Source organism: Achroia grisella, unplaced genomic scaffold (assembly GCF_030625045.1).
Source record: "Achroia grisella isolate CSIRO2021 unplaced genomic scaffold, CSIRO_AGI_Agris_v1 utg483, whole genome shotgun sequence".
NCBI lineage: Eukaryota > Metazoa > Arthropoda > Insecta > Lepidoptera > Pyralidae > Achroia > Achroia grisella.
The window spans coordinates 1,479,385-1,623,563 of record NW_026712886.1 but is presented as its reverse complement, the minus strand read 5'-3'; the positions used below and the strand labels follow the sequence as shown (position 1 = coordinate 1,623,563).

The window sequence follows — 144,179 nt, the reverse complement described above, 5'->3', positions numbered from 1 at the left end:
AGATCGTATTCTCACAAAAACTATAATTATATTATCTTGGATATTCCCCAGTTGCATTTAATGAAATTTAATTTTTGCCATCAAAAGTTTAGTTTAGGACTAGATGGCGCTGTTTTGTCCGGAGAAATTATTTTTGTTGTTATAACTTATATTTTTGTGGCAACAACATCAGATAATGAAAAAATTAAGAGGACCTGTTTTGTGCAGATTTTTATTCTCTACAACTTTTATTTGAAACATTTTTTCATATTTCTTATCGTTACCGAGTTATTTTGAAAAAAAAAGCGTTTATCACCCCTTATTTTCACCCCTTTCCCGTCAACTTAAATCAAAATTTCTTTTCGAATATTATTATGAATACTATTCACGTATTTGCGGTGAAAAAATCAACGAATGACAAAACGCCTAATAAATCTGGACAGGCATAACATAAAAACAATGATAGGGACAATGACGGGCCACTGTCCCTTAAACAGACATTTGTACACAATAGGTGCTATGGACAGTCCCCTATGCCGGGGCTGCTTTGTAGCCGAGGAAACGGCCGCTCACGTAATCCTAAGCAGTGACCACACAACGCAATCAAATCCTCGGAACGATGAGGTCGCTCCGAGAAGCCTGCGAAGACACCAGGAGACTTCTGCGCTTCTGGGAGGAGCTTGGCTGGTTACGTCAGTAGCCTGGCTCTACACGCACAACGGCCCGAATGAGAGGCCAATTGTGGAAAATGGAGTCCAACCTACATTGACATTGACATCACGTATTTGCGGACTTATATATCTATATATTGTGCCAAAACTGGTCATATCATGACTAATTTAAAATTTTACTGGACTAATATGTTAATACTTACTAACATAAAATTCATAGCGCTGACAATGTTATCTAATTGAACAAAGATTGAGAGCATAGCATTTCCTATATTAATTGTCGCATGCCTAACCCTTGTTCATGTGTATTTACTTCGAACAATTTTTATTTAAAAGAGCAACACCCAAGTTTCTTGCTCATTCTTCTTGTGATGAGTCTGCGTTCGGAATGAGCGGTAGAATAAAAAAAAATTTACTATTCAAAAGTGCTTGTATTAATTTTATCTGAATAAAGATATATTTCTATTCTATTCTATTCTATTTTGAATTAACCAGTAATGATTTCCATGATATGATTATCATGCATGAAAATCAAGCTGACATGGTACATTGCTAGCGATAGGATCTAACGTATCATTTATCAACCATCCCTTTCTCTGTTTACCTTCAATATAAAATAGAAGTAGAAATTGCTGGTACAATGTACATATTGATTGGTATATAATGAAACAAAATGAATTATTATTGTGTCCTCGCAGAGAAAAGCAGAAGCAATTCCATAACGCAACGACTAACTCAATATCAATATTTTGTTCTTATTTGAAAATATGGTGTCTTTGTTTTCTTGGCGCATGACAAAATTGTCTTACAATATAAGGCCAGGAGTGAGCATCTCGGCTTATTACTCCGCGAACTTAATATAAATATTATCATATTACATGATGCATTATGCATGGGAGACATACATAAACGGTCTCGACTGTCTAGCGGTTAATACAGCGCGTCTTTTTTCAATGGTAGCGGGTTGGATTCTACGGTACAAAGATTTGTATTCATGAGTATGTTTTTTATGTATTGGTTTTCTTTGACTTATTTTGACTTATTTTATTTTAGAAAAATAAAGTTAAATTTCAAGCGGACGAAGTCGCGTGTACAGCTAGTCTTTAAATATGAAAACTAACTGTACAAATTTAAGTTGATTTTTCTAATATAAAAGTATTCATTATATCAGCTAAACCAAACACATTTCTGTATATACATGCGTACCAGGAATATCCAGATCAAATCAAACAGTCGTAATCATAATCGATAAATGAATTGGTACGAGGATTCGAACTCGTGACTCGGAAGTAAGTCGGTGTGCTAAACCGCTAAACCGTCGAGGTATACGTGTACGCTAGATAAAGCGATTTTAGACTTTATGTATAAAATACACGGTTTATATTTCAGGACTGTTTGTAATTCCATAATTGTTGGTATGGTTATATTTTGTGGTTAGCTACTATGTCAACATAATTGTACCGTCACACACTCGAGCAAAGTTCAGGTGCACTCATTAGTGCGTATTTATATTGACGGCCTCTGTGTTGCAGTTAACACACCGCCCTAATTCCGATAGCAGCGGGTTCGAATCCTCGTACCAATTTATTTATCAATCGGTTGGTTAAAAAAAATGTGATTACTATTCAAAACTGCTTCAATGTATGTTTATTTGAATAAATGGTTTTCTATTCTCCGCACGATAATAATATTTGTATTCTTACGTTTCAAATTGCAAATGTAAAATTACAATGATTATTTAAAAGAGCAACACGCAAGTTTCTCGCTCGTTCTTCTTGTGATGAGACAGCTTTCCGAATGAGCGGTAGATTAAAAGAATGATAACTATGACTATTCAAAAGTGCTTAAAATAAGTTTATTTGAATAAATGTTTTTCTATTCTATTCTATTCTATATCTAGTATAAAATAGAATAGAATCTACAGAACTCTACTAAACCTACGTGTAAAATTCTTTCATTAAATACTTAAACAGTTATATTGTTTTTTAATTAACGGTCTCGGTGGGCTAGTGGTTAACACATCGCCTTTCAGATGGTTACGGGTTCGATTCCTCCCTACAAACGTTTGTAGTCATGATTATGATTGTTTGTATCGATCTGGGTATTGTAACTACCCACATATTGATATAATATATATATGGTTTTTGTTTAGTTGTCTAGTACCCATAACGTGAGCTCTCCATAGCTTGGGACTAGATGGCGTTGTGGATTATTTTGAGATATTATTATTATGTTACTAATATTATAAACGCGAAAGTTTGTGACTATGGATGAATGTTTGTTACTCTTTCACGCCAAAACTCATCATCATCATCATCATTGCAGCCCGGAAGACGTCCACTGCTGGACATAGGCATCCCCCAAAGATCACCACGACGAAAAAAAAAATTATGAACGGATTTTCATGAAACTTTACTGTAACATAGTTTATACATCAGAATAACTCACTACATAGGCTGTTTAAATTACTAAGTTTTCTCATCTATGATACTAGATGGCGCTAGTGGAAAAATTTAAACGCGCTAAGGTTTGATTTTTGTCCCAACCCATGTACTGGAATTGTATTAGTTTTTTTTTGCCTCCGATCGATCCCCCGTCCAATACAAACGGGGATCGTAATTACGACGGCCTGAGCCGAGGTTCGAAACCCCAGTGGTGCCCTCACACTAAAGTCGTATCCGTCAGGCAGGAGTTGGCCTTCAGCCGCTCCATAAGTCCTTCCGCGGGTTTGGAGTGCCATCATCATAGACGACAACATATCAAGTAAATAACTAGTTTATTAGCATACAACGTTATAATTTAATTTTCTCATTGCTTTCTTGATTTAATTGATTGATTTTAGAAATATGAAAGCGTAGCGGTTTTTGTATTGATTGCCGCATGCATTCTTATGTAAAATGTGAATACTATAACTATCAGATAGCAATTGTAAGTAGCTTTGACGTAGTCTAGTGTTTTGAGTAGTCATGCTCACTAACATGTCCAGACTTGTGGCGGCGTGGTGGGCCGGGTCATTGGGCTCCCTAAAATATGGTCGAGCGCAGTGATGGCTGGCTCATCCGTCATACTCGTGAACGGCTGCTTGTAGGGACTGGTCTGCTCTAATCACTATGACTGATTTCATCAATTGTTTAACCAGTTGGTTATATATTCAATATTATTTTTTTAATAGAATTAGTGCTAATTGTGGTTTGTATTCACACACTTAAACTTAAAAATTTTAATAAATTATTTAAAAGAGCAACACGCACGGCGGTAACGAAAAAATGTACGCTTCAATGTGAATAAATGATTTTCTATTCTATTCTATTCTATTCCATCTGCACTCGCCCTATAACGTCCGGTGAAGTACGGCCAACAGTGTATTATACGCAGTGTAAATAGTTGTGTGTTTTATTGTAGTGCCCTCTATAGTAAATTGTGTTAAACATAGGCTACAAATGTCACGCAGTGAAACCACGGGCAGAACTAGTTGTTATACAAATTTATTATTTAGAAATAGTTACTCATTTATTCAGCGTAGTAGAACCAATTATAGGATTAATTACTAAATTTGTCTGCTTGAAATATGAATATTTCATTAGCAGCTGGATTGGTACTATTATTCCAGTGAATTTATATAAACGTTTATTGGGTTTACATAAATTTTGTCGTAACAGAAATCATTAAGTTGCTTCAATGTCAATTAATTAATTTCGCTCCAGGTCCATTTGTATGTAATTCGGAAATTAATCGTTGATTGTTAATGAAAGTGTGATATTACTATCTATAGATTATAATTGTGACACTGAAGTGGCAATGGGCAGGGCACATAGCTCGTAGGACAGATGCCCGTTGGGACAATAAAGTCCTCGACTGACGACCTCGAACCGGAAGATGCAGCGTGGGAACGCCTCCAGCAAGGTGGACCGATGACTTAAGAAAGGATTTTGATAAATTCCACCCCTAAAGGGATAAATAAACGCGAGCGAGGCCGCGGGCAAAAGCTAGTGTAATAATAAGTTTGTGATAAAAATTAGAAAAACTAGTAAGAATTTCTACAAATTCTATTCATCAGTCAACCCAATCCGACTGGTTGAATAACAAATTCAATCACATGCTATATTTAAAAATCACCTAAAATCTTCTTAATTTATACATATAAATAAAATTGGAGTGACCGTTTTATAACATTGAACAAACAGTCAGTTTTTTACTAAATGCATATGAATGTAAATATGGTACATACACCAAAATAACATTTTTTACAATTTTTGTCTGTCTGTTTGTTCTGGCTAATCTCTGAAATGGCGGGACCGATTTTGACGAAACTTTTTTGACGAAGGTAGCCGATGTAATAAGGAGTAACTTCGGCAACTTTTATTTAATAAAAATAAAGTTAAATTGCACGCGGACGTACGAGTACAGTTATCGTAAATTTTTCATCTATCTAAATGAATATTGCAATGACCATAGTGTACATTCAGTCGCATTTAAATCTTCCTTTATACAGAATGATGGGCACAAAGTACAGAAATTTTGATCAGTATGCGATAGTGTTGTATTTCCCAGCAAGTACTTTATATATAAACATATAGAGCTTGTAACTTTGAAGCACTCAGTGGGTTTACGTTATAAATTCCCCGCTCGTGCACCTATCAAACTCTTGAAGTTTAGAAGGGATTACACCTACTTACTAGGCACAGAGCATCTGCTTGGAGGTGTAGCGAAGAAAACTGCTTGTATTCTTTTCAACTATCTACTACACTGAGTTAGTGACAGTGTTTTGTATGCGTTTGTTGTACACCTATCAAACACCTACTTACTAGGCACACAGCATCTGCTTGGAGGTGTAGCGAAGAAAACTGCTTGTATTCTTTTCAACTATCTACTACACTGAGTTAGTTTGTATGCGTTTGTTGTACACCTATCAAACACCTACTTACTAGGCACACAGCATCTGCTTGGAGGTGTAGCGAAGAAAACTGCTTGTATTCTTTTCAACTATCTACTACACTGAGTTAGTGACAGTGTTTTGTATGCGTTTGTTGTACACCTATCAAACACCTACTTACTAGGCACACAGCATCTGCTTGGAGGTGTAGCGAAGAAAACTGCTTGTATTCTTTTCAACTATCTACTACATTTGGATATAGTGATAGTGTTTTGTATGCATTTGTTGTGCACCTATCAAACTCTTGAAGTTTAGAAAGGATTACAACTACTTACTAGGCACACAGCATCTGCTTTGAGGTGTAGCGAAGAAAACTGCCTGTATTCTTTTCAAGTATCTACAACACTAAGATATAGTCACAGTGTTTTGTATGTGTTTGTTGTGAGTGATATTAAACATTCAAAGTAATAATAAAAACTCTTTATTGTGCATAAAAATAAAAATAACAAAAAAGAAAGATATAAAAATATGCGAGCAAAAGGCGGTCTTATCGCTCAAAGCGATCTCTTCATCATCATCATCGCAGCCCGGAAGACGTCCACTGCTTGACATAGGCCTCCCCCAATCGATCTCTTACTCTCATGAAACTCTAAGAACTCTTAAAAGTATTTAAAATTGTTTACTACCTCTAGAGCGTAATGGTGCGAACATTGCATGGTTAAATGATATTATAGCCTATACTAGCTTTTAGCTACTAGGAACTTAACGTAATTTTTCGTTTTTTTTTACTACACTGTAGGACAGAGTTTTGTATGCAAATCAAACATACTTACTAGGCACCAGCATCTGATGGTATACGGTTTCTTTTCAACTATCTACTACATTTGGATATAGTGATAGGATGCGCCTAAAACATCAAGGGGGATTACATACTTACGTTGCACAGAGCATCTGCTTGGAAGAAACCTTAATATAACCTTCTTGAAAAACCCCAAGCTATAGTCTCTCGAGAAAATCTCGACAGGCACACAGCATTCTTGGAGGTGTAGCGAAGAAAACTGCTTGTATTCTTTTCAAGTATCTACTACACTGAGTTAGTAGTGACAGTGTTTTGTATGCGTTTGTTGTAACACCTGAGACACACTTACTAGGTTCTGCTAGCGTGTGGGGATGAATTCTTTTCAAGTATCTACTCGACTGAGTTAGTAGTGACAGCGTTTTGTATGCGATTGTTGTACACCTATCAAACTCTTTAGAGGCATCACTGTCACACAGCATTCTAGGAACAGTCCTGTTGTATATACTATCTACTACATAGTGACAGTGTTTTGTATGTGTTTGTTTTTACTTACTAGCACACAGCATCTGCTTGGAGGTGTAGCGAAGAAAACTGCTCTTTTCAAGTATCTACTACACTGGTTCGATACAGTGTTTTGAGAGATTTGTAACATCAAACTCTTTAGACAATTCACTACAGGCACACAGCATCTGCTGAGGAGGTGTAGCGAGTAAAAATTCTTTTCAAGTACCGACACTGAGTTAGTAGTGACAGTGTTTTGTATGCGTTTGTTGCCCTATCAAACTCTTTAGAGAGCAGTACACTACACTAGGCACACAGAATCAAATCAAAGAATTTTTTCTTTTCAAAATAAAACACTGAACTCATTATATTGTTGCACCTATCAAACCTACTTAAAAAAAAACCCTTGTATTCTTTTCAAAATATCTACTACACTGAGTCAGTGTTTTGTAGATTTTGTTGTAACAAACAGACAGAGAAAAATCTGTAAAAAATAACTGCTTTATTTTTTTCAAGTATCTACTACACTGAGATATAGTCACAGTGTTTTGTATTTATATTAAACATTCATGTAATAATAATAATAATAATTCAATAACTCTTTATATTACAAAAAAGAATCCAGATATAAAAATATGCGAGCAAAAGGCGGTATCTTATATCATCATCATCATAAAGACGTCCACATACATACAAGGAAACTCTAAGAACTCTTAAAAGTATTTAAAATTGTTTACTACCTCTAGAGCGTAATGGTGCGAACATTGCATGGTTAAATTTATTTATTAACTAGCTGTGTCAGCGGTTTTACCTGCATGATATTATAGCCTATACTAGCTTTTAGCTACTAGGAACATAACGTAATTTTTCGTACGTTTGTTTTTTTTATACCACGTAGGTGGCAAACAAGCATACGGCCCCTCTGATGGTAAACGGTTACCGCACCCTATGGACGCCTAAAACATCAAGGGTGTCACATACGCGTTGCCGACTCTTAAGAAACTTTAATATACCCTTCTTGAAAAACCCCATGCTGTAGTCTCTCGAGAAAATCTCGACAGGTAGTTCATTCCACAATCTAAAGTTTACGCGGGAGGAAGCTCCTCTGAAACCGCACTGTCCGAGACCACTTAGGTTCCAGCGTGTGGGGATGAATTCCTTGTCGATAGCGAGCGGTGCAATGGTAAAAGGTAGCCGTAGGCATCATGTCAAACAATTCATCGGAACAGTCCGTTGTATATACGATAGAACACACATAGCGATGCGAAGTCTCGCCTCAAGCTAAGTGGTTCGATACCGTTTGAGAGATTGGGATCATCGACAATTCTCATAGCACGTCTCTGAACCGAGTCAAAAGGACCGAGCTGGTATCCAGGTGCTCCTGCCCAAAGATGAGAGCAGTACTCCATGTGCGGAAAAAGAATCAAATCAAAAGAATTTTTCTAAAATAAAAAGTAACTCATTATATTGGCTACCTGCCAAAAAAAGTCCCGTCAAAATCGGTCCAGCCATTTCAGAGATTAGCCGGAACAAACAGACAGAGAAAAATTGTAAAAAAAATATTTTGGTGTATGTACCGTATTTATATTCATATGCATGTAGTAAAAATTATTTCAATATCGGTTATTTCAATATTACAAACAGAGAATCCAGTTTTATTTATATGTATAGATAAAGGCACATACATACAAGGCACTGTAATAAAAAGAAGATACACAATTACATTGGTCAGTCAACAATACAATACAGATACAAAAATAAAAAAAAAAGGTATGAGTAAAGTACTCTGTGTACATAGCCCATACTCAAAAAGGCCATATTCAAGTTTTGCATTCCATAATTTTCCAGTAAACAGTTGGTAAGTAGTTAAATTCAATCATCAATTATGGACCGTGTTGGGCATATCAAACGGAAGAGAAGAGAGGAGAGGAGAGGACGAGTTCAAATTCAAATTCGAAATTCAAAATATCTTTATTCATGTAGGTCTATTACAGACTTATGGTATGTCAAATCTACCGTCAGTTCGGAATGATTCCGAGATGAGAAGAACTGACAAGAAACTCAGCTCGTATTCTTTTCAAATAAATGTTGTACATGTTTACAATAATACTGATTTACTTTTAAATTCAAATTTGGAGTGAGCAGAATATGGTATTATTTATTGTACTTTTAAATACAATATTAAAACTATTGTTAGCAACGGAGGATGTATCTAAAAGAGATGTCTTCCAGTCAATTTAAAACAGTCTGACTTAGAAGTGTGTGAGTTTCTTCACCAGAAAATCAATCAAAAATTAAAATTCACAAACAAAGTTGCTTTTGTTGTCGACCTGAAATTTTATTCCAGAAAGTACTTTTTGGGGGTAAGTCGGGGGAGTAAATCACTTACACTGATAGGATCGTAGCTTAGATCTTGTTAGATCGTGAGTTTGCATGCCCGATACTAAAATCTTTGCGTATAATTTCATTTACATTCCGAACGCAGACTCATCACAAGAATGAACAAAATACTTGCGTGTTGCTCTTTTAAATTAATGTTGTTCAGCGTTACCTTTTTAACATTTTGTGTGAATACAAACTAACTCTTCCTTTATGAACATAACTAGCTGAGCCGCGGTTTCATCCGCATGAAATGCTACCTATATTATTCTAACATATAAGCTATATTAATGTAAAGTTTCATTAAAATCCGTTCAGTAGTTTTTGCGTGAAAGAGTAACAAACATTCATCCATACTCACAAACTTTCGCGTTTATAATAAAACTAGATGTGCCTGCGATTTTACCCGCGTTAAATTTCAGTGTATCAATTTCAATATGAAATACGAGTATAGCCTATGTGTTATTCTAATGCATAAGCTATATTACTATGAAGTTTCATCAAAATCCCTTCAGTAGTTTTAGCTTGAAAGAGTAACAAACATCCATACTCACACACTTTCGCGTTTATAATATCATTAAGATGGAGTATGGATGAATATTTGTTATTCTTTCACTCAAAAACTACTAAATGGATTTTGATGAAACTTCACAGTAATATAGCTTATGCATTAGAATAACATATAGGCTATAAATTTTAGGCAGCCGAAACCGCGGGCGCAGCTAGTATATCATAAAACATTCAAATTCAAATTCAAATTCAAAAGTCATTTATTCTTGTAGGACATTTTAGCCGCTTATAAACGTCAAATTTTTACATTATAATTTTATTTTTTCCCTACCGTCCAGTTCGGTATATAGATCCAATTGAGAAGAACTGGCAAGAAACTCAAATGAATTACTTTTTTTTTTAAAGCCAGTTTATTTACAATGTATTTTTATATAGGTGTCTATGTCTAACATTAAATGAAATTTCAGTGCATGAACAACTATTGCCATGCCCACTCGTCCTAATGTGTATCTGATATTAAAGCTTCACTCTCACTTGAACGCACTTGTATTGGGTCCCGGAAAACATTATAGAAACCGGATGTAGGCTCTCTCAATCGTGATATCGTACCGTTCAACTCCCCAACAAATTAAGTAGCGATAAGAAGCTCCAAAGGCTGTTTCAGAATTAAGGCCAAATTGTTTTTGGGTCCCATTTTGTTAGAACCCCGGTTTGAATTTAGCGTACACTTTGTGGCATTATGGATACTTAATAGATTCAGTAAACTTTCCCCTGTCGACTTGTTTTTGTAATACTATCCTTTAATAAAGGTGTTAACTTGGTTTTAGACTTACAATTTTGTTATCAGCGTACCGCAACATAATTCTATTATAATTTGATTTGAAGGGGATTCCAATTATTTAGAGGTTAAATATTTGGTCTTAGCAATCTATTGAGGAGCTTCTGACGTAGCTGTTTTTCAGAACGGTGGATTTTGTTTATATTATTGCGCCGTATAGGCTGCTTGATATGTTAGTCTCATTTTATTGTGATATATTTGTTTTATTGGATACTAACTACTCGTCCCGGCTTCGCCCGGGTGTACATGTGTTATATATATAAACCTTCCTTTAGAATCAAACTATCTATTATAAAAACTGCTTCAAAATCCGTTCGTAGTGTAAGAAGCACTAAATAAGATGAACGACTGAGGCTTTGAAGTCGGCTACCGCAAGGGAAACCCCAAGTAGCGCCCGTGACTTGTGACACGGGTGTAGGTTTAAAAGGCCCTTTTAGAATGCATTAACACTCACCTTCACTACTTGCAGCTTCCCCCCAAGCCCAACTAATACCGGAATAAACCCATTGCTAATACAATTCACTTTAATATCCAAAACACAACTGGCACGCTCTGCGCTCGTTGACTGAATGCCGCGGTTCACGCAACGAAAGAGAATCATTCAAATACCGACCTCCGTATTTATAGACCAAAGTCAGTGTAGTAGGTTGGTCTATAAATACTAGATGGCGCTATTTACAATATTCGTAATAATCCTTACATCGGGTACTTCATTAGTACTAAAAACAAACTACCTTCTTTTAATATATTTTTAAAATATCGGATTTTTTCTACAATAATGACGTGAATTCTAACCTACTGTTAGAATTCACGTCATTATTGTTTTAAAGATTTAAGCATATACATAAAACTGGAGTGTCTGTTAGTAAAATTGAAATAGCCGTTTTTACCACATGCATATGAATATAAATACGGTACATATACCAAAATAACATTTTTTGTAACAATTTTTGTCTGTCAGTCTGTGTGTTCCGGCTAATCTCTCAAATGTCAGGGCCGATTTTGACGGGACTTTTATTGGCAGGTAGCTGATGTAATAAGAAGTAACTTAGGCTACTTTTATGTTAGAAAAATAAAGTTAAATTCCACGTGGACGACGATTTACATTTTGAACACTTCCATTTTTCATTCGAAACCATTTGCCATTAAGTGAAAAATATTAGTTTATTTGTGTCAAAGTATTAATTAGAAAGATTATTTATTTGAAATTTTAGTGAAAATTTTCGAACAAGTTTCAAATGAAAAGCTGAACTTCGTTCTGAATTTCAATTATCCCTTTCTAATGAGTTAATTGATATTCAGAAGTTAGGGCATCGTCTTCACGGTCTTGTTAAGTTACGTGGGCATGAAAACATCCAAGAATAAATATTTTACTTTATAACAATAATTATTGTCAATATAAATTCATTACGAACATTTTATGACCTGCTATTTTCTATGTCCACTAGAGCTAGCAGGTATAAGCAATCCAAACACGTCCATCATTTACACCTCAAAGTTATTATTACTATGTAATATTATATTATCTGTGTTATTACATAGTATAAAACAAAGTCGCTGTTGCTGTCTGTTCGTCCCTATGTATGCTTAAATCTTTAAAACTAAGTAACGGATTTTGAAGCGAAGTTTTTTAATAGATAGAATTATTTTGGAGGAAGGTTTATATGTATAATACATGTACATCCGGGCGAAGCTGGGGTGGGTAGCTAGTAATACTATAATATATAACATTTAGTTCCAACAAGACAATTCACACAACACTAAAACTATTGTTTTTATCGCGCGGAGAGTCGAACCCGCGATCATCAGAAGTAAGGTGCGCTAAACTACTAAACCACTGTCGCCAACTTGGAAACTAAATCTCCTAACTAACATAATTACATCCTACGTAAATATAAGACGAGACGAAATTGATTGCCACCATTATCTCTTTAAACACCATGGGCTCCTGGTACACGAGGGATGCTCCCTGGCGTTTATTTAATGGGGCGACTAATCCGCAACATACTGAACCCTCACTAATGATCGCCACTGATTCCACACACAACATTTAGTTGTTTAAACTACTATAAACACGAATTAGTGGCAGCAAACATAATCTATTTATTGCCATGTGTGCACTTAAAGTACTGGAATCCGTATAAATATTGTGACTGGAACCCGCTCCGTTCACAATTATTATTTTATTAAAAATCTTTTTTTTTAAAGATTTTTTTAGAAAACCAAGGACTTCAAATTAAAGGAACCATCTAGAAGACATGGGCAGTTTCTGGCTCATTTGCATAAAATAAAATTGTGACTGCTGCACAGCAGAAACGCAGATCTACAACATATTATAATGGAATGTTCAACATTTGGTTTGCAGAGACTTATTTTGATAGAAAGAAATTTTGAGAAAATTATAGTATTTCAAATTAAAGGAACCATCTAGAAGACATGGGCAGTTTCCAGCTCATTTGCATAAAATAAAATTGTGACTACTGCACAGCAGAAAACGCAGATCGAGAATATATTATAATGGAATGTCCAGCATTTGGTTTGTAGAGACTTATTTTGATAGAAAGAAATTTTGAGAAAATTATAGTATTTCAAATTAAAGGAACCATCTAGAAGACATGTACAGTTTCCGGCTCATTTGCATAAAATAAAATTGTGACTGCTGCACAGCAGAAAACGCAGATCGAGAATATATTATAATGGAATGTCCAGTAGAGACTTATTTTGATAGAAAGAAATTTTGAGAAAATTATAGTATTTCAAATTAAAGGAACCATCTAGAAGATAGATTACAATGATTAATAGGCTTCGTATGGGATATGAGCAGTTACCGGCTCATTTGCATAAAATAAAATTGAGATCTTCAAATTTTGACTACTGCACAGCAGAAAAGAAAAATGTGCCGTCTTTATATTCATATGTATGTAGTAAAAACGGTTATTTCAATATTACAAACAGACTCCAATTTCATTTATATGTATAGATTTGTAAAAAATTTGAGTAAAAGATTTGGGCTGTGTGTTGATAGATCACTGCGTCAGTCATTTGACTTATATATATTTAGATTAGTTAGTTCTACTGTAATTATTATATTCTACAAACTGCCTGAGTCTAAACGCAATTTGCCAGAAAAAAATACAAATGTGTTATAAAATATTTTCTTTGTAAAGAAGCTTATTATAAAGAAGATTATATTATTATATACTATATTATATTGAAGAATTTATAAATGATAATAAAGTTTTTGTAGAAGATATCTAACTAAAAATTCAAGCACTGACCATGTTATCTGATTGAACAAAGATTGTGTGCGTAGCGGTTTCTATACTGATTCTCGCATGCCTAATCCTTGTAAATGTAAATCTACTTAAAACAACATTTATTTAAAAGAGCAACACACAAGTTACTTGCTCATACTTCTTGTTATGAGCCTGCGTTCCAAACCGTTCGTACGTTACCACTCAGGTAGAATAAAAAAATATGACAATTCAAAAGTGCTTGTATTAAGTTTATTTCAATAAAGATTATTTCTATTTCTATTTTCCATTAAACTGTATCTTGTGTGTGAATTATAGATGAAATACCATCACTAAAGGATCTCCAATATATTTACTCACTACTTCCAGTATGTTTAGATACAAAAATATACGTACGTGATACGCTCATTGTGCCAATATTTTGCTTTTGGAATTAGTTAAACTGTCAATGTTGATACACTTTTGTTTACTACCTCTACCTTAAACATTGCGTCTTGTTAGTGTATATAAACAGAGACATGATCCATTTTGTTCTCCTTGAGCAAAATAGTTATTTTTGTATAATTACATAAAAACACTATTTATGTAATTGCAAACACACTTGTGGGGACTGGTCTGTTTGGGGTTTTTTTTATTTATGATAATGGAATGGTGCACCCGCCTGCGCCAACGGTTTTCGCTGGCGGAACACCAGTGGAGGATGATAAGATGAGCATGAGATCAGGTCATTTAGCCCATCATGACAAATTCACCACGAATTTGTCATGATGGTTTCCAGGGGGAACCGCGTTGAGGTCAAGCTGACATGGTACATTGTTAGCAATGGAGTCTTCAGGCTGTATTACTAACAATCCCCTTTTCCCCCCTATTGTCAGTTGTTTTTTTTTAGCCAATGGAATGGTGCACCCGCCTGTGCTAACGGTTTACGCTGGCGGAACACCAGTGGAGGATGATAAGATGAGCTTGAGGTCAGGTCAGTTAGCCCATCGTGACAGATTAATCAGGAATTTATCACGATGGTTTCCAGTGGGAACCGCGTGGAGGTCAACCTGACATGGTACATTTCTAGTAATGGGGTCATGAGTCCACATTACTAACAATCCCCATTCCCCTATTGTCAGGTGTCTGTAGCACCTGTAGCACTGCGACCTGCATAGATCTATTGTGCTCGCTCTTTTTCAGAGTTCGCTACCTAGACCAATCAGGGACAAGAATTGAAGGATATTCTTAGGAGCGATGGTTTTTATCCCCTCTGGAAAGAGTGTAAACTTTCCAATGGAGATATTTCGATTATGCTGTTCGAGTTACGAACACTGATTAGACTATTTGCTTTTGATGGTGGTCACTCTATTCTCCCAAATTTGAATTTATAAATGAATCTGTATTATTGTAAACGTGTACAACATTTATTTGAAAATAACACAAGCAGAGTTTCTTGTCAGTTCTTCCATTGTCGAAATCATTACGAACACTGATGAGACTATTTGCTTTTGTAATAGCATATGCTGGTGGTCAATTTATTCTGCCAAATTTGAATTTATAAATGAATCTGTATTATTGTAAACATGTACAACGTTTATTTGAAAATAATACGAGCCGAGTTTCTTGTCAGTTCTTCTCATGTCGAAATCATTACGAACACTGATGAGACTATTTGCCTTTGTAATAGCATATGCTGGTGCTCAATTTATTCTGCCAAATTTGAATTTATAAACGAATCTGTATTATTGTAAACATGTACAACGTTTATTTGAAAATAATACGATATTTCTTGTCATTATGCTGTTCGAAATCATTACGAACACTGATTAGACTATTTATTTTTGATGGTGGTCACTCTATTCTCCCAAATTTGAATTTATAAATGAATCTGTATTATTGTAAACATGTACAACATTTATTTGAAAATAATACGAGCTGAGTTTCTTGTCAGTTGTTCCATTGTCGAAATCATTACGAACACTGATAAGACTATTTGCTTTTGTAATAGCATATGCTGGTGGTCAATTTATTCTGCCAAATTTGAATTTATAAATGAATCTGTATTATTGTAAACATGTACAACATTTATTTGAAAATAATACGAGCTGAGTTTCTTGTCAGTTCTTCTCATGTCGAAATCATTACGAACACTGATGAGACTATTTGCTTTTGTAATAGCATATGCTGGTGGTCAATTTATTCTGCCAAATTTGAATTTATAAACGAATCTGTATTATTGTAAACATGTACAACGTTTATTTGAAAATAATACGAGCTGAGTTTCTTGTCAGTTGTTCTCATGTCGAAATCATTACGAACACTGATGAGACTATTTGCTTTTGTAATAGCATATGTTGGTTTCTGCCAAATTTGAATTTAGAAATGAATCTGTATTATTGTGAACATGTATGACATTTATTTGAAAATAATACGAGCTGAGTTTTTTGTCAGTTCTTCTCATGTCGAAATCAATACGAACACTGATGAGACTATTTGCTTTTGTAATAGCATATGTTGGTGCTCAATTTATTCTGCCAAATTTGAATTTATAAATGAATCTGTATTATTGTAAACATGTACAACATTTATTTGAAAATAATACGAGCTGAGTTTCTTGTCAGTTGTTCTCATCTCGAAATCATTCCGAACTGACGGTCATCATCATCATCATCATAGGAATCTGTAATATATTATTTATATAGAGGAAAGCGTAAACGGTTATCTATATAAATAATATTTTGTTTTATTTATCATTGTATCTACTTTTAATGTTTGAATAATCTTTACATAGTATACAATGAAATCGACGCCGCTGTCTGTTCGTTTATATCTTTTAAATTACGCAACAGATTTTAATGCAGTTTTCAGCGATAGATAGAGTGATTCAAGAGGAAGGTTTTGTTGTAACTGGCTAATTAAGAAATGTTTTATATTCTAAATTTGTATTTAAATTTATAGTTCTTTTATATTACATTCTTGTTTTTGGTACTTCAATTACTTCTGTTCCTAATATGTTAGTTGTCTATTATTAATATATTTTCTCCGTTTTACCAAGTCTTTTTTTTTATTACTACAACAGGTTTAATGCCCAATTTACACTCAGCCCGAGTGGGCAGGGAAGTGAGCAGCGCGAGAGTGTAAACACGAGTGGAAACACGTCCCATGCCATGATAATAAATATAATAAAAAAATAAATATGTGATAAACATTATGGATATGACAAAATAAAATGCAACAATCGTCGCAATCTCACCTACGAAGCCAATCCTTTTGTTTTTGTTAGACCTACGAACTTCCCGTCCAAATCGGTTCAACTGTTTCAGAGATTGGCAAGAATAAACAGACAGACACATTTTTTAAATAAATTCATTGATGTAAGTACCGTATATATTATCACTAGCTTTTGCTCGCGGCTTCGCTCGCGTTAATTTATCAAAACCCTTTCTTAGGGGATGCCTACGTCATAGTTGCTTTATGCATGCAAAGTCTCAGCCCGATCGGTTTAAAATTGACAAAGTTTCATACAAACTTTCAACCCCTATTTTATCCCCTTGGGGGTAGAATTAATCAAAATCCTTTCTTAGCGGATGCCTACGTTATAACTCATTTCAGCCTGATCCGTCCAGTGGTTTGAGCTGTGCGTTGATAGATCACTATGTCAGTCAGTCACTTTTGAGTTATATATATAGTTAGATATACATTTAGTGAAAACCTGTTAATTACAAATACACATTTCAATATAATTTATTTAGATGAAAACAAACTTGAAGTACAAAAAAAAACGTAACTTACAATACACTTCTATTATAAAGAATACAAAAAAACGGTCCTGAAGTATCATCCGCAACTGAATAGGAAGGCAAAATATTGAAGAGAAATGTAATGCGAGATAATAGAATCTTCAGATTCCCGTATTGCCTGAAGCGATCTTCCTGCTCAATGTAAACATCGTTATTTTGATGTTAAAATAAAGTGGATTTGTTATTATGTCCGTCAACAGGTAGGGTAATGTGTGCCCAAATGTGCCGTCGCTTATATAAACATTTTTAAAGTCGGTTCATATCTATAGATATAAAAAAAATTGGAGTATCTGTTTGTAATATTGAAATATCAGATTTTTACTACATGCATATTGCATATGAATATAAATACGGTACATACATCAAAATAACATTTTTTACAATTTTTGTCCGTCTATTTGTTTCGGCTAATCTATGAAATCCATTACTATACTACAGGATTCCTATTAATAGAATAGAATAGAATAGAAAATCATTTATTCAAATAAACTTAATTTAAGCACTTTTGAATAGTCATATATTTTATATCATATACATATCATATGTTTTGAATATAACATCATAATCTATAAATTACAAATAAAATTGTAGTGTCTGTTTGTAATATTGAAATAACAGTTTTTTACTACATGCATATTGCATATGAATATAAATACGGTACATACACCAAAATAACATTTTTTTACAATTTTTGTCCGTCTATTTGTTTCGGCTAATCTATGAAATCCATTACTATGTATACTACAGGATTCCTATTAATATAACAACATAATCTATAAATTACAAATAAAATTGTAGTGTCTGTTTGTAATATTGAAATAACAGTTTTTTACTACATGCATATTGCATATGAATATAAATACGGTACATACACCAAAATAACATTTTTTTACAATTTTTGTCCGTCTATTTGTTTCGGCTAATCTATGAAATCCATTACTATGCTACAGGATTCCTATTAATATAACAACATAATCTATAAATTACAAATAAAATTGGAGTGTCTGTTTGTAATATTGAAGTAACAGTTTTTACTACATGCATATGAATATAAATACGGTACATACACCAAAATAACATTTTTTACAATTTTTGCCCGTCTATTTGTTCCGGCTAATCTATGAAATAGCTGGACCAATTTTGACGGGAATTTTATTTAATAAAGAGTAACTAGTAAACAGCGCTATCTAGACCCAAGTTAAGCTAGCTAAAGCTTGTGTTATGGTATTAGATAACTGATACATATACTTAGACTTTTATTTATAAATACATACATATTATATATAGAAAACATCCAGAGCAACACAAACAATCATACTTATGAATACAAATGTTTATGCCGTGCGAGGAATCGAACCCGCGACCATCAGATGTAAGGTCGCCCTTACCCTTTGATTATTTCTATCGGTCTGGATGTTCTATGTATATTATCTATTTATTTACACAATAAAGTTATATATATATTAGTCTTAGTTATCTAGTACCCATAACACAAGCTCTACTTATCTTAGAACTAGATGGCGCTGTGTGAATTTTCCTAAGATAAAATAAAAAAAAACTACAATCATACCAAGAAACTTGTGATTATGGACGTATAGAACAAAATACAGGACAAAACAAAATACAACGTTACTGTATAAATTTTTTCGATTGGAACTTTAAATAGAGACGTGTCGTTATTTTTAAAATTAATTAACACTGTGTGCTTTTGCCGTGAGCTTAAAAGTTCGAACACATTTTTAAACTTTCAGTACAGTCCACGAACTAGTAAATGCTACGATAAATGTAGAAATAACAATTTTAATAATGTGGTATTTGTGGTACAGACTGCCAGACAGAACGAACTATATATTTATGAGTGTGTTTGTATTGGTGTGAGCATTTTGTATTCATTATTATTATTAATATATTCATTTACTTGGAGTTACATTTTTTGTAACAGCTAGATTCGAACTCGTGACCTTCAAGGGATGCTCTTAACTAAAACTCCTCTTAAAATAACACCGTTTGAACAATGAACGCAATGTCAATAATAATAACAATTCGTTGAAAAGCAACAAAGGTTTCATCGCTTCATTCTGGGGAAGCAGTCCCCACATGCGGCTGGGCTTATATAAACAGTCCTTTGCAGTCAACTCACAGTTGCGCGCGGCTGGTCAGCCCCTGATGCTTACCATCTGGACTAGTTAGAATAGTGGTTATAATATAAATAAATCTAATTATACACTTGTGACTACATCTGTTTGTATATCATTATCTCGGGCGACCTCGGTGGTCTAGCGGTTTAGCACACCGATAGTTGTGGTTTCGATTCCTCACACTGTTTTTCTATTTAAAAGTGCATAAGTTTTTGTAGTCTTGAGTATGTTTCTATCGGTCTGAGTGTTTTCCATGTATATTATGTACGTATATACAAAAAAATAGGTATTTAAGTATATATATCAGTCAGTTGCAATGACTGATATATTTTTTTTATAACAATCATGTTTGCAATAGAATAGAATAGAAAATCATTTATTCAAATCAACTTAATTTAAGCACTTTCGAATAGTCATAATTTTTTTTTTAATCTACCGCTCATTCGTAAAGCTGTCTCATCACAAGAAGAATAAGCAAGTAACTTGTGTGTTGCTGTTTTAAACAATCCTTGTAAGTTCACATTTTACAAGTCGAAACGTGTGATACACATCCAGCCCTAATTTATTTAGGCTCAAATATAAAAACACAATAAGATTAAATCAGTCGTAGTGATAAGAGCAGACCAGTATCTACAAGCAGCACTCGTTCACGAGTATGACGGATGAGCCAGCCATCACTGCGCTCGACCATATTTTAGGAAGCCCAATGAGCAAGGTACATTTTATATCATCCTTGTGTCCCGCCAGCGAATACCGTTAGCACAGGCTGATGAAGCATGTTCATCATCAAAAATGGTAAATTAAAGTTTCTTAAGGGTCGCCAACGTAACGTAACCCTGGTGTTTCAAGCGTCCATAGGCTACTGTAACCATTTACCATCAGGTGGGCCGTATGCATACCACTGTAGTAAAAAAATCAATTAGAAAGAAAATCTTCATAAAATGTAACTAACTCAATATAGATTATGTGTTATGTTCACATGTCATGGAGGTCCCTAGTAATCTCCATGACATATGAACATATTAGTTAAGCCACTTTCATTATCAAGTACTCCATGTCAATATACACCCATGAGACATGTGTTTGCCCTTAGAAACCGACTCTAACTAAATTGGTTTAGTTTGCAAGTCCACCGTTATCACAAACTGCCATTTATCATTGTATTCAGCGAGCCGGCACTCACTCACGAGGTAGCTATTACCTATTTCCTCACTTTTTGTATTTCTTACATTTTGAGAATAGTCTAGGGTTGGCAAATCTTTTTGCTTTTAATTTTTTTTTATTTTTATTTCTATTTCTTTGAGAATTGTAGACAATTCTAAGCAAATAGAAAAAAAAAATTAAAAGCAAAATAAAAAACAAAAAGTGTTGGCAACCCTAGAGGGTTGCCAACACTTTTTGCTTTTTTTTTTTTTTTTTTTATTTCTTTTTAAATTTAGGGTCTTTTGTACCATCTAAGTACATGTCATTTAAAAGCTAAATTTTATTAATATTATAAACACGAAAGTTTGTGGGTATATATTTGTTACTCTTTCACGCAAAAACTTTACAATAATATAGTTTATATATACATCAGAATAATACATAGGCTATATTTTATATTGAAATTTAACGCGAGTAAAACCGCGGGCACAGCTAGTAATATTATAAACGCGAAAGTTTGTGAGTATGGATGGATTTTTGTTACTCTTTCACAAAAACTGCTGAACGGATTTTGATGAAACAATACATCTGAATAACAAATAGGCTCTAATTATAAATTATATTATGTAAATTGGGAGAAATAGTAAGTAAGTAGGTTACGCGGGTCAACTAGTTATAATAATAAAGCTGTTTTTTTTTTATTCGTGCACCAATCTCTGGACCAGTCGAAATTAAAAAAAAACTATTTATCATTCGATAGCTTAATTTATGAGGAAAGTTATATAACATCACACTATAACCATGAGGAGAGAGCAAACGAAACAGGGCTTAACGCTTGATAAGAGAAAACGGCACGTATAGGTACCTTTATTTGCCATAAAATTATTCGTGTTAAGACCCGGTTAATAAATTTAAATAAAAAAACCGCATATTACGAAATAAAGAGTTTTAATTCATTAAAACTCTACTGATATTTAAACAACAACTTTACAATTAAAAGACAAAATGTTATTAAATATGACAAGGCTACGAAATTCATTACAATGCTAAAAATATAACTAATAATTAGGGGGGATGATGCGATGTCACTGATCGGGTATCCAAGATGGCTGCCGTTTATTTTAAACTAGCATTTACCTGTGGGTTCGCTCGCATTGAATCTATTAAATAATTTCATTACTGGCTAGATGGCGCTGATTTATTATTGATTTATAACTCCATTACTGGCAGCTAGAGCTGCTTTTTTTAAAATAGAAAATATCCTATGTTCTTTCTAATTCCTTCAAGAACATGTGTACAAAATTTCATGATGATCGGTTAAGTAGTTTTTGTATGAAGGCGTAACAAATATCCTATTTGATTTTATAATATTAGCAAGTGTAGGATACTCGCTCATAATAATTTATAATAAAACATGCAAATACAGTGGTGTAGACTCCGAATATGATTTTGTCCCATTCGGTGTCAAGTCCGTGGGGTCCTAGACTCCTAGCGCTATAAGACTTTTTAAGGAAATAGTAAAAAGGTTGATCGACCTCACAGGAGACCGAAGAGCTGGCAGCTACCTCGGACAAAGAATTAGTCTAGCAATTCAAAGGGGGAACGCTGCCAGTATCTTCGGAACCTTGACAAAAGGGACTCCTTTTAATAATATATTTTAGTTAATATATTATATATTTTAAGATTTTTAATTTTAGGTTCTTTGTTGTATAATTAAGTTGTATATATATAATTTTTACATTTATAATTAGAATCTATTAAACGCAACTGTCATATGACAGTGGCTGTGTCAATGTCAGATTTACCTTTATTAATTCTTGCTAAAGATGTGCTAACTCGTAATAAACATGACTCGAGTAAACTCGAGTTGAAATTCAGGTAACTCGAGTTAACTCGAGTTGATTTTCTTTTAATTTTTCGAACAAATCTAATGTTTTTAGCCGCAGCTAGCCTTGCAAGCTTCACCGAACCATAGGGGGCTAGTAGAAATGGCACTTCAAAGCCGCGTAAGGACTTATAGAACGCATAATCATTTTAATGATAACATAACCGGATGAATATGAAAATGATAACGACCTCAAATCAATATTGAAACATTTGTGACGAGTGAAAATTGTATGATATGAAATGATCGGAAAATTTCATGTCATTGTCGGTTCGACGGCAGAGTCATGCTGTCGCTCTTTCACTTGATTCGTACATTTACCATTTGAATTCTTCCAACTCGAGTTGGCAGAATTCAACTCGAGTTAACCCGAATTCACCGCAACTCGAGTTGACACATCTCTACTTCTTGTTCTGTTTGTCGAGCGACGATAAACCGCATAATTGAATATTTGATGTATTCTATAAAATATAATAATTTAGGAATATAAACTATCATTTTATTCCATATCAAGCCAATCTACCTATATATGTAACAATCCTACAGTAAGGATTAAACTCCAAGCAAAACCACCGGCCACAGTTAGTGTGAAGTAATGGAAGACATCCTTTATTGTTGTATTGTAAGATAACAGAAATAAATCACAGTTTCACTAACACAATTCTCCGCCATTCATTCGTTGTCTAACGAACAGGAATAGGGAGAACGAAAAATACCCTATTATCCGACTGGGCGGAAGGGACGACGTTCCTGGGGGCCAATGACCGATTTAATTAATGTAAAAGTATTGTGTATATATCTGTATCATACTATGACAATAATTTATATATCTCTGTAGGCAAAAGCTCTGTAAATAATAAACATAAAAAAAATAAAAAAAGTGAAATAGTTTTTATACCACAATCGTGATGCGCCAGAATCAGGGATGACAAAACTTTACTAAATAAGTATTAAATCGGTACTAATATTATAAATGCTAACGTAACTCTGTCTGTCTGTCTGTCGCTTCCACGACACAAAACACAACTTCTCAACCGATTTAAATGAAATTTGGTACAGAGATAGTTTAGAGCCTGAGAAAGCCACAATAGCCTTAAACTCTTCATTATCAACCTTGGACTCCGGCCGCCCACGGGGCTTATTTGCAGGTCGAAATTTCCAGAACGAAAACGTTCGAACCAAAAACGCAGTGTTTCATTTTGCGACACCACCGTCATACACATCATTAATCCTACGAGCCGTTTCTGCAGCACTGGTGCCACGGCGGAACTCGTACTCGTAAATAACGCGATATTTTCCATTTTGTAAACTGAGTCACCCAAAGAAAAAATTAAACTGGAAAAAACATATGGATTCGAAAAACAAATGCATGATTAAATAGCTGTATAAATTTGAAATTAGAATTCCTAACCAAAGAGGAGATATTTGAGATCAAAGTGGCCAGTACGACATTACGCCAATTTCATATGTGAGGACCTAATATAATGTAATGCGTAGAAATGAAGAGAAAGTTTTAAACAAAGTATTACATATAAATGCAGATAGTTATAAAGGTCAGAGGAAGGCCGAAAAAGAGATGGATGGACTGTGTGAAAGATATGGCAAGAAAGGAAGTAAATAATGAGATGACTGTAAACAGGGATGAATGGAAGAGAAAAACATATTAAGTAAATGAATGGGATACAGAAGAAACTGATGATGAGCCGGCTCGTTCCGCACTCGCTAACCGAATGCCGTGGGTTACAAAAACTCCCTTTTCTCACAGAGATGCGTGGGGGTTATTCCTAACTACTTTATTTAATAATTTAAATTATCGGATTTTTCTCCAATAACAATGTGAATCCTAACAATTGAATGAATCACTCGGCTTCAAAGATCTATATTTATATTTTTAGGCTCAAAGTCAAATATGATTTAGACCAGTGATTCCCAAATTATATATTGACCTCCAGGGGTCTATAACAAACTGCAAGGGGTCTACGACAGCGGTGATCTTGTTGTTTTTACTTTATGTTTTTAGCACTAAACTTTACTACAGTTAGAAATTTACAAAAAATCAATACCAGGTAAGAATGGGGGGTCTACCCTAAACCGAAAAATATGGCAGGTAAAGGTGTCTACGACACAGAAAACTTTGGGTACCTCTGACTTAGACTGAACGTTCCATATGTATTGATGGAATAGAAATTATTCTGCAAATCTAATTCCAGGATTCCCTTCTGATATTGTGAATATATAGGGAATAATCAAACATGTCAGGAAACGGATATGTAGTTTCTACGGTTCGAAAGCAGTTGTGCTCTGTTTATAAAGCTTGCATCAATAAACATAATATACTCTGCAAGTTATTATAAAAAGGTACAGATCAAATCGAATCTAAATATTTTATTTTTTATTTTCTCATCTCAATCTTTCACTATCTCTGCCATTAACCTTTGGAATGCACTTCCTGTTGACCTCAGAAAATATCAAACCAAATTCACCTTGAAGAGGTACTTGCGTGATCATTATTCCAAATTTCTTTATTATAATGAATGAATATTTATTACATGTAGTTAATTATATATTTTATTTATATGTAATTCATAAACTTACATATTTTATATGGGTATGTTACTATTTTTATAGAAACAGAAATAATCTTTATTCAAATAAACTCATTAAGCAAGCACTTTTGAATAGTTATATTTTGATTCTACCACTCATTGGGAATGCAGATTCATCACAAGGAGAATGAGCAAGAAACTTGTGTGTTGCTCTTTTTAATATGATGTTTTTTTTATATAAATAATTACAGTATAACAAGTAAGAGGCATGCGATAATCAACATAGAAGTCGCTACGCACTCATTATTAATGTATATATTTGCATATGTATATATATATATTATTTTTCTGTATCTATTTGTTATAATTTTTCTTTTTTTTTAAATTAAGTTTTAAAGTGCACCGCCTTATTATCTCTGATCAACGCGACTGTTGACTGGTAGAGAATGCCATCAGGCATTGAGGTCGCCATGTATACATTTTTGTATGGAAATGAATAAATAAATAAATAAATAAATATCTTTATTTGTCTAGATCTAAATGGTATCAATTTATATGAAGAATATATATATTATTTGGTAACACCCTCATTCAAATTCAAATTCAACTATCATATATTCATGTAGGACATTTTAGCCGCTTATGAACGTCAAATTTTTTATACTGTTTTTTTTTTCTTAAATCATAAAGTTACGCTACTTAATAGTAGAATACAATATATAAATAACCATGGACAATTAACACAGCGCCATCTAGTCCAACTGTAAGCAGAGCTTATGTTATGGGTGTATATACTATACAAGTGATATAAACAGTTAGATATTTTTTTGTAAATACATAATATACATAGTAATTACCAAGACCGATACAAACAAACATACTTACGAATACAAATTGTACTGTGAGAGGAATCGAACCCGCGACCACCGGAAGTAAGACGGTATGCTAAACCGCTAGACGACCGAGAGCCTTAAGATACACAAAATCAAACGTCTGCTGTCTGCGATTTAGTTTACCTTTGATCATAAGGGTTATAAAACGGTCTAGAACAGTGTTTCCCAAACTTTCTAGGGCCATATTCCACCTTGGTGAAATCCGGCCTAAGTTTTGAAAACGTTTTTTTTTAATAACACAGGGTACAAACGAGCATGCGGCTCACCTGATGTACGTATAATAAAAAAATAATGAAATTTTGAAATTCATATTCTATATTATTTTAATAAGTCAATTTCCTTTAAAGGGGCTACCTTTGGCGCTTCTCCAATCCACCGTAATAATACGTGATAATATATAATTATATATAGTTATTTATTAAATACTAGCTACCCACCCCGGCTTCGCACAGGTGTACATGTATTATATATATAAACCTTCCTCTTGAATCACTCTATCGATTAAAAAAACCGCTTTATAATCCGTTGCGTAGTTTTAAAGATTTAAGCTTACATAGGGACGGACAGACAGCGACAGCGACTTTGTTTTATACTATTTAATTTATTTAATATCAATTTTATTGCATTACTATAACGTTATATATGTGCGAGTATATTTACTGTAGGCATATATATGGGATGGACGGTTTAACTTGAGAGGGGTAAGGAAATAGGGCCAAGATTGTCAAACGTGTACAAACATCAGTGTTTGCATCCCCCACATATCTGTATGTGTGTTTCATAGCGATAACATGTTGAAGCATCTTCTAAGGGCTATAAATTGTAACTATGCGCCTAAATTTGTCATATGTAAGCGATTTAGTGCGAAGAATTAATAGTTTTGAGTTAAGTCTGTCAGTAAATATGAAAAGAAACAAATGGAAGATTATTTGTTTCTTTTTATATTTACTACGATATTGGCAAACGAGCATATGGCCCATAAAATTCAATATCAATTTAATAATTATTCAAATTAAAATTTACGTTCTATGGTCGCAGGTTCGATTCCTCGCACGGCACAAATTTTTATTCATGAGTATGATTGTTTGTATCGGTCTGGGTGTTTTCTATGTATAATTAGAAAAAAAAATATCTATGTACTTGTATCAGTTATCTAGTACTCGTAACACAAGCTTTAGCTAGATTAACTTGGGTCTAGATGGCGCTGTGTGAATTGTCCTGAGATTATTATTATTATTTATTCATATAGGACTTTTTAGCCGCTTATGAACGTCAAATTTTTACATTATAATTTTAATTTTTTCCTTACCGTTAATGATATAAATGATATATCCTAGCAACCAAGCATTTAATAAATAATGCTTGGTTGCTAGGATACTCTATGTTATGAGAAACCATACAGAAAATATGTAGGCGCAATAGAAAATATCCAAAACTAAGTTTGGAATCTATTTGCATAAGTATTTCTTTTCTATTCCGGCCTGAGGCAATTATATTTGTACGACGTATTGATACTTGCTGTTACTCGCAGCTTCGTCTGCATGGAAATAAAATTTTTTTTTTTTAAATAAAACAATACCAGGGGAATTGCCTTGAAAATACCAACGCACTTGCTGGCCCTTTAAGGAGAATCTTTTCTTTATCGTAAGATTCGTTCGTCATAAGGTTTCAATATCGTATCGGTTTGGAGTTTACAGTTTTGGTTTGCTAGAAGAATTATTTCAATTGATAAGCACATAATAATTTTTGAGAGCAATTTAATTACTAGGTATCTATATCTATACAACAAACATGTTTTTTTTTCAAATCTGTCTGTCTGTTTATGCTAATCTCTGAAACTATCTGTATACCGATTTTGACATCACTTTCATTCGCAGGTAGCTAATGTTATAATGTGTACTATGCCTCTTTTTATTTTGGAAATTTTATTAAATTTAATTCCACACAGACAAAATCGCAAGTAATAGCCAGTATTATAATAAGAATAAAGTTGATCAGATCCAGTAACAATATGAATTGCAAAATACAAAATTGAGCACACGAATTATCCATTAGCGTACGATCTCCATAAGAGCATTACGAGAATTTGTGACTTTCAAAACACACTTATCTTAAAACGGTGATACAGGATCCTTGTGTAACACGATATGTACAGTTTGGAGCATTCTCGTTGCCTGTCAAGATACACCGTGTGACTGGTCACGCGTTATGCTCTCATGAACACCGTAAAGATGGCGAGCTACGCGGTTTTGACACGAATTTACTTTTTATTGGATTCATCTGGTGTTGAAATTAATTCGTAGCCTTTTTGTAATAGAAATAGAAATAATCTTAATTCTGCAAAGGACTGTTTAAAATATGCCCAGCCGTATGTGGGAACTGCTTCCCTAGAATGGAGCGATGAAACCTTTGTTGCTTTTCAACGAATTGTTATTATTATTGACATTGCGTTCATTGTTCAAACGGTGTTATTTTAAGAGGAGTTTTAGTTAAGAGCATCCCTTGAAGGTCACGAGTTCGAATCTAGCTGTTACAAAAAATGTAACTCCATTATTTTATAGAAACAGAAATATTCTTTATTCATACATACATAATATAAGCACTTTTGAATAGTCAAGTTTTTTTATTCTATCGCTTATTCGGAATGCAGATTCATCACAAGAAGAATAAGCAAGAAACTTGTGTGTTGCTCTTTTAAATAATTATTGATTTACTTATATTTAATTAACAACAAGGATTAGGCATGCGACAATCAACATAGAAACCGATACGCACTTAATCTCTGTTCAATCTGATAACATTGTCAGCGCTATCTAATTTTAAGTTAGTTATTTTCTACAAAAACATTATTATCATTTATAAATTCTTCAATTTTATAATAAGCTTTTTAACAATGAAAATATTTTATAACACATTTGAATTTTTTTCTGGCAAATTGAGTACAGACTCTGGGAGTTTATTGTAAACCTTACGCAATTTTCAGAAAACGATTTACTAACTTTCATCAAACGGCACTTAGGTAAAACTAGTTTGTTGTTATTACGTAAGTACGTAAGTATGTCAGTACGTAAGTATTTATTAGTGTAATCACCTACTTTTTTTAAATTGTTAATATTTTTTCTGGCATACATAATATTTTCGTAGATGTATTGAGAAGCAACGGTGAGGATATTTGATTCTTTAAAACATTCATGCAAAGACTCCCTGCAACCCATACCGTAAATGGAGCGGATGGCCCTCTTTTGCAAAATAAATACTGTATTAATAAAAAATATAAGTGAGCTGTAACCTGTATTTAGATGTCAACACATGGAAAAAGTACATGGAACATCATCATGATTATCCCTAATATGTCGTGAAAACAGTCCTGTCACGCATTCCCAACAATAAGTTTTCTATACGTCACGATTCTCAGCTTACCGCGTGGACACAAAGCGAGGAACCTCATAAAAGAGAATGCTAATATCATCTCAAGAGTCACATCACGAATTTAATAGGAGGAAAGTAGGAAGAAATAAATATTTGGCCTCCTTTTATTAGGAGGATGAATACAAGTATATGTGAAAGGTTTTTCATAAAATCTAAAATTAGTTTTGTAGAAATTAGGAACTCAGAATTCGAAATTCAAATTTTGATATAGTTTAATAAATAAATACTGGTTTTATAGAAATTATAAACTTAGAATTCAAAATTCAAAATTTGATATGGCTTAATAAATAAATACTGGTTTTGCAGAAATTAGGAACTCAGAATTCGAAATTCAAAATTTGATATAGTTTAATAAATAAACATTGGTTTTGTAGAAATTAGGAACTCAGAATTCGAAATTCAAATTTTGATATAGTTTAATAAATAAACATTGGTTTTGTAGAAATTAGGAACTCAGAATTTGATGTAGTTTAGTAAATAAATATTGGTTTTATAGAAATTAGGAACTCAAAATACGAAATTCAAAATTTTATATAGTTTAGTACCACGACTTTCTTTTCATCTTCTTTTGGCTCCGGCAATTTGTGTCTTTCCACGACTTTCTGATAAATTATGTCTTAAAACATCTACGACAAAGCTTATGCATGACAGTGTACATTATGTGTGACACCAAAAATTTATAACAAATTACCTTACTTAAAGGACCTTCTCAATAGTGTAATTAAATATGAATTAAAGAGGCTGTTGATTGACTAATGTATATTACTATAATATATGTATATCAATTTTTTAGATGATTAATTTTACGAAATGTATTATTCTATTTTTATATTATATATACGTAAGTTGTAGCTTTTGTTTTATAACGACATCATTCTTTTTTTGATAACAATTATATTTAACGTTTTAATTTAATAATTTTTGTATCATTAAGTATGTTGTATGGCATCTAGGCTAAATATGTTGTCAAATTCTTTCTATATGTACAACTTCTCTTTATTACTAGCTACGCGCCCCGGCTTCGCACGGGTGTTCGTGTATTATATTTATATAAACCTTCCTCATGAAACACTATATCTATTAAAACAAAAACCGCTTCAAAATCCGTTGCGTAGTTTTAAACATTTAAGCATATATTGGGACGGACAGACAGCAACAGCGATTTTGTTTTGTCCTATGTAATGATGATATACTTATATTGTACTTTTGTATTATCAGAACATCATTATTTTTTAATTATATTTAATATGTTTTGTAACATTTAGGTATGTTGTGTGCCATCTAGGCTAAGCATGTTGGACAAATTGCTACTATATGTATAACATCTCTATATGTATTACACTAATCACGCATGTTTTACATATAAAGAATCTTGAAATCTTGAATCTTTATTCAAATAATTTTAATATATGCACTTTTGAATAGTCATATACTTTTAATTTGGATCGCAGACTCATCACAAGAAGGATGAGCAAGAAACTTGCGTGTTGCTATTTCTAATAAATATTATTCAGAATTGCATTTTTAACATTTTCCGTGAATACAAACTGTCAAATAGCAAAGTCAAAATTATATAGATAGACTAGCCTTTGCCCGCGGCTTCGCTGGCGTTAATTTATTCCCTTGGGGGTGGAATTTATCAAAATGCTTTCTTAGAGAATGCTTACGTCATAGTAGCTTTATGCATGCAAAGTCACAGCCCGATCGGTTTAAAATTGACTGATATGATACTGATTGATTAAAATTGATAAAGATTCATACAAAGTTTCATCCCCTATTTTATACCCTTGGGAATAGAGACAATTTTATTTACATATTTTATTATTATTTCTTATGTATGTTAGTCTATAAGGTATTTATGATATGGGCTAAGCTATAGCTAGGCTACATGAGCCTGAATTAAATAAATAAATAAAGGTTGCTGTAATAAAACAATAATAATTCGAAGACGTAAGAAGGTAGATGAATATGTCCGCTCAAAAAAATATTTAACATCTACCTGCTCTTCTGTTATTCCGCGATCATGATGTTTGTAATTCTTCTCAAATATCGGGAACTTAATAAAAAAAAAAGTTGTAAGGTTCCGTGATTTTCTTAATCATACCTATAAATAGATCTACCCAAAGGTTAGCTGGTAGAGAATGCCATATGGCATTAAGCTCGCCTCATGTACACTCTTTTAAAGTGCAATAAAAGATAAAAAAAATTTAAAGTGCAATAAAGAATAAAAAAATAAAAAAAAATAATGACCGCGACAAATTAAAAAAAATATACCTAATTCAAATATTGTTCTTTTATATTACTTTTATTTTATTTTATACTTATATATTGGGCTTTAACAATCATATGCATCTCTTGGTCTAATTAATGTGTCAGTCAGTCGAACGGATAGACCAAGAGACAATTTGTAATTTTAATTGAAATAATCAGAGCAATACGGAACGCTGTATAATTGATTTTATGATACACAGACGGACAGATTATGGAAATTAAAGCGGATATTGTCTAGATCTCTATATGAGCATAAATTACTATGATAATCGTTATGAATGATAAAGGATCGTTTATCTTTTTGTTGCAGTTCCGACCGCGCACGTACAGGGTGTTCTGGGTAAGAAGGCTGCCCTGCCATGCGATATACAGCCCTTAGCAGCTGGAGACCACGGCTCTATGGTACTGTGGTTCAAAGAGGCGGACGGAGAGCCAATATACAGGTCAGTGTTATGCATTTATTAAATGTACAGATTTACCATCATGCAGACCGATAACAAATTTGATATTTCAATTACATAAAAAAGAAATAGCAATAATATATACTAATATTATAAATCTGAAGAGTTTGTTTGTTTGAACGCACTAATCTCAGGAACTACTGATTCGAATTGAGAAATTATATTTGTGTTAGATAGTCCACTTGTCAGGGCTGTAAGCAGTAACAGTACACTACGACCAATAGAAGCGGAGCTGCAATGAAAAATATTGCAAAAGGTGGGGAAATAAAACGCAGACGAAGTGGCGCGGATCAGCTAGTCTTTATATACGAGTATATATGTTATGACGTAACTTATTACCTAGGAATGTTTCTATACTATAATGGGGCGTTTACTAAGTACAGTTTGTCTTATATATTTGTGTGTTGTTATTATATTTGTGCATTTGTGCGTTTTAAACTTTATATAAACAAATATTTATTTTAAATAAGCAGTTTTGATTGGTACTTTTTTTATTCTACCACTCATTCGGAACGCAGACTATCACAAGAAGAATGAGCAATGAACTTGCGTGCTTCTTGTTTGCTCCAGTAATAGTATAGCATCATATGACCGTATGATTTATGCCACCATCGCAGTATAAAAAATGCCACTTTGTTCAAAGTGTACCACTATAAAATTACTATTATTGTCATCAGTTATGACGTCCGAGGTCGACTCGCGTCTCAGCCCAGGCTCTGGTCTTCCACCAGTGGGTTCGGGACCAGGGCGTACTTCAGGGCCGCTGCCAGCCCGGCTGTGCTGTTCGTGGACAACGTGATGTCTTCAGACGCCGGCATCTACAGGTGCAGAGTGGACTTCAAGAACTCACCTACCAGGAATTTGAGATTGAATTTTACTGTGATAAGTAAGTATATTTTGAAACTAATTTTATACTGTTCATTAAATAAAAATAAAGAGAAAGGATTGTAAAGGGTTGAAAAGAACAGAGACGTGGTCGCTAACTATGGGCCCCATCAACAAGCTCATAGTCACTCAGAGGGCAATGGAGAGGGCTATGCTCGGAGTTACTCTGCGTGATCGAATCAGAAATGAGGAGATCCGCAGAAGAACCAGAATGACCGACATAGCCCTAACAATTGCGACTCTAAAGTGGCAATGGGCAGGGCACATAGCTCGTAGGACAGATGGCCGTTGGGGCAGTTAAGTCCTGGAGTGGCGACCACAGACCGGAAAACGCAGCGTGGGAAGGCCTCCAGCAAGGTGGACCGACGATCTGGTCAAGATCGCTGGAAGGCATTGGATGCGAGCAGCGCAGGACCGATCGTCGTGGAGATCCTTGGGGGAGGTCTATGTCCAGCAGTGGACGTCTTCCGGGCTGCGATGATGATGATGAAAGGGTTGAAAAGGTAGATGAAAGGTTGTGTAGATGTATCGTAATGTTTAAGGCTAGAAGCCTGATTCCTGTATTTTAGGCTGTTGATTAAACATAATTAAAGGAAAAGGGTTGTAAAGGGTTGAAAGGGGAGATGAAAGGTTGTGTGGAAATATAGTAATTTTTAAGGCTATATAACTGAATATTATTTTCTAGGTTATTGATTAAATATAAGTAAAGAAAAAGGATTATAAAGGGTTGAAAAGGGTGATCAAAGGTTGTATAGAAGTATCGTAATTTTTGAGGCTACAAGCCTGAATCCTGTTTTTCTAGGTTATAGATTAAATATAAATAAAGAAAAAGGATTATAAAGGGTTGAAAAGGGTGATCAAAGGTTGTATAGAAGTATCGTAATTTTTAAGGCTACAAGCCTGAATCCTGTTTTTCTAGGCTATAGATTAAATATAAATAAAGAAAAAGGATTGTAAAGGGTTGAAAAGGGTGATCAAAGGTTGTATAGAAGTATCGTAATTTTTAAGGCTACAAGCCTGAATCCTATTTTCTAGGCTATAGATTAAATATAAATAAAGAAAAAGGATTGTAAAGGGTTGAAAAGGTAGATGAAAGGTTATGTGGAAGTATCGTAATTTTTAAGGCTAGAAGCCGGATTCCTATTTTTTAGGCATGTATGATGATTTTTACGTATGTATGATGATCCATACATATATAATAATATATTCCTCTCAAAAGAAATACTTTCACTATTCTTGCTTACTCTGACGACCTCGGTGGTGTAGTGATAAACCATCACACCGCTTCTTTTGAGCGGGAATAACAAAGTCGAGTTTCATAACAATAGCAATATAATATTATATATGTATGTATGTACGTACATGGCTGCGATACTAAATATTTATAGCACTTAAAAAGTTAGAAGTGTTACCAAGTCGAATTCACTTTATGTTTATTACGTAGTATCTTCGTGTATCCACACATAGGGGTGAGTAAAAGTAATATAAATTATAATTAATTACATTTTCTTAACTTTCAAGCAAGGAGCGTGGTGTTTTAATTCGTCTGTATGTGTATTGCTAGCTGTTACTCCCGAATTATTATATTAAATAATAATAATAATCTCAGGACAATTCACACAGCGCCATCTAGACCCAAGTTAAGCTAGCTAAAGCCTGTGTTATGGGTACTAGATAACTGATAAAAATACATAGATTTTTATTTCGTAAATACATACATATTATACATAGAAAATACACAGACCGATACAAACAATCATACTCATGAATACAAATGTTCGTGCCGTGCGAGGAATCGAACCCGCGACCATCGGACGTAAAGCGGTGTGCTAGACCGCTAGACCGAGGTCGTCAAAGTCAAATATTAAAGTAAATAAAATTTCAAAAATTGCTATTATCTACGTGGAATATATATTTTTTTTAATTGAAATAATACATACAATTATGGTATATAAAACAGAATCATGTTATATTAATATTATCACAATATAATAATAATATATGTAGCTGTCTGTATACCTTACATAACATATTATTGGAGTACTCGCCTACTTTCACTATACTGATATTAAATAAGTTATTATTTACTATATACAACGTCACAACGATTGGGCGTTATTTTATTTTTGTTTGCGTTGAATATTGTGATATTTCATGCAATAATATACAGATCACTGAATATCTAATATTTCAATTCAAATATTGCGTTTATAACACAAGTAAGATGGGTACAAAACTGAAAGTCAAATATGACCTGATCACATCTAGTGTATTTATATTCTTGGCGACCTCGGTGATCTAACGGTCTACCGCTTTACTTTGTATGGTCTTTTTTTTGTATGATAATGGAATGGTGCACTCTCCTGCGCTAACGGTTTACGCAGGCACCAGTGGAAAATGATAAGATGAGCATGAGGTCAGGTCAGTTGGCCCATCGTGACAAGCTCACCAGGAATTTGTCACGATGGTTTCCAGGGGGAACCGCGTGGAGGTCAACCTGACATTGTACATTGCTAGCAATGGGGTTATCAATCCACATTACTAACAGTACCCTTTCCCCTCTACTTTGTATGATCGCCGTGCTCAATATCATTAATACTCATTTCGTGCATTCTATTAAAGGATCGCAACTATAAGCAACGCCAGGGTAAGAAAATTATATTAAAGAGTATACTACCTTATACCCGCTGCTTTGCTCGCATTAATTTATCCCCTTAGGGGTAGAATTTATTAAAATCCTTTCTTAGGGGATGCCTACGTCATAGTAGCTTTGTGTAAAGTTTCAGCCCGATCGGTTTGAAATTGAAGTTTCATACAAACTTTCATCCCCTATTTTAACCCCTTGGGAGTAGAAATAGTCAAAATCCTTTCTTAGCGGATGCCTACGTTATAACATCTAACTGCATGCCAAATTTCAGCCCGTTCCATCTAGTGGTTTAGACTGTGCGTTGATAGATCACTATGTCAGTCATTTTTGAGTTATATATATTTAGATTAATAAACAATATAGTATATTGACGACTGCTAACCTCGGTGGTCTAGCGGTTTAGCACACCGCTTCACGTCCGATAGTCGCGGGTTCGATTCCTCGCACGGAGACATTTGTATTCATGTGTACGATTGTTTCTATCGGTCTGGGTGTTTATATATATAATATGTATTTATATTTAAAAAAAAAATGCCTATGTATTTAGTATTTGTATCAGTTATCTAGTACCCATAACACAAGCTTTAGCTAGCTTCCATCTAGTGGTCTAGACTGAGCGCTGATAGATCATTGTCCTGTGATTATTATTATTTTTACTAATTATCGACCTAAATTATAATTATAATATTTGTGTTTCTCGAATTGTTCTATATTATAACATGTATGTATTATACATATAAACTTACTTCTTGAATCACTCTATCTATTGCTGAAAATTGCATTAAAATGTGTTGTGTAATTAAAAATATATAAGCGAACAGAGAGCGGCGGACAGTACTTATATACATATATACATAGTTATATATCTTTTCTAAATCATCATCATCTGCTTCTTCCTTATCCCATTTATTTGGGGTCGGCGTAATATGTTTTTCGCTTCCATTCATCCCTGTTCGCAGTCATCGCGTTATTTACTTCCTTTCTTATATCATCTTTCACACAGTCCATCCATCTCTTTTTTGGCCTTCCTCTGCCCTTATAAGCATCCACATTCATTTGTAACATCTTTCTTAAAATATTATATCTTTTCTAAATATATACATAATATACGTAGTTAACACCGAGACTGTTACAAACAGTCATACTCATGAATTACAAATGTTTATGTAGATGGGAAAAGGATTGCTAGTGTAATGTGCCCTAAAAACCCCATTGTTATCAATGTACCATGTCAGGTTGATCTCCACGCGGTTTCCCTTGGAACCCATCATTATAAATTCCTAGTGAATTTGCCATTTGCCACGACGGGTTACCTGACCTAACCTCATGTTTAGCTTATCATCCTCCACTGGTGCTCCGCCAGCGTATATCGTTAACGAAAGTAGATTCACCATTCCATTATCATGCCGTGGCAGAAATCGAACCCGCGACCATCGGAAGTAAAGCGGTATGCTAAAACGTAGACCACCTAGACCGTCAAAATAGTATATAATATAATAATCTCAGGACTTACTAAGACTTCAGTTCCGCGCAAAGCCGACACAGTTTCCTAGTATAAAATACACTCGTGTTGGACTAATGAGTGTCTTGTAGGATCGGTACAGTCACCGGTACGCAACTTATCATGTTCGGTCGAGCAAACAATATGGCTCGATGAGTAGGCGACTTTAATTTCATTTACAAAGGCGCCAAATAGAATTGTGCCGAGCGTGGCGATGAAATCCAATCAACGTTCGGCTGATTCACACTGACCGGGTTGATGCGATGATTTATTTATCTATATTAACATTTTTAAATAAATAGAATAGAATTTTATTGATTTGGAAAAAAAAAAATCTATATAAAAAATTGCCTGTCTGTCGGTTAATTGTGGCTAACGATGTTACGGGCAAAGCGCTAGTATAACATATCATATAACCTATACATATTAATAAAACTTGAGTGTCCGTTTGTAATATTAAAATAACCGTTTTTTACTACATGCATATGAATATAAATACGGTATATACACCAAAATAATATTTTTTACAATTTTTGTCTGTCTGTCTGTTTGTTCCGGCTAATCTCTGAAATGGCTGCACCGATTTTGACGGGACTTTTATTGGCAGGTAACTGATATAATAAGGAGTAACTTAGGCTACTTTTATTTTAGACAAATGAAGCTAAATTCCACGCGGACGAACTCGCGAGTATAGATAGTAATTATATAAAAAAATACAAACAACAATATACACACATTACAAAACAGAGTAAATGTGGACACAACTCGGCGTAATACTGGAAAAATTATTTCCAGCGCTAATTTTCATAAGTATGTTTGAGGAATGCTTTCTCTCCACAATATCAGTAAAAACGAATAATATACACAATTCAATTAAAAATATCTTTAAGTCTATTATTTATTAGGTCTATTGCAGACTCTTATGTTATGTCAAATCTACAGTTCGGAATGATTTCGAGATGAGAACAACTGACAAGAAACTCAGCTCGTATTCTTTTCAAATAAATGTTGTACATGTTTACAAAAATACAGTTTCATTTATAAATTCAAATTTGAGAGAATAGATTGACCACCAGCATATGCAAAAAGTGCAAAAAAAAAAGCAAATAATCAGTGATCGTAATCCGAATACTGATTAGAAAATATGACTATTCAAATTCAAAAAACAATTATTCATGTAGGACATTTTAGCTGCTTATGAATGTCAAATTGTTTATATTATAATTTTTTCCCTACCATCCAGTTCAGTATATAGATATATTATTATATACAGACTGAACTATAACCCGTCCATCCCGTTGTGTATGAATGAGAACGTTGATTGCTCATTTTTTTCATAATAAAGGACACGTAGCCACTTGAGTTTCATTAAAGCAATGTACAATCAACGATGTTTCCATTTGCACCGTCAAAACGAGACCATTACAAACGTTTTCAATAATATTCCGACAAAATTAGTTTTCAACTGTACCACCTAACCTCTCGCCGATACAGAAGCAAAACAGTAGGAAAAAAATATTATATTTCTCTTTTCTTTTGTCCTTTGGCGGGCTATTCCGTTTTATTTTCACATTTTTAATTTACGGCCGGTTAGCTTTGCGGGGTTGTTACGGTCCTTGAATGTTGGGAGTTGCTGCGGTGAAGAGCGAAAGATTGTTTCTTTTAACGACCGACCAAATAAAAGAAGTAATAGGAAATGATTGTTAGGTCGTATTCAAGTTATTTTATTATATAATAATATAAGAGATCGTTACAATTGTTATCACAGATAGTGTGAATAGAGGTATCGTTATTTGAGACTACAGCCCTATGTATGAATTGGTCGGAAATGGTCGTATCCTGTTTGAAAAACAGAGGCACCATAAACAGACTTCAAATTTGTTATATTACTACATTGTATAAGTATGTTGTATATTATATTATTATTTATATAACAATAATAATCTCAGGACAATTCACACAGCGCCATCTGGACTAGTTAAGATAGCTAGAGCTTGTGTTATGGGTACTAGCAATTGATAGCAATCGATTCTCGAACCTACTGAATTTGCATATAAAATTTCATAACAATCGGTCAAACCGTTTCTGAGGAATATGTTAACTAATATTGTGACACGAGAATTTTGTATATAAGATTATATAGTCTACGACGCCCATTCCTTCCTACACAAAGACATTTTAGACAAGGAAAAGTATAGTTAAATTGAGAAACTTCTCTTCAAATTGGTTGTAAACTAAATCTTTTCCTATTAAAGCGACAATTTTTAAATAAATGATGTAAAGATGGTCTTAAAAGACGTTAGATCAAATATTCAAGAAGTCGGTTACTCTCTTGTTACTTATGTTTCTTGTTACTTGTTTCAGTAGACGTTATAATGTAAGATTATTCTCGGAGCGGCTGTTCTGTAGATCCCGTGGGTCATTAGTAATCTCTGTAGTGTACGCGTTGAGATGCGTACGTTTCGCGTAAAATTTTAAAATTTTATTTCGTTACGCTTTAAAACTGCAGAGAAACAAACCTGTAGCGCTTTATTGCTTCTTTATGCTTCTTTAGTTATTAAATAGATTTCAATATTTGTAAAACTAAAAATAATCAATCTCAGGGCAACTCACACCATCGCCGTCTAGACCCTTTTTTTTTTTTTAACGTGTGGAAAAATCTTCAAAAGACCGTCACCCCGCCGGAGGGATGGCGAGGTGGTGTGTGGGACTTGTACCCACTAAAAAACCACACGGTGTACCTACGAGCGCCTATGTCGGAGCCAGGGGATTCGCAAGTGCATCTACCCCAGCTCCGACGGCGACGGCCCGCCCTGTAGATGTTGTAGGGCAGGCCCCATCTCGCTTTGTGGTTAGGGCGACCTATTTCGCCCTACTCCATTGTGGAGGCGTGTGGGTACACGCGCACACCTCCGGGGCCTTTGGGTTGGGGGGACTGCCTCCCTCAAGGCAGTCACCCCGGCCCCAGTGGGGGATACGCCCTCACCTCTAGGCCTGGCTCTTCTGCGGCGGAGGGAAGCGGGACGAGCTGACTCCCGCTCCCTTTCCGCCGCCTCCTTCCGCGAGATAACTTCCTCGCAGAAGGAGCTCACCGCCAGCCACGATCTCTCGCTACTGATCATCCTCCGAACTAAATTCGGCAGCGAGAGATCGTCCCCCACTATTCGTGTGAGGACACGGCGCTCACTCTCGAACGCTGGATATATTTCCAGCGTGTGTTGCGCCGTGTCCTCCACACACTCGTGGCAGCCGGTCGTCGGCTCCTTCCTCGCCACATGACACAGATACCGCCCGAAGCATCCGTGCCCGGACAGTATTTGCGTCATATCGCCGTCTAGACCCAAGTTAAGCTAAAGCTTGTTATTGATACAAATACATACTCATGAACTCAAATGTTTGTATGAATCGAACCCGCGACTATCGGACGTAAAGCGATGTGCTAAACCTAGGCTACCGAAGTTGTGAAATGTATATTTAGTTATATTATGTTATTTTAAATATTTATTATATATTACTGATCCTTCAAAACTTTGATAGCGAGTTTTAGGATATATCTTATATTCCTTTTAGTTATCAAAGAGATTTAAATATTTGAAAATCGAAAAGGTACGTTCGATAAATTAGGGTTTTATTTCGGACTACTCTAATGCTGTTGGCCGCAGCTGGCTTTACAGCTTCACCGGACGATAACCATATTAGCTATTAGTATATATCATCGATACTTTAAAATTTTGATAGTGTGTTTTAGAATACCGTAATATTACATCCGTCCATACTTACAAACCTTCGCATTTATAATGTCACTAAAATATTTGCGAATACACCAGTACCTTTTTCTTTACTCTTGTCTTTCTTCTCTCTTCTTTAGACTAGCAATATTGAATACTAGCCGACCCGCACAACATTTTCTGCGTATCTTTTTTCCTATTTTTGCTACAATTTTCATTTCATTGCATTCTATTTGTGGTAGCGTGATGTGTATAGCCAATTGCCTTTCTCGATAACTGGTCTACCCAAATTAAAGGAATTTTCAAAATCGATTCAGTGCAGTAGATCCAGCCTAAATTGCTGCCCCTAAAACTCTCGCAAACTTTACCTCTTCATAATATTATAATAAATTTAGTATTGCCAAAGGAATGGTAACACTTATTAATTATATAATCTGTAGACAGTTCATGTATAGAAATTATGAAGAAGCTAACAAAGTTAGAAATTCTTAGGGTCCCTTTGATACGCCCTTGTCTCCAGCCGTGTACTACTTAAAAATTCAACGAAGGCACGAAACTTTCGTTCTGACCACTAGCACAACGTTGTTTCAAGTAGTTGCAAGTTTTTGGGTGTTTTCAACCTACTGCCAAGAAAGAAGCTTTATAAAGACAAGGATTTTTTCTGATCTTATTGTTATAATAATAATAATAATGTGTTTAGATGTAAGGGACTGCACTGCACTATCCCGAGGAGATAAAAACCATCGCTCCTAAGAATATCCTTCAATTCTTATCCCTGACGGGTCTAGGTAGCGAACTCTGAAAAAGGGCGAGCACAATGGATCTATGTAGGTCGCAGTGCTACAGGTGCTATAGACATTTGACAATAGCCCAAATAACCCAATAAAAAAAAGAAACTGCATGGAAGACACTTGCATGTCCTCGAATCACCAAAAGTCAACCTAAATGCCTAAACTAAGCCAGCTTGGTTAGTTTAGGATATTTATTTCCTGAAACCGAGGGTTTTAATTGATATTCAAATTCAAATTATAAACACAAAAAATTATAAAAAACACATTATAAAGGATTTTTCTGTAACAAACGTACAGTTAACTAAAACTCTGATCCAGTTAATATAAAAACTTTCATAAGCGACTAAAATGTCATTCTCATGTGAGACATTTTAGCTGATTATGAACGTTTAATGATTATGTACATTTCCAAATATAATTTGTGGGATTTGCTGTATTTTTAAAGCATTACTATTCTTGATGACTAAATTGTTTTATTTCTTTATAATTGCACATGCATATATAATAATTTTACATATAGATAAAAAAATAATACACACATGGACTCTGTTTAAGGAGTGAAGCAATTTTATAGATGGCACTGCATATTCTACTCTGTCTGCTTGTTAGGACGAAATTGAAGTCTGCACAGCTCCTACAGTACGTCTGCCAAGAATTCTTTTACAGTAAGATAGATAGATAGATAGATAGATAGATAAGTTCTTTATTCAGCCATTACAAACACATAGCATACATGAGATACATTTTATAAATAGAAATAAAGTTTACAGATTAAATAATACAGAAATATGGTATTACAAAATAAAAAAAATAAAATAAAAATGGAGGTGGCTTTATGTGTCGCAATGATGAAGAGGCAACCAACTCAGCATGAAGCTACAGATAAGTCTGCAGCGCTGATATTCTGTTGGCTCCTATAATTAAATACATACTTACATACATATATACGTGAATGTCTATATATTACACTTCGAGCTCTTAAAAAATTATACTATTACAAAACATTATACAATATACAAATAGATTAAAAATGAAGTGGTGTGTTATGTATACATATATTGTTAACCTATAGATTCATACTACGTACATAAATAATAGTTGTTGTTAGCATATACAAGGTCGCTGGCTAAACGCGCAAAGTAAGTCTTTGCAGTCAATAAATCTTTGTATTGTATTGTAATCTGTACTCCATAACTTTACTTTTCCCCCTTCGATCGATCCCCCGTCCAATTCAAACGGGGACCAATGTTACGACGGCCTGAGCCGAGGTTCGAACCCCTAGCGGTGCCCTCAGATTAATGTATCCGTCAGGCGGGAGTTGGCCTTCAGCCGCTCCATAAGTCCTTCATTGGTTTGGAGTGCCATCTGCACTCGCCCCCTATCGTCCGGTGAAGCTATAAAGGCCAGCTACGGCCAACAGCATTAGAGCAGTCCGAAAAAAAACTCCATAACTTTACTGCTATCTCTCGAAGGTATCTGGGCAGTGCCTGAATATCAGTGGTTTGCTGCTTGTACGCTGCAAACAATACACTGAGCCGCTGCCTTTTTGCGTATGGGCTATGCACACACACTACGTCACACCGTTTTTTTTTTTTTGACCTATATTGTATTTTATCTATATATCTGTGCACACAAACTACGTAACTCACACCGTTCTTTCTTTTTTATTTTTGTACGTATATTGTATTTTATCTGTATTGTATTGTATTTTGTTGACTGACCAATATAATTGTGTATCTTCTTTTAATTTATGTTGTTAATATTACAGTGCCTTGTGTGTGTATGTGCCTTTATCTATACATCTATACATATAAATAAAATTGGAGTGTCTGTTTGTAATATTGAAATAACCGTTTTTTACTACATCCATATGAATATATATACGGTACACATACCAAAATAACATTTTTTATCATTCTTGTCTGTCGGTCTGTTTATTCCGGCTAATTTCTGAAATGGCTGGTCCGATTTTGACGAGACTTTTTTTGGCAGGTAGCTGATGTAATAAGGAGTAACTTAGGCTATTTTTATTTTAGTAAAATAAAGTTAAAAACCATGCGGACGAAGTCGCGGGTACAGCTAGTCGTAAATAAAAAAAATATTTATCTATCTATCTTAAATTAGTATATTATCATATATTAGTGTATAATCTTAAATTAGTGCTGGTTGGTAGTTTGTATTCACACGTTTCGACTTGTAAATGTGAACTTACAAGGATTATTTAAAAGAACAACACACAACTTTCTTGCTAGTTCTTCTTATGATGAGACGGCTTTCCGAAAGAGCGGTAGATAAAAAAAATTGTATGACTATTAAAAAGTGGTTAAATTAAGTTTATTTGAATAAACGATTTTCTGTTCTATCAAAATATATATAACTCAAAGGTGACTGACATAGTGATCTATCAACGCACAGCCCAAACCACTGGACGAATCGGGCTGAAATTTAGCATGCAGGTAGATGTTATAACGTAGGCATCCGCTAAGAAAGGATTTTGATTAATTCCATCCCCAAGGGGATAAAATAGGGGATGAAAGTTTGTATGAAACTTTGTCAATTTTAAACCGATCGGGCTGAGACTTTGCATACATAAAGCTACCATGACGTAGGCATCCCTAAGAAAGGATTTTGATAAATTCCACCCCTAAGGGAATAAATTAACGCGAGCGAAGCCGCAAGCAAAAGCTAGTTCTATATAAATCTCCACTTTATACCAAAACATAACCTGCAAAGCAAGCTGCTCGATTTTGAATTAAGTTTGATACAGTCACTTTTGTATACAATTTTACACAAAGCATTTATACGTTCCTATTCCTGAGGTCTAAGATGTACATTTATATGCAAATCATGCCTAACATTTTCAACTTGAAATATTACTTCGCGTATTGTATTGCAGTATGTTGTTTAGAAATGTTCAGAGCACTCATTAATTTCCTCATGACAGACCGTCGTTATGTCACTGGTGTATATTATTTAGTGAATACTATTTATTCTTTTTATACAAGTATTAATAAGAATGATGAACAAACTGTAAGACAATAGCCGTTATGATTAATGATAGATAATAAATACAATTTGAAAACAAAATGGTTGCAAACTTTGTTTTGAACATTACAAATTGGACTCTATAACTGTGGGTTATTAAGCATGTTTTCCGTGTTGTTCAGCATTGTATTTAAGTCTAAATGGATGTACAATTCGTTGTTTTTTATAGCATGATTAGTTGCGGCATAATTTGTAAGTAAATTGAATTTACTACATATATTTCAGTTAAATATAAATATAATTCACTGTCCAAGTCATTTCTCCTGAAACTCCCCACTACCTTCCATTCGATCTGCTCAATTACATACTATATTTAAACTCACCTAAAATCTATACATCTACACATATAAATAAAATTAGAGTATCTGTTTGTAATATTGAAACAACCGTTTTTTACTATATGCATATGAATATAAATTGTCATCATAAAAAATAAATCATTGTTTATAAAAAAAACGTTTGTAGACAATAGGCAAGTTTATGAGGCTTATCTTGAAATGGAACATCAAGGACCGATTTTTACGAACATTATAAAATAAAAATTGAACGCGACTTAAGACGGGATCCATCGACTTTTTGATGTATAACATCAAAACGTCAAGTAAAAAAGTCACTACTTTTATTTTAGGAAAAATATATCTAATTGCACTGATGGAGCACAATTATTAGCTGAGTCTCTCTTCTGTTTAAAAGTATCCACCTATATTGAATGCGGATGAAGCGATTGCGGCGGCAATATCGGAGTATATATATTTATGTATTGACGTATTACTCTCGATGATGTGGAGCTTGCATTCAGACGTCTCAAGCAAAATGTTCAGCCGGTCCAAGTGACGTGCATTCCTCCTTACATCATAAAAGACTATGATTTTCTTAAAACATGCGATATTTTTAATTTGTGCCTCAATAAATCTGTTTACCACGGAAGTGTGGAAAATTTCACGTGGTTCCCATCCCTAAGGGTAATTCTATGTCGGACGTAAGCGATTTTAGACCAGTGGCAGTATTGTCTGCCTTCGGTAAATTATTCGAGTATATTACATTTTCGAATAAGTAAGCAACTGATAACCGACTTACTGACTGCCAACATGGTTTCCGGCCTGTCCGTTCCAGGCTACCAACAGTCCTTTTGGACATATGTCACGGATGCAGTGGATTGTACAGCCAGGTTGACGCAGCATATTTCGACATAAAAAAAGCATTCGATAGTGTAGACAACGACGTACTTCTTCACTGGTGTCAAACTTTCAGCTGCCGGATTTTCTCCATCGTTAATTAAATTCTTCTCCAACTACCTTCGCAATCGAAGGCAGTTTGTCAGTATAATGGAAGCTATTCTGAGCCATATTACACGTACTCCGGGGTGAGTCAGGGAAGTAATTTAGGGCCCCGGGAATTTTTGATATTTATCAATGATTTGCCGGAGGTGTCACTACGGCGTCCTGTCTGTTGTTTGCAGACGACTTAAAATTATTTTTTAAAATTAATAATTTCTCTGATTGGTGTCAGAAAGATATAAACAATATCTATGAGTGATGTAAAACAAACCGCTTGATGTTTAATGACGCCAAATGTTCACTAGTAACTTTTAGTCGGAATGTGGACACCTATATGCATAATTACCAGTTAGGTAATACACCGATAAATAGGGTAAGGTCTATAAGAGATTTGGGGGTTTTGATGAGTGATGATCTTACTTTCCGAAGTCATATTATTACAATATGCACTCAGGCGTTCAGGACCCTTGGGTTTGTATTACGACAGGCAAACCAGTTAGATAATATACTGAGTATCAAAATACTAAATAATGTCTTCGTACGTAGTAAATTAGAAAGCAACGCAATTATATGGAACCCTCATGAGTCAAAAGTCATAGTAGGATATATATTAGGGTAACATACCCTAATATATATCCTACTATGTTTTTGTTGGGGATGGTGGGATATGACACACTCGAAGTAAGACGGAAGATTGCATTATTGGAATATGTAGTCAAAGTCATGAGAGGTAAAAATGTAACTAGCGGTGTTAACATCGGTGTCCATAAGAGCGCCCAATAATTACGTACAAGCACGAAGACGAAACTTGTTTGATGTTCCATGGAGAAGGACGGAGCTGGCCAAACAGGCTCCTATTTCTCTGGCATTGAGTCTACTCAACGGTGTTGTTAGTCGTTTTCCGGATCTGGACATATTTACTAGTAATTTGCTGGAGTTTCGTAGGATGGCAGTAGATTATTTAAGTAGTATGGAAAAGTAAGATTATTATTATTGTTATTATTTTTTATTTTATTTTTTTCTTGTGTAATTAGTGTATGTATTAGTAACTAGTATGTGTTTTATAAGTGTGTGTATATATATACAATCTTCCTAAGTGGGTCATATTGGGAAACTGTGACCCACTTAGTGTGACGTAAATAAATAAATAAATAAATAAATAAATAAATAAATAAATAAATACGGTACATATACCAAAATAACATTTTTTATAATTTTTGTCTGTCTGTCTGTCGGTCTGTTTGTTCCGGCTAATCTCTGAAATGGCTGGACCGATTTCGACGGGACTTTTTTTGGCACGAATATTCATTAATGTAATAAAATATGTTAATTTAGATATACATTTATTTTAGAAAAATAAAGTTGAATTGCACTTGGATGAAGTCGCGTGTACAGCTAGTCTCTCTTTAAAATTTAACACTACTATTTCCTTTTGTTACCCTCCAATATCTAGTATATATATTTATGTATTTGTATGTATTACCAGAAGGTACTCTGTAAGAAAGTGTTTGACATATTTCAGCCACCAAGTAGCTTGGTTTGTGAACTGTGTTTCGGTTGCAGGATACAGACTATGTTTAGGAACAGAGACATTATTTCTTAGGCTTCTGGAATGGCAACATCAGTGTTATCACGGGTGTCACGTGATAACGTGATGTTCATTTTTTTATGTATATAGGCAACATTTATCGCATGGGGTAAATGGATTACAAGACTAGTTGTTTTGACGTTGTCAAATGAAATGATGTCTTTGCTGTTCAATATAAACTCAATAGTTACCACTTTCGAAATGGATTACAAACTTTTGTTATCACGGGTGTCACGTGATAACGTGATGTCTGCAGTGCTGTTCATGTACATAGGCAACAGTTACCGCAGGGGGTAAATGGATTACAAACTAGTTGTTATCACGGGTGTCACGTGATAACGTGATGTCTGCAGTGCTGTTCATGTATATAGGCAACAGTTACCGCAGGGGGGAAATGGATTACAAACTAGTTGTTATCACCACCGTCACGTGATAACGTGATGTCTGCAGTGCTGTTCATGTATATAGGCAACAGTTACCGCGGGGGGGAAATGGATTACAAACTAGTAAGGTTAGAAATGAATAGCAAGGTACATGGCAGGTCGTGGCATGGAATGATATGGAGGTCCATGCGGTTCTTTCTAGAAAATATGAGAAATTCCAGGACAATTTGTCACGATGGGCTAACTGACCTGACGTCATGCTCATCTTACCATCCTCCACTGGTGCCCCGCCAGCGTAAGCGGTAGCGCAGGCGGTTTTATTTCATATATAACATATAAAAAAAATAGTTTTTTTTTTTTTGGTGGAGCCTTCCCTCCAGTTTGTTAGTAAGTTGGACCAATAACCCGATATATATATATATATATATATATATATATATATATATATACCAGTACATATACATTACTGACGTGACCTTATAGTCATCTTTCATCCTCCACTGGTGCCCCGCCAGCGTAAACCGTTAGCGCAGGCGGGTCCATCATTCCATTAACATCCATTTAAAAAGCTGTAATCTCTTACCATCAAGTGGACCAAGAATTTGTTTATCATTCCAGCTACATATAAACGAATATTATTAATGTTATGCTTTGTTAAATATGTTAATTTGTATTGCAATATATTAATGTATTTAGCAAAGACAAATTGGTATCTTGCTAAGTTCAAATTGTGTGTATGTAAGTGTATTCATAAGAGAGTTTTCCCACAAACGCTCAGCTTGAGGAATGAGCTTCCGGCCGAGGTTCTCTCTGGAGACTGCATGGGTTTCTTCAAAAGGAGCATAATAAGGTTTCTTAAGGGTCGGCACACATTAATGTATTCACAGTAGTTAGTAGGAACAATATTTGTCAACCGACTTCAAAGAAGTGAAGAATTTATGGTACATACCTTTACGCAGTGCAAATATCTCATTGATTTCTATATTTTTTATGAATATGCAGTTTCATTGTAATGTTGTCTAAATGAGTTGTAGAAATAGAAATAATCTTTATTCAAATAAACTCAATACAAGCACTTTCGAATAGTCATATTTTTTTATTCTACCACTCATTCGGAACGCAGACTCATCACAAGAAGAATCCACCGAGGTTCGAACCCCTAGCGGTGCCCTTAGACTAAAGGCGTATCCGTCAGGCAGGAGTAGGCCTTCAGCCGCTCCATAAGTCCTTCCGCGGGTTTGGAGTGCCATCTGCACTCGCCCCATAACGTCCGGTGAAGCTGTAAAGGCCAGCTACGGCCAACATCATTAGAGTAGTACGAAAAAAAAAGTGTGCGGCCTCTTTTGGTCGACAGACGTGCTCTCGAACGAATCTCCGTATTTGCTTTGTACCTTGTACTGATTTTGTTAAAATTTATTATACGATTTGTTATAAGTTTCTTTTATTTAATTAAATTTAGAGGTCATTCCAATATTATTACAATGTAATGCCATATTTAAATTTAACTCTGTAAAAGCACACCTTCATTAGCTTTATATCTTAAACACAATGGTGCTTTATCCGTAAATTATGGAAAGCATTGCCGTATGAAATATTGAATAGGAAGGTACTGTAACAGAGGTCGCATTGCATATTTTAGCGTTTTCATTTCACAGCGCTGCGAATGACTGTGTAATAGAGACGTTTATTTCTTTTATGATCACAAATTTATTTTGGATGTTCGAAAATCAAGGGCAATCATTTTAAATACATATTTAAGCACGACCTAGTTGAGATGTTAGCTAGTTGTAGAAGATATCTCATAATAATCTCAGGACAATTCACACAGCGCCATCTAGACCCAAGTTAAGCTAGCTAAAGCTTGTGTTATGGGTACTAGATAACTGATACAAATACATAGATTTTTTTTTCGTAAATACATACATAATATACATAGAAAACACCCAGACCGATACAAACAATCATACTCATGAATACAAATATTTCTGCCGTGCGAAGAATCAAACCCGCGACCATTGGACGTAAAGCGGTGTGCTAGTCCGCTAGACCACCGAGGTCGTCAAATAAACAAATAAAAATAAGATATAGGAATTAATATTCCACCGAATTACGTGAGAAGTGTCACCCGTCGTCGTGTCCGACTGTTTGTAACTGTGGCAGTACGCACAAAATACGCTAATAATTGTCCCACTATGCGAGCATTGCAACTATTAAACTTATTTTTGGGTAAGGTCCAAGATGCTGACGTACACACAGAAGCCTTGACATCTACGATAAATAAAATAAGAATGTTTTTGACATTATGTAGTTAAGTATAATACTATAGTTTTAAAAATGTAAACATATTGGCAACTAGCTTTTGCCCGCGGCTTCGCTCGCGTTAATTTATCCCCTTAGTTGTGGGATTTCTGAAAATCCTTTCTTAGGGGATGCATACGTCATAGTAGCTTTATGTATGCAAAGTCTCAGCCCGATCGGTTTAAAATTGACAAAGTTTTATACAAACTTTCATCCCTTATTTTATCCCCTTGGGGGTAGAATTAATCAACATCCTTTCTTAGCGGATGTCTACGTCATAACATCTACCTAATTGCCAAATTTCAGCCCGATCTGTCCGGTGGTTTGGGCTGTGCGTTGATAGATCTCTATGTCAGTCACCTTTAAGTTATATTTATTTAGATTAGCTGTAAATTTATATTGTGTTAATTGAATAAATAAATAAATATATTCTTAAAGTAATCTATACTAGAATAGAATAGGAAAGTCTATTCCAATAAACTTAAATTTAAGCGCATTTGAATAGTCATACTTATATTTTTTAATCAGCTTTCAAAATAAGTGATAGAACTCATTTAGAAAGCTGTCTCAAAAAGCGACGTCTCATCTCCGGATATGTAGGATTCGAATATATCTAATAATGATGTTATACAGTGTTCTGACTACTCCATCTTAGGGTTATAATCATGAAAAATATTGTCATAACGAAATATCCCGTTACTGCTCTTAGTTTTTTGTGGGATCCCGAATTTACGACGAAGCTACAAAAGCATTCTGGTCACGAGTCGACTGGAGATGGCGGTGGATATAAACAATTATTACGGATAGACAAATCTATCTAACCGTTTTTTTTATATATTTTTGCACATGTAGTAAGAAAGGATTAAAACAGTGAGAAAACTTTTTAGACTGGACTCATGGTAGACACCTTTTTACAAAGGTACGTCGGTAAAATAGTAATAATGATGATGATGATGATGATGGTGATGGTGATGATGATGATGATGATAGTGGTGATGACAATAAACACCAGATTAAAAAAGAAGTAACAAGATACTTCGCGTCATCCGTCCTCGGTACTAATCATCAGCTTAGCTGATATAATGGTCATGCTATGTGGAAATAATAATAATATTCCTCAATGATATCAGAAGTTGAAATAATGTGATTAACTGCTGAGATCTTTAATTTTTTTTGTTAACAGCTCCACCTAATCGACCAACCATAATGGACGCAAAGACGAGGGACCACACCCGCCTTCTGGAGCCGTACAATGAAGGGGATACCCTGGAACTGATCTGCGAGGTATTTGGAGGTTCGTGTGTTTACAAATCTAATCTAGTTAATAAATAAAATTCCACACTATTTAACGTGGACGAAGTGCATGCACTGTTAGGTATGCATATATGTATATTCGACGACCTCGGTGGTCTAGCGGTCTAGCACACCGCTTTACGTCCGATGGTCGCGGGTCCGATTCCTCGCACGGCACAAACATTTGTATTCATGAGTATGATTGTTTGTATCGGTCTGGGTGTTTTCTATGTAGGTTAAGTATGTATTTACGAAAAAAAAATCTATTTATTTGTATCAGTTATCTAGTACCCATAACACAAGCTTTAGCTAGCTTAACTTGGTTTTGATGGTGCTGTGTGAATTGTCCTGAGATTATTATTATTATTATTATATAAATATATGCGTTAGTTACTAATTTCCATTAAGTAGGAGGTCAGGAGTTTTTTACAATTTCAATTATAAAAAAAAGTAGAGAAGAGAAAATCAGAGTAATAATATATATTTCTATGGGTCAACAATTATATAATAAGAATTTCTGTTAAATCATATTTACTAACCAAAGCCTCACTAAACTATTACTTGAATGACGAGCGTGCATGGCAATAGTTGTTCATGCACGGGATTTTCATTTAATATTAGACATAGACACCGATATAAATATGCATTGTAAGTAAACTAGCTTTAAAAAAAGTAATTCAATTGAGTTGCTTGCCAGTAGGGATGGTAGGGAAAAAATTATAATATAAAAAAATTATGTTCATAAGCGGCTACAATGGAATAAATTCTTTTTGAATTTAGAATTTGTGAACAGACGAAATTATACAGTATTCTACGTGCACAAAGTCGCGGGTAGAGCTAGTACACATATAAAAATGTGCATCAGTCACCATTTTCCACTAGGTGTTTTTTTACATTTCCAATTATATAATGGAAAAAAGTAGAGAAGAGAAAATTAGAGTAGTAATTTGTATATTTATGGGTCAACAACAGTTATATAATAACAATTATATGATAACAATAGTTATATAACAACAATTATATAATAACAACAGTTATATAACAACAATTATATAATAACAATAGTCATATAACGTAAAATTGAACTAAACCCAAAATATCCGTTTGCAAGCGTATTCTCTTTTATATCCGAATAAATTTTTACGATCGGTTTTCATAAGTTGGATCGTTAAATTTTAATATTTTCTGTGATCTGAATTTTTATAAGCTACCTATTTAAAATCTTAATAACAAATCTGTCCATCTCTAAACGAATTACATGATTCATATCTTTAAAATGAGTAATAGGCAGATAAATGTCGTGGAATTGATTTTTTTTTATTAAAACATCAGATTACTTTGCTATAACTATAATAGCTCCGTATAACATACTCAGTTGTAATTAAAACTAGTCAGAATTCTAGATGTTTTTTTTTATTAAACCGTCAGATGGCATTGCTATCATTGTAATATCGTGTAATACATACTATGGGGTAGTCGAAACTAGTCAAAATTCTAGAAAGTACTTACAAACTAATAGTAGGTTTGATATATCATAAGAGTCTGTAATATACCTATTTAGTAATTCAAAAAAAATGGAAATATAAATCGAGTTTTAACGATGTAAAATATATATAAGTATTAGACACCGTTCGTGGTCTAGCGGTTTAGCTCACCATCTTAACTCCGATGGTTGCGGGTTCGATTCCTCGCACGGTAAAAACAAAGTTCCTGGGTATAATTGTTTGTATCGGTGTCGATATTTTCTATGTATATTATGTATTTAGAAAAATATCTATATTTTCATATAAGTTGTCTAGTATACATAACACAACCTCTGCTTAGCTTGGAACTAGATGGCGCTGTGTGATTTATCCATAAATATTATTATTAATATTAATATTGATTCTAATTTACACTTTCTCTCCAGGGGACCCCAAACCTCGAGTGACGTGGTACCTAGAGAATACAGTCATAGATGACTCGTACGAGCAGCGGCCTGATGGCGTAACTGTTAACATGCTGACCTTCCCCAGTATAGGACGACAGCACCTCAACGCCAGACTGGTGTGCCAAGCGTCCAACACAAATCTGGCGCCACCAGAGACCAAGTTACTGATATTAGATATAAATTGTAAGTTATTTTATCTTAAGTACTCGTAAGTAACACATTACATATTATAATACAAAGTCGTCGCCGCTGTTTGTTCGCTTATATCTTTTAAATTGCGCAATTTTAATGCGGTTTCAGAAATAGATAGAGCGATTCAAGAGGAAGGTTTATATGTATAACTAGCTGTCCCGGCAAACGTTGTTTTGCCTTAAAATAAAAAAAAAATTTAGGGGTAGTCTACCCCTAACATTTAGGGGATGAAAAATAGATGTTGGCCGATTCTCAGACCTACTCAATACGCTCACAAAATTTCATGAGAATCGGTCAGGCCGTTTTGGAGGAGTATGGGAACGAAAACTGTGACACGAGAATTTTATATATAAGATATATGCGTGTTATAATGTAGAATAGGCCTAGATATTAAAAGATTTGTAATGTATCCCTGTGAAGCCGGTACGATTACTCTTCAACCTCTCCGACACCGGCGCCACTTTCATACTTCCTCTAATGTATTCATTCTTTATCTTATCCATTCTTGCCACACCACACATCCACCTCAACATTCGCATTTCAGTTGCATGCAGTCGTCTGAATACAAACTACCAACTAGCACTAATTCATTAGAACGATTAGTGTAGAGAATTAAAAACGTTTAGATGATTCTAAAAACACATCTAATATAGTTAAAAAGTATATCACTATATCTAAATCAAGATAGTATTTATTTATTTTTAAACTTTCGCATTGAGTGCATACTATTAATATAGTTAAACAGCTTTTAACACGAATAATTTTATGGTAAATAAAGGTATTTACCTTTCGACGTTTCGACTAGGTTGCACTAGCCGTGGTTACGACCTGACTTTTATTTGTTAAAAAGTTTAAAAATAAATAATTTCTTGATTTTGACATAGTGATATACTATTATAACTAAATTAGAATAGAAATAGAAATAATCTGTATTAAAATAAACTTAATATAAGCACTTTCGAATAGTCAAGTTTTTTTTTTATTCTACCGCTTATTCGGAATGCAGATTCATCACAAGAAGAATAAGCAAGAAACTTGTGTGTTGCTCTTTTAAATAAATATTGATTTACTTATATTTAATTAACAACAAGGATTAGGCATGCGACAATCAACATAGAAGCCGCTACGCACTTAATCTCTGTTCAATCTGATAACATTGTCAGCTCTATGAATTTTAAGTTAGATATTTTCTACAAAAACATTATTATCATTTATAAATTCTTCAATTTTATAATAAGCTTTTTTACAAAGAAAATATTTTATGACACATTTGAATTTTTTTCTGGCAAATTGACTACAGACTCTGGGAGTTTGTTGTAAAACCTAACCTTCCCTTCCCTTCAAATAAGATAATTACGTTATACAGTTAGTTGTTATTAGGAAACATTTGCTTCTATGGTATTCCCGAACCAATACGATATTAAAACCTACAAAAAAGAACGTATTCCTTCTTAAAAGGACAACGCACTTGATATTCCCCTGGTGTTGCGGGTGCTCATGGGCGGCAGTAATCACTTACCATCAGGAGATGGGAGGTGTATGCTCGGTTGTCCCCTATGCTATAAAATGGGCGGTAATCACTGATTATCTTGTGAGCTGCAAGCTCGTTTGTCCCCTATGCTATAAAATGGGCTGTAATCACTTACTATCTTGTAATCTGCAAGCTCGTTTGTCCCCTATGCTATAAAATGGGTGGTAATCACTTACTATATTGTGAGCTGCAAGCTCGTTTGTCCCCTATGCTATAAAATGGGTGGTAATCACTTACTATATTGTGAGCTGCAAGCTCGTTTGTCCCCTATACTATAAAATGGGCGGTAATCACTTACTATCTTGTAATCTGCAAGCTCTGTGTTTACTAATGCAGTTTGTTACAGTAAGACCACTCACGGTGCAAATTCTGAACAAGAGCCAGCAGTTGTCAGCTGACAGGAGTTATGAAGTCGAATGCAAGAGTACAGGTTCCAGGCCCGAGGCTGAAGTCACCTGGTGGAAGGGCAGTAGACAGTTAAAGAGGAGTGCCAAAAATGTAAGTTTATTTTATATAATAAAAAAACTAACAGGCTTTACATGAGTGTGAATTCTTACTTAAAGAAACAATTAATATTTTCATTGAAGATCTTGAAATCTGAGGCAGACTGTATAAAGTCGCTGTAGAGTGCGCGGAATCGAACCCGCAACTATCAGAAGTAAAGCGGTGTTAAAAGGTGTATAAAAATTCAAAATAGACGCTTAAGTTACTCCTTATAACATTAGCTATCTGCGAGTGAAAGTCCTATCGAAATCAGTCTAGCCGTTTTAGAGATTGGTAAAAACAAACAGGCAGACGTTTGTCTATCTGTTTGTTCATAACCTTTGAACAGACAAAAATATTTTTTTATTTAATTTTTTGATCTAAGTTTGTACTATGTCATACTTTCATGTATGTACATTTAGTGAAAAATTTGTTAATTTTATATTACATACAGACACTGCAATTTTATTTATTTCTACACATACTAACGTTAAGATAAGAAAAATTTGCCTCTTTGTAGAATCTTCCACGGCTTTTCTATTATTTCATAATGTGTTTTCTTTTATTTTGTACCTACTTACATCTGTTGATCCACTTTATATGATAACCAAGTTATTTTTCCATAACGTACCAATCTAGTGATATTTATTAGATTTGCCTCTTTGATATTTATTTTTTTTATATGAAATTGGAAATATTATTTTATGTTGACGACAATTTTAGGTCTATTGATCGCTAGCCCGCCATCCGCCCACCATCTTGTTAGTATTATGGCCTTTGTTTTTTATATCTCATAATAACGGTAATCTAGTTCTCATGGAGATAAGGCTTGGTACTTACGATAGTCGTTTAGATATTTATATATATATAAATAAAATTGGAGTGTCTGTTTGTAATATTGAAATAACAGTTTTTTACTACATGCATATGAACATAAATACATACACCAATAGGTAATTACACCAAAATAACATTTTTTACAATTATTGTCTGTCTGTCTGTCTGTTTGGTCCAGCTAAACTCAGAAATGGCTGGACCGATTTTGACGGGACTTTTATTGGCGGGTAGCTGATGTAAGGAGTAACTTAGGCTACTTTTATTTTAGAAAATAAAGTAAACTTCTACGCGGACGAAGTCGCGGGTACAGCTAGTCAAAACTAAACTAACTACTACTAACTACTAACTAACTTACAGAGTATTCCAGTTTTGATGATGAATCCATCATTACATAGTATAAAACAAAGTCGCTGTCGCTGTCTGTCCGTACCTATGTATGCTTAAATCTTTAAAACTACGCAACATATTTGGCGGCGGTTTGTTTTAGTAGATAGAGTGACTCAAGAGGAAGGTTTATATATATAATACGTGTACACTCGTGCGAAGCCGGGGCGAGTAGCTAGGTCTATTATAAAGAGTGGACTCCATGTAGGTTAGAAGAAATAATTTTACCGTTTGTTTACGACAAAAATAGCCATTATATATTTGTTAAAATAGAACATGTAACATTTACAAATGTTACATATTTTATTTATTTGTAAATTCTCGTATATTCCATAGCGTCACCAATAAAGAAATTAAATCCTTAAAATATTTTTTTTTTAAATATTACAACATGCAATATAAGTTCCCCAAACAATTTTATAAGATAAATAAGAAATTTGACACTATCGACTTGAAAGTAGAAAATAATTTTGTTCTCTTGACCCGAACCGTCATACTCGTGAACGGGTGCTGCTTGTGGGGACTGGTATGTTCGGGTTACGAACGCTGATTAGACTATTTGCTTTTGCAATAGCATATGCTGGTGGTGACTCTATTCTCCCAAATTTGAATTTAAATACAACATTTATTTGAATGAGGAGATCCGCAGAAGAACCAGAGTGACCGACATAGCCCGAAGAATTGCGACTTTGAAGTGGCAATGGGCAGGGCACATAGCTCGTAGGACAGATGGCCGTTGGGGCAGTAAAGTCCTCGAGTGGCGACCACGGACCGGAAGACGCAGCGTGGGAAGGCCTCCAGCAAGGTGGACCGACGATCTGGTCAAGATCGCGGGAAGGCATTGGATGCGAGCAGCGCAGGACCGATCGTCGTGGAGATCTTTGGGGGAGGCCTATGTCCAGCAGTGGACGTCTTCCGGGCTGCGATGATGATGATGATGATGATTTATTTGAAAAGAATATGGGCTGAGTTCCTTGTCAGTTGTTCTCATCTCGAAATCATTCCCAACTGACGGTAGATTAGACATATCTATAATAGATCTACATGAATGAAGATGTTTTGATTTGAATTTGAATTCGAATCTTTCTTCTACACCTATAACTGTTTCTAGTTTATTTCAATTACATTTTCGATATTAATATGACTTGTATTCTAGCAAGTCATATGGTCAGTGGAGGCGTGGTAACCTGGGAAGAGTTACCACCCTGCCTCACGAAGAGAGACCTGCCGCTCGAGTCGCTGTAGAATGCAATCCCCATGGATTTTGAAGAGAAATCTCCATAATTGATTTATCCACGTAACAAAACCTTTAAAAAAATTGTACAGTATTCATCTATATATATAAAAATGAATTGCTGTTCGTTAGTCTCGCTAAAGCTCGAGAACGGCTGAAGCTATTTGGCTAATTTTAGTATTGAAATATTCGTGAAAGTCCATGGAAGATTTAAACGATGATAAACTATGATGAAATTGCATGTAAAATAGTAAAAACAACACTTTTATTTTCCCATACGAACTGGTGTCAAACAGAAATTTATTGCGTAACTAAACTTAATACAATACATACTTAATTTTGAGGCGGAACGGAGCTCGTGGAATCAGCTAGTATTTTATATTTTTATTCATGAATATGATTGTTTTTATTATCTGTGCAATAAAGAATATATAATATAATAATTGTTTATCTATCTGGGTGTTTTCTATATATAATATGTATGTATTTAAGAAAACTATATAATATATGTATTTGTATCAGTTATCTAGTACCCATAACACAAGCTTTAGATAGCTTAACTTGGGTCTAGATGGCGCTGTGTGTATTGTCCTGAGGTTATTATTATTGTATACTCTGTGCCATATCCTTTGATACTCTATAACATTAAAAAAGAAACACGTAATTGTCTCGGTTCTTTTTTCTTGTACTGGGTCTGCTTTCGGAATGAAACACTATTTAAAAGTGCTTGTATTAAGTTTATTTGAATAAAGATTATTTCTTTATCAAAAACTAATTTTTTTTAATTCCCTAAACATAATATTATAGTATACTCTGTGAAGTTATTACTCTATAACATTAAAAAAAGAAGGACGTATATTTTTTGCTTGTTCTGCTTTCCGAAAGAAAGCACTACTGAAGACTACTTATATTAGGTTTATTTGAATAAAGATTATTTCTATTTCAAAAACTAAAAGAATTTTCCAATGGGCTAAACTCAATTAGGACATAGACGGTTTCTTTCACGCAGCATTTTCGTCAATATCAAAGGCAACCTATGATATTTCGGAAATATCCAAATTTAATCTAAATAAGTTCAGCATGATCGAGCAATTCATATGTTCAAATGTCAAATATTACGGTGGATGACCTCAGTTTCTCATTTCGTTTGGCTGTAGTTGATTACTCGAGTTGCTCAAGTCATTTCTACTTGTCTGTCCGACAAATGCCTTACGGACGATGGTGGGACACGCAATTTGCGATATGTTAACGTTTTCGTCCGTGATGAATAGTTTCTTAACCCTTTCCTCAAGGCAGATGTATTGACGGTGCATGTAACAATAAATATAAAGTTCCTGCGTTGACAATTTAGCAACAGTTTTATATCAACTAGCTGGTCCTGCAACTTCATCCGAGTGGAATTTAACTTTATTTTTCTAAAATAAAAGTACCCTAAGTTACTCCTTATTACATCAGCTACTTGCCAAAAAAAATCCCATCAAAATCGGTACAACCATTTCAGAGATTAGCCGGAACAAACAGACCGACAGACATACAGACAAAAAGTATGTACCGTATTTATATTCATATGCGTGTAGTAAAAAACAGTTATTTCAATATTACAAACAGACACTCAAATTTTATTTATATGTACAGACTAGTTGTACCCGCGACTTCGGTCGCGTGGAATTTAACATTATTTTTTAAAATAAAAGTAGCCTAAGTTACTCCTTATTACATCAGGTACCTGCCAAAAAAAATCCCGTCGAAATCGGTCCAGCCCTTTCAGAGATGAGCCGGAACAAACAGACAAATGATGAGGATAGTGATTTTTTAAACGGAAGACAGAAATTTGCGGACAATTCTAGAAGTGTTTAGTATAACAGCTTTTTGGAGAAGTATGAAAGTAAGTGGGTGAAGTAGTAATATGTATAGTATGACGTTAATCTGTAGGGATGTTGGATGTTGTAATATCTATAATTTCCAATGATGGCACTATCGACGCTGATGTTTCTCATCGCATCTGTTAATTTGTTTTTTGGTTAGGAATAGTGTTTTTAAATGAAACTGTCATGAGAAGTCATGAGAAGAGCTCATGAAGCGTTTACTGCAACAACTTAACGTTTTTTAAATTACAAAGGTGTGGAGTATCCACCCTTTTTATTGGTGCTCATATGTGTCGCGTGATGAGCGGTGCTTCTCACTGGTCGATTAACTGATGCCGGCATCGACGCAACGTTTGACGTCGACCAGTGGTGGTTGAGGATGGCGCGTGTGGTGTTGATTATACTGCTCACAGCAGATTTGCTACTTCTGTTTTAACAGCATCAATACCGGGTGGATGAAGTGGAGACAGCTCTCGGGCGTGTTGTGTGACAAGCGAATGCCTGTACACATAAAAGGCAAAATATACAAAACCGCAAACTGCCCCTCTCTGATACGAAGCTGAATGTTAGCCTCTGAAAAGAGACCAGATCAACAAAATGCACACGACCGAGATGAGAATGTTAAGATGGGCAGGCGGAGTCACATTGTTAGACAGAGTGAGGAATAAACACATTTTAGGCAGCTTTAAGGTCCGGCCCATTAAAGACAAACTCACCGAGACAAGGTTGAGGTGGTATGGCCACGTAATGAGGCGAGAAGAGGGACATATGACCAAAAAAGTCCTGCATCTTAATACCGGCCCAAAGAGACGAGGAAGACTCCTTTTAACTTCGCAGTCCATTATCATGAACGACCTGAAGAACACGGAAGTAACCGAGTCGACGACCCAGGACAGATGTGCCTGGCGAAGAAAGACTAGGAGAGCCGACCCCAAATAAAATGGGAAATGGCTAGGCAGAGAGAGAGAGTGTATAGGGATGTTGGAATGACACCTGTGGACGAGATAATAATTGGGAGAGTTTTCAATGTTATTATTATTATTGGTATATTTAGTTTTTTACATTATATATATAGGGAAAAATAAAAGTGCTGGGTTTTTGTATGGTTCTGCGGATTTACTTGGGCTTACGGGCCAAAACCAAGTAAGTGCAGTGTGTGTGTTTACGGGTGTGTGTGAGTGTGTGGGCGTGTGCATGTGTGAGTGTGTGTGTATGTGTGTGTGTGTATATTGTGAACCTTTTAATTTACGTGATAGGTGTTTTGTCCTTTACGTCTATTTACAGGAATTTTCGTATTTTCGTACTATTGCACAGGTATTCACCGGGAATTTTCGTCCAAGTATTCAAAATGGTGGCCTTTTGAAGGGTAGTGTAGAGAGTTTTTTCTAAATTTAATTGCTTGAGACTATAATGTAGAGTGTGTGAGTGTGTTTGTGTATATTGTGAACCTTTTAATTTACGTGATAGGTGTTTTGTCATTTACGTCTATTTACAGGAATTTTCGTACTATTCCACAGGTATTCACCAGGAATTTTCGTACAAGTAGTGTTTTTTCTAAATTTAATTGCTTGAGACTATAGTGTAGGTGATTAGGTATGATACCTGTGGATGAAAGAATTATTATTATTATAATCCTTCCCATTTCATCAACATCCAATTAGCGTATCGTTGCTAATTAATCCAATTAGAAGATTAGAATTACAACTCAGCAATGTAGTCTAAACATGAGGATAAACATTATATCAATTGGAACTGTGATGGCGATGATTATTTTTATAGTAAAAACATTTTGTGACATTTTTGAAAGGTCAAGATTGAAGAGCGAGGAAACATTTTATAAAAATATCCTTGGATAATTGACACACCGCCATCTAGTTCTGTTCTGTTCTGTGAACGGGTGCTGCTTGTTGGGACTGATCTGTTCCTGTTACGAACACTGATTAGAATTTTTACTTGTACAATAACATAGTCTGGCGGTTACTCTATTCTCCCAAATTTGAATTTAAATGAATCTGTATTATTGTAAACATGTACAATATTCATTTGAAAATAATACGAGCTGAGTTTCTTGTCAGTTCTTCTTATCTCGAAATCATTCCGAACTGACGGTAGATTTCACATATCATAAGAGTCTGTAATAGACCTACATGATAAAAGATATTTTGAATTAAAATTGAATGTAGCTTATACATCAGAATAACATATATGTTATAAATTTCAACCGAAACCGCGGGCACAGCTAGTATCGAAATATTTTAATTTACACAATATCAAATTATAAGAAAGTTATCCAAATCCAAATCTGTACCTGAAAAAACATTTCACTACATACTCTTTGATGTACCCCTGCAACGTACAGACCGACAAATCCGCGGCAATATTATTATAGTAGCAAATTCACAACATCTAAAAATAAGTAACCCTTCCGATCTGTTTTCACAGGAAAAAGTGATAAAATTGATAAGAAACGCCGTAGTTCTATATTGTTAGTTTATATTTTCTGTTGGCGAATAGTATATGAGAATTTGTTTCGCTGGTGTACATATTTTGTTATATTTTATACCATGTACAGGATAGTGGTTGTGTGTATTATATCTTTATTTATTTATTTACGTCATATTAAGTGAGCATTACAGTCTCCCAATAAGCCCAATAAGGAAGATTGTGGTCGACCTCGGTGGTCTAGCGATCTAGCACACCGCTTTACGACCGAAGTTCGCGGGTTCGATTCCTCGCACGGCACAAACATTTTTATTCATGAGTATGATTGTTTGTATCGGTCTGGGTGTTTTCTGTGTATAATATGTATGTATTTACAAAAGAAATCTATGTATTTGTATCAGTTATCTAGTACCCATAACACAAGCTTTAGTTAGCTTAACTTGGGTCTAGATGGCGCTGTGTGAATTGTCCTGAGATTATTATATTATATTATTATATACATACAATTATAAACACTAATTATTAATACTAACATACTAATTACACAAGGAAACAAAAGAAAAATAATACATAATCTTAATTTTACATACTACGTAAATAATCTACGGAAGGTTTATATATATATAAACCTTCCTCTTAAATCACTCTATCTATAAAAAAAACCGCTTCAATATCCGTTGCGTAGTTTTAAAGATTTAAGCATACATAGGGACAGACAGACAGTGACAGCGTCTTTGTTTTATACTGTGTATGTAATGGCTAGCTGTACTCGCGACTACGTTCTCGTGGAATTTAAGTTTATTTTTCTACAATAATAGTAGCCTAAGTTACTCCTTATTACATCTGCTACCTGCCAATAAAAGTGCCGTCAAAATCGGTCCAGCCATTTCAAAGATTAATTTTTTCCGGTCAATAAGACTGACAAACAAAAATTGTAAAAAATGTTATTTTGGTATATACCGTATTTATATTCATATGCATGTAGTAAAAAACGGTTATTTCAATATTACAAACGGAATCTTATTTATATGTATAGATTATGTTATACTAGCAATTTGCCCGTAACATCATTAGCCACAATTAACCAAGAGACAGACAATTTTTTATATAGATATGTAGCATGACCTTTCATTATCCAGCCATGTTTAGAGATTAGCAAGAACTAACCGACAGATAAACAGGTTTTTTTTTAATATGTTGTTATTTATTTATATATATATATATATATATATATATACCTTCCATACCTTACAAGTAGCATGGCCTTTCATTATCTAGCCATATTATCTATAGCTATGTGTGTCTGTCTGTCTATCTATTTATTACCTTCTCACGACTACACACTGAAGGGATGTTAATGAAATTTGACCTTATGATAAATTACATTATGTCGCCACTGACAGGCTGTTATCTCAAAAAAGCAAACGAAGTCGCGTGTTGAAGCTGTATAAACGCGATAAACCGCAAAATCGAATACCAAAGATAGTAGGGCGTAACAAATCATCTGTCGCCACAGCCTCCCGTCGTTGTTGTCTGTCACTCTCTCAGTGCTCGGGAATTTATTTATTACTAGGTGTGTTTGTTTAATGTTATTTTTCTAAAATGAAAGTAGCCTAAGTTACTCCTTACATTAGCTACCTGCCAAAAAAAGTCCCGTCAAAATCGGTCCAGCCATTTAAGAGATTAGCCGGAACAAACAGACCGACAGACAGACAGACAAAAATTGTAAAAAATGTTATTTTGGTGTATGTACCGTATTTATATTTAAATGAATGTAGTAAAAAACGGTTATTTCAATATTACAAACAGACACTCCAATTTTATTTATATGTTTATTATATACTATGTAGCGTACAATAGATATACAATAGATATCAGCGTCGTGGTTTTTGTCATGGCATAATGCTGAGATGGGCCCCTTACACACACATCAGTACACACAACCCTGACGCACAGTGACGACGATGCTCCGCAGTGGTGGATTTTGATTTTTTTTTTTCATTTTTATCATTGTTTTTGGTATATGTGTTTATATATATTATTTTCTTGTTCGCTTTTTTTTTTTTATTTTTTTTTTTTTTTCACTTAATGATTTGTATTGTATTTATTATTTCTATTTATATGTTATAATAGTTTATATGCTGCTGTGAGCATAGTCATTGTTGTGTTGTGATGTGTGATAGTAATAAATATTATTCTATTCTATTCTATTCTAGATATAAAAGGCAGACTTAATGCTAAAAGCGCTTCGCCCCAACTTTTGGGTTGTAATAAAATACTCGAATTGCGGCCATGAAATAAACTGTGGAATAACAGTTGAGAAAAGTAAGAGATGATGTTCGCAACTGAAACTATTTACTGGAATACATAACGCACAGTCTTTCGTCGACTTCTTATAAATTGTGTAAATAATAATTGTTATTATTTATTACTAGCTGTACCCGCGACTTCGTCCGCGTGGAATTATACTTCATTTTTCTACAATAAAATAATATTTCTAAAATAAAAGTAGCCTAAGTTAATCCCTATTACATCAGCTACCTGCCAAAAAAAGTCCCGTTAAAATCGGTTCAGCCGTTTCAGAGATTAGCCGGAACAAACAGACCGAGAGACAGAGACAAAAATTTTAAAAAGTGGTTTTTTGGTGTATATTCCGTATTTATATTCATATTCATGCAGTAAAAAACGGTTATTTCAATATTACAAACAGACACTCCAATTTTATTTATATGTATAGATTTACTTACTTAATTAATTAATAATTATAATTCCATAGGCTACGGTAACCATTGACCATCAGATGGGCCGTATGCTTGTTTGCCACTATAGTAGTATAAAATTTAAAAAAATAGTCTGCAAATACTTAATTCATCCTAGCAAAATACATCTGTTAAAAAAAGCCACTATACTGAATACCTGGCGCATTACTAGAAAATTTTAACTTCAATAATAACATCTTCACATAGCGCAATCTCTCCCACACTTGGCTAAGACCCGCGTGAGTAACCTTCTTGTAAACCAGATAAAAGAAGAGAAAAGAAAAGAACTTCTCTTAAAAATTGCATAAAAAGGTAACATTATAAAAATGTGTTTATATTTATAACATTATATTGGGAAGTTTCAGAAATGATACGTCGATGCAGCAGTACATTTAGTTTATTCCTTTCTTCAAATTACACTCCACATAAATTGCGTCGCTGTACATTCACGTCTGGTCGTCTCGGTCGCCTCGAACAGAGTGAGAGCAGCCCGCTCACTCCTTGTTCCCGGCCTCTTTATCTCTATTCCTATTGGTGATTGATTCCACAATGTGGGTGTGCGTGGCAAAAAGTTTCTAGAAAACCGCTTTAATTCACTATCATCAATTAAATTTGATAATAGATAATCAAATAACTAAAATATCAAAACCTTAAATTAATTTTTTTTTTTTTTAATCTCAGGACAATTCACACAGCGCCATCTAGGCCCAAGTTAAGCTAGCTAAAGCTTGTGTTATGGGTACTAGATAACTGATACAAATACATAGATATTTTTTTTGTAAATATATACATATTATACATAGAAAATACCCAGACCGATACAAACAATCATACTCATATATACAAATGTTTGTGCCGTGCGAGGAATCGAACCCGCGACCATCGGTCGTAAAGCGGTGTGCTAGACCGCTAGACCACCGAGGTCGTCTTTACAATGTTACATAATCATTGAAAAATTCATTAATACGATAAAGTGGTTTTCCTATTGTAAATAGCGCCATCTAGTATTTATAGACCGAACTAAGTTGTTTGTCATAAGATAACCGTTACCCTCGCTTCTATCAATCCTATCGGCATAATCTTGACGCCACCAACATCACGTGACTCACTATGGCTTTAAATGAATGAAATGTAAGTAACAAATTAGTCAACCGAATGTCCTTTATGTATTGAAGCTAACAATTAGTACCGACTATTCGATGAATTTATATAATTTTGTTTAATTTATATATAATTGTAGCGGAATTAAACAAAATAATATAAATACATCGAATAGTGAAATGGACTTTCGCAAAATAACACTTAATTCGATTAATATTAGTACCGACGGCTAATATGATATTTACAGCTACGATAACTCTATTATCTGCTTAATGAAAGCTTCATAAGGCTTTATGTTGACGTCGCCCGTGAAGCTTGCACAAAAGGCTTTCAAACCGACGCGGAGCTTCGATGAATGTCAAGTTTGCTGGGAATTTTTGTTCGGACAACTCATTTATTCGCGTAAAATAAAGCGAATAAAATATAGCAAAAGTTTAGAACTGTATATATATGGCTATCGTGGCGAGATGTAACCAGAGGTAAACTTTGTACAGCTTTCTTCAGCGTAGGTGCTCGTACTTCAGCTTCAGGTATTTCATCCGGCCGCAAAGCACCTTCTTTGTAAGCTGTTGAGATATGGCAGTAAAATAACGGCTATCTTATGTAAGAAGCACTAATTATGATGACGACTTAGGCTTTGAAGCCGGCTGCCGGAAGAGAAACCACAAGTAGTGCCCGTGACTTGTGACACGGGTGTAGGTTTAAAAGGCCCTTTTAGAATGCATTGACACTACCTTCACTACTTGCAGCTTCCCCCCAAGCCCAACTAAGTCCGGGATAAACCTGTCTCCAATACAATCCACTTTATTATCCGAAATACAACCGGCACGTTCTGTGCTTGTCGAGTGGATGCCGTGACTTATTCAACGAAAGAGAGTTATTCAACTACCGACCTCCGTATTTATAGACCGAAGTCAGTGTAGTAGAGAGAGAAGCGGGGGTAACGGTTATCTTATGACAAACAACTTAGTTCGGTCTATAAATACTAGATGGCGCTATTTACAATATTTGTAATAATCTTTACATTGGGTACTTCATTAGTACCAAACACAAACTTCTTTTAATATATTTTTAAAATATCGGATTTTTATACAATATTGATGTGAACCCTAACAATAGGAAAACCACTTTATCGTATTAATGAATTTTTCAATGATTATGTAACATTGTAATGACAATTTAATTTAAGGTTTTGATATTTTAGTTATTTGATTATCTATTATCAAATTTAATTGATGATAATGAATTAAAGCGGTTTTCTAGAAACTATTTGCCACGCACAACCACATTGTGGAATCACCATACAGCAATGATATTTCCGAACCGGTGGCGGGGCGGTAATCACTTAACCATCAGGTATGACGTATGCTATAAAAAAAGTAATTTACCATTATATTTTATGCAACTATTATCACAAAATAAAATAATTGATTTTGTTTTTAGGGTCTTTCTACATATTGTGAGAGTTAAACATAGAATTCTGGGAAATATGAAAGTTAAATGAAATTGTGAAATATTAAATGTATATATTCAGAACATGAATTATTTATATAGTTATAATACGTAGTTGTATTCCATACTTTGTTATTGTTATAACAAATAACAAATATGTATGAAGACTATTTTTCAACGGCAGAATCTTACATAGTACAAAGCAAGCCAAACTATTGTTAACATGCTGACCTTCCCCAGTATAGGACGACAGCACCTCAATGCCAGACTGCTGTGTCAAGCATCCAACACAAATCTAGTGCCGCCAGAGACTAAGTTACTGATATTAGAGATAAATTGTAAGTTATTTTATCTTAAACGTACTCGTAAGTAACACATTACATATTATAAAACAAAGTCGTCGCCGCTGTCGCTTATATCTTTTAAATTGTGCAACGGATTATAGTTTAGTTTTCATTAATAGATAGAGTGATTCAAGAGGAATGTTTATATGTATAATACATGCGCGTTATAGTATAGAACAAACTGTGAAATTCAATGTTTTGTAATGTATATGTACGTGCGAAACTGGGACGGGTCCCCAATCTAAATATATATAACTCAAAGGTGATTGACGTAGTGATCTATCAACGCACAGCCCAAACCACTGGTCGGATTGGGCTGAAATTTGACATGCAGGTAGATGTTATGACGTAGGCATTAACGTAGGCGTAAACTTTGTCAGTTTTAAACCGATCGAGCTAAGACTTTACATGCATAAGCTACTATGATGTAGGCATCTCCTAAGAAAGGATTTTGATAAATTCCACCCCTAAGGGGATAAAATAGGGTATGAAAGTTTGTATAAACCTTCTTAGATTTTCAATAGTTACTTTTAAACTTTCGTCTTTAATATACATTATTTAAATTATTAACCGGGTCTTAACACGAATAATTTTATGGCAAATAATGGTATTTACGACTCGACGTTTCGACTAGGTTTCACTAGCCGTGGTCACGAGCTGACTGGAGTAACAGCGATGTCAATGTAGATAGGTGACAGCAGTTTTTCATCTACCGTCACTAGATTGTTTAACGAAAGTTCGCGACACACAGCACTCACGGTATCCGTACACTTATCGACTATTGATGCTACTGAACTTTGCTTGAATTTATTTATGATTGGATTCCACGCAGATGATAATTTTAAGCCATCCTCTCTGTTGTAATTGGGATGTTTTTAAATTTCAATCGCCTCCCGGATCATTAATAGATTTTCGACTGATTGAACTGAAATTAAAGATTGGAGCTACTATGATATTCGCTTAAATAGGATATTGATAAATTCAACCCCCATGGGGATGAAATAACGGATGACGCAGGATGTAAATGTATTAGTTCGAACCTATCAGTACCTAATGGAACGAATAAATTAAGATGAACAAAGTAATTCTTAGTTCTTTAGGCTACTTTTATTTTATAAAAATAAAGTTAAATTCCATGCGGACGAAGTCGCGGGAACAGCTAGTACAATATAAATAGTGAACTCCAACAATTTTAGAGCATTGTAGCCTACGTAACTCAAACTTACGTTTAAACAGGTCGAAAGTAAAGAAAACCTCTTGTTATTTACTAGCTCGCGAGCCAGGAACAGGTCAACGTGTGTCTCTGAAATGGACTTTGAAGTTGTATTGCATTTGATGAGATATCCATGTAATGAGTCATCTTGTTGGGAGGTAGGGGATTGTTAGTAATGGGAACTAACCCCCATTTCTAGCAATGTACCATGTTAGATCGACTTCCACGCGGTTTCTCCTGTAAACCATCGTTATAAATTCCAAGAGAATTTGTCACGTCGGGCTAACTGACCTGACCACATATTCATCTTATCATCCTCCACTGGTGCCCTGCCAGCGTAAACCGTTAGCACAGGCGGGTGCACCATTTCATTATCATCCACAAAAAAAAGTCATCTTGTTTATCATTGAATATTATCACAGGCGTGCGCATTATTCCATTATCATCCGCAAAAATATTAAAACTGCATATCTTTCTACGTACGGAAAATCTTGCGTACGGAAAATTCCGTCACATCTTCACGTCACAAATCCCTCCATGTTTAAAGACAAAAGTCTTTAACAAATGCTTTCTCCCTGTAATGACTTACGGTGCAGAAACATGGACACTAACCATAGGCCTACTTCATAAATTAAAAGTCGCACAGCGCGCGATGGAGAGAGCTATGCTCGGAGTTTCTCTAAGGGACATGATCCGAAACGAGGAAATTCGACGGAGAACGAAAGTGGACGATACAGCTCTCAAAGTATGTTAGCTGAAGTGGCAGTGGGCCGGCATATCAGCAGAGTCAGCGATGATAGATGGAAGAAAGGTTATGGAGTCGAGGCTGCGTATGGGACAACGGAGTATCGAGCGCCCTCCTGCAAGATGGACCGACGCCATTACGAAGGTGGCCGGGAGTGGATAGATGCGGAAGGCGGAAGAGCGCACATGGTGGAAGTCTTTGAGAAAGGCCTTATCCAACAGTGGACAGACACAGGCTCTTGATGATGATGACGATGATGATGATGATGCTGATGATGATGATGCTGATGATGATGATGCTGATGATATCTTTCTGAAAGAAGAAAGGTGGAAAGCTGAAATAAGCTAACGAACCACCTGATGGAACGTAGTAACCGTCGTCTGTGCTCGTGCTTCATGTCATATTGTTACTCCACATGTGTATTCTGTACCCAGTAATTTCACTGCCTTATCTCATCTTTAATTTTTTACATCACAAGCTTCCTGACGGCTAAGATTTGAAACTTATTCATTACTTATTATATTTTGTTTAATTCTAAACATTATTATTATAATTTATTTGGTTTTAAGCTATTATCAGCTACTTAAACCTGTAGCACTGCGACTTACGTAGATCTATTGTGCTCGCCGTTTTTCAAAGTTCGCTGCCTAGACCCGTCTGGGACAAAAATTGAAGGATATTCTCAGGAGTAGAGATGTGTCTACTCGAGTTAACTCGAGTTGCGGTGAATTCGAGTTAACTCGAGTTCAATTCTGCCAACTCGAGTTGGAAGAATTTAAATTGTAAATGTACGAATCAAGTGACAGAGCGACAGCATGACTCTGCCGTCGAAACGACAATGACATGAAATTTTCCGATCATTTCATATCATACAATTTTCACTCGTCACAAATGTTTCAATATTGATTTGAGGTCGTTATCATTTTCATATTCGTCCGGTTATGTTATCATTAAAATGATTATGCGTTCTATAAGTCCTTACGCGGCTTTGAAGTGCCATTTCTACTCGCCCCCTATGGTTCGGTGAAGCTTTCAAGGTTAGCTGCGGCCAAAAACATTAGATTTGTTCGAAAAATTTAATCATAAAAAAAACTGTTTTATCCAGGTAACTCGAGTCATGTTTATTACGAATAGAATAGAATAGAAAATCATTTATTCAAATAAACTTAATTTAAGCACTTTTGAATAGTCATAACAATATGTTTTTTATCTACCACTCGTTCGGAAAGCTGTCTCATCACAAGAAGAACAAGCAAGAAACTTGTGTGTTGCTCTTTTAAATAATCCTTGTAAGTTTACATTTACAAGTCGAAATGTGTGAATACAAACTACCAACAAGCACTAATTTTTGGGTCAAATATAATCATGCAATAAGATTAAATCAGTCGTAGTGATAAGAGCAGACCAGTCCCTACAAGCAGCACTCGTTCACGAGTATGACGGATGAGCCAGCCATCACTGCGCTCGACCATATTTTAGGGAGCCCATTGACCCGGCCCACCACGCCGCCACATGTCTGGACATTTTAGTGAGCATGACTACTCATTCCACACGACCACGTCACAGCTACAAAAATTACTATATACGAGTTAGCACATCTCTACTTAGGAGCGATGGTTTTTATCTCCTCAAAATAGAATTTATACTTTTCAAAGGAGGTATTTTGTTTATGTACGAATGGGCTACAACCACATAGGATGTAGTAGATGTAGAAATAAGAAAGGCCAAGGAAATAGCTTAGTGTGATTATTGCCCAGGAAATAAACGCCGATTTAAAGCTATATCCTTTAATAAATACGAAAGTTGCTAGTACATAAATCATCAAAGCAACAATAATATTAGATTATATATTATTTTCCAAGCAATTTCACTCACAAATTGATTATTCGGTATATTCTTTCGCGAAAATAATAACAATTCTAATGAATTCTGATAGATTTTTCTCATCTCATCTCATGATTATATCTGACCAAAAAAAATTGGTAAAGTATAAGAAATATATTATCTAAAATTACCTATTTGTGAGAGTTTATGTTATGAAAACAAGTGTTGATTGAACAAGATAATCTATACCAATAATATAGATGTAACGTTTGTATGTTTGTTTGTTGAGGTAATCTCCGGTTCTGCTGATCCGATTTTAATAATTTTTTCACTGTTAAAAAGGTATATTATCCCCGTGTGCTGTAAGCTATAGCATCACGCTACGACCAATAGGAGCAGAACAGGAATGAAAAATGTGGTAAAAATATTTATTTTGTGTGCTTACGCAACATGCGTGAGTAAAGATGGCTTGGCTCATATCAAAAATATATATTTGTAAATATATATCATATGTAAGATACCCAGATCGATTCAAACAATCGTATACATAATTAAAAATATTTGTATCGTGCGAGGAATCGAATTCCCAACCATCAAAAATAAAACAACACACCACTAGACCACCGCGACCGTCAACATCGTCATAACATAATAAACTGTAAATGAATAGAAATAAAGTTCACAACGTTTAAATTGAAATCTAGTGTAATTTAAGTTATCAATACATACAACTATTGAAGCGACTCCCCGGTCCAATTCAAACGGGTATCGAAATTACGCCGGCCTGAGCTAAGGTTCGAACTCCTACCAATGCCTCAGACAAAAATCATATCCGTCAGGCGGGAGTTGGCCTTCAGCCGCTCCATAAGTCTTTCCTTTAGTTTGAAGCCATCTGCACTCGCCCCCTATCGTCCAGTGAAGCTGTAAAGGCCAGCCGCGCCCAACAGCATTAGAGTTCGCCAACATATTCATAGTATCATCATCATCATTTTAGCCCGAAGATATCCACTGCTGAACAAAGGCCTCTCCCAAAAATCTCCATGACGATCGGCTAGGTCAGAAACGTCAAAGTACTAATAGATCAAATATCGTCCTAATTACTTAATTATTGTAACCATAGATACAGCTCAAACTAAACATATCTAGTATCTAAATTCTTAATTTAAATAATGAAATTTGAAAATAGAATTTCGCTGCTCGCATCCAACGCCTTCCAGCGATCTTCACTAGATCGTCGGTCCACTTTGTTAGAGACCTTCATAGTGTAATAATCTTTAAATCAATACTTATAAAGTTCACTACGCTTAAATTGGAATCTAGTAATATTTAAGCCATCCATACATACAACATAAACCGATAAGTCCAATTCAAAAGGGGATGGAAACGGGATCGAAACGACGGCCTGAACTGAGGTTCGAACCCCTATAAATGCCCTTAGACAAAAGTCATATCCGTTAGGCGAGATTTGGCCATCGGCTTCATAAGTCCTTCCTTTGGTTTGGAGTGCCATCTGCACTCGCTCCCTATCGACCGGTGAAGCTGTAAAGGCCAGCTGAGGCCAACAGCATTAGAGTAGTCCGAAAAAAAATTGTGACCCTGGTGTAGGTTCCATTGCCAACATGTATCAACACTCACCTTCACCACCATCTGGTGCAACCCTAGATACACATTCTAGTATAGATCTCACTGCAGTTCGAGACAGGCCAAGATCTTTTAGAAGATTGCGAAATTTCGCCTGTATACCTCACGCTCCTAATTTGAAAGCATATAAATTAACCACATAACCAAATTTCGTTAATTCGTCTTTTAGTTCGTAGTATTTAATATTATGTCCAGCAGTGGACGTCTTCCGGGCTGCGATGATGATGATGATGATGATTTATTAGTAAACTAGTTGTACCCGCAACTTCGTCCGCGATTATTTTTTCATTATTTTGTCAAGGTCACTATTTTAGTGATATGTACAATGCGTTTATTTTTATTGTATTCAATCATAAAGATAACCTTGCATTTCCATTTTCAACCCCTTACAACCCTTTTTACGCATTAAAATATCCTTCCTCGGAGTCTATACTATCTGCGTGCCAAATTTAATTTAAATCGGTTCAGTAGTTTTGACGAGAAGGCGAGACAGATAGACAGAGTTACTTTCGCATGTATAATATTAGTAAGGATAAGGATAGTAATAACATATCTGGACAATTTACTCAGCGCCATCTAGTCTCAAACTCAGCAGAGCTTGTGTTGTCAACAGCATTAGAGTAATGAGAAAAAAAACTCCATATATATCCATTAGGTACGTAATTTCCTTTAACGAGATTTAATTAAGAATACGATACGTTCTGTTTCAAAAGCGTTCAATCAACCGATATTGAAATAATACAGTTTTTATAACAGTATGACCGATCTGTATATGATTTTGTGACGTTGATTTGTTTTGGGATATTCTATTTTACCCTTTGTTTATGTGTATCATTACTAGCTATTCCCGCGACTCAGCGTGGAATTTGACTTTATTTTTCTAAAATAAAAGTAGCCTAAGTTACTTCTTATTACATCAGGTACCTACCAAAAAAAGTCCCGTCAAAATCGGTCCGACAGTTTCAGAGATCAGCAAGAACAGATAGACAAAATATTTTTAATCGATTTTTTATGTAGTTGCCGTATATATTTTCAAATGCATTTAATCAAAAACTGTTAATTAAAAGTTACTCCTTATATCATAAGCTAGCTTCGAGAGAAAGATCGTCAAAATCGATCCAGCAGTTTCAGATATTATAATATACAGACAGACAACTTTAATTTTTATTTTATTATTACTTTTTTCTTAATCTAAATATATATTACTCAAAGGTGACTGACATAGTGATCTATCAACGCACAGCCGAAACCACTGGACGGATCGGGCTGAAATTTGGCATGCAGGTAGATGTTATGACGTAGGCATACGCTAAGAAAGCATTTTGATTAATTCTACCTCCAAGGGGATAAAATAGGGGATGAAAGTTTGTATGAAACTTTGTCCATTTTAAACCGCCGATCGGTTTGAGCTGAGACTTTGCATGCATAAAGTTACTATGACGTAAGCATCCCCTAAGAAAGGGTTTTGATAAATTCCACCCCTAAGGGAATAAATTAACGCGAGCGAAGCTGCGGGCAAAAGCTAGTTATCGTATATACTTTCATATACTTTCAGTGAAAAGCTGTTAATTTAAAATTACAAACATACACCTCAATTTTATTTATTTGTATATACAGTTAGAGAGAGAGATGTACCTAACATCGAGATTTCAAATAACGTCGAAATAAAAATATTTGTTTCAATTTATCCTTTACTTTCTGATGATGGAAGCACCGATAAAGAATCCAATTGATAGCTTTATTTAGCACACCGCTTTACTTCCAATGGTCACAGGTTCGATTCCTCGCACGATGCGAACATTTATTTTCATGAGTATGTTTGACATATATTTGTATTTTTGCACTAGATGGGGCTGCGTGAATTATTACTATTATTATTCTTAATTTTCTGTCCGTTGTTAAAGATTTCATCAATAATATGGAGACAAAAAGAAGAAAGAGGCATAATCCATAACTTCTTATTACCTTCGAGCGATCTCTCAAATTATATGACTTTCAGGTTATTTAGAAAAAAAAAAGATATTATACAATTCGATATAAAAATTATCTAAACATAATTTATGATTTTAACATAAGAAAACACTCACAGAATTCATTCTTTTGCGTTTTCTCTTTGGCTAGACTTCAAAGTTATTTATAGAGTTTATTTTATTTCAAGTCATTCATCGACTGAGGGGACCGTTCAGAATAAAAATGATGGAATGAGAAAACGAAACTTATTCAGATTATATTAAATTACTTTGATACTGTATACTGTACTTGATAGTCATCACATATAGTTATTATGTTGCCTACTATTGTATATTTAAGTTGTGAATTCTTCAGGTCAGAATCTTAAGTGTGAAGGAAAACATTGCAAATCTATTTAAAAAAAAATACGGAAATCCCTAAATGAATCATACATAGTTATTAATGCATATTTTTCCAAAGATATGTGTGACGGCCTCGGTGGTCTAGCGGTCTAGCACACCGCCTTACGTCCGATGGTCGCGGGTTCGATTCCTCGCACGGCGCAAACATTTTGTATTCATGAGTACGATTGTTTGTATCGGTCTGGGTGTTTTCTGTGTATAATATGTACCTATGTATTTACGAAAAAAAATACGTTTTTGTATCAGTTGTGTAGTACCCATAACGCAAGCTTTAGCTAGTTTAACTTGGGTCTAGATGGCGGTGTGTGAATTGTCCTGAGATTATTATTAACATATTCAACGCTCTTATTATGGACGTACTTAAATTCATTTTGCGTATAAATTACTCAATAGAAAAATAAGTATAGTTATTAATCTTAAAACATACCGAAACAACAATTTTTTTATACTACGACGTTGGCAAAACATATTTTTTATGGTTATAAACCTCTAAATACAAATTGTACCAATTTTTTTATTTATTTTTTATTGATAACTAACTTTTGCTCGCGGCTTTGCTCGCGTTAATTTATCCCTTTAGGGATGGAATTTATCAAAATCCTATCTTAGAGAATGCCTACGTCGTAGTAGCTTTATGCATGCAAAGTCTCAGCCCGATCGGTTTAAAATTGACAAAGTTTCATTCAAACTTTCATCCCCTATTTTATCCCCTTGGGGGTAGAATTAATCAAAATCCTTTCTTAGCGGATGCATACGTCATAACATCTACCTGCATGCTAAATTTCAGCCCGATTTGTCTAGTGGTTTGGGCTGTGCATTGATAAATCTCTATGTCAGTCACCTTTGAGTTATATATATTTAGATTATGATAATATATTATTATTATATACTCCGACATGTTATCAGTTACATGACGTCCTTCTCGTAGCTGTCAATACAAGGTGAAGATGTCGATAAGAACTTTTACCGCATCGATTATAGATTCTTGGAGTTCTCGAGTTATATGCTCGCTCCAACACCACTCCAATACATTTTGTATTGAAACTTGAAAAAACTTTGCGTATCGAATCCCCCGTGACGTCTATTTAATTCAATAAAAACACTTCTAAAAGTCATGTTTCTGAGTAGTTTTACTGAGATTTATTCATTACTTAGCTACTCGCCCGGCTTCGCACGGGTGTACTGTATTATATATATAAAACTTCCTCTTGAATCACTCTATCTATTAAAAAAACCGCTTCAAAATCCGTTTCGTAGTTTTAAAGATTTAACAATAACATATAACATCCAGAGTTTTAACGATTTAAGCACATAGACGGAGGCCTAGTGTTGACTCATCGGCGATGAGTCAACACCTTGCTTCCGAGCTGTACCCGAACTCAATTCAACGCCTGATGATGCTTTGTTCAGAGGCGAAACACGTGTCGCCATATGGGTGTAGACTCAATAATGGTGGGAATTTCATCGCCATTAAAAAATGACGGACAGACAGACAGACAAAGCCTATTGTTGAATCGGCGATGAGTCACGTTGACTCATCGCCGATGAGTCAACACTAAGCTTCCGAGCTGTACCCGAACTCTCTTCAACGCCAAATGATGCTTTGTTCAGAGGCGAAACACGTGTCGCCATATGGGTGTAGACTCAATAATGGTGGGAATTTCATCGCCACTAGAGGAGGTCGTAATGCTAGTCAAGTTTCACACCGAATATTTGTGGTCACACACATGTTATTGTAGCGGAATTAAACAAAATAATATAAATCCATTAAATAGTGAAATGGACTTCCGCAAAATAACACCTAATTCAATTAAATATAATAATATTAATATCAAAAGAGTTGGTCATAGTCGGTCGCCAATAGCGTTGCACGACGTCGCGTATTTCCCGGGACGTCCCGTATTTTAGGCTTTGTTTAAAATGTCCCGACGGGACTAACTCTGTCCCGTATTTGAACCGCGCTCCGTTTTTTATTTTATTATTGAATCGATCGATCTGCGCTAGACAAAAATACTCACTCACGCAACGTTCGTACTCCTAATTTAATAAAAAGCGAGTTGATGACCTATTTTAATTACGAATGTAATTGTATTGATTTTTATAAATATTTTAAAACTATTAAAAATATATTAAAGTTCACTTACTCTTCAGAAAAATATATGAAAAATAAAGAATGTTACTATATAATTTTGTTTTTTATTTGTTCCCAGTAAAAAACTAAATTGCCGTATTTTTTGCCTATTTCAGGTTTTGCCCCTTAGGGGCCTGTCTGAAACATGTAATGGTTACAATCGGTATGCACTGTTTTACACGCTTTTATTTCTCTTACAACATTTCGATAATATTTTTTTATAGCATAGGAGACAATCTTGCGGCTCAGCAAATAGTAAGGGGGCCTCCATAAATTACGTAAGGTGTTTATTTGAATTTTCTGTCCCTCCCTCCCTACCAGGTGAGATTTTATTCAACCCCCTCCCCCATCCCCAATCTCACGTGAGATTTTTCAAAATATGGGTTTCTTATGTAAACGCGTTGGATTGTTATTGTAAAAAGAAAAATAAAATTGCTTCGTGCTTTTATTTACGATTAGTTAAGACTAGTAATCAATATTGCTGAAGGTTATAAGTGTAATAAGCATCTACAATCTGTATTAAATGGACCAAAATAGTATATTTTTTTTTGTTTCAATCAGTAAAAAAATTGCCGACACCCCCCTCTCTCCAACTCAAGATTAGATGAGATTTGACTCGATCCCCTCCCCCTTAAACATCTCACGTAATTTATGGATACCCCTTATAGGCTGAATAGAAATCTGGCAACTCTATTCGCCAACAATATATTTTAATTTAAAAATAATCTCCATATATTAACAGTCAATTTACAGACTGTAATTTGTAGAGACCAGACATTGCGAAGGGTCAACTAATTATGTACTACATAACAATGAAATTATAATGAATGTAACAATTTCCTTGTAAGCGAAGTACCTTTGTGTTCTAACCTGAATCTAGCAAAATAAGATATTTTATTTGTACAATCTGATATTATTGTATGTTTAATGAACTTAATAATACACGGAAATGAAATATTTATAGGACTAAATTAGTTTCAGAAATAGAACAGTTTATATCTGCTTTATTCTCTATTCTCAAAGCTTGAATATAGAATGTCAAAGTTAAATCAAATGTATTTTGCAATAAAAAGTGGCACAGTAGTCTACATAAGTTGTAAATGTTGAATATAATGTCCCACTATGTTTTGCCTCATTAGGTATACAAAATTTAAAAATTTCAAGGAAACCTTTCGTATTATATTGTAATAGACAATATATAAAATAAATAATCATGGACAATGAACGCAGCGCCATCTAGTTCCACGGTAAACAGAGCTTGTGTTATGAGTGACATAAATACATAAGTAATTATTTTGTAAATACATACATACTCAATACAAACATACTCATGAATACAAATGTTCGTACGGTGCGAGGATCGAACACGCGACCATCGGAAGTTAGGCGGTGAGCTTGACCGCTGTACCACCTAGACATTTATAACAATTTATCTCTGCTTCATTTAATATTTCTGTTTTATTCTCTGTTTTTAAAGGTCCAATGTAAAGGCCACCTTTTGTATAATATTTTAATGGACTTTAAATAAAAATAAAATCTACTAATAAAAAGGTATATTTATAGTGCAATTTTGTCCGTCCATATATCTGTCATATTCCTAGTGTTGCAGTCACTACTAATAACTATTAATTGTAAATTAAAAATAATTTTATATACTCTAAACATAATCTTAAATACATATTTATAACTTTGCACGGAGATCTTATTTTGAATTAATTTGACAAATTTATTTAGTGTATTTGACAAAAATTTCTTTTTGTAACCGGAATGGTAAACAAGTTGATGTTCCACCTAAGTAAATTACAACCGTATATCTATACAAGATGTTCATTCATATAGGAATCTTCATATGATGCCTGTACTCTTTATACCTTGCTATTACAGTGGACTAAGAGGTTATACTTGCTTATCCTATTATTTCACTACTATGTCAACCCTCCATCGAAACAGTAAAGTCAGCTACTACGGCTGAAATAGGTCAGACATAGGTTGGAATAGGACGTCTTTATCCAAAGTCAACCTTAGTTTTTACTATATCGACTGTTTTATTATTTATGATTAGTGCGCAAAGTTTAATTTGACGCGAACAATATTTAAACGTTTAGGACAATCATGACATTTTGCGATGTTTTATTTATTATTATTGAGATATCGGGAAACCAATAATAAATAGTTAGATAGATAAATTTTCATCAATTATAATCCATGGGGACAACACCAATCGCTCCCTTCGCACAACTAGAAGATTTCTACTTCATGTCCCGGCATATTTGTCCGGTTTTGTCCATTATTCTTTCGCCGTTCAGGCTATCAAACTTTGGAACGACTTACCCCTTGACATCAGGACTGCTGCGAGTAAAATTTCTTTCAAGCGAAGATTGCGGAAACATTATCTTAACATATAATTTTACTATTATTTATTATCTTTTATATATTTTTCTCTTTAGCATTAAGTTTCTTCATTTTTACTACAAGGCGAATCTTATTGTATCTATTGTAATATGCTTACACTGTCGGCTGTAATCACTATTTCATTGTCAGATTATTGGTCATATATTTATGTGTGTATGGTATATTTTTGTATATGTATATGTATTTTTGTGTATATTTGTAGGAATATTTATGTAGTTACATGTGTATATATATATATTTATTTATTCATGTATATTCTATAAAATAATATATTATTGTTTGCACCGCCAACAACTTATCTCTGCACAACTCATGGTTGCCTGGTAGAAAATGCCATTAGGTGTTAAGTCCGCCATATGTACTTTTTACCTGTGTATGACGTGCATTAAAGTTATTTAAATAAATAAATAAAAAATAAATATAATATAATTAAGGTACATAAACAAATAAAAGAATTGAAGGCAGCTAGGTACAACGACGATACACGTAGAATTGCGGACAGTACCTAGTTGCGTGCCTTGGGAGAGGCCATACCCATAAGTGGACTGCAGTGGGCTAATGATGAAAATGTAACTTTATATGCTGCAAAGGTGAATAGGCAACCAACTCAGCATGAAACTACTGAATATATATATGTATTTTTTTTTATTTGGTTGCCAATAGCCCAAAGGCTATTGTCAGATGTGTGTAGCACCTGTAGCAATGCGACCTACATAGATCTATTGTGCTCGCCCTGTTTCAAAGTTCGCTGCCTAGACCCGTCAAGGACAAGAATTGTAGGATATTCTTAGGAGCGATGGTTTATATCTCCAAGAGAAAGAGTGTAAACTTTAAGGATATATGTATATGATGTAATGTTTGAGCTCGTTGATAAATATACTCGCTTAATTTTTCATAAATATCTGAAAGGCATACGTTAAAACGTGGTGAGATCCCGTGACTTTTTTAATATAAAGTTATTAATGTTATTTGGACTATCGCCAATTAGTTCAGTAATAATACTAAATAAGTTTCCTTCAATATAAATTTTTAGTGTCGATAAAACTCCCTAACCGTCTGCCGGTACCGGAGCGAATAGTTGGGAAGTTATCAAAATAAATTAATGTATGTCCGCAGTATGGTACCGGCAGTGAAAACTAATTCGGAACTCGTACCACTGAACACGTGCGATATCCCGTAATTAACCTGTGTCCGAACATTTGGTCTGTATTGTAATTGAATTCTATATCTCATTTCGTTTTAATTTATTGAAGATTTCAATTATACGGTTTCGATAGTTTACTAAAAATGGTGTCGCCCGAATTTGGAATCACGACCACTTGGGCTTAATTCAGAGTAAATGAATGACCTCTTTCCTAAAAATAAAAAACAAATCAAGTGTATATTCAGAGTAGTAAAGAGTAGCAAAGAGTAGTAGTAAGCAGGTTACGACGCTCTGTCACAAAAATAAACAAATCTTTATTCATGTAGGTCTATTACAGATACTTGTCAAATCAGTCAGTTTAAAGTGCTTTCGAGCTAAGAAGAACTGATAAGAAACTCAGCTCTTATTCTTCTCAAATGAGCTTGTACAGATGACAAAAATACAGAATCCTTTTTAAATGCGTGTACAGTACAACAATTGTTTCAGGATGTTGATAGGGCTGCCGCGTTTCTGTAGTGCATCTGGCATGTTCGCTCTTGCACAAACAGATAACTTTTATGCTATGATTAGAATAAAACTGCATCTCTATTCATCAGAATGCGTTGTAGCTCCAAAAACATTGAGAAACACATTGATGAAACAAGTTGATTTGCCTATGATACAACATTGTGTGAGTGTACTTGTTAGACAGAGGTCTAACAATTTGTAACGACTGTAACTGTAATACTAGAGTTAAGTACTTTACTAACAATGTATTAAAAAAAAAAATACTAACAAATGGGCTATTGATGCCAAAAGAAATATCTTATTATTATTAAATTCAATTAGGCAGAATATAGTGACCACTAGCATATGACGTATACGACATGTGAACTATTCTAATGCTGTTCGCTGCAGCTAGCCTTTATAGATTTACAAAACGATGGGGCAAGTGCAGATGACACTCCAAATCCCTGGAAGGACTTATGGAGCGGCTAAGGGCAACTCCTGTATGTCAGATTCGAGTTTAGTCTTCCATCGTAATTTCGATCCCCGTTTGAATAAAGGACGACCGGGGGCGCCGGTGCAGCGCTATGTGATATAATTAAGGTCGTCGTTTTCGCCGTGGAGGACGGTGTCGTGTTTGTGATAGCATGTTAGTGAAACCCTGTATATATGTATAAATTTTATTTGATACAGTTTGCTGAGAGCAACGCCACAGTAAGTCTGCTGACGCTGTTACCAGAAGCGGAAGATCACGAGAAGACACTTGTATGTCGAGCTGAGAATCCTCGAGTGCCAGATGCTGTCCTGCAGGACGAGTGGACGCTTAATGTACACTGTAAGTTGTTTAACATAGTTAAAGTAAATAGCACTTTTATTGCTTTAAGCGGTTTATCTAAGTTCTTCGGAATAGGTATAGGTATAGGCAAAGAGAATTCTAGCAATGTTCCATGTCAGGTTGACCTACACGCGGTTCCCCTGAAAACTATCGTGATAATATCTTGGTGAATTTGACACAATGGGGTAACTGCCTGACCTTATGTTCATTTTATCATCCTCCACTGGTGTCCCGCCAGCGTGAATCGTTAGCACGGACAGGCGTAACATTTCATTATCATACATAAAAAATTGCAATGGCTCATATGATAAAATGATGTTCATCTTCTTTATGTGCCGTCCTACTGGAGGTTAACGATCATCTTGACGATCTTCTCCACCGCTGTTTTTTTTTTTTGTGGATGATAATGGAATGTTGCACCCGCCTGCGCTAACGGTTTACGCTGGCGGGGCACCAGTGGAGGATGATAAGATGAACATGAGGTCAGGTCAGTTAGCCCATCGTGACAAATTCACCAGGAATTTAACACGATGGTTTCCAGGGGGAACCGCGTGGAGGTCAACCTGACAAGGTACATTGCTAGCAATGGGGTTATCAATCCACATTACTAACAATTCCCTTCCCCCCTCTCCACCGCTGTTCTGAACAGGGATCTGGTGCTAAACCCGAACCACTTAAGTTCTTTAACCATGACATACGGCGCCTGCTCGGGATTCATCGGCCCTAGATTTTCTTGAATTATTATTTGCAAATGACCATATTTTTATTCGCATTATATGCTACTTCCTACGTTTTACAGTGTCCAACACATCAAGTCTTTCATCTATAATAGATAGTACACTCTCATGATGTTAGAGACATCAAAATAAAACCAAAACGAATTTATTACATTCAGCGTCCTACAGATTAGTATTAAATATAAATTTAGTGTGTAAGCTATTTTAAATCATGCAACAAATTAATAAATTAACTTTTTTATTGGAATTATCTACAATATTTTAAACTGCTGTAATATAAAAGAATTTTTCTAAAATAAAATTAACCTAAGTTACTCCTTCCTATATCAGCTCCCGTCCCGTCAAAATCGGTCCAGCCATTTCAGAGATTAGACAACCAAACAGACAGACAGACAAAAATTGTAAAAAATGTTATTTTTGTGTATGTACCGTATCTATATTCGTAAGCATGTAGTAAAAAAACGGTTATTTCAATATTACAAACAGACACTCCAATTTTATTTATATGTATACATAGATTATATTTAGTAATTATATTGACTCCTCCATGACGTCCTCGGTGGTCTAGCGGTTTAACTATATTGCCGATGGTCACACGTTCGATTCATCGCACGGTTCAAACATTTGAATCATAAGTATGATTGTTTGTATAGGTCTGGTTGTTTTCTATGTATATCATGTATTTATTTAAAAAAATTGTATCTGTATATTTATATCAGTTGTCTAGTATCTGTAACACAAGCTCTGCTTAGCTTGAGATTAGATGGTGCTGTGTGAACTGTCCATAGTTATTATTATTAATATTATTGACAAGTCGCCTCCTAATCAGTTGAACCACAGATAATATAATATATACATATTTGAACTAAATATGCATAATCTATACATATAATAAAAATGTAACTAACGCTGTCTATACATAAGGGAAAATGTATTATTGGGGAAATTGACGGCCTCGGTGGTCTAGCGGTCTAGCACACCGCTTTACGTCCGATGGTCGCGGGTTCGATTCCTCGCACGGCACAAACATTTGTATTGATGAGTATGATTGTTTGTATCGGTCTGGGTATTTTTTCTATTTGTGTTGTATTTACGAAAAAAAAATCTATGTATTTGTATCAGTTGTCTAGTACCTATAACACAAGCTTTAGTTAGCTTAACTTGGGTCTAGATGGCGCTGTGTGAATTGTCCTGAGATTATTATTATTATTATTAAATCTAAAATAATAATTGTTCGAATTTTCGTCTGTTTCTATGTTCTTTTGTGTGCGTTATCTCAGAAACAGTTTAACAAATTTGATTATGTGTTATTCCAATCTATATTTAAGCATAACAGTTACCACGTACCATCAGGTGGCAATTCTTAATAAAAATTCTTTAAGATTTCGGTATAAACGTTTTTATGAGCTCTTCAACTTTCCAGATGTACCCATAGTGACTTTGAAGTTGGGAGCGAGCCTCAACCCTGGCTATATTAAGGAAGGCGATGATGTTTACTTCGAATGCAACGCTAAAGCCAATCCAAAGATTCACAAACTGATGTGGTATAAAGGGGTAAGAATGAAGAAATATTAGCTGCTTCTACCACGTACGTTCATTTTCACGCAGAACCTATATATAATGAACTGTTCACTTGCAGACCAATGAAATTCATCACAACGCTACTGCAGGAATCATCCTCAGTGACCAAAGTTTGGTTCTCCAAAGTGTTACGAAGTCGGCGGCAGGTGATTACAGCTGTTTAGCATACAACAAAGAGGGAAGCACTACTAGTAACTCCGTGACTCTACAAGTCAGATGTAAGTCATGCCATATGAATAAACCTAGATTTTAATAATAATAATAATAATGATTTTTATTTCAGACAACATGATCCATTGTGTTAGTAACAGCTTAATGACATAACTTATCCTATGTTAGTAATAAAATATATAATAAAATAAAAATGTAACTTTTAACATATTATTTAGGATAGTTGAATCAAATATCCTCACCGTTGCTTCTCAATATATTTATGAAAATATCATGTATGCCAGGAAAAATATAGACAGTTTCAAAAGAGTTAGTGATTGCACTAATAAAAGCTTACGTAACAATAACAAACTGATTTTACCTAAATGTCGTTTGGCTAAAGTTAGTAATGCGTTTTATGGCAATTGCGTAAGGTTTTGCAATAAAATACCAGAGTCTGTTATAAATCTGACAGAAAAAAGATTTAAATGTCAAATAAAACACTTCCTTTGCAAAAAAGCTTACTATAAAATTGATGAATTCGTTAACGATAATAATGTTTTTGTAGAAAAATTTTAAAAAACATAGCACTTCCAATATTATCTGATTACACTAATAATGAGTGCGTAGCGATTTCTATGTTGATTGTCGCATGCCTCTTACTTGTTACACTGTAATTATTTATAAAAAAAAACATCTATTAAAAAGAGCAACACACAAGTTTCTTGCTCATTCTTCTTGTGATGAATTTGCATTCCGAATGAGTGGTAGAATCAAAATATGACTATTCAAAAGTGCTTGTAATGAGTTTATTTGAATAAAGATTATTTCTATTTCTATTACCTGTCCCACCCAGTGTCTTAGAATGGGACAGTCTACTTCACAAGCAATTGTCTTCAGGACAGTGTTGGAACTCGCCCGCACTCTGCCTAATAGGGACGTTATTCGCTTCCGCCGTATATCATAGACATCGTCTGTGCGCTCTTGCGCAAACATATGTGACGCTGCAGTGGCGGGGCAGCCCCAACAGTGCCCGAAAGGCATTGTTATATTGAACACGAAGAGCATTGTAGGTTTTTTGAGTATAGTTGACCCACAAGCCGCCAGTGTAGAAAACCTGACAAAATGCCTTAAAAAGTGTTATTTTGACTTGTTTTGTACACCGGGCAAACCTGCGTGCCAACATATTACTTCTAACTGCCAATGCTCTTCTTTCACTGATGTCCATATCATCTTTTAATGTGGATGTAACAATATGTCCAATATATATTTTTTAATTCCTATATATTTCTCCTTGAGCTTTATTATTTCAATTTTTTATTCTAATGCTGTTGGTCGCAGATGGTATTTACAGCTTAACCGAACGATAAGGTACAAGTGCAGATGGCACTCTAAACCCGCGGGAGACAGACATACGAGTTTGTAATAGACCTACATGAATAAGTTTGATTTGATTTCTTTTGATTTTGAAGCCTGCCTGACCAATATATATTTAGTCTGAGTACCGCTCGGGGTACCTACGAACCTCGACTCAGGTCGTCGTAATTTCTATACCCTTCGATTAGACGGGGGGTCGATCGAATAGGCTCGTTTGAATGGAATGCATGAATTATTTATAGAACTTACGATTAAAAATTTTAATAGCGCGTTTTAGAATATCATCAGATTTTGTACAAATAGTAATATGTATATAATACTAATAATCTCAGGATAATTGACACAGCGCCATCTAGACCCAAGTTATGCTACTAAAGCTTGTGTTATGGCTACTAGACAACTGATACAAATACATACATTTTTTTCGTAAATACATACATATTATACATAGAAAACATCCAGACTAAACACCAAGACAAACAATCATCATAAATACAAAATGTTTGTGCCGTGCAAGGAATCGAACCCGCGACCAAGTAAGTGTTAAACCGCTATACCACCGAAGCCGTCAAATATATTGCACAAAATTTAAAAATTATTCAAGAGTCGTTACCGTTAATACATTTATTTTATTAGGTTCGTTTAATCAAGCACAGTATATAGGTACATACTGTGCATTACAATTTTGTAATCAAATCAATATCTCGTTTTAGGATCGTCATTGGATCCTTATTTGAACTTATTTTTTACTAAAATTGTCTCTAATGTTTATATTATTTAGTATATGATAAACAAAAAGCATGTATTGGGAAGAAACTGACTTCTATCATAAAGCTAACCTAATTCACAAGATAGGATTATACAAAAATTACATAAAAGATTGTAATTGTATAAAATTACATTTGTTTTTTGGAACAATGACTGATTACGTTCTGACGGTCGATTCTGATGGGTATTTTAAAAGCATAGTTCATTTAATTTATTTATTTAATTCTAACTTACAATTTAGGAATTGCGATTCATTCGTCTTATACTAAATTAACCTATTCGTGTTCGCGACTAAAATTAAAGTGACCGTCCACCTGCCTTCCTCTGTTCTCGTACTTCTTGGATGCCGCTCATTTGAGTCAGCAACTGTTGGAAATTATTGGGACATACTTTCTAAGAACAATCGCTGTATCTATGCCGATTGTGTAACTACAGGTAGGTAGTTATATGGACTTAGGGGGTTTGTCGTCGTAACTGACTCAAAAATATGTTATTACCGAAGATGGATCAATAGTCTATGATTATGTAAAATTATGTATAACAAATATTGTTTAATTAGTAATCATATATAGAGAATTATATAAATATAGTCATTGATGTATAATTAGTAATTATACATCAATGACTATATTTATATAATTCTCTATACATACCTATTTTTGACATAACATAAATATTTATAATCTAAATATATATAACTCAATGGTGACTGACGTAGTGATCTATCGACGCACAGCCCAAACCACTGGACGGATCGGGCTGAAATTTGGCATGCAGGTAGATGTTATGACGTAGGCATCCGCTAAAAAAGGATTTTGATTAATTCTACCCCCAAACTGATAAAATAGGGGATGAAAGTTTGTATGAAACTTTGTCAATTTTAAACCCATCGGGCTGAGACTTTGCATGTATAAAGTTACTATGACATAGGTATCCCCTAAGATAGGATTTTGATAAATTCCACCCCTAAGGGGATAAATTAACGCGAGCGAAGTTGCGGGCAAAAGCTAGTAGTCAATATGTATATATAACATATTGACTATTATAAACACTTTCTGTAACATCTAAACACAAATTTTGATTACAAATTTGATATTTTACAAATAAACCATATTGTTATTGAATTATCGAATAATAATAGTAAGTGTTGTTACCAGTTCAATTACTTGTTGGTACATTTTATATATAGTGTTGTGACAGCTGTCACCAGAGTAATATCTATTAAATACGTCTGCGATAGAATAATTAGTAAAAATTAGTTAAAGTGCATATAAAACATTACAAACATATACCAAATATAGCTACAGAAGTAAGTTACCCTGGCATATATGAGAAACGAATCACAAAGTGCTACGAATGCGAGAAATTCACTATATTTCCAAGAGCGGTAAGCCACAATTTACCGTTACTAATTTAAAAATACCGTTTCAATATTATTTACTCCAATTAACTGATTCATGGATGTAAACAAACAAATTTTTACTAATTGAATGGATGGAACTGACTCAATAACTGACAAATGACATATACACGACTACTACTTGTCACAGTGTAATAGTTGACACTTTAAAGAACGACGCAGACGCATTTTTCAACATTATAACAAGACATAGACAACTAGATAGTTTTGGATGCAAGACCATTTGGCCCATTAATTAACATCATAGGTAGGTGGCGCTACTATCGCTTGATTTTTAAATATATTATAAATATTTTAAATATATTATAATATCAGTTAATGGTTTATACATATAACTTATTGATTAATTAATTAATGTCAAGAAAGACTAATTTAAAGATGACTTCGCCAAGCAATATAACATTTAGGAAAATTAGACGATCAAGCTCATTCCATAGTCTATCTAATTCGTCACTTTATGATACCACGAATATGAGTTTACCAAATACTTCGATGGATGAGAGTATAAATATTCAAAATAAAGATAATTACATAGAAAAATTAACTACAGATCTACATTCGGCATATTCTGAAATTGATGATCTTAACGTGGAGAATACTAAATTAAAGCTAGAGTTAGAAAAATGTTTAAAAATTATAGACATATACAAAAACGATAAATGTGAGAGCACACCTATAATAAAAAAGAAGAAATCCGTAACAAAAAAAACGATCTCGAGAGAACCATCGTTCTCTCCAGACAATGTATGTATACAAGCAGAGTGCAACCAAAACCTAATTACTGATAAGGGGACCAAAGAGCAAAACTTGAAGGATACATTGATAAACACTAACAGACTGGATAACAACATAGAAGTATTTTCTAATAATAAATCTACATACTACGACAATGAGCAACATATAAAAACAACAAAAAAGAATGTTGTAATTCTAGGAGACCAACAATGCCGCGGAGTAAGACAAATATTACAAAACCTTTTGGGCAACGACTATATAGTAACAGCGTTTTGGAAATCTGGGGCAAGATTATCTGAAATATTGAAATTTGATAACAAATATATATTAGAATTGACAAAAAATGACTATGTTCTTATTATAGGAGGTACAAATGAGGTTAATCCGTATGAATTTAAGATGTACGTGACTAGTTGGCTGAAGAGTATTGTTAATACCAATGTAATATTTTCTGAAATACCATTTAATATGAAACTTAACGAAAGTCGGTTAAATTATGAGTTGCGGCACATTTCTAATTTTCACAAAAATGTTTCATTTATTGACATGGATTATTCTAGGATTAAGTTAACTAAAATGAAATTTACAATTAATCTATGTAGACATCTTTTAAGAGAAATATTACATATTACCTACAAATATAATTATGAAACATACATTTTAAATTTAAGTAATTATGACAACGTAGTAAGGCAAACAAATTTCTGTCATAAATATACACAGACTGATGATATTTCTCATACTTCGAACATAGCTTTAAGTAATTGTAATAATGACAAATCTAATTCAGAAATGGTTAATAAAACAGAAGATTCGTTTTTTCTTGTATAATAATATAACTGTATTGCATCAAAATATAAATGGTCTTATTGGTAAATCGGATCTATTAAGCATGAGTTTGAATGAGTTAAAAAATGAGGGCTTTTCAATCGATGTGTTGTGTATAACGGAACACAATATGGTGGAAGGTGATATCAATCAGTTATATATACCAAATTTTAATATTGCAGCAGTTTTTTCTAGATCTATACGAAAAGGAGGTTCGTGTATAATGGTTAAAAACATACATAAATTCAAAACATTGTCCAAATTACAAAAGTATAGTGTACAAAATATTATTGAATGTTGTGGTATAGAATTAGTTAGCCATGACATCACGTTGTTATGTATCTATAGACCACCAAGACAAGATTCAACTTCAATGCAGACTTTTTTTGATGTATTTGATAAAGTGTTATCGGAAATAACAAAAAACCAGAGGAATAAAAAATAATAATAGGGGGAGATTTCAATATAGATACTTTAATTAAAACTAAAAATTCATTGCAATTTCAAGGTACCCTGCACAGTTTCGGTTTAAAATTTGCTATTAAAGAACCAACACGCTTGGTCAGCTCAACTTGTATTGATAATATAATACACAATGTTAGGGGTTCTAAAAGTAATGTAATAGAACTTGCTCTATCTGATCATACAGCACAAGTTCTAAAATGTCCGTAAAAAAAACTTGCATTATTTCACACTGGTTTACGAAAAAACGAGATATTCATATTGATAATTTGATTAAGTTTAAGAAAACTCTTAAGGCACTAAGTTTTGTTGATGTATATACTAATAATGACCCTAATGAAGCATTTGACGTGTTTTATGATACATTTAAGTTGTTCTATGACCTCTGTTTTCCTATACTCAAAATTAAAGTACCTACTGAAAAAAAAATTAATTGGATATCTAAGGGCTTAAAACTATGTAGTAAACGTAAAAGAAAATGTTTATGGGAGTATAGACGAAATAAAACTATAGAAAATAAAAATAAATTTAAAACCTATAGTAGGCGTCTTAAAAACATTATTAAATTTACTAAAAAGTTAAAAAATGACAATTACATACAGACATCAAAAAATAAATGTAAAGTGACGTGGAAAGTTATAAATAGCAATAAATCTAATGTTGTTAAGGAACCTATAGAAAGTATATATATTAATAAAATAATTGTACATGACTCACAATTAATAGCAGTTGCATTTAATGATTACTTTATAAAAAATTCAATCTGTGATAACAAATCAAATACGGATGACATTTCTTTTGACGAAAATATAAATATGACATGTAATAGTAGCAATAATAATGTAATTGACATTAATCGTATCGTATCATATCGAAATTATAATTCTATGTTTATGTTACCCACTGGTCCTGATGACATAAATTTAATAATTAAAAACTTACGAAATACTGCAAGCATAGGTTATGATGATATTTCAACAAAAGTAATTAAATATGTAGCAGGAATAATTTCACCAGTTTTAAGTTATGTTATTAATCTTTGTATAGAAAATGGCATTTTTCCTAATAAACTAAAATTATCAGTGATAAAACCTTTATTTAAAAAAGGTGATAGGGAAAATCTAGACTGTTATAGACCTATAGCTCTTATCACAATATTTGCAAAAATTTTTGAGAAGGTAATTTACAATAACCTTTACTCATATTTAGAAAAATATAAAATATTTGCTAATGAGCAAAACGGATTTCGAAAAAATAAAAACATTAACTTAGCTATATTTAATTTTCTTAATACTGTAATTACTAACACTGATAAGAAAATAAGTGTAACAGCGCTATTTATGGACATGACTAAAGCATTTGATCATGTAAATCACGACATATTATTTAAAAAAATGGCGTCGTATGGTATAAGAGGAAATGTATTATCATTATTAGAATCGTATCTATTCAATAGGCAACAGGTAACACAGATTAGTAGAATATGTGTAAAAAGTAAGAATGAGACTATTTACACCTCGAAATTGCGATACATACGATGTGGTGTTCCTCAAGGTAGTGTACTAGGTCCGCTTTTATTCAATATATACATAAACGATCTACCGAGGGTTGTTAATCATCCAATGATTTTATTTGCAGATGACAGTACTATATTATTTATAAATGATAAATTAGCCAATTATAATTATGAAAAAGAAATAAATAACTCTACAAAATGTATAATTGACTGGTTACAAAGACATAATTTAAAAATTAATCTGACTAAAACAAATATGATGACATTTAATAGACACTCAATTCAAACTGCTACAATGAACATTATCTATTTAGGACATAAAATACTTAACATTGATAATACAAAATTTTTGGTATTTATATTGACGATAAATTAAAATGGAAGTATCAAATCGAAAAAATTTGTAAAGACTTAAATCGATTTTCATTTGCTCTATACAATCTTTCAAAGGTAGTAAGTATAACTACTCTTCTAAGTGCTTACCATGCGTACGTCTCATCAACTTTGAGATACGGTATAATTTTTTGGGGTAACGCTACGGGTAAGGATCTAGTATTTAAAGCACAAAAAAAATGTGTCAGGGCGATGTGTAATTTAAAAAATACTGATAGTTGTGTTCCATATTTTAAAAAATACAATCTACTTACGGCTCCATCCCTTTACATTTATGAGGTGTCTATTTTTATTAAGACGAACCTTGAACTTTTTAATAACATCAAAGGAATACGTAATAATGATAAATTGTGTAATTTTCCGGCTAAAACTGCTATGTCGTGTAATAGTATTTTAGGAATGGGACCTAGAATATATAATAATCTTCCAAGGGCATTAAAATCTATTGGTAGTATCCATCAATTTAAAACTGCTCTTAGAAATATACTGATTGGTAAAACTTACTACACGGTTGGTGATTTCCTGACTGATACATTGACGTAAAGACAATTGATTAATGACTATCGGTATGATGACGTAGTACAGTGATTTTATTTAATTAAACATTAATTGTACCTACAATTTGAAATTTTGCACACCTCTTACGAGGTTAATGTGCGGATCTCAACATATATTTTTAACACCATATTGTTTACCTATATTTGTCAAATAAAGTATTATTATTATTATTATTATTATTATTAATGGTTTCCGTTTGTTACAATATAAACTCGTACATTTATATCAACCCGCTCAAATAAAGTAAGCGAATAAAACGTGAGTAAGGGAAAGTTAACGAACTGTGAATAGGTATCGCATTTTATTTTATTGGCACGGTTGTATTACAGAGGAGTGTTGGTAATAACAGAGTGTGAACCTGAGCACTGGCTCTATATCAAAAACTGGAAATAGAAGTGATATCTGGCTCACCCGTTATATTCGTGAACGAGTGCTACTTGTACCGGTCTGCTGTAATCACTACGACTGATTTACTCTTATTTAGTTACTCAACTAGGACCTAAATATGAGTAAATAGTTGTAATATTCTGACTCAAATGAATTAGTGCTGTATTATTGCCGTATGGTTGGTTGGGCCGTAGGCTAGTTTGCCGTTTTAGTAGTTTAAAAAAAAAGTTTGTAGTAACATATTTCAACTTAATAATGTAAAGTTACAACAATTATTCAAAAGAACAACATGCAAACTTCTTGCTCGTTCTTCTTTTAATAAGACAGCTTTCCGAATGAGCGGTAGATTAAAAAATAAGTATGATTATTAAAATGCTTAAATTTAATATTAATTCAATAAAGAATTTACTATTTTAATCTATTCGATTCATAGATTAAGAGGTAAAGCAGGGGAAAGTAACATAATCCCGTAGGGGAATGGGATTGTTAGTAATAAGGGCTACCACTGGATCTCCACTCATTTCCCTACAAAATCATTGTAGTTTATAGTAAGTAGCAGAGTAATTTGACTTCAGAGGAAGATAAATAGTCCCGAAAGTGAAGGAGATTATTAGTAAGGAATCTGGGTCTTCACGCGTTTCCTTACAAAATTATCGTAGTTGATTACATATGAATTTGCCAAGATGGGCTGACTTAACTTCATGCTCATTCTATCATCCTTGACTGGTGCCCCCCAACGTATACCGTTAAGACAGGCGAGTGTATAATTTCATATTTCATCTATAAAAATAACCGTCCTGTATAATATCCACATAGTGGGGGGAAGGGCATTGTTGGTAATGTGGATTGAAAACCCCATTGCTAACAATGTACCATGTCAGGTTGACCTCCACGTGGTTCTATGGAACTGGAAACCATTCCTAGTGAATTTGTCACGATGGCTAACTGACTTGCTCATCTTAACACCCTCCACTGATGTCTTGCCAGCGTAAACCGTCAGCGCAGGCGGGTGCACCATTCCATTATCAACCCTCAAAAAAAAACCACATGGTTTTGTTATTGATTAATTTCATCGAGCACTGGCTGATAGGATTTCACTCTGCTTAATATGTTACTCTGTGGTTATATTACCCGTTTGAATTGAAGTGTATTTAGGGCAAAACCTTACACGTGGACTGCCTTACTTGTAGACGTTAAATAAATTTTAATCTATTTGGACGGCAATTAATATATAAAGGTTTTATTTTGCGTTGGCGGTATTTCGTGTTAGTATTTTACATAATAACATATAATATACGTACTTAGTAAATAAGAGAGAACTATGTGCCTGGAGACCCTGACAGGAGTTTTATGGAAATAGAAATAATCTTTATTCAAATAAACTCAATACTGCTGGTATGGCTTCAGAATTGTCATATTTTTTTATTCTACCACTCACTCGGAACGCAGATTCATCACAAGAACAATGAGCAAGAAACTTATGTATTGCTCTTTTGAATAGATTTTATTTAAAATAAATAATTACACAATAATTAAGAGTCATGCGATAATCAACATAGAAACCGTTACGCACTCATTCTTAGTGAAATCATATAATATAGTCAGCGCTTTCATCTTAAGAAAAATAAGAAAGAAACTTGTGTGTTGCTCTTTTGAATAGATTTTATTTAAAATAAATAATTACACAATAATAAGTAAAAGGCATGTGAAAATCAACATAGAAACCGCTACGCACTCATTCTCAGTGAAATCGGATAATATTTTCAGCGCTAAGAATTTTAAGTTTCTTCTACAATAACATTACAGATTTAAATATTGCAAACTTAGAAAAAATATATATTTATTTATCTATCTATGTATATATATATTATAAAATAGCTTTTATATACACATATTTTTTTTATATATTTAATGTTTTGCACACAAATTGGTAGATATGGCGGGTTTACGCCTGATAACATTCTCTACTAATCAACCGTCACTCTGGTCAGAGAAAATAATGCGATGTAATCTTAATAGATATTAAGATTGTTGTAATTAGGTTAAATTTAATAATCTTAAGTCATGTAAAGTGAACTTTGGGAATAACTGAGCGCACGCCATATTGTATTCCCTCTCTGATTTATTGTTTTTTTTTCGGACTACTCTTTGTGTTACTGTTGGCCGCAGCTGGCCTTTACAGCTTCATCGGACGATAGGGGGCGAGTGCAGATGGCACTCCAAACCCGCGGAAGGCCAACTCCCGCCTGACGGATACGACTTTAGCCTGAGGGCACCGCTAGGGGTTCGAACCTCGGCTCAGACCGTCGAATATCGATCCCCGTTTGAATTGGACGGGGGATCGATCGGAGGGGTGATTTATTGTCTGTCACTTGCGTTGCATAGTTAAAATAATGCATTTTGAATAAAATGTAAGATTATTTAAAAATCTTATTTCGATCCAACCATCTCAACAAAGATATAAAAAAATAATTTTTGTAAATCAATATTGTAGTCTATGGTTCTCCCACAATATCGTTAGATGGTGGGGCAATAGTAACAGGTAGGGCAGATAATATATTTGAGGAGACATTGGTTCTTAACAGTTAGGCGATCAACTAATTAGCACTGTGTAAGCGAACACAATATGTGCAATCACACTAAACTCTGTTTGAGACATGTTATCACGTGTTGATGTGACGCCAACAGTATTGTATCATTGCATAGTATAAAACAAAGAAATAGAAATAGAAATAGAAATAGAAATAATCTTTATTCAAATAAACTCATTACAAGCACTTTTGAATAGTCATATTTTGATTCTACCACTCATTCGGAATGCAGATTCATCACAAGAAGAATGAGCAAGAAACTTGTGTGTTGCTCTTTTCAATAGATGTTTTTTTTTTATATAAATAATTACAGTGTAACAAGTAAGAGGCATGCGACAATCAACATAGAAATCGCTACGCACTCATTATTAGTGTAATCAGATAATATTGTCAGTGCTATGTATTTAAAATTTTTCTACAAAAACATTATTATCGTTAACGAATTCTTCAATTTTATAGTATGCTTTTTTGCAAAGGAAGTGTTTTATTTGACATTTAAATCTTTTTTCTGGCAGATTTATAACAGACTCTGGTATATATATTTTATTGTAAAACCTTACGCAATTGCCATAAAACGAATTACTAACTTTAGCCAAACGACATTTAGGTAAAATCAGTTTGTTATTGTTACGTAAGCTTTTATTAGTGCAATCACTAACTCTTTTGAAACTGTCTATATTCTTCCTGGCATACATGATATTTTCATAAATATATTGAGAAGCAACGGTGAGGATATTTGATTCCTTAAAGCACTCTCGCAAAGACTCCCTGGAACCCATGCTATAAATGGAGCGAATGGCCCTCTTTTGTAAAATAAATATTGTATTTATATCAGCTGCTTTGCCCCATAACAAAATACCATACGACATAATGCTATGGAAATAGCTAAAGTACACAAGTTTAGCCGTTGCCACGTCTGTTAATTGTTTAATTCTTCTTACCGCATAAGCGGCGGAACTAAGTCGACTCGCTAATTTAGTAATATGAGCGCCCCATTGCAACTTGGAATCTAATGTGATACCTAGAAATACAGTATCATCCACAAAATTAATAGGTTTATTGTCCAACGTGATTTTTGAATCTACCGGCCTTACATTGGGGAGAGTAAATTTGATACATTTAGTTTTATTTGCATTTAGTAACATATTATTAGCCGTAAACCATTTTAAAACATAAGAAAGAGCACCGTTTACTTCGTCCAAATCATCAATATGTCGATTGACTTTGAATACTAATGAAGTATCATCAGCAAACAGAACTATGTCAGCTATCTTTTCTACCATATAAGGAAGATCATTTATGTAAACTAAAAATAAGAAAGGACCTAAAATATAGATAAACACCCATTTTAATACTAGTTCCCTCAGACTTTACACCATTTATTTCGACAACTTGCATTCTATTATTTAGATAGGATTTCATCATGCTTTGTGCTTCATATCTAATACCGTAATGTTCAAGTTTGAGCAAAAGTGTTTCATGTTCAACGCAATCAAATGCTTTTGAAAGATCACAAAATACACCGACTGCATCCTGAGACCTCTCCCAAGAATCAAATATATATTTAATGAGAGCTACACCGGCATCAGTAGTTGATTTACCGGCCGTGAAACCAAATTGTCGACTGTGAAGCAGTTTATTTACTTTAAAGTGTTGCAGCATTTGATTGAGCATAATTTTTTCAAACACTTTACTCAATACTGGTAAGATAGATATAGGCCTATAATTACCTACCACAGTTTTTTCTCCTGACTTAAAGAGTGGAGTTATTTTGCTATGTTTCATTAAATTGGGAAAAACACCATCAGAAATACATTTATTGAAAATAATTACTAAATATGGAGCAATAACATCTATAGCGGTGTTAATAACTTTAACAGACATGCCCCAATGGTCTTCAGTATTTTTTAAATTTAATTGTTTAAATGTTTTAGTAATTGTAGCAATGTCAATAAATGTAAATTTAAATGTAACCGGACAAGAAACAACATTGTCAATAAGGAATGATTTAGCTGTACTAGGAGAAGAGTCCAAAGAGGAAGTAATATCAGTTGGAATATTAGCGAAAAAATTTTCAAAAATATTGACTATTTCTTTTGTGGACGTTACTAGTTTATCATTATAATTTAACGTAAAATCGTTATATGGACTTTTAACTTTGCCAGTTTCTTTGTTAATAATATTCCACACTGTCCTTATCTTATCCTTGGACTCTTTAATTTTTTTATTTAGATAATTAGACTTTGCTACATTACATACCTTTTTAAAAGTTTTTGAGTATCTTTTTACATAATTTACGAATGTACTATCGAAACGGTATTTTTTTTGAGCATATAAATCAAATAATATATTTCTACTTTTAAGAATTCCCTTTGTAGCCCATTCTGAAAATTTTGTTTTGTTAATAATACTGATAGTTTTTTTGTTAAAAGCCTTATTATATTCGTTAGAAACAATATTGAAGAAATCTGTATAAAGTTTGTTAGGTTCATTAGATGGAAGATAAAAATCTAATTTACTACGAACTGATATTTTAAATTTATTTATCTTATAACTAGTCAAGTCTCTTTTTAATAAATTAATTTTCCCAATTTTGTTTAAGTGATTTGGAAAAATAACTATTTGACCACAGTGATCAGAAGGAAGGTTGTTTATTATTATTTTATCTAAATACTCACTGTTGCTAAATATGTTATCCAAGCAAGTAGCAGACGTGGCAGTGATACGAGTGGGTTCGTGGAAGACATTACTCAAGTCAAAAGATTGAAATAAACTCATTAATTTAGTTTTTGTGGTATTATGTGATAAAATGTCAACATTGAAATCACCACACACTATAATTTTTTTGTTAATATTAAATACTCTTTTTAAAATATCCTCCATTACCTCTTCAAATAAATTATAATCACTATTTGGAGGTCTATATACACATATAACTATATAATTGTCTAGTTCCACACAGGAAATTTCAATACAACATTCAACAGAAAGATTGCCAATATCACTACGTTCTTTTACTTTTATATTATTTTTCACCAATATCATAGAACCTCCTCTATTTACTATTTTTCTATTAAAGCAGCTGACAATATTATAATTGTTTAAGCTGAACATCATATTGCTCACTTTGAGCCAATGTTCAGTTAAACATAGAACATCTATATTATTTTTTTCTAAGAACAATTGAATAATTAATTCACAGCCGAGAAAACTTTGTATGTTCTGGTGAACAATTTTCAATTCTGATAGCTTTCCCTTTGTCTTTTTCAGCAGTTTAAATCTGCAGTCATATTTAAATTTTTGTAAATAAAAGGATTCTTACTAGAATCAATATTTATGTCAATATTTTCAGTAAGTTTAGTATTAACATTAGTACAAGTACTACTAATTGGATTAATGCAACCCATTATATTACTTATAATGGGGTCATTTATATTATAAGCTAGTAAACTTGCTATATTTCTTATTTGTTTTTTAGGCAGATAAAATCTATCTCCAGTCATACAAAAGTTTGTAACAAATTTGTTACTATCAAAAAATAAAAAGTCATTATGACGACATGTCATATTATAAATTAAATTATTAATATAATATATGAACTTATTTTGTTCAATGGTCAGAGAACGACAGTAAGGAAATGCACATAATATTATTTTACCTATGCCCAGCTCAGCAATATTAAGCAAAGAGTTTACAAGTTTAATTACATGACTTTTTTTTACATATAAACAGTTGCCTAAAGCAATGACTAATGTGGTTAACTTATCATACCTACCATTAACCACCTTATTTAAAATATTAGGCAATGAAGCACCAGGAAGACAATTATTTATGACATGTTGATATAGACTTTCTGATAATGAACGGCCCAGACCCTTACCATATTCATCTGAATAAATAATTGTCCTTCGTACTGGTGCAACATTACAATTATCAGTTTTTAAAGACAAGTTAGAATTGAGTAAACTAGAACAAGGAGTGATTGACTCAGTCAAAACCGATGTGATTGACTTATTGTTATTTCCATTAGGGCTATACTGACAAGATTTAGGAGATTCAGGTGTCTCACAACAACATTTCTCTGTCAATGAGGTGAACCGCTCCATGTTGTAATTTCCCAACTCAATTAATTTATCCAGCGATTTACTATAATTATTAATTTCAAGTTGAGCACACTCATATTTTTTTGTTAAATTAGATAATGAAGATTCTAACTCTTGAATTTTACTCTTTAATTTATTTTGTTCTAAATCCTTATCATGTAAATTTGTTTTACAATTTTGAAGTTCTTGTAACAGGTCTAATTTTTGTCTTCTAATATTTATAGATTTTAAACATTTAGTATGAGTTCTCACTAACTTTTCTGACTTTTTAATAAATTTGTTTATTTTTATATATTTTTTTAATTTATTGACACTATTAAATTGACTAATACAACTGTTTGAGCTGGGTGTATTAGTTAAATCTATGGTCACCAACGGCTGAGTAGATTTTTGATCACAAGTGACATTTAACAATTCTGTATACAGATCTAAGGTGTTATTGTAGCTACTCACCCGTTTGTGTTCCAACATAGATTCACTATGTGCTTGTGCTTCCTCAAGGTGTCTCTCGAGGTGAGTGATACGCTGTAAATTTGACTCATATGTGTCCCTGCAGTGATCATATTCATTAACAAGTTCCTGAAGTCTATCCCTGTCAACGCGTAGGTCCTCACAGAACACATTAATGTCTACAAGTTCCCCCTTCAGGGCCACATATTTGTCAAATAGAGATTTCATCTCTATTTCACTATCATCCTGTTCCTGTAACAACACTTTATTCAAGTCTTGGGTTTTCTTTAATTCAACGAGTGCCACCTTAAGTTTAGCATCAAGATCACAGGCTCTTCGGGACATCATTATTAAATATGCTGAGTAATTAATTTAAATATAAAGGAACTTAATGGAATTTAGAATGTGTGCTATTTCCTTACAATATATTTATTTATAAATATATAATACCTATGTAATATGTAAGTAATTTTAGTAAATTTGTTAATTATAAATAACAATACTAAATATTATTACTTGTAAGAATGGGTTTCTTGGGGTACTACACAAGCTCAAATAATAGAATTAAAAACAATTCCACCAATTCTAGAAACCAATTCTAGAAGATTCAGTATTGTTATTGAAATATATATAAATAACTATTTAAATTAGTGAAAGTTTCACTCACTTGTTGTGTATTTTAATGTAAGAATTAATTATATTTCAGTTAGTACTTACAATATTTGGTTAGTGGGTAATTTTTTTTTTCCTCGACGCACAACTGTAATTCACTTTTAAAGTTACCACAAAATTAACATGTATTACAAAATAAGTAATAATAAAGGAATGTTATAATAATTTAAATTGAATTACGCGATAACATGTACAAGATTAATGTAAATATAAGTTTATTACGAACTTTGACAGTTGACCGGTAAGAAATATTTATGTGTCGATTTTTGTACACAAATACTATATAAAAATGAACACAAACAACAATCGATACTTTTTATAGCTTAAACTCACTAATTATATCAATTACACTAAAAAAATTGAATAATAAAATAGATAAAAGTAATTAATTATTAGGGCCAGCTGACAAAGACAGTTATCGGTAATGTTGCCAGTCGAGAAAAAAAAACAAAGTGGCTGTCGGTCCGTCCCTATGTATGCTTAAATCTTTTGAAGCGGTTTTAATAGATAGAGTGATTCAAGAGGAAGGTTTATATATATACATGTACACCCGTGCGAAGCCGGGGCGACAAGCTAATTATAGACAAAATAAATAACCACCAATCATTTGCTGTATATTTAAGTACATTTAACACAAATATAGAATACAAGACACAATAAGTATAATTTTATAAATAAAAAATATGATTCAAAATAATATATATATATGTATGTATATATATTCCTATAATGTATGTATGTTAAAATTTAATTATATAACTAACTAGCTTTTGCTCGCGGCTTCGCTAACGTTAATTTATCCTCATAGGGGTGGAAATTATCAAAATCCTTTCTTAGGGGATGCCTACGTCATAGTAGCTTTATGCATGCAAAGTCTCAGCCCGATCGGTTTAAAATTAACAAAATTTCATATAAACTTTCGTCCCCTATTTTATTCCCTTGGGGGTAGAATTAATAAAAATCCTTTCCTAGCGGATGCCTACGTCATAACATCTACCTGCATGCCAAATTTCAGCCTGATCCGTCCAGTGGTTTGGGCTGTGCGTTGATAGATCACTATGTCAGTCACCTTTGAGTTATATATATATATAGATATAAATAGATTATAGTATAATAAACTAGAAACATTTTTATATAAGCTATGGAAGAGTGGAGCCTCCTGGGACACATTTTTATGCCTAAAAGGAGTCTGCAACAACATTAGAATGTAATTGTAAAATTGTGTTACCTGAATAAAGAATTTTGAATATTGAAATAAGAAAATAAATACAATAAGTCTGTCGCCAACAACGACCTTATTTTTAAGTCCACTGTTTTGAAGTCGGCTAACCAACTCATCAATTACCAAATGCTGAACTTTCAAATCCAAACATTTTATACATTTTTTTCGCTTCTCGTCATCGGAGAGTTTTTTCTTCATGGTGCTACTTGGCAAGTTGATCGATTCTCTTTGTTCGTTCATTTCTTCCGTTCGTTCAATCATTTCTTGCCAGTTCGTTCATTTAATACGATCATTTCCTCATCAACAGTGTTTTCTGTTTTCAATGTTTCTGTTTTATTCGGATATCAGGGATGTTATGGATATGAAATGGCGGATACGGATAGGTTTCGGATATAGCAATGATTATTATACCGGATACGGGTACGGTTGCGGATATGAAATTATTTCGGATTGTCCGTTAGTTTCGGATAATTTCGGTTACGGATATTAATTTTTTAAGGAATTTCAAAAGTAAAATACAAATCATTATATATTATAAAAAAAAGTCGCTGTTGCAGTCTGTCCATCCCTATGTATGCTTAAATATTTAAAACTACGCAACGGATTTTGAAGCCATTTTTTTAATATATAGAGTGATTCTAGAAGAAGGTTCATATATATAACATATGTACACCCCGAGTAGCTAGTAGCTAAAAAATGGTTACATAACATGTCTCAATTAGGCTCTGCCCCTATCCGATGTTATCCGAAACTTTTATTTCGGATTCGGTTACGGTTACGAATGTTTTTTTTTTATATCGGATATCCGATAGTTTCGGTTACGGTTACGTAGCTCCGTAACATCACTGTCACTGTTTTGATTTAGCTGAGCCGCAGGCTGACTCGTTCCAGTGTATTTTTTTTATTTCTCAGGACAATACACAAAGCGCCATCTAGGCCCAACTTAAGCTAGCTAAAGCTTGTGTTATGGGTACTAGATAACTGATACAAATACATAGATTTTTTTTCGTATATACATACATAGAAAACACTCAGATCGATGCAAATAATCATACCCATATAATACATGTATGTACACCCGGGCGAACCCGGGGCGAGTAGCTAGTAAATAATACATTATTTCAGTTTTATATACATATTAAACTGGAAAGTTTAAAAATAACTAAATTTCCAGATGCACCCATGTGTAAAATTGTCAACGATGGCGAAGTTTATGGGGCTTTGAAACAGGAGACTGTCCAGTTACTGTGCGATGTGGACTCGAGCCCACCACCTACCATCTTCAGTTGGACCTTCAACAGTTCAGGAGAAACGATACAAATATCTCCCAAGTAAGTTAGTTTTTCTATTGAGTATTGAAGTTTAGTAGTGGTTAGTTACAACACCAGACTGAACTGAAGGGTCCAGAGTTCGAATCCAGCTGGCGTCAGAATATTTGTATATCTCTATATATAATTACCATATCACAGTGTTGGTTGCGATACTTTTCCGAAATGGCTTAACTTTAATACTTTTAATAGATTTTGATGTAATTTTATTTGATGAATTTGTTATTAGGTAAGAACAGAAAACCGTTGATACGCAGTGTTGGGAAAGAACTACCCCGTCTTTATATTGTTAAAGATTTTCTAAATAATAACACTGGAGTTTAACTATCGACTGGAGAGATCCTAGTTTCATTTTTTTTATATTGTATTACGTTAGTCAGTTTCCAACTGGATTATACTTTCAAATACTTTTCTGTTACAGCCTCTACACCATGTCGGGTTACACATCGACCCTGAACTACAGACCGACCACCGACATGGATTATGGTACTATACTGTGTACAGCCACCAATGTAGTTGGGAAGCAAGGAGTCCCGTGCCTTTATAAGCTGGTCGCTGCTGGTAAGATCTCATTTGCAGTTCTATATATTGAGATAATTTTGAAATTCGAATCATAACTAGTTGTTTAGTTGCTATTAAAATTTTGAATTTCGAATCCTATATTCTTCTTTAAATAGTTTTGAAATTTCCAAATTAGAAGCCTATGTTTAAATGCTTTTTAAATTTTGAAATTGGAATGTTATATTCTTCCTTCGAATCATAACTAGTTGTTTAGCTGCTATTAAAATTTTGAAATTGGAATCCTATAAATTTTTTTTAATTGCTTTTTAAATTTCAAAGTTGGAAGCCTATATTTTTGTTTAATGCTTTTTCAATTTTCAAATTTGAATCCCATATTCTTCTTTAAATGCTATTGACATTTAGAAATTGGAACCCTATATTTTAGTTAAAATGCTTTTTAAATGTCCAAATTTGAATCTCATATTCTTCTTTAAATGCTTTTGGCATTTAGAAATTTAAAACTAACATTTTTTAAACCTAAACATTTTTAAAAATCGAAATTATTAGCCTATATTTTTTTTTTTTCAAATCCTTTTAAATCTTGAAATTGGAAGTAAATGCGTAATTTCTTATTATAGTCTCTTAGTGTTTATAATAGATATAATGCCATCTAGTGATATAGTTTTAAAACAACGTTCTAGTCGCTTTGTCTATCACAAAGTTCGGTGACTGTAACAGACATTTAATTAATTTTTTTTTAATCAAAACTATAAATTTATTTAAATCAGTTGTAAATTGTTTTAATAACTTTTTCTTTAAAATAAGACGACTTATTTGAGAAAATGACTAGACTAGGGTTACTGGACTCTACATGACAATAAGATATTCAATTTAGCAAAAACAAATTAAAGATACCGAGAATCGAATATAATGCTATGTTGACACGATCTGAGTAGACTTGAACAAGTACTCGTACGAGTTGACAGGTAGATAAATTATATTTTTTTTTATACCACTTAGGTGGCAAACAAGCATACGGGCCATCTGATGGTCAACGGTTACCGTAGCCTATGGACGCCTGAAACACCAGGGGTGTCATATATGCGTTGCCGACTTAAGAAACCTTAATATACCCTTCTTGAAAAACCCCATGCTGTAGTCTCTCGAGAAAACCTCGGCAGGTAGTTCATTCCACAATCTAAGTGTACGCGGGAGGAAACTCCTCTGAAACCGCACTGTCCGAGACCACTTAGGTTCCAGCGTGTGGGGATGAATTCCCTGTCGATGGCGAGCGGTGCGATGGTAAAAGGTAGCCGTAGGCATCATGTCAAACAATTCATCAGAACACAGTCCGTTGTATATTCGGTAGAACACACAAAGCGATGCGAAGTCTCGCCTCAAGCTAAGTGGTTCGATACCGTTTGAGAGATTGGGAACATGGACAATTCATAGCACGTCTCTGAACCGAGTCAAAAGGACCGAGCTGGTATCCAGGTGCTCCTGCCCAAAGATGAGAGCAGTACTCCATGTGCGGCCGATATTACTATTACGCTCATGTAATACTATTTTTTTTTTATTCGGTTGTTTGGGCTATTGTCAGATGTGTAGCACCTGTAGCACTGCGACCTACATAGATCTATTGTGCTCGCCCTTTTCAGAGTTCGCTACCTAGACCCGTCAGGGACAAGAATTGAAGGATATTCTTAGGAGCGATCGTTTTTATCTCCTCGGGAAAGAGTGTAAACTTTCCAAAGGAGATATTTCGTTTATGCATGAGTGGGCTACAACCACATAGGATGTGAAGCGGCGTTTCCTCTTCAGTTTGGCAGAATCTGCAGATACTTGTCGTGCATAGGCCTAGCTTAGCCATATGCTTGTTCAATTTGCAGTGTCCTGTGAGGGCCCTAGTCATCATGCATATGTTGTTTTTACTCAATTGCAGTAATCTATTGGAGTATTTGGTCGAGAAGCCCGATATAAGGTCTTTTGAATGTATTAATCCTGGCATTTCTTGCCAGTGATTCAGTGCTTCTCGTTTGGTTATTAATTTGAGATGTCCCAGTGTGAAAAAATGTAATACTAAGCCCACAGGCTTAGTATTAATATATATGAACATGTAATATGAGCAGACAAATCTCTGTGAATATATACAAGTCTTTAATTAACTTCTTAGTCCTTAATTTTAACGAAGCCAATTTTTGGCATGACACATTTGTATTCGTGACTACGATTGTTTGTAAAATGGTCCGAAAGTCTGTCAGTTTGTAAGTGATAAAGGAAACCAGGGAATTGTAGGATATATATATATATATATATATATATATATATATATATATTATATATATACTAACTAAAGAAACCGAAAGGGAACAGTACAAAGCAGTGACAATTTAGAATAGAATTTTGGTATTCGAAATGTAAAGCTTATAAAATAGGTCATAGACTAAATAAGTGGCCTATATTCCACAGTATGAACTAAATGAAATTTAGAATTTAAGTTTGCTGTAGTGTCTGCTTAATTCCTCCTAATTTTTTTTTTATAGTTTAATAAGTCTTTGCAGTCAATAATTCTTTAAGAATTTTTTGTTTTTAATAAATTAATTATTTTTTTTTTATGCTTTTTGGGATTTTCTTATATATTAGAATAGATCGGTAGTAGGGACGTGCTCTAAATATTATAGCATGACTAGCTGTTTCGGCAAACGTTGTTTTGCTATATAAATTACTAACGCTATAAAAAAAATAGGGGTTGGTGTTAGAAGGGTGAAAATTTAAGGTTGTATATATTTATGCTCAAAAAATAAAGAAATAATGTTAGGGGTGCACAACCCTTATTTCTTAGGGGTATGTAAAATAGATAGTAGCCGATTCTCAGGCCTGCTGAATATGCATATAAAATTTCATTAAAATCGGTTAAGCCGTTTCAGAGGAGTATGGTAACTAACATTGTGACACGAGAATTTTGTATATCAGATATATATATATATATAGGACGTATATGGCCGATCGTTGCCACTTACCATCATGTAGGCTGCATATTTTAGCATTAAGTAAAATAAAATATAATACACATAGTTTGTTCTTTGTATATAACCTAGAACACCGTTGTTTACCGCATATATCACGGGGAGTGTTCTGAGGAATTGTTCGTATTAATACCAGCTGCTGAGTTTCACCACCGTACCACCCGCCAGAAACTGAAATACCATCCTGATCATCTGGATGAATGGCGGTCCTCCACAGTGCGGTTTTCTAGAAACTTTTTGCCACGCAACCATATTGTGGAATCACCTTCTAGCAATGGTATTTCCGAACTGATACGATATTGAAACCTTCAAGAAAAGAGCTTATTCCGTTTTAAAAGCCCGACAACATACTTGCAATTCCCCTGGTATTGCGGATGCTCATGGGCGGTGGAGGTGAGCCGCATGCTCGTTTGTCCCCTATGTTATAAAAAAAAACACCGAAGTGGCTATGGTAGCTATACTTTGTGCACTCTACCATGGTGCATGTGACAGTTGCCTTCATTTGTAGACTAGAACATTTTGGCTGGGTTAAATTTAAATTACTACAGCTGAAATACTAAGTGTTAATTTGTAAATCGCGGCAACTTTCAAGAGCGAACTGTAACTGTCAACCGCACGATGCTACAGCGCACGGGGTATAGTGTAAGATATTTCAACTCTATGTACTAGTGAAAGTATGTATTATAATAAAATAACAACTATATAACATTAATTTAACTATGTCTCTAACACAATTCACTTTAGCATTTAAAATACAACCAGCACATCCTGTGCTCAAAGACGGAATGCCGTGACTTTTTTTTTATTTCGGACTACTCTAATGCTGTTGGCCGCAGCTGGCCTTTACAGCTTCACCGGACGTTAGGAGGCAAGTGCAGATGGCACTCCAAACCCACGAAAGGACTTATGGAGCGGCTGAAGGCCAACTCCTGCCAGACGGATACGACTTTAGTCTGAGGGCACCACTAGGGGTTCGAACTTCGTCTCAGGCCGTCGTAATATAGATCCCCGTTTGAATCGGACGGGGATCGATCGGAGGGGACAGTGCCGTGGCATACAAAAACCCTCCCTTACAGAGATATGAGTGGGGGTTATACGCAACTAGTATAACGATACCGAGTAATAATGAAACTACCTTCTTTTAATATTTTTAAATATCAGATTTTTCGACAATATCGATGCGTACCATAACAATAGTAATATATATTGAACACTGGTCAGAACGTTTGAATTTTATCAAGGATAGCACTGGCGTAAGCAACTGTCCACCCACGTTCAGAATTGTATCGTGTCAACACGGCTTAAGTTTGATAATGGAATGTTATTTGCAAAGACAAAGAAAATAATTGCCTCACTGAAATAATGAAATGGAATAAACTTTATATACAATTTGAAAAAAAATAAGAATATTTTTACGGTTGACATTCGGTATGAGGTATAACTATATCAACAGGAAGGATATTTCATATATTTCTTTCTATCCTTGTAAAAACTTAGCGGGTACTCGTAATCTCTCACTCGTTTAGATAGATAGATAAATTCTTTATTCACAATTACAGACACATAACATACATGAGATACAGAAACAACACGAATTAATATAAGAAATGTAGGTAGCTTTATGTGCTGCAAAAGTGAAAAGGTAGCCAACTCAGCGTAAAGTTTTAGCGCCTCACCAATTTCAGCCGAAAAGCAGTTTGACTTTGTATGTTATGCTTGCTGGTTGAGATAAGGCAGTAAAATTACAAAGTAAGGAGCATGATATCATAGTCCACTGAAACTACGTTATCAACGCATGAGTATCACGGGTGGCATATGATAACATGATGTCCGTAGTGCTGTTCATGTATATAAGTGATAGTTACCACTTACCATAAGCTTATCTTATTTGCCATTCCAATAGAAAAAAATCTGAAAAAAGTATATGAAGTCACGGGTAACAACTAGTTTATAATACAGTACGTCTGTGCATCTAACCAAGAGTGTCATTAGTATGTATTTATTTATTACTATATTACTCTAAAGTTTCATCAAAATCCGTTCAGAAGTTTTTGCGTGAAAGAGTAACAAAACATCCATCCATACTCACAAACTTTTGCATTTATAATATTAATAAGATTGAAATTATTTAAATGTATTTATAAATGACAACCTCGGAGGTCTAGCGGTCTGGCACACCGCTTTACGTCCGATGGTCGCGGGTTCGATTCCTCGCACGGCACAAACATTTGTATTCACGAGTTTGTTTGTTTGTATCGGTCGGGGTGTTTTCTATGTATAATATGTATGTATTTACAAAAAAAATATATGTATCTGTATCAGTTGTCTAGTACCCATAATAAGCTCTGCTTAGCTTAGGTCTAGCTGGCGCTGTGTGAATTATCCTGAAATTCTTGTATTATATTATATATATATATATATACTTTCTCTTTTCTGTATAATATATATATATATAAAATAGTATATTTTGTCTTACCAATCTTACATTTTCCATTCTGTAGGTCGACCGACGCCTCTACAGAACTGTTCCGTCGTAAATCAGAGCTCGAATGGTTTACAAGTAGAATGTGTCGAGGGATTTGACGGTGGTTTACTGCAAACGTTTTATATGGAGGTGTTGGAACTACCCTCTCTAATAGTAAGTACATCTACCCACCCCATTTGTAGATATCACGCGTGAAGATATGCTTACATAGATTTATAATGGTAAAGTAAGTGGTAGATGTTTTTTTTTATTGATGATAATGGAATGGTGCACCCTCCTGCGCTAACGGTTTACGCTGGCGGGGCACCAGTGGAGGATGATGAGTATGAGGTCAGGTCATTTAGCCCATCATGACAAATTCACCACGAATTTGTCATGATGGTTCCCAGGGTGTACCACGAGGAGGTCACCCTGACATGGTACATTGTTAGCAATGGAGTCTTCAGGCCATATTACTAACAATCCCCTTTCTTCCCAGTACTACTTATATATATATAGGATATACTTTGTATAAAGTCGTTTGAGCACAAATAATTGTATGAATATTTATAGATATTGAATTTTAAAAAATATTTAAAAGATGACTATATTTTTTTAGAATAAAAATAGCTATTTTACTTTATATGTATATATCAATGTGCAGAGTAGTTTATTTGAATATTTTTTTATAAATAATTATAAAACTTTCGGAATATTTATATACTCAAAATTTATATATATAATGTTTCCGAATAATTTATACTACTTACAAGACTCTATCACTTTATCGAATTGCAGACGATAGCATGAATCCTAAGTTCATTGCCCGGTGCACTATTGAAGTTATCACTACTTGAGTTTTATGAGTGCAACAAAATTTACGTTAGCGATAAATTAGGGAAAGTCTTTGAGTGCAGCCGTATTTGTTATTTGTTCTTAAATTTATATATATTTACTACCTGTCACGGCAAACGTTGATTTACCTTAAAATAAAAATAAAAAAATTAGGGGTGGACTACCCCTAACATTTATGGGGATGAAAAATAGATGTTGGCCGATTCTCAGACCTACTCAATACGCTCACAAAATTTCATGAGAATCGGTCAAGCCGTTTCGGAGGAGTATGGGAACGAAAACTGTGACACGAGAATTTTATATATAATATTTAAATTTTTCATTTTCAGGGTTATTCTTAAATGAGCATTTTTTTTTTTATATAGGTTCGAGCAAACATATCTTCGAACAGTACACCATTCTTCGAAGTGCCAGGCTTGGACAGTAGATCCAGCTACACTGTCATATTGTACGCTGCTAACGCGAAAGGTAGAAGCGAAAGTGTTAATTTATACACTGTGGCGTTGAGATCACCAGACAAATATACAGGTAATATTAATATTATTGCATTGCATTACATATATTTACAGTTAGTAGGTAGTTAATTTCACAGTAGATCAATCAGCAAGCAGAAGAGAAGAGAGGAATATATTGTTGTTTCATAGAATAGAATAGAAAATCATTTATTCAAATAAACTTAATTTAAGCACTTTTGAATATAAACAATTTTTTTTTTAAATCTACCGCTTATTCGAAAAGCTCTCATCACAAGAAGAATAAGCAAGAAACTTGTGTGTTGCTCTTTTAAACAATCATTGTAAGTTCACATTTTACAAGTCGAAACGTGTGAATACAAACTACCAACCAGCACTAATTTATTTAGGCTCAAATATAAAAATACGATAAGATTAAATCAGTCGTAGTGATAAGAGCAGACCAGTCTCTACAAGCGGCACTCGTTCACGAGTATGACGGATGAACCAGCTATCACTGCGCTCGACCATCCATATTTATAAAATTGACAAAAAATATATATCGAATATATGTACATAGTTCTATGAATTTAACTATATAATATTTCGACGACCTCGGTGGTCTAGCGGTCTAGCACACCGCTTTACGACAGATGGTCGCGAATTCTATTCCTCGCACGGCACAAAAATTTGTATTCATGAGTATGATTGTTTGTATCGGTCTGGGTGTTTTCTATGTATAATATGTATGTATTTACAAAAAAAATCTATGTATATGTATCAGTTATCGAGTACCCATAACACAAGCTTTAGCTAGCTTAACGTGGGTCTAGATGGCGCTGTGTGAATTGTCCTGAGATTATTATTATTATTATTTATTTATAAAATTGTAGAATATATAATTAAATATGTGATAATGTTGTTTTGAGAGCTCGTATAATTTTTTTATCATTTATATTTATCTTTTAATGAAAGTTATTTGTATATATTTTTTAAACATTATTTAGTTATGCATTGCATTACATAATTTTAGAGTTAGTAGTTAGTAGGTAGTTAATATCACAGCAAATCAATCAGCCAACAGAAGAGAAGAGAGGACGATATCGTTGTTTAATCATTACATAGTATAAAACAAAGTCGGCGTCGCTGTCTGTCCGTCTCTATGTATGCTTAAATGTTTAAAACTACGCAACGGATTTTGAAGCGGTTTTTTTTATAGATACAGTGATTCAAGAGGAAGGTTTATATGTATAATACATGTACATCTATGCGAAGCCGGGGTGGGTAGCTAGTCATTACTAAATTGGCAAACAGAATATATCGAATACACGTAGTTCTATGAATTTAACTATACAATATTTGATTATTCACATTGTATATTGCGGTCATAGCAATGTGTTGTCTATGAAAGGTGAAGATGATGAAATTAAAAGTTTATTATATACTTGTCGATAATTTATTCCATTAATAAGGCCACGAATCTTCAGTAGTTAATCCATAAATGCCGGCTCTGAAAATAAAAATCTATAATCATTTATTCATGTAGGACATTTTAGCCGCTGCTGAACGTCGAGTTTTTTGTATTAATGATTTTGCCCTACCTTTCAGTTCAGTATATAGATTAAATTAAGACTGCTAAGAAACTAAATTGAATTTATTTTTTTGCATGCTTATATATGTAGGTTGTATGTATGTCTAACATTAAATGAAATAACCATGAACTACTGCCATGTACGTTTGTCACTTGTGAATGATTATATATAAGGGTCATTATGTCATGGGCACCTTGGTATGAAATCTATACCTACAGCCTACAGAAAAAAAAGTAGGAAGTTTAGATAAACATCTCTAGTTTACGAATATATATATCGCATTAATGCAGACAATGGGATTCAGACCAAAATATGAAAATGAAAAATAATATAATTAGGTTTCGGACATTAATATTGATTGTTCTGTTTATTTAACAAAATGCTTCATTGAAATTGTTTTATCCATATATTCACTGAATACTTTCTATCACTTAATTTTTAATCCCATAGGTTAAAAAAAAATAACTACATAAAATTAATAGTTTCTTAACATTTTCACTTAATTTGATTTTCAATTTTTTTGGAAAATAGTTTTCCAAAAATATTGAAAATCAAATTTTCAAAGTTAACTGAGTCAGATTTTGTCCAGAGATATTTATTTGGTAAAAATTAAAATAATCATCATCTACTTCTTCCTTATCCCATTTATTTGTGGTCGGCGTAATATGTTTTTCTCTTCCATTCATCCCTGTTCGCAGTCATCTCGTTATTTACTCCCTTTCTTACCATATCATCTTTCACACAGTCCATCTATCTCTTTTTCGGCCTTCCCCTGCCCTTATAACCATCCACATTCATATGTAACACCTTTCTTAAAATATTATCCTCGTTCCTACGCATTACATGTCCATACCACGATAGACGATTACTCTTCAACCTCTCCGACACCGGCGCATTCCTACATGCATACTTTTCATACGTAAAAATTAAAATAATATAACAAATATATAATAATAAAATATAATATAATATTATAATATAATAACTAATATAATATAATATAACCTTAAAAAATATAATATAATAACTAAAATATGTTATTAAAATAAGAGCCTAAAGGCCGAAGATACTGGCATTGTTACCCCTAAAATTAAAATAAAATAAATCTCACCCTCTCTTAGCGAAGATTCCATTGCCCATGTTGAAAACTGGACCGCTGCACTGTACATTTTCGGCTTGTTCAACATCAGTGCATAAACTACTTTGAAAATGATCCGTAATAACACTGGATGCGAAGAGTGTGTATGCACGGATGTGAGAGCACATGGTAGTCAAGCAGCCGGGTTGCGGATGCCTGCCTCCGTTGGGGTAGAAATCCGCGTCTCCAATAGGATTGAATATACCAAGACGACCACCGTCAGTATGAATTACTTCCACATATTGTGCTGCGCTTGAGTTCAGAGCATTAGTGTTGCCAGTCCATAAAGGACCGGCTGCATCCAAACCTATGAAACACGTAATTCGAATCCAATCAGGAAATAATTAAACCAGTTATAAATATATAATCAGACGGCCTTGGTGGTTGGTTGGTTTAGCACGTTGTTTTGCTTCCGATGGTTGCGGGTTCGATTCCTCGCACGGTATTTGTATTCATGTGTATATTTCTTTGTATCGGTCTGGGTGTTTTCTGTGTATATTATGTATATATTTACAAAAAAAAACTAAGTATGTATATCAGTTGTCTAGTACCCATAACACAAGCACTGCTTACCATTGGTCTAGCGCTGTGTTAATTGTCCATGGTTATTTATTTATTGATTAATTGGTTATTAGGAATTGAATGTATAAAGCAAATCAAACCCAAAATAGCTTGCTACGAAAACATTTGTTTATATACATACATATAGTAAACATAGCCGATACAAAAATCATTTGTTATTTATGCTGAGCATCGACACCATATAGTAATTCACAAATTCAAAATATCTTTATTCATGTACTATTACGATATGATATGTCAAATCTAATCGGAATGATATCGAGATGAGAAGATACAGATATTTAATTTTTTTCAAATAATAGTGGAACATGTTAATACAGTTATTAAAATTCAAATTTGGGAGAATAGAGTGACCACCAGCATATGCTATCGCAAAGAAAAACCGCTAAACCTTCGAGGTCGTCATATTTATTAACTCTATATAAATGATATAATACTGACCAGTAACACGAGCTGATATTCCACCAACCTGCATTCCTGCACTACCCACAACATGAGCACCCAAACTGACGCCGATTAAGTGAACGTTATTCCAGTCACCTCCAGTGATTTCAATGAGCCAGTTGAGAAAATCACCAAGAAATCGGCCTACTTCTGCAACGCCACTTACGGCAGTTACATAATTTGAATTAGCTACTGTACGCCAGTCCACAACGATCACATTGACATCGTGAACAGAAAAAAAAGCACGCGCCATGGTCAATACAGAGTATCCATTGCTATTGAATCCATGCACAACTACTACTAACGGTTTGCTACCATCGTAATTAGAATTCCAAATAGAGTTGCTATCGCCATGTTCCAATATTTGATAGATGCCAGCGTTTTGCCTGGAAACAAATCAACGAATATTAATTAATTAGCTAACATAAAAGTAATATCTAGTATACTACCTAATCGCCCCGGTTTTGCCTTGGTGTACATGTAAGAAAGAAAGAAAAACATTTATTGACAACCATTATTACATTTACATATTTGACAAATGTACATTTTACACACACATATTTATTTTTTATTTATTTATTTAATTCAGGCTACATGGCCCATATTATAAATACCTTATAGACTAACATACATAAGAAATAATAATAAAATATGAAAAATAAAGTTGTCTCTATGGTCACGGCAGACGACGGACCGATAGACCACATATGCACACACACACTCATATACATATATACATACATACTCACTTAGAACAATTACAATAATTCATCTTATATTATTTCTACATATGGTTGGCAACATGGCTGACACTCAGCATATGCCGTAACAGCTATCTGTTACGGCGCTGGTATGTGCCTGCCATGTATTATACATATAAAGCTTACTCTAGAATCACTCTATCTATTGAAATAAACCGCTTCAAATCCGTTGCATAGTTTCAAAGATTTAAGCATAGGGATAAACAGACAGCGACAACGATTTCGTTTTATACTATGTAGTGATTAGTGCTAGTTGGCAGTTTATATTCACACGTTTCGTTTAAAAAATGTAAACTTTCAAGGATTATTTAAAAGAGCAACACACAAGTTTCTTGCTCGTTCAGCTTGTAATGTACTTTCCGAATGAGAGGTAGATTAAAAAAATTGCTATGACTATTCAAAAGTGCTAAATTAAGTTTATTTGAATAAAGAATTTTCTATTCTATAAAAGTATTCGATAATAGTGTAAAATATTGTAATATACACATATTATGTGTGAAATATGATATTGTAAGAAAGGGAGTGAATGACGCGGTGACTGCGAATAGAGATAAATGGAAGAGAAGTCGTAACATGAACACGTGATATGTTTTCACAATCACAAAAAACCCCCATGCTGTTTTTTAAGAAGGAAGAAGAGTGAGAAGACCTCGGCAGGTAGTTCATTCCACATTCTTAGTGTACGTGGGAGGAAGCTACTCTGACTCCCCACTATCCGAGACCACTTAAGTTCTAGAGGAAGGTTTACACGTATAGTCTCACCCATGTGAGCCTACGCTGTAAATAATATAATTGACGTAGTGGAGTGACCTGAAACAGTCATGCTCGCTATAAAGTTCAAACTTGTGGCGGCGTGGTGGGCCGGGTCGATATGCTCCCTCTAATTTGGTTGAGTACAATGATGGCTGACTCATACGTCATACTCGTGAACGGGTGCTGCTTGTGGGGACTGGTCTGTTCAGGTTGTGAACACTGATTAAATTTTTTGTTCTTTGCGATAGCATATGCTGGTGGTCACTCTATTCTCCCAAATTTGAATTTTAATAACTGTATATTATTATAAACATGTTCCACTATTATTTGAAAAAAATACGAGCTGAGTTTCTTGTCAGTTCTTCTCGTCTCGATATCATTCCGAACTGACGGTAGATTTGACATATAAGAGTCTGTAATAGACCTATATGAATAAAGATATTTTGAATTTGAATTTGTGAAGCCGGGGCGAATGAAGAATTATATAAATTAACAAACCTGGTCAAAAGCCAGTACTGATTATTGGCACCATGACGAGTATTTAACAAAGTTTGATCTGCAGCCTCTTTTAAGTCTACAAGACGCGGCACGCCCTCTTCATCCGGCATCCATATGTACCGGCTCTCACCCTCTATGTAGTTGCTATTATCACCAGGAACCAGGGGGATGGCACTGCTTGCACACACTTAAATAAATAAGTAATTAGAATATGTATAATAATACATACTTTAATAAGAAAAAAGTAAAAAAAAAAAAATACAAAATATTTTTATTCATGTAGGTCTATTACAGACTCTTATGATATGTCAAATCTACCATCAGTTCGGAATGACTTCGAGATGAGAAGAACTGAGAAGAAACTCAACTCGTATTCTTTTCAAATAAATCTTGCACATGTTTATAATAATACATAGTCATTAAAATTCAAATAAAAAAAATTATTAGTACATCAAATATATATAAAAAAAACTTTAAAATAAAAAATACCAACAAGTTATAAACACGGCTAGAACTAGAAGAACTTTCATGACTGATTCGCACGCGAGGTTTGATCAAATAATACATACGTTATGAATATTTTGTTTTTTATAGCTATAATTTGATAATAAATCTAATCTGACCAATATACTGTTAATTGAATGAAATTATATGAGCCGCTAATATGTTAATTCCGTCACAGAACAATGTTATATTCCAACTCAAAACAACTTATAAAGGAAAAATAAAATCTAATTAAAATCTAAAACTCGACTTTTAAAAAACTATTATACTAATATTAAAACAAATATTCTCATATTCAATTGTTATGTACAACTTATTCAGAAAGTAATAAAAAGTATATAAAAAATTAGTAATAATATATGACAAAAGTGCATGACAATGATTGTTCATGGACAGGATTTTCATTTATAATATTCTCAGGACAATTCACAAAGCGTCATCTAGACCCAAGTTAAGTTACCTAAAGCTTGTATTATGGGTACTAGACAATTAATACAAATATATAGATATATCTTTTCGAAAATACATACCTGTTATACATAGAAAACACCCAGACCGATACAAAAAAATCATACTCATGAATACAAATGTTTGTACTGTGCGAGGAATCGAACCCGCCACCATCAGAATTAAGACGGTGTGCTAAACCGCTAGACAACCGAGGCAGTCAAATTTAATGTTAGACATAGTCACCTATATATTTAGAATATTTACATAACTTAATTATACAACTAAGAACCTAAAATTAAAAAGCTTAAAAAATATAATATAATAACTAAAATATATTATTAAAAGGGGTCCCTTTAGGCAAAGTACCGAAGATACTGGCAGCGTTCCCTCTTTGAATAGCTAGACTAATTCTTTGACACCTATATAAGTGTACAATGTAAATAAACTGGCTCTTAATAAAAAAGAAATTGAGTTGAATTTCTTGTCAGTTCTTCTCAATAGAATCTGTATGTTGAAATGGACGGTAGGAAAAAATATTAATACAAAAAAACTTGATGTTCATAAACGGATAAAATGTCTGCATGAACAAATTATTTTGATTTTACAAGTCGTTACTGAGCTGAAGAAACGGCCGCTCACGTAATCATGGAGTGGGCAGCAGTGGCCACAACGAAACTCCTCGGAACGGTGAGGTCGCTCTGTGAAGCCTGTGAAAACACCAGGTCTTCTGCACTTCTGGAAGGAGCTTGGCTGGCTACGTTAGTAGTCTCGGTTCTACACGCATAACGGCCCAAATAAGAGGCTGATTGCGGAAAATGGAGTCTACATTACATTACATTACGTTACTCAGCTCGACAATATATGTAAAAACGGCGGCCGGCACTAATAGTAATGTTTTAGAAACTACCTAGATAGATTATACTTGTGAATACTTTAAAAATTTTACAGATATAGAAATAGAAATAATCTTTATTCAAATAAATTGAATACAAGCACTTATGAATAGTCCTATTTTTTTATTCTACCACTCATTCGGAACGCAGATCTATCACAAGAAGAATGAGCAAGAAACTTTTAAATAAACATTTTTTTAAATACATAATCACACAATAACAAATATGAGGCATGCCATAATCAACATAATAATCAATATAGAAACCGCTACGCACTGATTCTAGTGCAATCAGATAATATTGTCAGCGTTATGGCATTTTAAGTTTTTTCTACAAAAACAAATGTTAAGTTAGTAATTACATTAATTATCAGTATAATTTGTTTGTTCATTTCACTAATATTATATTATACTAGCTTTTGCCCGCGGCTTCGCTCGCGTTAATTTATCCTCTTAGGGGTGGAATTCATCAAAATCCTCTCTAAGGGGATGCCTATATCATAGTAGCTTTTTGCATGCAGTCTCAGCCCGATCGGTTTGAAATTGACAAAGTTTCATACAAACTTTCATCCCCTATTTTATCCCCTTGGGGATAGAATTAATCAAAATCCTTTCTTAGCGGACGCCTACGTCATAACATCTACCTGCATGCCAAATTTCAGCCCGATCCGTTCAGTGGATTGGGCTGTGCGAAAATAGATCACTATGTCAGTCAGTCACCTTTGAGTTATATATATTTAGACATCTGTTTCAGTTTTTAATCAAATGATTTATGATAAATAATCAGTATCAAATGTAATATATCTAACTTTTGTATGATTAATTTTATTAATTGGTAATATTAATCCGATGAATGATTCATCGTTATCATTTTACGTAATTTTGTTAAGTGTTTTGGTTAGTGTTATCTGATATGAGTATAGTATGACGGCCTCGGTGGTTAGCGGTTTAGTGCTTTACTTCCGATGGTCACGAGTTCGATTCCTCGCACGGCACAAACATTTGCATTCATGAGTTGATTGTTTGTATCGGTCTGGATGTTTTCTATGTGTTTTTACAAAAAAAATATCTAAGTATTTGTATCAGTTGTCTAGTACTCATAACACAAGCTCTTACCGAGCGACTAGATGGCGCTGTGTTAATTGTACAATTTATTAGTATTTAGAAATAAATCTATGTACCAAATTTCTTTTAAATCGGTTCAGTATTTTTGGCGTGACAGCGAGACAGACACACAGATAGACAGATTTTGTTAAATTTATCTGTCGTATTTATAACATTAAATATCAATATAGGATTCAATATCTTTATTAATTTTTTTTTTACTTTTATATATATTCATTTCTTACTTTATCTTTCCAGATAATTCTTTTCACCCTCCTTTATATATGTATATTGTAACTGCATGTTACATGTGTTCTTTAATAATTTTTTTTTCGGACTACGCTAATGCTTTTGGCCGACGGATACGATTTTAGCTTCACCGGACGATAGGGGGCGAGTGGAGATTATTTTTAAACCCGTGTTAAATTATGGAGCGGCTGTCAGCTCGTGACCACGGCTAGACAACCTAGTCGATTTTAGTCTGAGAGGTAAATACCTTTATTTGCCATAAAATATTCGTGTTAAGACCCAGTTAATAATTTAAATAATTAATTGAGATTATTTATGTGTTATATTTACTATATGTTACAATTAAAGTATATCTATCTATCTATGTCTAATGATATTATTAATGTACTTAAGGTACAAGCACATCGATACCGCTGTCGCCGATGCTGGTGTGCTTGCTGGCGGTGGCAGCCCTGCTCTGCACCGGCATATGTGGAGTGATCACAGCGCTGTACCGGCGCCACGCGGCCAGGAGGCATGATATTGATAAGCGTCTACCATCCACGTAAGTATCTATCTATCTATACTAGTGCTCGCCATAAGGTCGAAATTGGTCGAATTTCGACCTTATGTCATACCTTATTTATCATCATCATCATCATCTGCTTCTTCCTTATCCCATTTATTTGTGGTCGTCGTAATATGTCTTTCGCTTCCATTCATCCATGTTCGCAGTCATCGCGTTATTTACTCCCTTTCTTACCATATCATCTTTCACACAGTCCATCCATCTCTTTTTCGGCCTTCCTCTGCCCTTATAACCATCCACATTCATATGTAACATTATACCTTATTTATACTTAATTTAAATTATAAGTTTCAATATTATTAATTGTATTTTTAAATACTGTTTCTCAATTTGAGTACACACTTTAACAAACAAAAGAGTATATATATATATATGCGTGTGTGAAATACTTGGTATTTGTGTGTAATGTAAAATACATTAATTATTAATTAATTAAAAAAATATATTAACATTCTTCACTTCTTCTCTTTTTATATTATAACTAGCTTTTGCCCGCGGCTTCGCTCGCGTTAATTTATCCATCAAAATCATTTCTTAGGGGATGCCTACGTCATGGTAGCTTTATGCATGCAAAGTCTCAGTCGTTCAGTAGTTTTTGCGCGAAAGAGTAACAAACATTCATGCATCCATACATCTATACATCCATATCATCATAATACTAGTAAGATAATTTACTTCTGGTAAAATTAATTAACAAATAACTCCTCGGTGATCTAGCGGTTGCCATACCGCTTTACTTCCGATGGTCGCAGGTTCGATTCCTCGCACCCAAACATTTGTATTCATGAGTATGTTTGTTTGTAACGGTTTATTATATTTATAGTTATATTAAATCTATATATATAAAAATAAAATCTGTATTATTGTGAACATATACAACGTTTGTTTGAATATTGAAATAATTTCCTGTCAGTTCTTGTCATCTATATCATTCCGGACATGCATATAGGTACGTACCTACATGAATAACGATATTCTTAATTTGAATTGAATTTATTTATATAAAAAATAACTAAGTAGGTATTTATATCCCGCGTACACTTAGATTGTGGAATGAACTTCCTGCCGATCTTCTTAAACTGCATGGGGTTTTTAGACCGTATATTGACTTAAGGGTCTTTTTTGTTTCAGTCATAGGCTACGGTAAACTGATATAATAGATGGGCCGTATACTTGTTTACTTTAATATTTCGAAAAAAATCAGTTTCTTTTAGAACACAAGCTGTTAAGTTCCACGCGGTGTGTTAATTATCGCGGGTTATTTATTTATTATATTTATAGTCTTTTAATATATAAATTTAATTTTCGTTTGTAATATTGCATCTTAATCTTAATAATATTATATAATTCACCAAAATAACATTTTAAATTTTAGTATGGATGTTTGTTACTCTTCTCAAATTGTTTTGACGGGACTTTTTTTGTCAGGCAGCTGATATAATAAGGAGTAACTTAGGCTACTTTTATTTTAGAAAAACAAAATAAAACTCCACGCGGCGAAGTAACGGGAACAGCTAGTAACTAAATATAAATTCATTGATACAACACGTGGAAGATCTTTGGGTTCAAATAATTATAATACGTTCTACCTTAACCAATAATATTAGGCGACAACAATGCCCGAAGTTGGGTACAAAATTAATACTTTAAATTGAATATTTCGGAGTAATTTGTTGGTAAACAAATCACGCTATCTCTGTACCGTACCACGTGTAATTTCATTCTGTTCGCAACTTCTCTCATAAAACATATTTTGGTATTGACGTATGAGTATATACTCTTATGTTACTAGTGCGTCGCCCTGTCTGCGCCCGACTGAACATAACTTTGTTAAAGCCAAAGACGACGGTGTCGGTGGTCTAGTGGTTTAGCACACCGCGTTAGTTCCGATGGTCGCGGGTTCGATTCCTCCAAATATTTGCGTCGGTCTGGGTGTTTTCTATGTATAATATGTATGTATATACGTAAAGATATTATATGTATGGATTTGTATCAGTTATTAAGTACCTATAACACAAGCATTTATTGGCAGGTAGCTAATGTAATAAGGAGTAACTTAGGCTACTTTTATTTTAGAAAAATAAAGTCATTTCACGCGGATGATATCGCGGGTACAGCTAGTGTAATAATAAATCCATTTATTGCCAAATATAATAGTACACAGTTACACAATTATACAGAATATTTACAATGATTGCCAATAGTTACAAACTTACATATTGCTGGACTGATGGGCGTACAGCGCTGTTTTCAGTTGCGTACGTACAAAATAATAAAAAAATGAACATTACTAGACATCTAAACAATAATATAACCAAATGAAATTTTGCTGTACATAAATAAACTTTGAGATTCTGATATATATATACATAAACACATTTACAGCATATACAATTTATACATACAGACACATATAATAAGCATGCATGTGTACATACACAGGAATTCATAAAAAAAATAACAAAAATTTCAGTCAAATTTCGTAATTATTTCTCTTTGTAAGTGGTTGAAAATTTATCACGAAAAGTAAGTATGAACCCCACGCTGTATCTGTTAAAATTAATATACAAAAAGCGTATCATAAAATGTTGTATTGTTGCCTTTCCACAAACAAGACTGTCTACACAAGACACTAAAATCAGGGGCAATTTAAAAAAATAATAATGAAATAGAATACCTTGAAGATTCAGGGCACTCCTTAACTCTGCAGTGAATATTGAATATTGGTGCGGTGGTAGGGAGAGCCCTGGTTTGCGTAGTTGAAAATTCATCACGCAAAGCACGTATAAACACCTTGTTGTAACTGTACAAAAATAATATACAAAAAGCGTATCATAAAATGTTGTGTTATTGCCTTTCCACAAATTAGATGGTCTTCACACGACACTAAAATCAGGGACTTTTTTATTTGATAATGGAATGGAGCACTATGAATATGTAAGGTACTCCGTAACTCTGCACCAAATATTGAATATTGGTGCGGTGGTAGGGAGAGCCCTGGTTCGCGAGGTTGAAAATTCACCACGCAAAGCAAGGTTGAACACCATGCTATATCTGTACAAATTAATATACAAAAAGCGTATCATAAAATGTTGTGTTGTTGCCTTTCCACAAATTAGACTGTCTACACACGATACTAAAATCAGAGACTTTTTTATTTGATAATGGAATGGAGCACTATGAATATGTTGTGATATTGAATATTGGTGCGGTGGTAGGGAGAGCTTTTCACAAAAGCAAGGTTGAACACCATGCTATATCTGTACAAATTAATATACAAAAAGCGTATCATAAAATGTTGTGATGTTGCCTTTTTACAAATAAGACTGTACACGACAATAAAATTAGGGGTAATTTTTTCTATGTTTGATAATGGAATAGAGAACCTTGAAGATCTAGGGCATTGTAGTGAAGATGTAGGACACTGTAGTAAATATTGGTGCGGTGGTAGGGAGTGCCCTGGCTCGCCTAGATCATTCATGTATAGCGACATCAGAGTTATATATCATATAGTATGAGCTCAGAACCTACTTTACCCTATCTGCCGTTTAATATGAAGCCAGCGTAGATATTGTTACCCCCAAGAATGGCAATAGTTCTTAAGTTAGGCCAAGCTTATACCCTTATTTTTCTTTTTATTATATACATTGTAACTCTTAACTTAAGTTAGTATAGTAACTTGCTAGATGAGGTTTTACAACCCAGTTACCCAGGAGTTCCGGAACAGATGCTGGAACAAAGTGGTTCAGCCTAAGACTCCAACCTTCAGCCATCTCGTATTCTCGTAGCCATGTAGATGATGTAACACAGGTCATCCGCTCCCATGATGATGTGTGTCATGTTACCTACACACAAAACAACCTAGGAAGAGTTGCCAGTCACTCCCCAAAAGTCCGATATTGTTACTGATTTTAGAGTCATATGTAGATGGTTTTACCGTACCGTAGTCGTATTTGGAGTTGCCAGCTCAAAATTGCGTTTAATTCTCCAATTGATTGCGCGGATATAAACAGAGAATGTAAACAAACCTTTGATAATACCTTAAAAGGGCGGAACCGTTCAAAATTAAACCAATTTATATTAATAATTTGTTGATGCGTATGTTTGTTGTTATTTCAACATCAAAACAATTGATTAAACCAAATCCCAATTGCATGGACTGTTTCAAAAAGAGTTATGTAACTATAGTAATCCATAAAATATCTTTTTTCTTGCCAATTTTCTTTCTGGTCTTTTATTTTTATGACGTATTTTATATAATTGTATAATAATAATTTCACATCATTACCTCTTTTCATGACAACTGACCGCTTACAGACGAGATAGACACGTTCCATAGTACATCTATAAAATATTCTCACGACATCAACCATTCTAAAAGTTCTTCTAATCTTCTTCTATAAATTTACGTAATTTTTCTTTCAATGTATACATATATCACTAGCTGTGCCCGCGACTTCGTTCGCGTGGTTATCAAAAATACTATCGCGATTATCCTTATTTTACCCGTTCTTGTAACATTTTTCACTGATGCTTCGCTTCTATTGGTTGTGGCGTAATATTATATAGCTTAAAGCCTTCCTCGATAAATGGACAATAATTTTAATATGAAAATATTTTTTCAATTCGAAACAGTAGTTCCTGATATTAGCGCGTTTAAACATACAAACATGCTCTTCAGCTTTATAATATTAGTATAGATTTGTTAAGAATCTATTTTATTTATACATTAATCGGTAGCAATTAACCCCATATTTTCTTTCCTCGTCATCTTCTTTGACCAACCCATATTCCCAATTTATTAGGGGTCGGGTCTACCTGTATATTTGCGCCAGCGAAGTCTGTTCTGGGTTGTCTGAGTAGTAAGGTATTAAGAAGCAGACGTGTTCATCTGCTTCTTCTTCCTCTTCTTCTTCTTCCCGCCACTTGGTGGAAGAATATTAAGAAGCAGATGAACGTCTGCTTCTTAATATTCTTCCACCAAGTGGCGGGTGGCCTGCCTCTACTTCCGGTCGAGTTTGGTGTGTTGAGTACTTTCTTAACCACGTAGTCGTCTTTTTTATTTTATTTAGGATCACCAACAGTTATTACATTCACACAATTTATTTAAGTAGATATAATGGGTTATGATCTAAAGGCACAATTTTATATATATTACTTATAGGCAAATACGGTATGTAAAATAATATACAAAAGTTATATAACAAATATCTTAAGTTAAGTTTTTTATTATGATTATGTTTATCATTTATCTGCGTGTGTGTGATGTGTGTGTGCGTAGTGTTTGTGTGTGTTTTGTATTAAAATAAGTCTTCGCGTCGGGAAATGGCCACACCAGCGTTAGTGACTTTCTCTCACTTTTTCTTTCATCATCATACTGCCTAGAAATTATATTCATATTCTATTTATGAAATTGTGAATTTAATGATAATCTATTTGTTTTAGGAATGCATTATATAAAGAACAGAGTGTGGAGTCATTGTCTAAACATGACAATCTGAACACGTATTGCGGCTCGCCGAAGCTGGACTACTGCAGCCAGTATGAGCTGAATGTAGAGGGTGAGGTCGAGGAGTCAGACCCTGACATCATACCTTGTCATTATGGTAAGATTTTCTGTATATCTAGTTCTATTTGCTTACAGCTTGGTACTCCATTGGAGTAATCTACGTCACAATATATGGAGAAGATAGTTGTCAGAATTATTTTCCTCGACTGATAAGTAATAAATAACCCTGGACAATTAACACAGCGCCATCTAGTCCCAAGATAAACGGAGCTTGTGTTGTGGGTACTAGCGACTGATAAAAATATAAGCGTATTTTTTTTTTTATTTGCAAAAAAAATCTATGAAGTTTTATCAATTATATGTAACAATATAATATTTCAGGATAATAAAATTTACACTGCACCGTCTAGTCCCAAGCAGAGATTCTGTTATGGGTATTAGACAACTAATATAAATACATAGACGTATTTTTTTGTAAACACATACATAATACACACAGAAAATACCCAGTTCGATACAAATAATCATGCTCATGAATACAAATGTTTATACTGTTCGAGAAAATCGAACCCGCGACCATCAGAACTTGGAACTATATGGCGTTTTGTGAATTATCTATAGTTATTATCCAAATTCAGATTCGAATTCAAAAATCATTTATTCATGTAGGATATTTTAGCAGATTATGAACGTCCAATGTTTTACATTATAATTTTAATTTTTTCCCTACCGTCCAATTCAGTATATAGATCCAATTGAGAAGAACTGGCTAGAAACTCAATTGAATTTCTTTTTTCTAATGCTAGTTTATTTACAATATATATTTATCTAGGTGTCTATGTCTAACATTAAATGAAAATCCCGTTCATAAACAACTATTGCCAAGCACGCTCGTCATTCAAGTAATCGTTTAGTGAGTAATAAGCTTTGCTCAGTAAATATGATTTAACAGATATTTTGAATTTATTTAAAGCTAATTCCAATATATCCTTTCGTATCTTGTTATAAATTTTTATACCTATTCCCATAAAAGACCTATTGACTTTTTCTAAGTATTATTGTTTGATTATAATAATAAGTATAATCTTATTTTTTCTTGTAACTAGTATGTAGGATAATAGGTTAATGACATTTGTAGCTGTTTCATGAGTTCGAGGAATAATTGGGACATGTTGTTAGAGATGTTACATATATTTTGTTATGAGATATATTCGATAATATTTCTGGCATAAAACAACATTAGATCAATGCAAAAATTACATAGTGTCATTACTCATTGGATATGAGAATAAATCTATATATATATATATATATATATGATACATATATATATAATAAAACTAGCTGTCCCGACAAACGTTGTTTTGCCATATAAATTAATAACGCTATAAAAAAATAGGGGTTGATGATAGAAGGGTGAACATTTAGGATTGTATGTATGTTGTATCATAAAAAAATAGAAACTCAAAATTTTGTACAATAATAAAAGAAAACTTTAGGGGTGGACTACCCCTAAAATGCAGGGGGATGAAAAATATATGTTGGCCGATTCTCAGACCTACTCAATACGCTCACAAAATTTCATGAGAATCGGTCAAACAGTTAAGGAGGAGTATGGGAACGAAAACTGTGACACGAGAATTTTATATATAAGATAATCCAGGACAATTCACACAGCGCCATCTACTCCCAAGATAAGTAGAACTTGTGTTATGGCTACTAGACGACTGATATAAATACTTAGGTATTTGTTTTATATATATATATATATATATATAAACACCTCTTTGGGCACTTTGTTGATCACGCCACAACCTAAACACTTGCTGATTCCACCTTTTGCACTGAATAACTTGACTCCTATCGCGTATATCTCAGGCGGTATGGCAACGTCGCATTCTACTTTGCGATGTGGCCATATATATTCGTCGATAGTACGATATACTCGACACTTTTTTTACTAATAATTCGTGACTGAATGGCTCCGAACGGCTAAATTTTTGGTATACACAAAGACTTTTTGGCTCTGAATATATTCCAAAAATCAATTAATTATGTTGATCACTTTATATACTCGTCCTTACTGCGATACTTATTTTCATCCGAATATATATAGATACCGTAACGGTCTATCAATTATGAATTTATTAATTTACTAATGTAGATATTTTATATTCGCAATGCTCCATACATGCAAGCTCCAGCAACGGTGGAGGCAGGGTCCCCCCTGCACCGTACACCGCACCCGCGCACACAAACAAATTAGATATTTTTTGAATACACAAAGACTTTTTGGCTCTGTATATATATTTCAAAAATCAGTTAATTGTGTTGATCACTTTATATACTGGTCCTTACTGCGATACTTATTTTAATCCGAATATATATAGATACCGTAACGGTCTATCAATTATGAATTTATTAATCTAGATATTTTATATTCGCAATGCTCCATACATGCAAGCTCCAGCAACGGTGGAGGCAGGGGGGAGCACCGTACACCGCACCCCGCGCACACAAACAAATTAGAATAAATTAAATTCATAAGATTATTTATATATTTCGACTGCCTCGGTGGTCACACCGCTTTACATCCGATGGTCGCGGGTTCGATTTCTCGCACGGTGCAAACATTTGTACTCATCGGTCATCGATTGTTTTCATCGGTCTGGGTGTTTTATATGTATATTATATATGTATTTACAAAATAAAAATCTCTATTTATATCAGTTCAGTATCAGTCTGTCTTAATTGTCCAGGGCTATTTATTATATTTTTATAAACGGTTATCTTTTTCCATCGCACCGCTCGCTATCGACAGTGAATTCATAGAAATCTCACTCTAAAAACAAAAATAGTTTTGTGTTTTGTATTTCAAATACTAAATGCAAAATAGGTATTTTCAAAATACTTTTTCAAAATAAAGTACCTTATGAATTTTTGTCCAAACCTCAGATATTTTATTTATTTTAGGTATATCAATCATTACATAGTAATATAAAAACAAAGTCGCTGTCGCATCTAACAGTACATAAACAAAGAAAGAAGACTTTGGCTCTGATACCGTAACGGCCTATGAATTATGAATTTATTATACCTAATCTAGATATTTTATATTTGCAATGCTACGTACATTGTAATATCCGCCTGCATTCATTGTAACGGAGGAGGGACTAAATAGTTGAATAAAACTGAATAAGCAGTTGCTCCACTCTATAGGTACTGCGTCGTCGTCGTATGCTGTTCATTTTTTCACTCGTTTTGGCGCCAAGAGAGGGTCACATAGTCGTGGTCAAGTTAAGAACTTATAATTTAATTTTGATAACAATAGATACAAGTAAAAAGTAGGTATTATATTAATGTACGTAAGTACTGTACTTAAAAATATTTATTCTTTATTGTACATTTGAAAAACTTAACACTTAAGGACTTGTGTGTGACATATACACGTACATACTGCCATTTTCTCTTAAAGACATCCAGAGAAGTACTATTTATCAAATACGCGGGGGGACCTTTGACCTTATAACACCTGATTCGCGCGTAACGAATTACATTGCTACTTTTTGGTATTTTATAGTGGATATTTCACTATAAAATATTATTATTTCTTTAGATTATGACATAATAACATAGTTTACATGATTTTAAGGGAAACATACGATAAAAAAAATTCCCGTAAAATGTAAAAGATAAAAAATGGTTATTGTTGGTTATCCGTAAGACATCTCAAAGCACTAGACAATCGCATTTTCATTAAACAGTATTGTATTTTTTTTATTTCTTTAACTTTAATGCACAAAAAATTTGTACATGTGGCGGACTTAATATTTTGCCGCGTTATTTACCAGGCAACCATGAGTGGTGCAGAGAAAGATTATTGGCGGTGCACTAATATAAATAAAAATGTCAAAAAAATATTTATAAAGATAATAAAGATAAGCAAAATATACATTTCTATAACAATATACATACATAAATATATATGTAAATATAACCCAAAAATGTATAAATAAATACATAATGATCCGATAATCAAATTATAAGTACAGTCTCAAATTGAAAGTAAGAAAAACAGAAAATATAGAGAGAACTATAGGCATATAACAGAAAGATGTGAAAAAAGGAGAAGGACAGTAAAAAAGTTACAAATTTAAATAATGTTCCCTCAATTTCTGTTTAAATGAATTTATTACATTATTATATATATTAGGCATACGACTAGCCTTATGACTGTTACTTTTTTTTTAATCTATACATCTATACATGTAAATAAAATTGGAGTGTCTGTTTGCAATATTGAAATAACCGTTTTTACTACTTGCATATGAATATAAATACGGTATACACCAAAATAACATATTTTACAAGTTTTGTCTGTCTGTCTGTCTGTTTGTTCCGGCTAATCTCTGAAATAGCTGGACCGATTTTGACGGGACTTTTTTTGGCAAGTAGCTGATGTAATAAGGAGTAACTTACGCTACTGTTATTTTAGAAAAATAAAATAAAATTTCACGCGGACGAAGTCGCTGGGGCCAAAGTCTATAGATATACCGAGATTTAATATTTAAGTTGCTATTATGTTGTTGACAAAATTTTACTGTAATGTTACTATTACGTTATCTTACACAATTTGTATTATTTTGGATGAATAAATAAATAAATAAATAAATAAACAATAATCTATACATCTATACATTTAATAAAAATTGGAGTGTCTGTTTGTAATATTGAAATAACCGTTTTTTACTACATGCATATGAATATATATAAGATATATACCAAAATAACAATTTTTATAATTTTTGTCTGTCTGTCTGTCGGTCTGTTTGTTCCGGCTAATCTCTGAAATGGCTGGACCGATTTTGACGGTACTTTTTTTGGCAGGTAGCTGATTTATAAGGAGTAACTTAGGCTACTTTTATTTTAGAAAAATAAAGTTAAATTCCACGCGGACGAAGTCGCGGGAACACCTTGTTTTTAATAAAAACGGTTTATTTGATAGAAAAAACATCTTTTTTGTGGTACATGAGAATGTTGAAGCCTGTTGTTTGTAATATTGAAATAACCGTTTTTTTACTACAAGCATATGAATACAAATACAGTACATACACCAAAATAACATATTTTACAATTTTTGTCTGTCTGTCTGTTTGTTCCGGCTAATCTCTGAAATGGCTGGACCGATTTTGACGGGACTTTTTTTGGCAGGTAGCTGATGTAATAAGGAGTAACTTAGGCTACTTTTATTTTAGAAAAATAAAGTTAAAAACCACGTGGACGAAGTCGCGGGAACAGCTAATGTATAATATATTAGAGATACCTACGTGTTTTTTTATTGATGACTAGCTGTACACGGGATTTCGTCCGTGTTGAATTTAACTTTATTTTTCTAAAATATAAGAAGTTAAATTCCACGCGGACGAAGTCGCGTGTACATAGTTGTCGGTAGTCTAGCGATTTAGCTAGCACACTGCTTTGATTCCTGCTTGGTGGTCGAGGGTTCGATTCCTCGCACGCTGCAAACATTTGTATTCATGAGTATGATTGTTTGTAACGGTCTGGGTGTTTTCTATGTATAGATAATATATATGTATTTACGAAAAAAAATCTTTGTATTTATATCAGTACCCATAACATAATCTTCAGCTAGCTTAACTTGGGTCTAGATGAAGCTGTGTGAATTGTCCTGAGATTACTATTATTACTATAATAAACATTTTCAAATCAGCCGATGTTTATTTTTGCCATAATACGTGCTGTTACCATGTGATAATATTACGTACGTACTTATTAAACTATTAACTTATTATTAAATTGTTTGTAACGGTCTGGGTGTTTTCTATGTATAGATAATATATATGTATTTACGAAAAAAATCTTTGTATTTATATCAGTACCCATAACATAATCTTCAGCTAGCTTAACTTGGGTCTAGATGAAGCTGTATGAAATGTCCTGAGATTACTATTATTATTAATTGGTACACAGGTAAACTACTAACTAGGCCATATTGGTGTTGTTTGTTATGGTGAAAAAACTAGTAGGTATATATATAAGTTATACGTACAATTTCAAAGACTTATTTCTTGAAAACTACTGGCTATTCTGAAATAAAACTTTAGTGTTTGTATATGTAATGTTTGCATATAAAATATGATTAAAGGTTACCAGTGTATTTACACTTTTACTGAACAAACAGAGTTGTTTAATACTGAAAATATTGTGTGGAAGGCATCAATTACTTTCAGTGCATGTATATCTTTTCTCTTTTCCTATTTATTATTATTATTAAGTTTAAAGTGGTTGAATTTTACGTAAGGGGTTTTTATACATTATTTCTAATGTACCATTTATTTTAAGTTTTTTAAACTCTATTCATCGAGACCTATCTAATGAGTCCAAACACGATATTTCTGCTTTTTCGAAGGGATCATCTGATAATACTGGTGCCAGCATGAAGTCAAGGTTAACAGATAACTAATTACTTTTATTTCGTCAAAATCTTTAGATTACGTATAATAAATTCATAATATCGCTACCTATTCAAATCAAAACAAGTATTAGGTACTTCATGTACTAGTATATAAATTCATCAACACACAAGTAAATGATTTTTAAATATATTCAGAGCTAAAAAATCTTTGTGCATTTAAAAAAAATGCCGATACGGATTCACTATTGCAGGAAATTGTTGAAAAAATATATATCGAGTATAAGTATCTACTACTATCGACGAATACATTTGGCAACAACGCATGGTCTCGGCCGGAACGGCAACATCGCATATTAGAATAATAAGATAGTGATAGAAAGAGAGAGACAGTGGATCAGCAATATCTACGGATCGTGGCTGGATCAACTAAGTGTGCAAGTGTATATAAATATATATATATATATACATTTGTCTTTAATTCAAAGGAAATATAAATAATGAACGCATCACATTTAAAACAGTATAAATAGTTAATAATTTAATAATAAGTTAATAGTTTAATAAGTACGTACGTAATATTATCACATGGTAACAGCACGTATTATGGCAAAAATAAACATCGGCTGATTTGAAAAGATTTATTATAGTAATAATAGTAATCTCAGGACAATTCACACAGCTTCATCTAGACCCAAGTTAAGCTAGCTGAAGATTATGTTATGGGTACTGATATAAATACAAAGATTTTTTTTCGTAAATACATATATATTATCTATACATAGAAAACACCCAGACCGTTACAAACAATCATACTCATGAATACAAATGTTTGCAGCGTGCGAGGAATCGAACCCTCGACCACCAAGCAGGAATCAAAGCAGTGTGCTAGCTAAATCGCTAGACTAGCGTGGAATTTAACTTCTTATATTTTAGAAAAATAAAGTTAAATTCAACACGGACGAAATCCCGTGTACAGCTAGTCATCAATAAAAAAACACGTAGGTATCTCTAATATATTATACACTAGCTGTTCCCGCGACTTCGTCCACGTGGTTTTTAACTTTATTTTTCTAAAATAAAAGTAGCCTAAGTTACTCCTTATTACATCAGCTACCTGCCAAAAAAAGTCCCGTCAAAATCGGTCCAGCCATTTCAGAGATTAGCCGGAACAAACAGACAGACAGACAAAAATTGTAAAATATGTTATTTTGGTGTATGTACCGTATTTATATTCATATGCAAGTAGTAAAAAACGGTTATTTCAATATTACAAACAACAGGCTTCAACATTCTCAAGTACCACAAAAAAGATGTTTTTATTAAAAACAAGGTGTTCCCGCGACTTCGTCCGCGTGGAATTTAACTTTATTTTTCTAAAATAAAAGTAACCTAAGTTACTCCTTATAAATCAGCTACCTGCCAAAAAAAGTACCGTCAAAATCGGTCCAGCCATTTCAGAGATTAGCCGGAACAAACAGACAGACAGACTAAAATTATAAAAATAGTTATTTTGGTATATGTACCTTATATATATTCATATGCATGTAGTAAAAAACGGTTTTTTCAATATTACAAACAGACACTCCAATTTTTATTAAATGTATAGATGTATAGATTATTATTTATTTATTTATTTATTTATTCATCCAAAATAATACAAATTGTGTAGGATAACGTAATAGTAACATTACAGTAAAATTTTGTCAACAACATAATAGCAACTTAAACATTAAATCTCGGTATATCTATAGACTAGCTGGCCCCAGCGACTTCGTCCGCGTGAAATTTTATTTTATTTTTCTAAAATAACAGTAGCGTAAGTTACTCCTTATTACATCAGCTACTTGCCAAAAAAAGTCCCGTCAAAATCGGTCCAGCTATTTCAGAGATTAGCCGGAACAAACAGACAGACAGACAGACTGTACTATGCTATACTATGTATTGATTGATATACCTAAAATAAATATAATATCTGAGGTTTGAACAAAAACTCAAAGGGTAATTTATTTTGAAAAAGTATTTTGAAAATACCTATTTTGCTTTTAGTGTTATAGTACTTTAACTGTTATGTTTTAAGTAACAATGTTTAATTATAATTAATACTACTGCACCAACACTCCGATCGTGCAAAAAAAATTTGCTGTTTCATTATTTTTTAGTTCAATTAGTGGTCTACCTAAGTTCTGGGCTAAGGGGGGGGAAGAGTCATGACGCCCCCATGACTCCCATGACCTCGATGACGCTCCCCCCTAGATCCGCCGTTGCGTCTTCTCTTTATTCGCTCAGTAACGTTGTTACAAAAGAAAAGATTCCCATCCAAAAAATAACAAGTATTGAGGTTTGATCTGGAGTCACGTTACTCCAGACTGATTTCTATAAATATTTAGATTAGGTAGACTATTATTTTTGAAATACTAGCTAGACATTATTAAGTTACTGTAGCCATAATGTAGTAGCCCAAACGTGCCAATGAGGAAGCCCTTGGCAAATGCTGCACCCTGATTGGCCCGTTTGAATTGGATCAAGAACTGCTCGTATGCCAAAAAGGTGGATTTGTATAAAATCGTGTATAAATCGCTTAATTATTATTATTACTCGTCGTGACAGTTGTGGCTCAAAACGGATCAACATTTATATATGGTCATCTGGCATTAGATCAACAAAAGGCCTCCGGATCAACAAGTGAAAATGGATCAACAAAAAACTACCTATACGGCACGTCTGAGCCACAAAGTGCCCAAGGGGATATTTATATATATATATATATATATATATATATTTTACTTCAATGCACATATGGCGGACTTAACACCTTGCAACTACCAGGCAATCATGAGTCGTGCAGAGATTATTAGCGGTGTACTAATATAAATGAGAAATGTTATAAAAATTTAAAGCGAAATATATATAAATTCCTATAAAAAAATATACATACATAAATCTATATGAATACTAGCAGGCCCGGCCACGTGTTCCTGTGGCTAAGGTTCTTGAATAATATTGCGACTATAAATTGAGATGTAAGCTATCCTATCTTTCAAGTTGGATCAAATTGCACACAATCTGCAAATCAAATTTACAACCAGTTCAGTTGTTTAGGAGTCTATCGCGGACTAACAACGTGACACGAAATTTTTATATATAAAGATAAATATCATATATAAATAAATACTTAATTATCTGATAATTAAATTATAAGCACAGCCTCAAATTGAAGGTAAGAAAAAAAAAGAAAAATGGAGTAAAATAAGAAATATATACATAATGAACACAGAAAATACAATTCAGACTGATACAGATAATCTTAATTATGAATACAATTGTTTGTACTGTATTTCTATTTATATATAGCTTTTCAATTTCTCGGGTCTCGAGAATTCTCAAGGCTTCTCGGGTTGTCGAGAAATTTACTTTTACATCCCACTGGGAATCGAACCCACAGTCATCGGAATTAAGATGGCGTATTAAACCGCTAGACAACCGAGCTCGTCGAATAAGTTATCGAATTTAAATTTAAACTATCGATAAAATTTAAAGCGTATTACTTTAAAACTTCTCTAGAATAAAGAGTAAGGGGTAAATTTGAATCCGTCCATTTAAAATTTTAAGATTGAGTTTCTACTTGATACGACTTAGTTTTGCGGCTCCGCGAATGAAAATGCATTATTGAGTTTGTCGTTGTAATAAGTTCCTTCATAGCTAAAGTAATAGACATTGAAATTTCTTTTATTCTTTATACATTGTACATACTATCTGGTGGAGACAAATTGCAAGGAGCTCTGTCGCCATAGACCGATACCATACCACAAGATATACCATCATAAAAGCCACGACCACTCTGCCAAAAGTGAACGACTGAGGAAAAACTTGGTACATAATTTACTAACATATTATTAAAGTCGCTGAATTCACCAGCTTAAGAACTTTGAATAAACCTGGCGAAAATTGTGAGTACAAATTTTAGACGGTGTCAGACTAGCGGTCTCAATTCGCCAGCTTAGGAACTTTGAAGGTCTCTGACGAAAATTATGAGTTTAAATTTTAGACGGCGTCTGTAATCTAGCGGTTTGGTGTGCTGCCTTACTTCTAATGATCGTGGGTTCAGTACCTCCCTTGGTATATTTATATCTATAGCCCCTTGCTGACCTACGTCAGCACTCACCTTCACCGCTCGTATTTCTCTTCCTAGCCAGACAAATCTAGTATGAGCCGCCTGCTAATGCAACTTTGGAAATCATCATCATCTGCTTCTTCCTTATCCCATTTCTTTGGGGTCAGCGTAATATGTTTTTCTCTTCCATTCATCTCTGTTCGCAGTCATTCCGTTATGTACTCCCTTTCTCACCATATCATCTTTCACACAGTCCATCCATCTCTTTTTCGGTCTTCCTCTACCCTTATAACCATCCACATTCATATGTAACACCGTCCTTAGGACATGATCTTCATTCCTACGCATTACATGCCCATACCACGATAGACGATTACTCTTTAACCTCTCTGACATCTTTGGAATGATGAATGACAACTTTGGAGATAGAAATAGATATTGAATACACGTTCTAGTGTTTTTGCCACACACAATCACCTTCCAGCGATAGTATTTCCAGCGATACTGAAATCTTTAAGAAAAGAACTTATTCCTTCTTAATACGTTGAAGACCACAAACCAGACCAGTAGGTCACTCCGCAACGAAAGTAAATTTACACGTTTGGACCGGGCTATCACCCGTGGGTACTTTAATTGAAATAAATCTAGGGGTTAAGTAATGTCTACCTCAAATTAAAAACATACTTAAAAAATAATATACGTAATTAACAATAAAAAAATGCCGGTCCCTATGTGAGAAATAAGATTTTCAGATTCAGTTTGGTCTTTTTCAACACACTTGCAATTCTCGTAGTGTTGCGGCATGGGCGACGGTAATCACTTACCATCAACTGAACCGCAAGACCATTTGTCCTCTCATTCATCTGCTTCTTCCTTATCCCATTTATTTGTGGTCATCGTAATATGTTTTTCGCTTCCATTCATCCCTGTTCGCAGTCATCGCGTTATTTACTTCCTTTCTTACCATTTGTCATCTTGTCCTCTATGCTATACAAAACATAGTAACGAACTGTTGTAAGAGAAATAAAAGCGTGTAAAACACTGCATATCGATTGTAACCATTACATGTTTCAGACAGGAAGTTGGCTAACGAATTCAACAAGCTGCCCAGCCCAGAGGCTATGTTCAATCCCTACGGGGAAACCAGCGAGCGAACAACAAACTTTCCAACTACTGCAGTAAGTATTTATACACGATTATGATATGCGAAAACTTTTGTACCTTGTCGCAATAAAGAAATATCGGTAATACGTAAATAATGCTAGACACTATCAATAATGTCATTGTGACAAGGTACTAACTGTTTACGTATTAACAACCCACTATAATTATATATTTCTTTCGTTTTGACTATTTAACCAATATTGATATTTATTTTAAAAAAATATGAATGAAATGGTGCTTTCGCTTGCGCTAACGATTTATGCTGGTGGGGCACCATGGATGAAGGAGAAGATAAGATGAACAAGAGGTCAAGTCAGTTAGTCTACCGCGAAAAATTTATAATGATCGTTTCTGGGGAGAACCTTATGGCGGTTAACTTGACATGGTTCGATGTTAGCAATGGCGGTATCAGTTCTCAGTACTGCCAAACCTTTACCCCCCAATATTTTTCTAAAATAAAAGCCACAGTTACTCCTTATTACATCAGCTACCTGCCAAAAAAGTCCCATCAAAATTGGTCCAGGCATTTCAGAGATTAGCCGGAACAAAAGAAAAACAAAAATTGTATAAAAATGATATTTTGGTGTATGTACCGTATTTATATTCATATGCATGTAGTCAAAAACGGTTATTTCAATATTACAAACAGACACTCAAATTTTATTTATATGTATAGATTGCTTTTAATTTATTATTTTCTATGGTCAGTCCTCATCAAGTATATCGATGGTAAACCGAGGGGTGTGTGCGCGGAGTGCGGACATCGCTGCGGCGCGCGCCCGACCGGAAGTGGTCACCACCGCCAGAAAAGTCAAGGAGAGCTGTATATAAGTAATGAGACCAATTGTAAAAAATACACCCTGTATATAGTCCATAAAATAAAGGTTAATATTAAGTCACGCTGCGTGATAATTTTGTTATATAACTTGAGGTTTGGAGAGTTTTATGATGCATGACGGTTCACTAAAAGATTATCATATAAGAACTCACTCAATGAAAATAGTAACATAGATCTTTACGTATTTCAGCAGTTATTAGTTGCATTTTCTTATTATTACATTATTTAGTAATAATTTACATTATATTCAAAATTATTATCATCAGCTGCTTCTTCCTTATCTCATTTATCTGTGATCGGCGTAATATGTTTTTCTCTTCCACTCATCTCTGTTCCCAGTCATCTCCATATTTACTCCCTTACTTACCATATCGTCTTTCACACAATCCATCAATTTTTTGGCCTTCCCCTGTCCTTATACATCCACATTCATATTTCTTTGAAATTATTAAGTTGTACAATTTTAGTTGGTAATAAATTTTATAATATTACAACATTGTTCCTACAGAAAAGAATGCAATCTGCCCTTTAAAATTTCCAATCGTTTATTGTCTTAAAGTTTGGCAAAGATTTAAAAAGCCTTAATGCTTGGAAACCTTCAGAGTTCTTCACAATATTAAGGGTTGTTTTATAACGCTAGGGTAGTCCATTCTGAAAATATTAGGTTACATAGATTGAGTAATTAGAAAATATAAGTATATGAAAATCACACTCCACTATATTCTGACGCAATGCCCTTTTGTCGCTTGTATCATCCAGAAATTGTCAATAAACTGTGTGACAATTTCGATATTGTGAAGTCAAAATTGTCACCACAAAATTTATAACTATTCTGAGACTAAAGAATTTAAAATGTCTCTGTCTACTAGTTGTAACAATTTCAAATTATGAAGTCGAAATAGTCATTACTTTTTAACAAATTTGACATAACGAAGTTGACTGTTAAAGTTCAAATGATTATTGATTGATAATGAAACTGTCAATAATTTCAATATCAAGCAATGAATATCTAAAAAATGAAAGTAATATATATTATTGTGACAATTTCCTAGGCTACATATGAACTTATTGCTAATTTAGTCTGATACCACTAGACATTAAAAAACATCAGTTTATTTTCAACGAATTAATTTTTACATAATTCAGTATAATGGTTGACTATTAAAGTTCAAAGGGTTAGTGATTGATAATGAAACTGCCAATAATTTCAGTATCAATCAATGACTCTCTAAAAAATAATAATATATTATTATGACAATTTCCTGAGCTACATATGAACTTATTGCTAATTTGGTCTGAGACTACTAGAAATTAAAAAAAACGCCAGTTTAATTTCAACGAATTAATTTTTACATAATTCGGTATAATGAAGTTACTAGTAACTATTAAAGTTCAAAAGGTCACTGATTGATATTGAAATTGTCAATACATATTATTGTGACAATTTCCTGAGCTACATATGAACTACTATTGACTAATTCGTTAAACTAAATGTTAATTATTAATTTGATCTGAGACCACTAGAATTTAGAAAACGCTAGTTTAGTTTCAACGAATTATGTTTACATATAATAATAATACTTTCAGGACAATTCCCACAGTGCCATCTAGACCCAAGTTAAGCTAGCTAAAGCTTGTGTTATGGGTACTAGATGACTGATGCAAATACATAGATATTTTTTTTTCATAAATACATACATATTATACATAAAGAACACCCAGACCGATACAAACAATCATACGCATGAATACATATGTTTATACCGTGCGAGAAATCGAACCCGCGACCATCGGACACAAAGCAATGTGCTAAACCGCTAGACTACCGAGGTCGTCATGCATATATATTTAAATTATATTTTTTGTAGATACACTTGATGCAAGTACTTCAATTTACACATATGAACACTAAACTATTAAATTAATTGATTATATCTTACAAGAAGAAGTTAAAAACCAACCCTCTTTAACAAGCAATTAAGTCTTTGAAACTTGTTAGACATAAATTTTATGTAGGTACAAAATACGACTCGAAAAGTCAAAACTAATTAGGCTATATTGAGACTAATTAGAGAGATTAGTTGACACGCTGTTTTGTTATCTCATACATTCATAATTATTTAAATAAAACAGATATTAATATCTTTATTTGAGGTTTTAATACAGCTTCCGATCGATCCCCCGTCCAATTCAAACTGGGTATTACGACGGCCTGAGCCGAGGTTTGAAACCTTAGCGGTGCCCTCAGACTAAAGTCGTATCCGTCAGGCGGGAGTTGGCCTTCAGCCGCTCCATAAGTCCTTCCTTGATTTGGAGTGCCATCTGCACTCGCCCCCTATCGTCCAGTGAAGCTGTAAAGGCCGGCTGCGGCCAACAGCATTAAAGTACGAAAAAAAAGCTAGACCAACTACTATTTAACATGGGCAGATTATACAAACCGTATGATAACTATGACTGATTTATTTTGTTACTCAAGTAACTATTCATTTATTTATGTCAACTTTGCTATGTGGTCGTATGTATTCATAATAAAATTAAAAAAAATATATATCTGAGCAACACGCAAGATTCTTGCTCGTTCTTCTTGTGATGCGTCTGTGTTCTGAATGAGTGTGAGAATAAAAAATATGACTTTTCAAAAGTGTATTAAGTTTATTTGAATTAAGAATTTTTCTACATTTATTCTATTTCAAATCTTATTACTATGATTTCAAAATGACTTTTTAGATGCAATGACAATGATAGGTCTGTGGTACATAATTGATTTCATTATCTTTTAAAATTTCTCTCTTCTATAATTAAAAAAAATTGAAAATTATATTTTTTAATACTTAAAGTATGCTATAAGCAGTCCTATTGATTATTGTAATTAATTATAATTATTATAATAGCAAGTAAATTAGATAAAACTTTAACAAGAGGTTGTAATAAATTAATTTAATATTAAAATGTGAATGGGCATCAAAACCGTATTATGGATTAAAAAATTATTAATGTTAATTGAAATTTAGCATTTAAATAGCTTTTTCAAATGCTCTAATTAATAAGGAATAAAAATACCTATTTGTAAATATTGAGTTATAGAATACTATTGTATTATTAAATATTATAGATATCTAATATTGTCTTATAAAATGTAATTATAAATTGTAAATAACAATAAATGTTATTATAAAATATAATTTTATTAATTTATGTATTTATTCTATTTACAACAAAACTATTTTAGTACTTTATATTAATGTTAAAATACTCGTAAAATACAGCGTGATTTTGTCAGTTACAATGCTAAATTTAAGAGCATTATTATTACATACAAATTTATATATTATATTACCCGGAATTTAATATACTTGTATGTCGATCTATAAATATAAATTAATATTATAAATAAACCAACAACTTCAGTAATTTATGATTCCATTTGAATTAATCCTATACGATTTTGGAATTCAAATATATATTTAGCCATTCCCGGAACTAAACGGCTTTTATCGTCCATCGTGAGTGGATTGTCACGAGCAGTGACAAGCAAACACTTATGTACGTATTATAATAATTTATTGACTATATTTTACTTATTTATTGAAAGATGATATGAATAAAAGAAGAGTATGTTTAGATATGACGACCGATAGAGAGCAGTGGAAGAGAATGACATACTGCGCCGACCCCAAATAATGGGATAAAGGCAAGGCAATGATGATGATGATGATGATTTTACTTATTTATTCATACTTTTATTATTTTTTATTTATTTATACATGAATATATTCTACTTATTAATTCAATTTATGGCTATTTTATTTAGTAATAAAAAATTTTTACAGCTAATATTTGTAAAATTTTGAATATCTGAGCTACATATTTTTTTAATGTACGAAGTTATTTGTTATTTATTTTATTTATTTATTTCGGATAGGTATCCATATTATGTTAGTAAACGAGTTATGAAATATATGTTAATTATGTACTTAGTACTAGCTGACCCCGCGAAATCGGTTCCGTCTCAAAATTAAATATGTCAAAGGTTTTTTGAAGTTTAGTTACGCAATACATTTCTGAACGCACTCTTTTTGACAGGTGTCAGTGGTTTGTATGGGAAAATATAATTGTTTACTACTGTACATGCAATTTGTTCATATTTTATCGCCGTTTAAACCTTCCCTGGACTTCCATGAATATTTCAATCGGTTCAGCCATTCTCGAGTTTTAGCGAGACTAATAATAATAATAAACACACTCGCACATACACACACGCGCACACACACATACACACACTCTGCACTTACTTGGTTTCGGCCCGTAAGTGTGGAGAAAACCAGCAAAAGCTGAGAAAAAATAAAGAATAATAATAATAATTTCAAGACAATTCACACAGCGCCATCTAGACCCAAGTTAAGCTAGCTAAAGCTTGTGTTATGGGTACTAGACAACTGATACATATACATAGATATTTTTTTGGTAAATACATACATATTATACATAGAAAATACCCAGACCGACACAAACAATCATACTCATGAATACAAATGTTTGTGCCGTGCGAGGAATCGAACCCGCGACCATCGGTCGTAGCGCGGTGTCCGCTAGACCACCGAGGTCGTCATTATATTTGCATTTTGGAATTTTAAGATGAGTATCTGCAATTTCCCTATTGACATCTGTGTTGTCTGTTGCATGTCAGAAATGACGAAATGTGTAAAACTTATTCTAAAAACCACATATGTACCATAAATTTAACCATATTAAGCAATAAATATTAATTTCATTTCATTTCATGCTGCGGTACTCACTTACCAACAGATGCCCCGTAAGCTCGATGCCTTCGTTATTAAAAATACATTTGTTAATATAAACCTACT

The 144,179-nt window shown here is 33.8% G+C and overlaps 2 protein-coding genes across 2 annotated transcripts; one reads left to right on the top strand and one right to left on the bottom strand.

Moving 5' to 3' along the window:
• The first annotated feature begins 32,275 nt into the window (after positions 1-32,275).
• Positions 32,276-139,307, top strand: LOC131845762 (B-cell receptor CD22-like). The gene is made up of 16 exons (XM_059194854.1): positions 32,276-32,334; positions 33,030-33,238; positions 51,679-51,789; positions 53,698-53,901; positions 55,788-55,939; positions 83,004-83,145; positions 85,306-85,436; positions 85,522-85,681; positions 104,270-104,426; positions 104,845-104,984; positions 110,452-110,588; positions 111,635-111,797; positions 121,082-121,232; positions 126,702-126,862; positions 138,387-138,490; positions 139,185-139,307. The coding sequence occupies exons 1-16, from the start codon at positions 32,291-32,293 to the stop codon at positions 139,305-139,307; spliced, it is 2,289 nt and encodes a 762-aa protein (XP_059050837.1). The 5' UTR covers positions 32,276-32,290.
• Positions 113,186-118,019, bottom strand: LOC131845763 (hepatic triacylglycerol lipase-like). The gene is made up of 5 exons (XM_059194855.1): positions 117,983-118,019; positions 117,490-117,676; positions 115,475-115,863; positions 114,425-114,758; positions 113,186-113,231 (listed from the first exon to the last, which is right to left on the bottom strand). Exons 1-5 carry the CDS (start codon positions 118,017-118,019, stop codon positions 113,186-113,188), a joined length of 993 nt encoding a protein of 330 aa, XP_059050838.1.
• Positions 139,308-144,179: the final 4,872 nt, after the last annotated feature.

Bases quoted from the DNA above. Each gene is read 5' to 3' on its own strand.
- LOC131845762 (XM_059194854.1), top strand. From the start codon at position 32,291: ATGGTACTGTGGTTCAAAGAGGCGGACGGAGAGCCAATATACAG. The intron at 85,437-85,521 runs GTAAGAATGAAG...GTTCACTTGCAG, and splicing joins AACTGATGTGGTATAAAGGG to ACCAATGAAATTCATCACAA. The intron at 111,798-121,081 runs GTAATATTAATA...AATGTACTTAAG, and splicing joins ATCACCAGACAAATATACAG to GTACAAGCACATCGATACCG.
- LOC131845763 (XM_059194855.1), bottom strand. From the start codon at position 118,019: ATGAAAGTTCTTCTAGTTCTAGCCGTGTTTATAACTT. The intron at 115,864-117,489 runs GTTTGTTAATTT...ATTTGTTTCCAG, and splicing joins CAGTACTGGCTTTTGACCAG to GCAAAACGCTGGCATCTATC. The intron at 114,759-115,474 runs GTCAGTATTATA...CGTGTTTCATAG, and splicing joins AATATCAGCTCGTGTTACTG to GTTTGGATGCAGCCGGTCCT.